Consider the following 125,839-nt stretch of genomic DNA (forward strand, 5'->3'; position numbering starts at 1 on the left):
TAAACTGGGGGGTCTGACGGCAACAGGAACCCACTTTCTCATAGCCTGCAGGCGACAAGTCTGAAATAGGGGGGTCAGTAGGCTGCGCCCCCTCCGGAGGCTCCAGGGGAGGATCCTTCCAGCCCGTCCCTGCTCCCTGCGCTGCAGGCAGCCCCTGTGTCCCTGGGCTTGTGGCCGCATCACTCCATTCTCCACCTCTGTCAGCACGCAGCTTCTCCCCGTGTCTTCCGTGGACGTCCTCTGTTAAGGACACTGGTCATTGGATCAGGGCCACCTTGTGACCTCATCTCCACTGGATCACTCCTGCAAAGACCCTATTTGCAAAGGAGGCCACACACATAGGTTCCAAGACAGGACCTCCTGAGGGGTCAGAGTTCACCCTCAAGAGCTGCCAGGCTCTGGGGAGGCAGCCTTGAGGAGGCCGGGCCCCTCATCTCCTGGAGCGGATACTCCAGCGGGAGCAAGATCGACAGCGTGGGGGTGAAGCAGGCGCAAAGGCCCTGAGGCAGGCACCCAGCTGGGGGAGAAAGAGGGAAGGAGGGCAGAGGCTGGCCAATCATGGGCTCCAGCTTCTCCTGTGAATGAGGTGGGGGCTGCAGGAGCAGGGAGAGACAAGGGCCTCAAACTTCCATTATGGGGGCCTTTGCAGCCATGCTGGGCAGAAGCGTGAGCTGTGCTCAGAGCAGGAGATCAGGCGGCCTTCAAACCGCACTCAAGGACCACCGAAACCAGGACAAAGAAGGATCTAAATGCCAAGCATGGGAGGGCTGAGCAGCGTACCCGCCAAACAACCTGGGGGAGCAAATGAGATGCCCCACCTGTGACCCCAGATCCACAAGTCCCGAGGCCTTGAGAAGAGGGGTCCCCAAAGCTGAGAAGCAATCAGGGCAGTGGCCTCCTTCCCCCACTCGTGTGCTCAGCCAGCCTGGGCTCTGAGTGCCTGGGGGGGTGAGAGGCGTCCGTCACATCTCCCCAGGGCTCACATGAAAGCAGGTGGAACACCTGGCTCTGTCATGCTGCCCTGTAAGGATGGGGCCTCAGCGATTCCAGGGGACCCCAGGCACCTGCTCGCACATACCCCACATGGTCCTCTCAGACTCCTGGGTGCTGAGCCCCAGGATGGGGCTGCCTCTGAGGGGACCTCGCTCTGGCCAAGCACCCTCTCCAGCCCCCAGCCGCATCGCGGTACCAGTGATGAAGGAGGTCCAGGTGCCCCCTAGGAAGACCTGGAGCAGGGTGTCCTGATGCCTGGGGCCCCTCACGAACTCAGCACATCTCCGGAGCAGCGCTGGGCCTCTGCCGGCCAGCTCCCTGGCGCCAGCTGTGGGCCCCGAGGCCGGGCAGCTGGCGAGGCGCCCGGCAGCTTGCTGTTGCTCACTGACCAGCACACTCCACCCTGATGGCCCTCCCTGGACAGGCGCAGATGGCAACAGTGAGTCCTAATGAGCAACTGGAAGCCAGGAACCCGAGAGGCCTGCCTGGTGGGAAGGGGCCCCGGAGCCACGGCTGCCCAGATCCAAGCTCGTTCAGAAGGCCCCGCCTTCGGAAGGACCAGGACGGGTTACTCTGTGTCCTCTTCTCCTCTGAAGAGGAGGTCGTCCCTCCCGCCTTTGATCTTCCATAAAGCTCTGCGGCTTCTGCTTCGTGTCGGCCGTGACATTGACAATTGTTTATTAGTTCTAAAATAGCTGAAATTCATGTCAAACATTCCACATGTTAGAAAAATGTTTATGAAGTGTTATCACGGTTTATGTAACTGTGTGTGTTTGGGAAAGCAACATAGGATGTGGGGACCACACAGGCCTCAGTCCCAGGCCGGGCCTGCCTGTGTGAGGGAGGGTCCCAGGAGCACCCCACCCTGCTCTGGGGGCTCCCACTGCCTCTCAAGGTCAGGGAACTTTCCGTCTGTCCCCCTGGCCACCCACCAGCCTCGGGTTCAAGGGAGGGAGGAGTCTCACCATCCCCACCTCTAGGGGTTTATTAAAGGAAGCCTAATATGACTATATTACTATTACTGAAGCTTCAAGGGGTCTCTCCCACTGGGCTGGTCCCCGGTCTGTCTAGGGGTGAGAACACTCTTCTGCTTGTCTCCCCAGATTTTGAAGTGTCCACTTATCAGTCACTGGATGGACCTTTCTCTGGAGGCCTTTGCAGTCTGTTCCAGGACAGGGGTGGCGGCACAGGCCACATGGTTTGGGACTAGGAGTCTGGGCTTAGTCGCAGGTGAATTCCGAGTTTCTGACTACTCCGCACGGGACCCTAGTCTCCGACTGCTCCACACGGGACCCTGGACAGCTCACTTCACCTCTCTGAGCTTCAATTGTCCTAGCTTCAAAGCAGAATCAATACCCCCTGAGAATGGCTAAAATTTAAAGTACTGACAGCTCTGTGTTGGAAAAGACTGGAGAAGTTGGACTCTCATACCTGCTGGCCAGAATGCAGATGGAGCAGCTGCTGCAGAAAGCTTCCTACAGTGTGTGGCTGCTTCCTACAGTCAAGTAGATGCCATGTTAACCACCATCCATCTACTCCTGCGTATTTGCCCGCAGAAAGGAAAACCAACGTTCACACAAAAGGGGCACACAAACAGCAGCTCCACTCAAAAGCGTACATCAACAGGAGAGCAGATAAACTAGTGTAGTCCACCGACTCGAGGGAACTCTCTCAGCAAGCAGAGTGACCACCGCAAAGGGACCCGGTTGGTGCCTCTCACACGTGTGACTTTGACTAGCAGAGATTACCCGCTGTGTGACTGTGCTCACCTCTGGTGCCGAATGTGGGCTAGAGACTGGGAAAGACAGATGACAGGAACGTGGATACATACGTACCCGCGGTCACGGCAGCGCAGCTCACCGTAGCCGCAGGAGGGAGCAGCCTGTGTCCCTCACAGGATGAAGGATCAATAAGATATGTCCATCCACACAATGGACCTCAGTCGGTCATGAAAGAGAACAAAGAACCGCACCGGCTCCCTCATGGATGAGTCTCAGTAATACGATGCTGAGTGAATACAGCCAGATACGGGCTACCATGTATCGTAGGACCCCGTTTGCACAGAACGTCCATTGAGACAGACAGCGGGTCGGTGGTCACCAGGAGCTGGGGGAAGAGAACAGGGGGTGAAGGCTTGATGGATACAGGGTCTCCTTTCGGGGAAATAGAAGTGTTTTAGAACTAGACGGAGGTGATGGTCACACAGTGTTGTGAAGGTACTGAATGCTCCCAAATTGTTTGCTTTAAAGTGGCTAATTTGAGATCGCGGTAATTTCACTTTAATTAAAAAAATTGGAATAAAGCCTGATCAAAGCTTTAGAAGAGTCCAACCCTGGGTGTGCAGTGTTTTGGGTACACACAGGCAGCACAGCTCAAAAACCCCAATGACCGGCAAACCCCGGGGGAGTGCAGCAGGGGCAGAAGCACTGCCGGACGAGAGAATCTAGTCGCCTGGCAGCCCATCACCTGTCCTCGCGAGCTCTCAGTGCCCAGGGGGAGTGACCGCCCACTCGATGGTATGGGACAGCCACCCCGATTTCCACCATCACGGTCCCTTCAGGCCCCCTAATCTGCTCGTTTGTAGAGGGTCATTCAAGCTCTTCAATCCATAAAAGAAAGGCTTAAATTCTGACCCCCAGAGCATTTGCCCTCTGATGGGGAGCCAGAAAAATCCCCTTTCTGTGAAGAACTGGGGTGAAAGGAAGTCCTCGGTACATTCCAGCTGCTCCCAGAGTCAGGGGACCAGGCTGATGGGAGGCCCAGTTGCTGCTCCCAGGCTTCCCTGGACATGCAGTGGCCCCCCTCCCAGGCCTGGCCTGTGAATGTTTGGACGACCCCAGCACCTCTCATCCTATCACGTACCCCCCCAAACCTCCCAAGGAGGAGTTCCCGAGAGAGTCCACAGCCCACAGGGGGCTACTGGAGACTGGCGACATCCATCACAGGCCCCTCACCCCCAGGATGCTGAGACCAGCAGGGACAGAGTTTGTGAGCTCTGTTCCCACGTCTTCATCATTTAACTTTTTTTTCTAAGGCCCTAACGTTCTAACTTTTAATATTTTCAGCTCTCATTTCTCGTAAAACAACAATATCAGTATTTCTGTAAAGACACATGGCCCATTAATGTATCTTTATGATGTGTGTGGGATCTGTGGCACATGGGCCATGGCTTTCTGACATCACACTCTGGGCCGCAAGGCACCATTACAACATCCTGGTCCACAAGGCCCACCCCCCACCCCAGCCCCCCACACTCCCCTCCTCCCGAGCACTGCAGGAAGATGCAGTTTTATTATCTGTGAGGTGCCAGTGGACAGCCCAGCCCAGGGCTGGGGTCACTCTCATCACAGACACCTCCTCACCCCTGCCTCGTCTTCTAAAACCCCAGATCAAGCCACCCTGACTGGGTGTGACTTCCAGTCTCCACTACGTGTGCCCATAAATTCCCGCAGCTCCAGGAAGCCAGGGCCACTCTGCTCAGACATGCAGTGCCCGAGAGCACAGCCACTGTGGTCGCTGTTTATATCTGGGGACAAGGAAGCAGAAAAACAAGTTTTAAGCTTCCTGGAGTCAGGCGAAGAGGCCAAGAACTGCTGGCTGGGCTCCAGGCGGCCATCACGGCCCTAGTGACCAGGATGCCATGTTCAGGGGCGAAACCACCTTCGCCGACAGCCCTGCTCCCTAAGCCTATGCGTCATCTGGCTGCAAGGCTGAGGTGTCAGTGCCCTTCTCAGCCGCTGACCTCCAAAATGGCAACTAACAAAGAACTCTCAAGACTGCACGTTTGAGAGGACTTGCCTGGTGGTCCAGTGGTTAAGAATCTGGCTTGCAACGAAGGGGACACAAGTTTGATCTCTAGTCTGGGGACTAAGATCTCAGATGCCCCCAGGCAACTAAGCCTGAGTGTCGCAGCTACTGAGCCCACACACTACAACTAGAGGGAAGACCGAGCACTGCAAGAGAAAGATCCCACATGCCGCAACTGAGGCCCGAAGCAGCCAGACACACACACATAAATTCTGTCTAAAAACAGGGTGCACATTTGCAAGGACTCAGCAGGCCTGGCACCACCGGGGCCTCCCGCATGGGCGTTCTCTCATCAAATCCACCAGGAGACAGACACCTCGGACACCCCTGTTGTCCCCAAAATGAAGCTGAGGTAGGTGACAATCCAAGGCACACCAGGTTTAGCCCCAAGCCCCTCTGTACTCCTCAAAGCCCCTACCCCAAAGCCAGCAAAGGCTGTTTCAGAAGGGTGTGGAAGATTCAGTGAAATCCCAACCAAGATCCTAGCAAGTGGCACCGTGGATACCAACAAACGGATCCTAAAGTTCACGTGGAGAGGAGGCAAAAGACCCAGAATGATCCACACAATGTTGAAGGAGAAGGGACTTCCCTGGTGGTCCAGTTGTTAAGACTCCCAATGCAGGGGCTGGGGTCGGATACCTGGTCAGGGACCTAAGACCCCACATGCTACCACTAAGATTTGTACACCGCATTGACAAGGGACGGCCCTGCAAGCTGCAGCTGAGACCTGATACAACCAAATAAATAAATAAATATTTAAAACGTATGAAAGAGAAAAACAGAGCTGGAGGAGTGATTACCCAGCTTCAGGACTTACTAAAATGCTAAAGTAATGAAGACGGAGTGGTTCGGGGAAAGAACAGACAAACAGATCAATGGAGCAAAACAGAGAGCCCAGAAACAGACCCCCATAAACACAGTCAACTGATCTTGGACAAAGGAGCAAAGCAACACAACAGAATAAAGACAGTCTCTTCAACAAATGGTGCTGGAACCACTGGACACCCCTCCACCAGCAAAAGATGAACCTAGACAGAGACCTTACACCCATCACAGGAATGAACTCAAGCGCATCACAGACCTAAATGTAAAGTGCAAACTAAGAAACTCCTAGAAAATAACACAGGAAAAAAACCTAGATGACTTGGGCAAGGTGATGCTTTTTCAGATATAGCACCAAAGGCACAGTCCATAAAAGAGAAAACTGATAAGCTGAACTGCATCAAAACTGAAAACATCTGTTCTACAAAAGACAATATTGGGGCTTCCCTGGTGGCTCAGTGGTAAAGAGTCTGCCTGACAATGCAAGAGACACAGGTTCAGTCCCTGATATGCAAGATCCCGCGTGCCGTGGGACAGCTAAGCCCGTGTACCACAACTACTGAGCCTGTGCTCTAGAACCCGGGAGCTGCAACTGCTGAAGCCCAAGAGCCTGGAGCCCATGCTCCGCAACAAGAGAAGCCACTGCAATGAGGAGTAGCCTCATCTCTCTGCAACTAGAGAGTAGCCCCCGCTCGCCACAACTAGAGCAAAGTCCTCACAGCAACAAAGAGCTAGCCCAGCCAAAACTAAATAAAATTGCAAATTTAAAATACATATATATTTTAAAAGACAATATGAAGAGAGGACTTCCCGGGTGGTCTCACAGTTAAGATTTTGCCTTCTAATGCTGGGGGTATGGGTTCAATCCCTGGTCGGTGAATCAGGATCCCACGTGCCTTGAGGCCAAACCACCCCCCCAAAAAAACACCCGATATACAATATTGTAACAATTTCAGTAAAGACTTTAAAAAAAAGATCCACATCAAATCAAAATCTTTTTAAAAAAATGCCTGTAGCTATACCCTAATACAAAATAAAAAGTTCAAAAAGATGGATACAAACAGCAGTCCCCAAAGGGCACACACAGTATGAGCCCATAGGGTATTTTGGGAATGACAGATTATTCTAGAAATGGAGAACAGGTCAGTGGCTGCCGGGGTTTAGGGACAGGGGCCCCAGGGGCGGTGTTCATAGGACAAGGGGAAGAAAGGTCACAGTAGGTACTGGGAATGCCATCTCAGCATTGGCGGTAGATCTGGGAGACTACAGAGGAGATGAGACTGTGTAGAACTTCACACACACACCAGGGCAGTTAATGATCTGCAATTCAATGAAAACTTTAAAAACGGTCCACATAAAAAAAAAAATCTTTAAAAAAATTTTTTAAATTAAAGAAAATTAAAAAAAATCAAAACCTAGAAATGTACATTATGTCTCTTGATTGCTAAGCTTTTAGTGCCACCTTACATTTTCATACTCTCTCCTCACCCAGATTCAGCCCTGGTAGAGACTCTGGCCACACGGACAGCCCTCTTCTCCTGGCCCTTGCTCTCCGCCAGCCCCCTATCCAGACTCTACAGGCCAACCTGGGTCCTTCACCTGGTCTCCTGCACAGCTCAGCTCAGGACTGGCACAGCCCTCTGGCCTGGAACAAGCCGGGGTGGATACTACCCTGAGACTCCACTTCTCATCTTTCTGCAAGAATCAGTTGCCTCCAGCACTCTGTCGCAGGCAAAAAACAAAACGAACCCCAGAAATGAAAGTGACATGGTGGGACTTCCTTGGCGGTCCAGAGGTTAAGACTCTGCCTTCCAATGCAGGGGGCGCAGGTTAGATCCCTGGTCAGAGAATGAAGGTCTCACTTGCCATGGGGAGGAGGAAAAAAAAAAATTTTAAGAAATGGAAGCAACAGGAAAGTCTACGGGTAGAAATGGCTAAATTCAGTGAGGTCGCTCATGTGGAGGAATGCCCTGAAGCTGTCGGGACGGAATGAAGACTAGCCTGATCCTACAAACCATCTAAGAGCTTGCTAAAACAAGAGTCTCTGGTCTCGCCTCCAATCTGCTGACTCCCAATCTCCATACCAGCCTGAACATCATCCATCCATCCATCTATTAATATCATCCATCCATTGATCTATCCATCCATTCATCTATCTATCCACTTATCCATCCATCTATTGATCCATCAATCCATCTGTTAATATCATCCATCCATCCATCCCTCTCTATCCACCAATCCACCTATGTACCTGTCAGTCAATCTACCTCTCTTCAGCTATTTGATTACCATCTGTCACTCTTGACCTGCATTTCATGTCTACAATAGACACATACACAATTGTTTTCAGTAAGAACCTCAGAAGACTCCAACATCAGGATGTGCAAAACATGCTGTGCTAAAGACTGTGTGTGGTTCTCACCAACTGCTCAATTAAATCACCTCAGTGTTAAAATTCTGAATCCTTTGGCAGCTCCGCAAAAGTTAAAGAGAAAGTCATCATACGACCCAGCACTTCCACTCCTAGGTATTTACCCAGGAGATCTGAAAACAGGTGATTGGTAAAACATGTGTCCATGAATGTTCATAGCAGCATTATTCCCTGTAGCTAACAGGTGGGGGGGGGGGACAAAAGTCCACCAACAGGTAAATGGATACACAAAACATCTGTTCATACAATGGAATATCATTTAGCCCTGAAAAGGAGTACTGCCACATACTACAACATGGGTGAACCTGGGAAATACTCTGCTCAGTGAAAAAGCGAGACAGAAAAGACCACATGGTGTGATTCAATTAAATGAACTGTCCAGAACAGGCAGATCCATAGAGGCAGAAAGCAGCTTAGTTGTTGTCAGGGGCTGTGGGGAGTCATGGCTAACAGGTACGGGGCTTGCTCTGGGGATGATGAAATGTTCTGGAGTCAGTGGTGTTGATTGCACAAACCTGGGACTGTCCTAAATGTTCACTTTTAAGATGATTAAATGCACAGGTAGGTGGTTATACACAGAAAGATCTGGGGGAAATGCAGTCAGCCTTAGCAGAGGTTACCCTGGGGAGGGGACGAGAGGTGACAATAAAAAGAGACTTTGGCCTTATTTGTGGTGTTTTACTGCTTTGCAAGGTGGGTTGTCCTCACAGTTCTTGCGTTATCAAAAGGAATCTTCCAAATAGGGGGCCTGGTCTTGAGGCCACTCAGAGGGAGGGTTGAGGGGTGCCACACCCTCTCTCTCCCCTAAGAAATCCCAGGCCCCCTCTACCCTTCCAACTGCCCAGGCCAAGCCCACTGCCAGTTGCCCCCTCCCCCAGCCAGGTCATCAGGAGTCTGTCTTCAGTGAGGGTGGGAACAGCAGACATCATAGGAGCCCCTCCCCACCCCTATCCCCCGCTTTGCAGGGCCATATTAATAGGTGACCCATTTATCTGGGGGCCAGTGCCCCCCACCCCCTCCCACCCCATCCATCAATCCAGTAACACAAACAGCAGGCAGAACAGGCCCAGCTTTTAAAGGTACATTTGCAAAAGTCTTTGATGCCTTATCTCCAACCCCTCCCAGTGCAGGGATAAAAGCCCAGGAGAGCACCTCTCCAGGCCAGGGTTTTGCCTCCAGCTGTCCAGGGAGGCAGGGCTGGGGGCCTGGAGCCCTGCTTCTGCAGCCCCAGTCCCCGGGTATCAGAGGAAGGCCGCCTGGTACAGAGGACCCCCAGGTTGGGCTCTGGGACCTGCCCCAACTCCCTGCTCTCCTGCCCTGCCAGCTCCAGCCTTGAACTGAAGTGGAAGACTGAGGGCCCTGGAGCAGCCCCTGAGCTCTGACACAAGGCCACAGTCTCCTGGACAACATGCCCTCTGAGAGATGGGTGCCCACCTGGTTAGGTCACCCCATCCCCAGCTCCTGGCTCCCTGGGGCATCAACTCTGAATGAATGCATGCGTGATGCCAAGACACAATCTCACCACCTGCTAAGTGGCCATCCTCGTCTCTGGGGTACAGTCGAGTACAGTGATGCTCAAAGAGTGCTCCCAAGCACCTGATTCTGACAGCCAGAAGTCTCCTAAGCAGGAGAGACCTGTTTGCGTCAGGGTCGCAACCATGTGTGCACCCAGATCTTAGGACTGAGCCCTGTAGAGGCTCGAATGAACACATGAGTGAGTGAGTCTGTGGCTGACTGGAAGCAGAGGGTATCTGCCACCCCCTAGACCCTCCTTTGGATGCCCCTTCCTTAGGCCAGGAGGCACCTTCCCCTGCCCTCGCCCTCCACCCATGACCCCAGAGGCAGAGAAGTTTTGCATGGTGCTCCTGGAAGTTGCTGGCCTGCCCAGTGGTGCCGCACCTGAACCCTGGCCAGCTGCGGCTCTCCTGATGGTCCCTCAGTCCCAACACACTGAGAGGGGTGTCCCAGACCTCACAGGGCATTTTCCTGTACTTTCATATCCACTGAGCTGGTCCAGCTTTCCCAGGCAGGTCCTTGGTGACGGCCAGTCAGATGAACAGGGAAACTGAGGCTTGAACCAGTTCTCCCAGGGGATCAGGGGCAGTTGAGCTCAAGATCCAGGGCTTGATCTGCCCACCAGAGTAAGGGAGACTCCAGGCTGGGGACGGGGACCTGTCCCTGAGCTCCCAGGCCCTGCTTTGACCTCATGGGCTCTGCTCACTCCAGGGGTACTCTCTAGCCACGTGGCTTCTCCCTCCTGCTCTCACCCAACGTCACCTTCTGACCTCTCAGTGGATGCCACCTGCTCTGCACTCCCTCTAAAGGCCCCCTCAGTCAGTTAAGTCGCAAACACGTTTGACTCTTTGCAACCCCATGGACTGCAGCACGCCAGTCTTCCCTGTTTATCACGAACTCCCAGAGCTTGCTCAAACTCATGTCCATACAATTGGTGATGCCATCCAACCATCTCATCCTCTGTCATCCCCTTCTCCTCCTGCCTTCAATCTTTCCCAGCATCAGGGTTTTTTCCAATGAGTCAGTTCTTCGTATCAGGTGGCCAAAGTATTGGAGCTTCAGCTTTAGCATCAGTCCTTCCAATGAATATTCAGGACTGATTTCCTTTAGGATTGACTGGTTGGATCTCCTTGCAGTCCAAGGGACTCTCAAGAGTCTTCTCCAACACCACAGTTCAAAAACATCAGTTCCTCAGCACTCAGCTTTGTTTACAGCTCTCACATCCATACATTACTACTGGAAAAACCATAGCTTTGACTAGATGGACCTTTGTCAGCAAAGTAATGTCTCTGATTTTAATATGCTGTCTAGGTTGGTCATAGCCTTTCTTCCAAGGAGCAAGTGTCTTTTCATTTCATGGCTGCAGTCACCATCTGCAGTGATGGAGCCCCCAAAATAGTTTGTCACTGTTTCCATTGTTCCCCCATCTATTTGCCAGGAAGTGATGGGACCATGATCTTAGTTTTTTGAACACTGAGTTTTAAGGCAGTTTTTCACTCTCCACTTTCACTTTCATCAAGAGGCTCTTTAGTTCCTCTTCGCTTTCTGCCATAAGGGTGGTGTCATCTGCATATCTGAGGTTATTGATATTTCTCCCAGCAATCTTGATTCCAGCTTGTGCTTCATCCAGCCCGGCATTTCGCATGATGTAATCTGCATATAAATTAAATAAGCAGGGTAACAATATATAGCCTTGACGTACTCCCTTCCCAACTGGGAACCAGTCTGTTGTTCCACATCCAGTTCTAACTTGCTTCCTGACCTCCATACAGCTTTCTCCGGAGGCAGGTAAGGTGGTCTGGGATTCCCATCTCTTTAAGAATGTTCCACAGTTTATTGTGATCCACACAATCAAAGGCTTTGGTGTAGTCTATAAAGCAGAAGTAAATGTTTTTCTGGAATTCTCTTGCTTTTTCTATAATCCAGTGGATGTTGGGAATTTGACCTCTTGTTCCTCTGCCTTTCCTAAAACCAGCTTGAACATCTGGAAGTTCTTGGTTCACATACTGTTGAAGTCTAGCTTGAAGAATTTTGAGCATTACTCTGCTAGCATATGAGATGGGTACAATTGTGCAGTAATTTGAGCATTCTTTGGCATTGCCTTTTTTTGGGATTGGAATGAAAACTGACTTTTTCCAGTCCTGTAGCCACTGCTGAGTTTTCCAAATTTGCTAGCATATTGAATGCAGCACTTTCATAGCATCATCTTTTAGGATTTGAAATAGCTCAACTGGAATTCCATCTCCTCCACTAGCTTTGTTAGTAGTGATGCCCATAAGGCCCACTTGACTTTACATTCCAGGATGTCTGGCTCTAGGTGAGTGATCACACCAGATTGTAGTTATCTGGGTCATTAAGATCTTTTTTGTATAGTTCTTTGGTGTATTCTTGTCACCTCTTCTTAATATCTTCTGCTTCGTTAAGTCCATACTGTTTCTGACCTTTATTGTGCCCGTCTTTGCATGAAATGTTCCCTTGGTTGCTCTCATTTTCTTGAAGAGATCTTGAAGATATCTCTAGTCTTTCCCTTTCTATTGTTTTCCTCTGTTTCTTTGTGTTGATCACTTAGAAAGGCTTTCTTATCTTTCCTTGCTATTCTTTGGAACTCTGCATTCGGATGGATATATCTTTCCTTTTCTCCTTTGCCCCCTCAGTTCAGTTCAGTTCAGTTCAGTCGCTCAGTCATGTCCAACTCTTTGCGACCCCATGAACCGCAGCACGCCAGGCCTCCATGTCCATCTCCAACTCCCGGACTCCATCCAAACCCATGTCCATTGAGTCGGTGATGCCATCCAACCATTTCATCCTCTGTCATCCCCTTCTCCTCCTACCCTCAATCTTTCCCAGCATCAGGGTCTTTTCCAATGAGTCAGCTCTTCACATGAGGTGGCCAAATATTGGAGTTTCAGCTTCAACATCAGTCCTACCAATGAACACCCAGGACTGATCTCCTTTAGGATGGACTGGTTGGACCTCCTTGCTGTCCAAGGGACTCTCAAGAATCTTCTCCAACACCACAGTTCAAAAGCATCAATTCTTCGGTGCTCAGCTTCTTTATAGTCCAATTCTCACATCCATACAGGACCACTGGAAAAACCATAGCCTTGACTAGATGGACCTTTGCCCTCTCACCCTTCCTTCACTCCCTGTTCCCCACAGCTCCAGCACCTGCTTATGTGACCAAAGTGATGGGATGTCACCAGGGCCTGCACACAGCAGACTCTGCAAGCAGCGGCCTCCCTCGGTACTACCCGTCCTCCAGTGGTGCTCTGTGACCCTCCAGGTGGGGTCCTAGGCTGCGTGTCTCCTGCTCCTCTGCACCTGGCTGGTCCCACTGCTCCCACCGATGTGGCACAATTAACACAGGAACAAATGTCTTATGATCAGTGTCCACATGTGTCTGGGACAAAGAGAGGGAGCCTGAATAAAGCTGTGGCCCCCCCGTCACCCCTGGCCCCAGGATTACTGGTCTCTGCACAGTGTGGCAGCAAGCTCAGCCGTTGTCACCTGGGAGCAGCCGGCTGATGTGGCCCCTAGCCTGGCTGGATAGTGGAGTCTTATTCTCTTCGGGAACAGGGCTGGGAGAACAGTATGCCTGCGTATCCTAGAGAGCGTTTCAGCTTTCTCAAAATCAACTTCATTCTTATTAAACTAAACATGCTCTGACTATCCATACCATCTAGCAATCATGCTCCTTCTGTTTACCCAAAGAAGTTGAAAGCTGTGTCCACACCAAAACCTGCACGTGGATGTTTACAGCAGCCATATTCATAACTGCCTCAGGCTGGATGCAATCAAGATGCCCTTCTGCAGGTGATGGACAGACAAACTGTGATGCATGCAGACGGTGGGGTATTGAATAATATTCAATTGAATGGCACGAGAAAGAAATGAGCTATCAAGCCATGAAAAGATGTAGAGGAAAGTATAAGTGAGTGTTATGAAGTGAAAGAAGGCAATCTGAGAAGGCTGCAGACTGTGTGATTCCAGCTCTGTGACACTCTGGGAAAGGCAAAACTTTGGAGGCAGTGAAAAGATCAGGGGTGGCCGGGGGGTGGAGGGAGGGAGGGATGAATAGGTGGAGCACAGAGGATTTTTAGGGCAGTGAAAATACTCTGTATGATGCTATAATGGTAGATACATGTCATGATACATTTGTCCAAACCCAAAGAATGTGCAACACAATAGTTAGCCCTGATGTGAACTGTGGACCCTGAGTGGTGATGACGTGTCAATGCAGTTTCATCAGTTGTAACAAATGCACCATCTGGTGGGAGGTTTGGATAACGGGTGGAGGGGTGGGGGCAGCACAGGGGGCACATGGGGAATCTCTGTGCTTCCTTCTCATTTTGTTGTGAGCCTAAAACTACTCTAGTGTATTAATTTTAAAAAAACTTTATTGGGGTATAATTTGCATAAAACAAAATTCACACTTTTAAAGTGTTAAGTTGATGGGTTTTGCCTAACAGGTACTCCCCTGTAATACCAATCACCACAATGCTGTATAGAATATGCCGTCACCCTAGGAAGTTTCTGCCACCCTTTGTTCATCCGATCCTGGACCCTGGCAGCCTCCCACTGCCTCTGGCTGTTCCCTCTCTGCACGCTCTCACCTAGGAGTCTGCTGGCGTCCCCTCCTGGGTTGCCCTCCCCCAGCGGGATGCCTGACATTCACTGCATCGCTGAGGTGTCAGAGGTCTTCTCCTCCCAAAGAGGTGTGGATGGCTTGTGGATGGTTCATCCACGCACCCGTTGATGCATGGTGCGTTGCTAGAGACACGGAGACAGTGCTGCAGGCACCTCGGATCCCTGGGTTGTGGGATGGCTCTGAATTTCCCTTTATGGGGAACTAGAGCTTTTGTCCAACTACTAACATGGTCCAGTTGGAGCCCATGCCCAATCCACTGACAAGCACAGTGAGCACCTCCTGGGGCAGACCCTGGTCCAGCTGCCATCATGAAGCCAGTTTTCACAAGACCATGGCTCAGAGAGGTGGGGTGATTGGCCCAAGGTGAGCCAGCTCTCAAGGGGCAGAGTTGGGGTTCAAACCTGGCTGAGGTGGAGGGAGGGGGGCAGGGCTCAATTAGGCTGACCCTGGCTGCTTTGAGGGTCAACCTTGCCCCTGCCTCTGCCCTCCCCATGGGGACACCCAGACACAGGCACACAAAGCCAAAGCCACACAGCCCACCCTCACATCTACAACCCCAACCTTGAACATAGCACACCACGTACACAACAAGAGCACACCAAACACGTGAATAGACAAGCTGAGGGGTGAGTGCACACACACGCACACGGTCCCCACAGGCCAGGCTGCCCCACGCTCACCATGTCCACCCCCTTGTGCAGAGCACATGCCAAGGGCCCCACAGCACGCAGACACCTCCCCCAGGGGCCCAGCCAGGAGGCATCTGCAAAGCTCTCGGCAGGCTAGAGCCTGGGGGTGCCCACCACTGCTCCCCTGAGAGCCTGGGGTGGGGGTGGGGGCAGCCGGAAGGGGCCTCACCAGGGAGCAGGAAGTGCCTCCTGGGACCTCACCAGGGCAGCTGGCCTGGAGCCCGGGTCCTCCCCCATGGAGCCCTGAGCACTCCCTGGGGTTCCCTCAGGTACCCCAAGGGAGGGCTCCTGTGCAGAGCTGGGAGTAGGAATTTGGGTGCAGCTTAAGGGGGATCAGGGTGAGGGAGCACGGGGTGGGGACGTGTGGAGGAAGCAGGGGGAGCCGAGGGGGAAGAGGAGTGGGTGGCAGCTGCGGCCCTCGGGCCAGCTCTTTTCTGCATGAGTGCAGCCACAGGGTTGCGAGCGGAGGACAAACACGGAAAACCGCAATGCCCGGCTCCTCCTGTGCCCACGGTGGTGGCCCCTGGCCCAGCCCCACAGGGCACCCCAGGCCGCCCTGAGACCCTAGATGCCCACCCGCCTAGGCCACCTGCCTGTTCTCTTCTGGCAGGTGGAGGAGCCAGTGAAAGGCAGGGGCCCCAACCCAGCAGGGCCACTGCCAACCCCACATCTAGACTCCATCTCCAGAGCTCCAGCAGAGGCAGGCCCGCGGTCATCATCCCCAATTTACAGACAAGGAAACTGAGGCAGGACAGCTCAGCTCACGGGAGCCAGGGGAGAGGCTCGCTGCTCTCCTCCACCCCCAGGTGACAATGCTCCTTCCTCCCCCAGGTCCCCCACAATCTGCCCCTTCCCTGCCCTTCACGTCCACTTCCAGGCCCTGGATTCTCCTTGCAAACTGCCCGGCTCCAGCCAGAGGCCCAGGCCATGCAGAGATCATGGAGAAACAATCCTCTCTCTGTGAGGGTCAGACCCGACCCGTTCTGCCACTTTCTGTGCGATGGCAGAACCCGTTGGGTGGCTTTGGGCCGGCTCTGCCTCCTCTCTGCTCCTGGCCGGGGGAATCGAAAACCTGTCAAGCGGGTTTGGCCAAAATTATGTCTTGTTCCCAAGCAAGTTCACAGTGCTGGTTTCCATCTCTCAGGCGGGAGCGTCCCAGAGCAGAGCGGAGGTCCCTGGAGGTCGATGCGGACCCGGGGCCATGTGAGTACCTGGGGGCCTCCAGAGCCCCAGTGGCTTCAGTAGTTGGGGCCAGGGGAAGGGGCACAAGGTCTGGGGTCACTGTGGGGTGCTAGCTACCAGGCGGAGACCCAGCCCCTGCTCGTGGGGGCTGGAGGAAGAGCCAGGGAGGGGTGGTGGCCACGGCCCCTGCTCTGGGGTGCACTGTCCAGGGGACTGAGTGGGAGCGCGGGCCGCAGCGAGCTTGCTGGGCAGACAGGCTGGGGGAGTCAAGGCTTGGAAGGCTGGGGTTGGCACTGCTGTGCTGGGAAGTCCCTGGGTCTTCTGGGGACACTGGGAACAGGCTGGGGGCCTGGCACTTCATCCTGGTCCGGCCTCACCACCCGGATCCTCAGACAGGCTGCAGCTGGGGAATGAGGGGTGGAGCGTGGTGCAGCCAGCCACGGCTCTCTGCCGGGCACTGTAGGACATCAGCTGCCCTCAGTGCGGTGTCCCCTGGGAAACAGTGACAAAAGGCTCCCAGGCCTCGGCTCTGCTCAGCCTCCCCCACCAGGCCTCAGGAAGGCGGCTGAGAAGTCGCAGTGGCCCTGGGCCGGCCCATCCTTGAGGAATCAGGTTGCAGGGCCCACTGTTACTTGAGCCAGCAGCGACACCTCGGCCTTGCTGAGCGAGTGCACACCTGCCTTGTGCCTCTGTGCATGCGTGCACACGCACATGTGGTACTCGAGTATGTGCGCACATGTGCAAGCAGCTTTCCTCTGTCCTGCGCAGTGCCACATGCACAGTGGGGGGAGTGCACGCATGTGCACATGTTTCTCTGTTGTGCAGTAGTTGTCGGGATGTTGTTAGGATACTGTTGTGTCTGCACGTGTGGGCATCACATATGTATGCTCATGTGTCATGGGTCTACGTGTCTGACGATGCTAGAAATCATCCAGGTAGTGGCACCTCTCAGGACCTGCCCTCTGAGCTGGCCCAGGAGGTCACAGGAGGCTGCCCTGGCCATATCCTTGCGAGCTGGTGACTGTGGACTAGTGCCATCTCTCAGGGTCATAGATCCTTCATCTGCACAGTGAGGGCTGTCATGGCCACTCCACAGGCAACGTGAGCCCAGGGACTGACTACCTGAGACGTTCCTGCCGGACGCCTGGATGTGGGGGCTGGCAGGCTGGCCCCTGACCACCTGCAGTCAATGGGCACTGGATGCCTGCCACATGGAGGAGACCCGGCAGCCCAAGGTGGTGCAGACTCCTGTCTCCAGGAGCTGGGCCAGGACACTGCCGTCATTTTGTGGCCCAGGACACTGAGACACAGTGGGAGAGAGACTCAGCTAAGGTGACCGGAGAAGGGGCTTCTCCCTCACCACGTGGGGCATAGGGAGCCACCGCCGGTCTGACCTGCTTCACACCTGTCCCTGAATCTGTAGAATGGGACAGTGAGTGCCAGAAGGCAGGGCGAGCTCCAATCATACCCGTGGGCTGAGCCAGGGCACACAGCAGGTGCTCCACGAAGACCTGTGTGGGGACAGGGAAAGGGCTTGGACGGTGCGAACAGCCTCATGAGGCCCCTGGTGACGGGCAGGCGGAGCGTGCCTGGGTCACTCTGGGACCTGGTAGGGGACCTGCAGTAGACGCCGCACAGCCATAGAGCCCTGGCCCGGGACTCGGCTGAGCGGATGCCTGGGGAACAAGGGCCACTGCTATGGCTATTGCTGCACCATTGTCATCGCGTTACTCACAGGTGGGTGGAGGGATCAACGGCAGAGAAGGCGCAGAACTGGGGGCCTGGGGCTCCTGGACCCGAGGGCATGCTGGAGAAGAGGCCTCAACGAGAGAAAGTGGCCAGGGCCCTGCCGGCCGGCCCAGGAGCCGGGCAAGAACCTCACCACCAAGGCTTTGCGGCTCAGTGGACAACACCCGGACCAGGGCCACAGCTGGGGCTCTGGTGGCCTTCTCTGTACATGGCGGCAGGGGCATTTCCCTGAGACACGGCCATGAAGACTCAGTGATCCCTGAGTGTCCACGCAGGGCACGAGTGTGTATCATCAATGCTGGCATCTGAGACTCTGCTCTGAACTCAGGGGCGTTCTTGTCCTCCTGTAGAGGGCCTTGGTGGCACTTGAACTCCTGGGCCCCTGGGGCTGCCTGCAGGAGGCGCTGCGTGTGGTGGATGCAGGTCTCCATCTGCAGCTAGCTGAGTGCCTGCCGGGCCCTGCACTGAGTACACACATCACCCGGAAGGCATAGTCTGGACACACGTACTTGGTGGGACACACCCACAACCACCTGAGGAGGTGGCGCGGTTACCTCAGATGAGGGACTCAGGCTCTGGGGACACACTAGTCCCATCCACAGAGGCTCCAGGCAGGCCAGGGCGCACTGCGCAGGCTGACCTTGCCCAGGTGAGTGGCAGGTGCACAGGGTCACCGGTGTGCCCGACCCCTGCCTTGCCCTGCAACCTGCAGCTTCTGGGGCTCCACCCAGCAGAGACCTTCCAGCCTGGGTGTCCAGAGCAGGAGCAGGAGTGACCCTGGGCCCTTGAGGAGCAGCCCTCAGGTCTCTGCCTCCAGCACCACCACCCCCCGCCCCCGCAGTGGGCAACTCGGGCCACCCTCTCCAGCGCCCAGGGCCACCAGGCCCAGGGGCAGCAGCCAAGACCCCATGCCATAACCTGCTCCCTCCTCCTGACACCACTGTAGCCCCCACCCCAGGCCTGGGGGCAGCCTCCTGCCTCTCCCCTCAGTGGCTCTCAGCACACCTGGCAAACACCAGGGAGGCCCCCAGGGAGGGCTGGCCCACCATCCTCGGGCCGAGACCACGTGCACTTTTTAAAAGTAATTTCATTTATATTCATTTACTTACTTCCGTCTGCACTGGGTCTTTGTTGCTGCACAGGCTTTTCTCTAGTTTTGGCAAATGGGGCTACTCTCCAGTTGTGATGCACAAGCTTTCCATTGCAGTGGCTTCTCTTGTCGAGGAGCACAGGCTGTAGGCAGGCGGGCTTCAGTAGTTGCGGCTCCCAGGCTCTAGAGCACAGACTCAGTACTGTGGCTTAGTTGCTCCACGGCATGTGGGATCTTCCCAGACCAGGGCTCGAACTTGTGTCTCCTACACTGGCAGGCGGATTCTTATGCACTGAACTACCAGGGAAGCCCCCACATGCACTTTTACAGCTGAGGTTCTTCCTACCCACAACCACCAAATTCCTATCAGCTGGGGACCCACCTCCTCATCCTCCCGCTGCTTCCTTGGACCTGCCCCGCCCCCCTGCACTCTGAGGGTGGGGGCTGGGTCAAGGGCTGCCCCAGGAGACTGACTGTCCTCTTCTCCTTGGCCAAACACTCTCTGTCACCTGCCGGCCCAGGGGAGCCACACCACCCCCATGGCACTGTCACCAGTGGCTGGACAGTCCTAGTCATCCCTGGGAGATGTGGAGCTTCCAGCAGAATACACCCTCCAGCTGTGCTGCCCCTGCCCAGCCCCGTGTCTTGTCCATGCTGCCCCCTGCCCATCAGAGATCCCAGAGTGGCAGCCAGGTGGGGCCTTTGGGCGGTTTGGAGTAGAGAGGAGCCTGGGGTACCCAGACAGAGGTGGGTGTCTGGCCTTTACCCACCTGACTCCACACCACAGTGCTGTCATTAGGAACAATGTTGACCTCTCACTCGGACCTGCACCCATCCCCAGAGCCTCTCCTGGGCCTGGGGCACTGCAGGTTCCCAGGGGCGGCTCCTTCATGGGCGTTGGCCCAGCCCAAGGCCCATGGTAGACGCTGATGGGGAAAAACGGCCTGTCAGGCAGGTCTGGGTGGAATTTCAGGCACAGTGGCTTGGCCCTCCCCAGCTGGCCCACCTCCCCCTGCAGGGAGCCTGAGCCGAGGAGAGCTCCTCCCACAGCCCCGTCTCCCACCATCAGATGAAGATGGGAGAGCCAGCAGAGCAGGGCCACCTGGAGCGCATCCCTGGTCCACAGCGGGCAAGGACACATCCTCAGCCCCAGGGAGAAGTCAGGCCCCGACTCCCGCCTCCCACTGGGTAGCCAGGGAGCATGACTTGATGTCTTTGGGCCTCAGCTTCCCTATCTGGAAAGTGGGCTCCTTGCAGTGTGGTCAGGGTTAGATGGGCTCAGGAAGTGAGGCCGGATTACCATGTATACCCTACAGCCCTGGTCTCCCCCACCCTCTGCAATTCAGCATCTTGTCCCCTAACCTGCCAGGACATTCCTCTGGCTCCCAGCCTCAAGGAAGGGGACCCCACCAAGCTCCTCTCATTCCCAGAGCCCTCACCCACCCAACACACAGCCAGTAAGCAGGGACTCCCCCCTTCCCTGGCCATCTCTTGGGAGTGTCGCAGAGGCCCACCTTCCTGTCACTCCGTCCGGCTAGCACATCCCTGCCTGTGGGGTCTGGCAGCCACCATGAGACACAGGACCGTTCTCTGTCCTCTTGCTGGGCCTGAGGCTTGAGGACCCAGCTGAGAGCCAACCTCCCTGTCAAGTCCCCTTGGAAAGCTCCAGGACAGTGCTTGCCCTGGCCTGGCTTCTCTTGGGGTCACGGGGCCTGCCCCCTCAGTTGGTGACCCCACTGCCAGGGCGCCTACCGCCCAGCTTCGGGGAGCCCAGAGCAGCTGCGCCTCGGCTGCACCTCCTGTGCAGGAATCCTGCAGTGCGCTGGCTTCCCCGGCCTGGCCCCTGCTCTGCAGTCTCGGAACCAAACCGGAACAGCCCCAAACTGTCATCTCTCCTGCCACCGCTGGACACTACCAGCAGGCACTGGAGGGTTTCTAGTTGGGGGACTGCTGATGCAAACACTCAGGTCTCTGAAATGCAAATGAGACCACACACCTCCTTCAGTGAGGAGCGGGGGAGGGGGGGGAGGGAGCTGCGTGTGGCCTCGGGCAAGGCCGAGGGGTCTTTGGGCAGAGGTTTCCAGGGTTTGTGAAGAGGCCCTCCTAGGGAGGTGGAGCACTGCGCCAGTTGGTGGTGGCCTGGGTCGAGGCAGGCTCTGCGAAGGAGGGAAAGTGAGGTTCTGGGCATGTACAGACGCAAACCCAGAGGACCCCAGGGCTCCTCCGGCTGAGGACAAGGAGGGATCAGAGGGGCTGCCTCCCCCTGGCCTGGAGGTGATGATGGCAAGGGTCTGGGCTGGTGGCATCACTGCTGACCTGGCTATGAGCTGTGGGTCTGACTCCCACTGGGTGACAGGTAGTGCCACAGAGCAATGGTGGCCTGTGGTATCTGCCACCAGAGGTGAGCCACCAGGACTGAGGGTCTCTCACCCAGAGGAGGGTGGTGCCTGGCATCACAGTGAGGAACCTACTGCTGGGCTGAGCCCCGGGCTCACTCCCAGCTCCGAGGTGGACCCTGTGGGACCCCAAGGCATACTCACCAGGCCCACTGGATGGGCCCTGTGGCCACTACCAGAGGGAAGAAAGGGCTGCTCAGAGGGGCCAGAGCTCACGGCAGTCACACAATGGGCAAGGTTACCCAGCTCCCAGCTTGGATTCTTAATCCCACAAACTTTTAAGTTTTAGCAAACGCTTCGTGGAGGTGAAACACAGGCAGGAAAAAGGGCCCAGGCCATGAGGGGTGGCTAGGTGGACTTCTGCCAGTGCACGGCCACCAGTTCCTACAGAGAAAATAGCCAGCCAACCCCCGAAGTCCCCACCTTGGCCCCACGGGACCATCCATGCCACTGCGGGCACCTGGACTCTCCTGAGAGAGCTTTCCCATTGGCTGAACACACCCTGGCTTACTGACCCGCCAGCTGTTGGTCAGCTTGGGCATCTCCAGTCTGGGGCTTCATCACAGGTCATGTGCACACTCATGGTCCCAGCACCAAGTGGGAGCTGGTCCCTTCAGGCCATCTGCTTTGCTGTGAAGACTGGATTAGGGAGTTGAGATGAAGTGAGAATGTCCCATCCCTACAGGATGGACATACATGCCCCCCTCAGGCGTGGACATGACCCAGTGGGTGGTCACAGGACAGGACTCCCACACCTACCTCCTGCACCCTGCAGCCCACAGACCCCTTCTGAGCCAATGTGACTGTCCCTTGGTTTCCTGCTCCACAGGCTGGAAACAGAGGGGCAGTAGAGGCCAAGGGGCCGTCCCCACACCTGGAGCACAAAGGACACAGGGCCGGGGCTGCGGGAGCCATGGAGAGTTTCACAGAGTCACTAAACAGACTGAAGGAAGTCCACGAGAATGAGGTCATGGGTGAGTACCTTGGGGAGGACAAACTCTCAACCAGACAGCGGTCTAAGGGCCAAGGTCAGGCCACGGGACTCCCACATGTTGCCTCCAATTCTTGCCAAAACCAGGACCATGCCTTGCAGGACCAGAAAAGGAGTCCTGACCCAGAGCCCAGAGCTGCATTGTGGCCAGGCACCCAGCCTTAGACCAACACCCAAGTGCAGCCCTGGAGGGATGGCCCCCAAACGGTCAATTCACATCAAAGCAGGAATAAAAGACCAGCCTGGCCACAGAGAGCTGAGACACTATAGCCAAGACCAGCCCCTTGCCCAAGGTGGGGGCCTCCATGTCCCCCAGAAGGGAGGTCACCTACTTTCTCTGTAGGAATGGAGCCCAAGGCTCCAGAGGCTTGTCTGGAACTTTCCGGGTGCTGAGCTAAAATCCCTCTCCCCCTTCCAGAACCCCAGGCTAAGCTCTGCCCTGGTATGCATGTCTGTCCAATTTCCCCACCAGCAACAGGACTGACTGCAGCTACCTGCTCCATTCACTCCCCCAGTGCCTGGACCAGACCCTCCCCTGACCTTTCTGAGAGTGCTCACCTCCCTTCCCACATCAAAGGCCCAGAGACCCAGAGGGGCGAGGACTGCTTGGGCTAGACTAGGACCCAAGCCAGACCATGATGAGGAGGGGAGGAGGGGCTCTGCTGGGGTCTCCCTTGGGGGACCATTGGCAGCACCCAAAAAGCATCCCTCCTGGGCCTTAGTTGGGTAATTGGTGACTCCCAGCATCCGGGACCCATCCCCAGCTGACACCAGAGCCAGAGACAAGGGAGGGGAGAGGCTGGGCCCAGACCAGGGTCCCAAGGAGCCAGGAGACTGACCAGAAACTGGCAGCAGGTGCAGACTGGGAGCCCTCCAAGGGGGTGACCTCAGGGAGTCAGTGCAGGGACCCAGGCAGGTGGCGGGTGTCTGGAGAGGGCTCTGCCAGACAACCAGAGACAGGAAACACCCCAGCTCCAGGTAGAGGCGGCAGCCCAGCTGGGCCTGACCTCTGCTCCTTTCCTCACTCCTCAGGCCTGCAGAACAAGCTTCTGGAACTGAACTCAGAGAGGTGCCGGTGAGTGAGGACAGGCCTGGCCCAGGAAACTGGAAGGGCAGTGACTCCCCAGGGTTCATCTCCCATCTTCCCCTGCAGCCCCAGGGCCCCGGCACTGCCACTAGCAGTGATGCAGGAGAAAGTGAAGATCAGCATAGGGGGTAGGGGGAGTCTGGTCCCAGGTCATGCCTCAAGGAACTAGAGGAAGCGGGGCTGGAAAGTCCAAGCCCACCAGAGTGAACAGGGACCCTCCAAAGGGATGGGCAAGGAACATCCATGCAGGGCACCTCTGGGACCAATAGCTATCAACAGGGGGACTCCACGTGAGTCCTGGAGACCCACAGGCAGACTCCCCAGGTCCCCACTTCACAGAACGCTGCCAGGTGGCACATGGATGAGACAGAGTCCTCAAGGCTGTACACACTCACGCTTGGGCGAGCTGGCATTGCCCTTCCGAGGCCCCAAGTCTCAAGGAAGTCCTAGGCTGGTGGCCAGGGAGAGGCTAGTGGGTAGCAGAGAGCTCTCTGGGTAGAGCAGACCCCCTACTTCAGATCGTCCCCCACAGGGATGCCCAGAGGGTGGAGGAGCTCTGTGCCAAGAATCACCAGCTCAGGGAGCAGCAGAAGGCACTGAAGGAGAACCTGCGGGCGCTGGAGAACAGGTGGGGGCACCTCACAGCCCACTCATGATGGGGGCAAGGGTGGAGGAAGACCAGCGCGTTCTGTGGAGAATGAGTCGGGGATGCTCTGGAGTCAACTCAGCCACTGCAGGACTTCTCAGAGCCTTAAGTAAACTGCACTTTTCAAGGTTCCTTCCCAAACTCAACAGCATGTGGCGTGCTTAGCCCACGGGGTGGGCAACGCAGTGGGGAAAGGCAGGGCAGGTCCTGGGAGTGGGGCGGGGGGGCGTGGCATCCCGGCCCCTCCCTCTCAGAGCAGCCTCTCGCTGTCCCTCCTTGCCCCGCAGGCTACGGGCTGGGCTGTGTGACCGCTGCATGGTCACCCAGGAGCTGGCCAGAAAGAAGCAGCAAGAGTTCGAGAGCTCCCTCCTCCAGAACCTGCAGCACGTCTTCCTCCTCAGTGAGCGCCCCCCTGCTCTGCATCCTGCACCCCGTTCTCCTGTGTGGGCCGGCGACCCCCACCTCCTCAGCCCAACAAGGGGTCTTGGGGAAAGGGGAGGAGGTGATCCAGGGCTGCACTGTCAGGAGGGACACCCGCACCCCACCTCACAGACAGATGGTGCAAAGCCCCCCGCTGGGCCCCACAGGCCACCTGCTGCTCAGTCACCGGGCCAGGGCGTCCCTGCCTTCTCAGAGCCTCAGCTCCCTCCTTCTCAGGATAAGGAGGGTCCCGAAGACGCCTGGGTTCCATGAGTTCTGCTGATGAGCACAAGCCCCTTTCCTTTGGCTGGGGGGGTCCCTCGAGGCTACGGAGCGCCATCCCTTTTCACAGCCTCCAGGCTGGGGCTGCTCACTCAACATCCACCCACCCACTCAGGCAGCAAGCATCTATGGGGCACCTGCTGTATGCCAGGCCCCGAGCCAAGTGCTGGAGCCTCAGCTGGGCCAGGACAGGGGGACTCCCAGGGCCGTGAGGACCCCACTCGCCCTCCCCCTCCCCAAGTCCTTCCTAACCGGTGCCTTCTACAGCCACTGAGCTGACGCGGCTGCAGGAGGAAAATGACGCCTTGAAGGAGGAAGTGAAGCGGCTTCAGGGCCCAGGGTGAGTAGGGGGAGCCCCAGGCACTTGTGCAGGGGGAGGGGTTCCCCAGGCCAGCATCCTGGGACAGACAGCAGCCTCCCCTGGTCTGCAGGCACAAGGCCCCCCAGAAATGGAGCTGGGCTGCAGCACCCATGGCAGCTCCGGCGCTTGGGCCACCCCGACAGGTGTGAGCCCACGATGACGTCTTTCCTGGTCACCTGGGTCTCCCGCATAGGTGGCTTGGCCCCCAGGAGGGCGCCCTGGGCTTTCTGATCGTCTCTGGGATGCTGCCCCCTCACCTGCCTCATATTTGCCTCCCACTGGGGACAGGCCCAAGCCCCAGCTCAGGGAGGGCGTCTCGGACCCCCCATCACCCCTGCTGCTCCCCTCCCTGGGCGCCCAGAAGGCCGTCACTGAGAAACCTCTGGGAGGCCACGAGGAGACAGAGGATGGCCATGCAGGTGCAGGTCCATGGGAGAGGAGGGTGTGGGGCAGGGGGCAGGGGGGCTGAGCAGCCTGGGACCAGGGGGCCCTCGGGCCGGGGGCTGAGCTGACCCCTCTCAGCAACCGTCCTGCCCTCTGTTCCTCCTCCCACAGAAAGGCCAGGGGTGTACGGGACGTCTCCAATGGCCAAAATCTCCCGAAGTCCGAATCTTCTTGAGGCACGGACCCCGGAAATGGTGAGGGTGAGAGACCCTGAACCCCTGAACCCACTCCTCCCTCTTCCCGGGCAGCCCGAGGAGGAGGCCAGAACTGCCTGCTGTATGCCATGCACATGGCAACATGCCCATCCTCGCGCCAAGCAGAGTCCTGAGCTCCACGTGACAAGGGTGGAAGCGAGGCTCAGAGTGGGTGGGAGACCTGCCCAAGGTCACACAGAGAAAAGGGCAGAAGGTAGCAGCCAAGCCCACCCAGGCTGACCTGCCCACCCTGTGCAGAACCCCCAGCGCATCTCCAACCAGCTGCATGGGACCATCGCCGTGGTGCGGCCTGGGTCTCGGGCCTGCTCCGCTGACCAGGGCTCCACCAATGGGACGCCCCCACTGCCGCCCACCAGGCACAGCCCACCCAGCCCACCTGGCAAGCACAGCCTCCCTCTGGACAGGTGAGCGCCCGCCCTCTGCCACCACCAGGAGCTGCCTCAGCTGGGTACCCAGTCTCCTCCCCTGGTCCCAGCTTTAAGGCAGAGGCCAACAGCAGGGCGTCCCTCCCTTTGTCCCTTCAGGAGACCTGCTCTCCCTGGCTTGGCTTTCCCCTGCCTGCAGCATAGTTCCCACATTGACATCTGAACGGCCAGGGTGGGGTGGGGGTTCGTGGACAGAGGAGACAGGGACTGGGCACCCCCTTTCATCGTGGTTTGAGGAGAGTGGGGGTGGGGTTGTGGGCAGGGTGCTCCAGAGGACTGGGTAGGCAGCTAACGCCCAGAAGGGGGAGAGGCCTTAGTGGCCAGGTCCCTCCTCTGACCCCCAGGCCCCAGGTCAACTCTGAAACCAGGCACCTGATCCCCAGGGGCCCGGGCATTCCCCTCCCCACTGTCCACCGTGTCACGTGGGCACCCATCTCACCCCCAGGGCCCCTAGTCCTCCCTGTGAAGTGGGGCTGACCATGCCCCACAATCACCAGGCTTCTCCTTCCCCACAGCATCCTGCAGGCCTCTCGGCCCTCTGCCAAGACCTGCGAGTCCCTGAAGCACTCCCTCCAGGCTGACCGCCTCTGCCTCCTGAACCGCCACCTAACCCTACACCTTGGCAGCCCCCCGGCCCCTGCCACAGCCCCCAGTGGCCCCCAATCCCAGGGCCTCAAGGCTGGGGAGGCAGAGGCCTGGGAGGAGCCCTCGGGCCTGCTGGGCCTGCCGGGCGCCCTGGTGGGCGTGCGGAACCCACGGCTGGAAGGCGCACTGCACATTCTCCTGGCCCAGCAGCTGCGGGCACAGGGCAGAGTGGGCAGTGCCCGGCTGAGGGGCCCCTGGGGGCCTAGAGGGACGCCGCCCTCCCCACCAGCCGACTCAGACTCCGAGGGTCCTGAGGGCGAGGCGGCCAGGGCAGCCCTGCCCAGAGAGAGGCACTCACAGCCCGGAGGCCCGGGCAGCCCCCAGGGGAAGGAGGGCACGGCCACACAGGACTATGTCCCAGACAAGCCCCTGGACCTCTCAGAGAGGGGTCGGTGCCGGGCCAGCGCTCCCAAGCCTGCCAACCAGTCGGGGTCACTCAGCCCTCCACGGGTCCCCACGCCCAGCCCTGAGCCACCCCAGGGAGTGGGACCATCTGCCCAGTGTGGAGCCCAGAGACTCAGCAATGGCACCCAGGAAGCCAGAGAGCCAGAGGCGGAAGAGCATCCATCTTCCCTGGTGAGGGACCAAGCCCCGTTCCTGGGCTCTGTGTGTCCCACCCAGAGCACCTGGGCCCCAGGCTACCCTCTCTTCTCTGCTCCACCAGCCAGTTGCTGAGGGAAAGCCTGCTGCCCAGGTCACAAGCCAGGGGGAGCCAGCTGACCCTTCAGCCCCGCCCTGTCCATGGCCACTGCAGGCTGTGCCTGAGGCCGGGTGGGGGTGGGGGAGGAGGAGGGAAGTTGCCTTACATGAGCTCAAGTCTTTTCCTTCTTTCCCATCAGGATACCCCCTACTTTGCCCCAGGGCCCCACCTCAGCCTGCCCTCTGCAAGTGGGCCAGGAGAGGAGGACAGAGGGAGACCTAAACATCCCCCCTACCCACCAAGGCCTGGTGGAGATGGCCACCCAGGTGAGGATGCGAACATGGGAAGTGTTCCATGGTGGAAGTGGAACCACACTGAGCAGGGAGGGCCTGACCCAACAAACTCTGGTCTCAGATTTGGTTCCCTACCTCCAGACCCAGAGTGGAGCAAGGGGCCCAGGGAGGGCGAGTTTCTGACCACAGGAAGTGAATGGAGAGCATCCTAGCAACTGGGGCTTCAGGGCAGGTGATGAGTTCCCTGTCACCCAGCAACCAAGCCAGGGGGACCCCAGTGGGTGGGGTCATTGCAGGAATGCAGGGGACTTTGGGCTTGGACTCTACCCCAGGGCAGGTTACTCGGGCTCTCTGTGCCTCAGTTTCCCCAGCTTCAGAGGTGTTGCCACTGGTCCCAGCCTGGCAGGTTAGGGGCCTAGGCTTCTACTAGATGTCCAGGCCACCATCCTGGCCTGACCCACACCCTGCATCCTGCAGAGTGCAGCAACGTCCAAGGGCAACAGCCGGAGTCGGATGAGCTGGACGAGCCAGACACCTCGGACAGTGAGGTCAGTGCAGCCGCACACTGGGGTGGGGTGGTGGCACCCTGGCTGCCCCAGGCTTGGGGGGGTTTCCTCACCATGACCACACCCCACCCTTCAGATGGGCCTGAGCACCAGGGCGGAGTCCACACAGAGCTCGCCAGGGGAAGGACCCGGGTGTGTCTGCAACAAGGAGTGTGGACAGGGCCCACAGAAGAGGAAGCGGGCCTCCGACCCCTGGAGCAAAGGTAAGTCCCCGGGTGGGGGTGGGGCAGTTGCAGCGCCAATGCCTCCAGCCTTTCTGGCTACTCAGAGTTGTTCCCAGAGCAGTCTTGTAAGAGGACCTGGGTCAGGCCTGGGCAGACCCCGAGTCCACTTCCTCCTCGCTGGGCTGGCCCCTTTACCCCAAGCCTGTCTCCCTCTGGAAAGGAGGCGATATCATGGCTGATATGAGACAGCAGTGGGACACACAGTAGTGTCATCTTCAGGGGAGAAAGGGCATCCTGGGCCACGAGCAGCCCCAGGCCTAGGGGTCCTAGACCCCTCCCCTCTCACAGCCCCACCTGGGAGGGGGCAAGCTCGCCTGGACCACCTTGTCCACTTTTAAGGAGGAGACCCAGCAGAGGCTGCTGCCCCCTGGCGTGGGTGTGTTTGTTCCCGATGTGGGGCTGGGGGCTGCTCTCCTGTTTGCCAAGGGTGGTGCCTGTGGGCTCCCCCTCCACCCAGGCTGAGGGTATAAGGACAGCTCCCACTTCCTGCTCCAGCCACAGTGGCAGCTCGGGCCGGGTCTCCAGGCGCCCGAGAGAGCCTTTGAACGCCTGAGCTGATACTGCACGCCGCCTGGTGTTTGTCCAGGCGGGTCCATGTCTCAGGCTGGGCCATGGCTGCCACAATGCACCATTGTTGCCGGGAAGGTGACTGCAGCCTGTGTTTGTCAGGCGAGCGCTGGAGGAGGCCAGCATGCTGGTTTGACCTCACAGCACAGCCAGCTGGGCATTTTCGGAAGCTGTCCTGGGAGGCACGGTCCACAGGGGTGTACCACATCTGCCCCCACCTTCCACATGGTGTCAAGCCAGCCCCTTGCCCGCCCACCCAGACCAAGGTAGGGGCTCCCCAGATGGCACGCATACCCTCAGCACCTCACGGACGATAAGTGAGAATAGCGCCCTTGTGTCGTGTGCCCATAGAGAGAGAGGCTCAAGGAGCGTTCAGTCACTACTGTCTTTGGGCCTCGTGGGCCTGCCCGGGGATTAGCCATCACTGTCTCACAGATGCGAAAGTGGGGGCTCAGGGTGGGGTAACTTGCCCAGGGTCACAGAGGTGCTACACGGGGACAGGATGCCAACCTGATCCATCTGACCCAGAACCAGAGCTGGTTCTGCATCAGAGGCATGCCTGAAGCCCAGCATTGTGTGGGTCTCACCTGCAAGGGTGCCAGGAACCATATGTCCCTTCTCTGGGACCCCAGAGGCAGTGCCCGGCTGAGGGGCCCTTGGGGGCCCAGAGGGACGCCGCCCTCCCCACCAGCCGACTCAGACTCCGAGGGTCCTGAGGGCGAGGCGGCCAGGGCAGCCCTGCCCAGAGAGAGGCACTCACAGCCCGGAGGCCCGGGCAGCCCCCAGGGGAAGGAGGGCACGGCCACACAGGACTATGTCCCAGACAAGCCCCTGGACCTCTCAGAGAGGGGTCGGTGCCGGGCCAGCGCTCCCAAGCCTGCCAACCAGTCGGGGGCCCATGGAAGTAACTGCCAACATCCCAGGTGTTCTGAGAACATTTCCCTGTGAGCTCGGCTTATCCAGATACCCCAGACCCTCTGCAAGGTCACAGGGGAGGCCTCAGGGCCGGGCGGATTCCAGGGTCACACACCTTCTACCAAATTCCCAAGGCTTCCCTCCGATCAGGCTGCCCTGTCCAGCATCCGCTGCCATCAGGAACAGGTCGACTGCCAGTGTGGGCTCCTGTGTTCCCAGAAACTGCCCACGAGGCCCTGGGCAAAAGCCCAGTGTCCCCGTAAGAGAGGACACGCAAGGTTACTACCGTGCCTCCTAGCTTAACTTTGGTCCACTTCCCACAGCCTCCAAGAAGCCGACCTGTGGAAGGAGGAACCAGGGAGCCAGGAGTCCCTCACCCAGCACCAGCACCTGGGAAAAGACCAGGGCATCCCAGCCTGCCCAGTCATGCACCCCACCCGATTGATTGCCCGCAGCCAGGACAACCCCCACCACCAGCCAAGCAGACAGCCCCGGGAGCAGGGTAGTGGACTGGGTCCTGCCACATCCATGGGGGTGTGAAGGCCAAGATGATTGGTCGTTTGAACCCCTCCATCTTGGAAACGATCTTACCCACCACTCTCACTCCAGCATCTGCTCCCTTGTGGGGAGCAGGGTCCTGGGAGACTGGGATGGCTCAAGCTCCAGCCGAGCCCCGCCCCCAGCTCTGCTGTGCACGGGCAGGCCCTCCTGGGCAGTGCCCCTCCTCCCACCAACCCAGACTCCACTAGTACCCTGGACCCAGGGGCTGCATGCCTCGCTACCCATTCCAGACGGGGTGTCGAGCTCCAAGCAGTGGTCTCGGGCGCCCCCTTGCGGGGTCCCACAACTGTGCTGCCCGGTGAGGGCTAAGAAGGCCGGCAGGCGGCAGTGCAGCGCCTCTGCAGAGAGGGGGTCCCAGGACATGGGGAGAATAAAGTGTAAGGAAGGATGGCGTGTGCAGCTGGCAGGATTGGGGTTCAGCCGGGCCTCCACCTTCCCCGGGTGGGTGACTCTTGAGTGTCCAGGGATGGGGAGTCTGAAGGGCAGGATCCAGGCGCCATGTAGACCCCCTCCTCATCGACACCTCCGTGTCCCTGGCCCCACACCCGCCACTGAACCGTCAGCCCTCTGCACAACCACAGGGCAGCTCACCCAGGACACTGCCCCGCACAGAACCAGGAAGACCGTGTTCTGCCCGCCGCCCCGCTATCTCTGCAGCAACCTCAAAGCTTAACATGGTGCCAGCTGGCAGAAGAGAGACCACCACAGAGCCCAGCCCCATTATCCAGCAGCAGACAGCATGGTTTTGGAGCTGAGGGCCAACAACCAGATGACAGCCATCCCCCTTTATCTTCCTCATCTGACATCAGTGTAACTATTGGCCACCAGCTTATGGGTCCTGCCCCCTCCACCTGCCAGGGCCCTCCTACTAGAACAGCAGGCCAGCAGGGCCCTAATCCAACAATGTTGACCCCGGCTTCTCCTCGCTAACAGAGAGAAATTTGTGTGCCATGTGTGGCACATTGCGTGGGGAGCATTCACAGAGCTGTGTGGCAGATTTCACGGCAAGTGCCCAGTCTCCAGCCTCCAGGTAGACCCAGCATGGCGACATTCCCTGGCTGAGCCGCTCAGCCCTGACAATACCCTGAGGTCACAATCGCTGTCCCCAGCTGAAGGATGAGTAGACCTACAGGCCGAAAGCTGGACAGAGCGGGCCAGTGCCGTACAGGTGGCCATACGATCCTGCCCTATGGGACTCAGGTGGGCTCCTGAGCATACGACCCTGCCCTGCGAGACACAGGTGGGCTCCTGAGCATGAAGCCACTGGCTCTGGAGTCTGGGCCGGGAACAGAAGGCCTGGTACCCCGCAGATTCAAGGTCACTTTGCTGCTGAGGGACAGAAGTGCAGGACTCTGCCTGGGGCTGAAGCTCCAGCACACCCTGCCTGCCACCCCAGGCAGGTGCCTTCTCCCCTTGGGCCTGCGGTCTTCAGTCGCTGGAGGAGACCAGGTGGCATCGACAGTCATTCTTGGAGCTCCTCGAGGGGCCACCCTGACCTCTGATGGCGGGTGCCACAGCTCCAGTCCTGCACCTCAGCCCAACCCCCCCACCCCCCCGCGCAAAGACACACATCCTGAGGGGGGAAGTGGAGCCTAAAGACAGGCTCCACGGAGGCTGACAATGAACGCCACAGCCCAGCAAAAGGAATAGGGCACTGGAGTCCCGGGGCCGCGACTTCTGAGCCGGAGACTCGAACCCACGGCGACGCCACCACTCGCCCCGAGTCAGGCCTCGCGGGCCCAGCCGCAGGCCCATTCGCGGCTCCTAGATTCCCCAGGGAAACAGGAGATCCGACTCTAGGACCCAGAGGAGCGCCCCGCCCCCGGCGCCGCGCTGGCCAATGGGCGGGCGCGATGGCGATATATTTGCATGGGGGTGCGCCCCGGCCAATCGGGCGCGGGCCCGGGCGCGTGCGCGAGCTGGCGGGCGGCGGCCGGCGGGCGGCGGGCTCAGTCGGAGGATGGCCGCAGCCGCGGCGGGTGGAGCGCCGGGCACGTCCCCCGGCCCCGCCGCCAGGGCAGCGCCACAGGCGCTGCGGAGGCGCGGGGACTCACGGCGCCGCCAGGCCGCGCTCTTCTTCCTCAACAACATCTCCCTGGACGGGCGGCCCCCTAGCCTGGGTCCCGGGGGAGAGAAGCCCCCGCCGCCGCCGCCGCCACCGCCCACCGAGACCCGCGAGCCTCCGGCGCCGCCGCCGCCTCCGCCTCCGCCGCCGCCCGCGCCCCCCGCCGGCCTGCCCCTGCCCGGGCCCGGAGGCAGGACCTCAGCGCCCCAGGGCCTGCTCAGCCCTGCTCCCGCGCCCACCGGCTTGGGCCTCGGCCTCGGCCTGGGCCTGGATGGGCAGCGCCAAAGGTGAGTGCGGCCCGGGTCACCTGGAGCCTGGGGGCGGCGGAGTGGCCCGAGGCTGGGTCAGCGCGGGGGTCGGGGTCACCTGGCAGTCACCCAGGGTTCAGAGTTGGGGTAACTGGGCTCCGGGTCAGTGGAGTGGCCCTGGCTGGGTGGACATAGGGTTGGAGTGACCTGGGGCCATCAGCACAGTGGGCAGGGTGGTGAGGTGGCCGTGGGCTGGCTCAGTTCATAACATGGGGCGGAGGTGACCTACGGAAAACCAGGATCACCCCATGACACAGGGCTGAGCGACCTATCAGCATAGGACTTGGCGATCAGGGGGTGACCCTGATCCCCTAGGAGCCCCAGACATGTTGGGGTGTCCCGGGCCCTGTCAGTGAGGGACAGAGACTTAGGGTGTCCTGGGTCTTGCCAGCCCCGGAAGGGAGTCTTGCCTGGGCCCCTCCCCAGCCTAAGGTGTCAGAGTCAAGGGTCTTCTGGGATCTGTCAACCCCCTGGACATGTATGTTTGGGTTTCCTTGGGCCTTGTTGATTCCCAGACTTAAGGGTCATGGTCCCGTTAATCCTGCCACCCCTGAATATGAGGTCAGGGTCTTCTCGATCTTGTCAGACCCTGAACACAGGTCAGGGTTCCCTCAACCCTTGTCAGCCCTCAGACACGGAGCCCTGTCTGCTCCAGACACACACACCCCTCCCCAGCCCATTTTATCAGTTCACTGGACACAGGGACTCATAAACTTGTCCACCATACATTCCCCTTCATTCTCTGAACTGGGGAAATCCCTGTGGGCCAGGGATCTTCCCTGCACTATGACCTTTCCCCAGAGTCTCCCATACCGGGCCAGACTCCCAGCCCACAGCTGCTGGTCCCTGGAGTCCCCCATCACCATCTCCTCTTTTATCCTCTCTGAGCTCAGTGACCCTGGGCACATCACATCCCAGGTCGCAGGCACTTTCCCTGCCCCTCACCCATCTCAGAGCCTCCCTGACCCTGAGCCCTGCCCCTATAGTCTGTGCCCCCTGCCCACATGCTCTGGGTGCTGGACACCCCACTTCCTTCCCCCAGAGACCCTTTCGCGGGCCCTGGAGGTATGCAGAGTCCTGAAGCTGGTGCTGCACGTGGGTGGGCCAAGACCTTGAACTCACCGCAGTCCCCTGGAGTCCAGAGGCTCTTCTTACCTGGAGGTCATGACGGCTGCACTGGCTGTCGCTGCCTCGCAGCCCTGGTCCTCAGGCAGTTCCAGGTGATGGGTTCTTCTGAGGGACTTCGGTTGGGAGGTGGAGGCCAGGGTATGGTGCTTGTGGCTAGATTTCTTGACTCTACATTCGGAGTCCTTCTGAGTGGCCCTGAGGCCACTGTCACACTACGTAGGTAGACTTCAGCAAGAGCTGCATCTGCACAGGCTAAGAAGCCTGATCCTGTCTGCAGACAAGCCTGGCCAGGGCTCTGAAGGGAGTCGGGGGCTAGTTGGGACAGAGTGGTCTGTTTGTCCCAAAAGTGGCAGCAAGTGTACCATGTCCCTAGGGAGATAGGGCTGCTTACCCGATGGGACTGAGAGGAGAAAAGACTGTTTTATTGGTGGAAGTCAGTCCACTCTAAAACAGCCCCAAAGCCTGCTTGTCCTCAGTTGGCAGACTCCCACAAAGGGGTCCTGTCTCCTGGCAGCCTCAACCCAAGGACAGTTTCCTGGTCACATCAGGTCTCCTTCAAGCCACTCTAGGACACAGTGGCACGGCTGTCCACTGTGTGGGGCCCTCACTCCCACTTGGCCTTCACATCCCCGGTCAGATGTCCTTCCTGCCCTTCAGGCTGCACCTGCCCACGCAGACTCTGCCCCACCTCGGTTTCTGCTACTGAGCCCAAGGCCCCGCCCTTGGGTCTGACGGATGGAGGGTTCCTGGGGTGGGCACTGTCCATTTCTCTGTGCTCCGGGAGTCCAGAGGCAGGGCCGTGGATAGTCACTGCTGAGTGTGGGAGGGTGGCTGATCTAGCGAAGTAGGCTGCCAGCTACTGGCTGTGGGCTTCAAGGGACACTTGTTCTGGGCATGGAGAGAGTGCTGAGGGTCTTTTCCCAAAGTCTGTGTCATGAGAGGAGTGGTCTGAGCCAGGCTCTGGGAAGAGACCTGGTTGGAATTCTGACTCCACTCCTTATGAGCCCTGTGACTTGGAGCAGGTGAAACCGCCTCTCTGAGCCTCAGTTTGCTTCCCTGTGAAATGGGTTTGTGTTAAGTACTACCTGCCAGAGGGGCTGTTGCAAAATCAGATGGATGGCCAGGCTCAGCAAGGGTGGCTTGGCCAGACCAGAGCTGGGGAATGGAGACTCTTGTTACATCCAGGCTTCCCAGGGCATGCTCACAGCTCGGCTCATGGTGGAGAGTATGTGTGCCACACTCAGGCACAGTCTGGTGTGGCTTTTTCACTGAGCCAGCGAGTGAATCCTCAGAACCCTTACTTTCTTTCCTCGAACTTCAGACTCCCTAGAATTTTCTTTTCATATCAACACCGTGGTCCCTTAACACTTGGCAGGTTCCAGGCTTCCCCAGCTGGTCAGAAGTGGGCGTTCAGGTGCTCCACCTGCCCCACCAGGCCTGTACCCTTCTCCGCCGCCGCTGTGTCCCTCTCCCCTCCCCCGTGGAAAGCCTGACAGCTTCATGCAGCAGCAGGGTTCCCTCTGGCAATCTTGGAAAGCCTCCTCCCAGCAGGGCTCTCGGCCTCCCTCAGGCTGCAGGCCGCTCCTCTGGAGTGGGGTGGGGAGGGAGGCAGGAAAGCAGCAGCCCCTCACTTGGCCAGCCTGGTCTGTGCTTAGAATTCACGGTGCCTTGTCAGCACTGTCCCTGTCTCTGCACCCAGACACCGGCCAGGTTCAGGGAAGAAGCCCTGAGAACATGGAGTGGCCTTGATTCTAGCGCCCCTGCCGTGGTCAGGAGGGCAGCAGGTGGCAGAGTCTGGCAGCAGAGGCTGGTGCACAGCTCGTGGGATGCAGCTCCCAGGCCCGCCCCCACCGACTCTGTGCCTCAGTTTGGCCCCTGTATACTGAGGGCTGTGAGGACTGACTTGATGTGTAAGATCCTTAAAATAAGGAAAGATAAAAGGAGACAACAATGAAGACAGCAGTGCACAAAACCAGCTGGGACAGGGGCTCAGGTGCTCAGCTTGCTGAGGGGAAAGGCCTCTCCCGCAGGGACCCGAGAGCAGCAGGAGGAGCCAGGTCAAAGGTCAAGCAGCCTATAGGCTTTGGGGTGTGGGCGCTGATTGTGCCCCCAAGGGCCCATGGCATCTGCCAGGCACCTCCATGGAGACCGCCGCTGGCCCAGGCCCTGTCAGTGAGGTCCCAGGTGTGCAGGAGCCATTGGGCCCCACCTGGGAAATTACCTGAGGAAGAGAGCCTGAGAAAGCCATGCAGGCCTGCTCCTGGGGCCTCTGAGCCCGCCTGTGGGGTGCGATGCACACACCTCTCCAGGGATGGTCTGGTCTCCACTGGGCCAGCTTTGCTGCCCGGCTTGAGTCCTTTCTGCATGCCCACCTCCAGCAGGGCACTGTCTCAGGGCAGGGCAGGTCCTGCCTGATTGCCGACTGTGGGTCGGTGCTTACCCGGCCCCTACCTGGGGCATTCCCGGTTGCTGGGCAACAGGCAGGAATGGACAGCCCCTGAGACGTGGTCCCAGGATCACAGGTGATGCCAGGGCTGTGTGGGAGGATGAGGGCCACTTGTGAGCTGAGCATCCAGTTGAGGGGGATATAGCCACGGGAGGACCTGGAGAAGGAGGGTCCAGATGGAGGGAACAACCCCGGCGAGGGCCCTGAGGCAGGGGAAGGGCTGGCACAAGGAGCAGAAGGCAGTGAGGGTGGCCTGGCTGAGAGTGAGAGACTCCTGGGTGTCCCTGGCCGGGGACTGAGCAGGCTGTGTCAGTGCTGGTGGTCGCTCCACACACTGAGATGGGCAGAGCGAGTTGGCGGGACATGTGCTCGTCTGCCCTTCAGCCCTGCAGAGCCACTGCCAGGCCCCCATGTCCCCTTTCCAGGCTTCCACTAGGTCCCTTCCAGAGGTACTTCTGCCTGCAGCCTGCTGTGGGCACGCATGACCTGTCTCACCCCATTCCTAGGCCCGAGGGAGCTCTCGGGACCCCTAGGCTGAGCTTCAAGAGGTGGCGGGCAGACTAGCCTTTCGTCTCAGCACTCCGCCCTACCTCAGGCTCTTCTGGCCTCGGGTGGCCCTGCCCAGCACTCAGATCTGCCTGCAGACCTGCTTCTGGCCCATGGCCTGGGCCCCCTTCCCGAGAGCAGAACCCGGTACCGAGGCAGCCTGCTGTCTGCCCCCTGAGTCCCCGCCCCCTGAGGCCCTTCTATCCTCCTCACAGAAGGCGCGTGGCGTCTCAACGCTGCTCCCTCGAGTTTCTGGAAGACACAGTGGGATGTCCCTCGGGTCAAAGGTAAGGACCCCGCCTGAATCCCCTGCCTGTGTCCCCCGCCTCTCTCCTGGGGCCAGGATAGGTCTGGGAGGGGCAGAGTGACCTGCTTTTCACCTGCAGAACCAAACACATATCTGGATCCCCGAGACACAAAGGCCTGAAGAAGACACACTTCATTAAGAACATGCGGCAGTACGACACCAGGAACAGCAGGTACAGGCGCGCGGCCCACCGAGTCCTCCATCCGGCCCGGCGGGGCCTCGTCCCGCCTGTGTCAGCAGCCCTGTCTTCCTTCAGCTCAGGAGACTCGTCCCCACAGCCCGTCCCTTGTCCCCTTGGAAGTGGACCCTCCTTGGCTCCCACCCACCCTGAGCGCTGGAGTCCACAGCACGTCCTGGGCGAGGGGCTGCCCGGTAGATTCTGGTCTTGAGTAGAAATGCTGAACATTGAGAACACAGTGGGGACAGGCAGAGTGGTGGGGTGGCCAGGGGAGAAGGAAACACAGAGGGCACCTGGCTTCCCTGAGCCAGGCGCACAGCCCTTGGAGGCCTTGTGTGGGAGACGCCGGGTCCCTGGTGCCCATGTTCCTCACGCCCCACCCTCCTGGCCCTGAGGCCATCGTTCTGACCCTGAGTAACCCTTCCTGCTGGAGGCCATGCCCAGGTACCCACCAGGTAGCCCTGCCTGGGGAGTGCTGAGTCTTCCCCATGGTGGCCGTAGCTCAGACAGTCCAGGACCCCCAACATTTTCCCCATGATGGGCTCCGTCTGGTGCTTAGGAGCAGGCCCCAGGCAGACTGAGTGCTAGCCTGGCCAGGAAAGGGTTCCCCTACCATCGTCCTCCCTGTTGGACTGGGGCTGGGCCAGGCAGAGCTGTGCCCAGAGGGAGGAAAGGCCAGCCCTCCTGCCATGTGCCCCACATAGGGCCCCTCTCGGGCCACTTTGGCTTGGGATGTGGAAGTTGGGGCTTCCTGATGCTCTTAGGCTCCTGCCCTCCTGGGATGCCTGGGGACTGGCTCCTTGACCTAGCCAGTCCTGGGGACATGCCTCTGCTGTCCCGCACAGCCTGTTCTCTCCTGGATGACCTAGCCTCTGGCTTCCACCCTGCCTGCACAGTGTTGTACATCACGTGGGAGGGCTGCGCTCACTGAGGGGATGAGACACAATGCCCTTCTTAAACTCCTAGAAAGATTGGCGAAAGCTGGGCAGCCAGATGGACCAACCCTGGCTACTGGGCCCCCTTAGCTGGGCGTCCCCTGACCCTTGGGATGAGCCCAGCCTTAATCCAGGCAGGAAGGGGGTCTCCTGGGAAATGCCAGCCACCCTGTTCTGACCCGTCCCTCCTGCAGGATCGTGCTGATCTGCGCTAGACGGTCCCTGTGCGCGGCCTTCTCAGTCCTACCCTATGGAGAAGGCCTGCGAGTCAGGTGAGTGGCTGACCTCCACACAGCAGGGGCTCCACACCCTCACAGCTTTATCCAGGGGCCAGCAGACCAGCTTCTGCTCAAGTTTCTCAGGGGCTCCAAAGGCCCTGTGGGTCCTGGTTCTCTGGGAGGTGCTGCTAGACATGGGTACCTGGGACATTCCTGCTCAAGGGTACGGAGGTGGGGGTGCTGCCAGCCTCAGGCTCAGCTCCCAGCCTCCGCGAGGTCAGCAGTGGGGAGTGGCAGCTGTGAACCGTCCTATGCGTTGCAGTGACCTGAGATTGGACAGCCAGAAGCAGAGGCACCCATCTGGCGGCGTTTCTGTGTCTTCCGAGATGGTCTTCCAGTTGGAAGGTGTTGAACTGGGGGCAGATGGAAAGGTGGGAGCTGGCACCATGCTCAGCGGGGGCACAGGGCTTATGCATGTCTTCCGGGAAAGTAGACTCAAAGATGTGTTCGACTGAAATCCTCTGAAGTGTGAGGTCCCCGTGGGAGGAGGCAAGAAGCCTGTGCAGACCGGTCTGGTGGCTGGGTGACAAGATTGGCTCTAGTGGTGAGGGGCTCAGGACTCCTGGACCAGAAGTTCCAGCTGCAGATCCCAGTGAAGGATGGGGCATTCTGGAACCTCGGAGGGAGTGAGCAGCATCAGTCCTGGGTAGTGGGAGCTGTGGCGGCCGGGAGGGAGCTCACTGGACCTCTGGTCTTGGACGGGGCAGCAGGGCTGAGCCAGACGCGCTGCCTCTCCAGGTTGTGTCTTACGCCAAGTTCCTGTACCCCACCAACGCCCTGGTCACGCTCAAGCCAGACAGCCACGGCCCAGCGCCTCAGCCCCGGCCCAGTGTGCCCCGCACTCTGCTGGGGTCCCGCTGCAAACCTGTCCCACCCAGGGCAGCACCAGCCGGCTCGGAGCTAGGTAGCCAAGGGCCCTGACTAGGGGCAGGACAGGTGGCCCCAGTGTCACATCCCAGCCCATGGTCCTTGGGGAGGAGGCTTGGGGAGCAGGCTGGCCATGACCTCTCAGGGTGGGACCTGCACCAACGGCTCCAGGGGTCCTTTGTCATCAGGACACCCTTCCTCCCACCCAGCCCCAGGAGAGAGGACCACGCCTGGAGCCCCTGAACCCCACTCTCCTTGTCCTACAATGACACCCTCCACCCAGCTACCCCCTGGCGCTGCTGACAGGTCCTGCCCCAGGCTGGGGTCGGCATGACCGCTGACCCAAGCTCTGGGCTCGTGGTGGGTCAGGGCTGCCCTCTGCCCACAGGGGCCGACGCGGGGGATACCCTGGAGTACAACCCCAATCTGCTAGATGACCCTCAGTGGCCCTGCGGCAAGCACAAGCGTGTGCTCATCTTCGCATCCTACATGGTAGGAGGGTCACCCCCGGGGGTGGCTGAGGGTTCGGCACTGAAGGGGTGTGCACCCGCCTCCCCTGGCCGGGCAGGTGCCCCGAAGCTGCATGGGGATGGTCTTCTCTGCTGCAGACCACAGTGATTGAGTACGTGAAGCCCTCTGACCTCAAGAAGGACATGAACGAGACCTTCCGGGAGAAGTTCCCCCACATCAGGCTGACACTGAGCAAGATCAGGAGGTGAGGAGGCCTCAGTTGTCCCCAAGCCTGTGGCATCCCCGTGCCCACAGCCCAGCCGGCTCGGCCCTTTTCTCATCCCCCATGGAGTCCTGAGCTTGAGAAACCCAAGGCCCCTCTCCTAAGCCCACCCTCCTTCTGTCCAGCCCGACCAACCCCGGCAGCTCCCTGCCACCTCCTTGGTCAGGCGCCCTCAGTTCAGTTCAGTCACTCAGTCGTGTCCAACTCTTTGCGACCCCACGAATCACAGCACGCCAGGCCTCCCTGTCCATCACCAACTCTCGGAGTTTACGCAAACTCATGTCCATCGAGTCAGTGATGCCATCCAGCCATCTCATCCTCTGTTGTCCCCTTCTCCTCCTGCCCCCAATCCCTCCCAGCATCAGGGTCTTTTCCAATGAGTCAACTCTTTGCGTGAGGTGGCCAAAGTATTGGAGTTTCAGCATCAGTCCTTCCAGTGAACACCCAGGACTGATCTCCTTTAGGATGGACTGGTTGGATCTCCTTGCAGTCCAAAGGACTCTCAAAGAGTCATCTCCAACACTTTAGGATGGACTGGTTGGATCTCCTTGCAGTCCAAAGGACTCTCAAAGAGTCATCTCCAACACTACAGTTCAAAAGCATCAATTCTTTGGCGCTCAGCTTTCTTCATAGTCCAACTCTCACATCCATACATGACCTCTGGAAAAACCATAGCCTTGACTAGACAGACCTTTGTTGGCAAAGTAATGTCTCTGCTTTTCAATATGCTATCTAGGTTGGTCATAACTTTTCTTCCAAGGAGTAAGCATCTTTTAAATTCATGGTTGCAGTCACCATCTGTAGTGATTTTGGAGCCCCCTAAAATAAAGTCTGACACTGTTTCCACTGTTTCCCCATCTATTTGCCATGAAGTGATGGGACCAGATGCCATGATCTTAGTTTTCTGAATGTTGAGCTTTAAGCCAACTTTTTCACTCTCCTCTTTCACTTTCATCAAGAGGCTTTTTATTTCCTCTTCACTTTCTGCCATGAGGGTGGTGTCATTTGCATATCTGAGATTATTGGTATTTCTCCTGTCATTCTTGATTCCAGCTTGTGCTTCTTCCAGCCCAGCGTTTCTCATGATGTACTCTGCATATAAGTTAAATAAGCAGGGTGACAATATGCAGCCTTGATGTACTCCTTTTCCTATTTGGAACCAGTCTGTTGTTCCATGTCCAGTTCTAACTGTTGCTTCCCGACCTGCATATAGGTTTCTCAAGAGGCAGTTCAGGTGGTCTGGTATTCCCATCTCTTGAAGAATTTTCCACAGTTTATTGTGATCCACACAGTCAGAGGTTTTGACATAGTCAATAAAGCAGAAATCGATGTTTTTCTGGAACTCTTGCTTTTTCGATGATCCAGTGGATGTTGGCAATTTGATCTCTGGTTCCAAAACCAGCTTGAACATCTGGAAGTTCACGGTTCACATATTGCTGAAGCCTGGCTTGGAGAATTTTGAGCATTATTTTACTAGCGTGTGAGATGAGTGCAATTGTGCGGAGTTTGAGCATTCTTTGGCATTGTCTTTCTTTGGGATTGGAATGAAAACTGACCTTTTCCAGTCCTGTGGCCACTGCTGAGTCTTCCAAATTTGCTGGCATATTGAGTGCAGCACTTTCACAGCATCATCTTTCAGGATTTGAAACAGCTCAACTGGAATTCCATCACCTCCACTAGCTTTGTTCATAGTGATGCTTTCTAAGGCCCACTTGACTTCACATTCCAGGATGTTTGGCTCTAGGTGAGTGATCACACCATCGTGATTATCTGGGTCATGAAGATCTTTTTTGTACAGTTCTTCTGTGTATTGTTGCCACCTCTTCTTAATATCTTCTGCTTCTGTTAGGTCCACACCATTTCTGTCCTTTATCGAGCCCTGGCTGCTGCTTATTCCTGCCCCCACCTGTGGGGGCGCCCGCACCTGTGGGGGCCCCCACACCAGCGCCCACAGCCCCTGAGCCGGCCGCTGACCGTCCCCACCTGATCGGTAGGAGGTCAAGGCCCCACACAAGCTGCCCACACCCCCTAGATGCCTTGGCCCTGCCCTTACCTCCCCACACCAGTCCCCTCGCTGCCACAGGAGCCCAGGGACCCAGTCCTCTGTGGTGTCCGTTTGTGGACAGTGTGGGTGCTGTAGGCCGAGCAATGACCAAAACCAGCCTGCCGCTGCCCCCCACCTCCCCAGCTATGGGCCCTCGTGCTGGACAGCGCCCTCTGGGAGGAAACGGCGTTTTTCCCAGGGCTCAAGGACACGCCCACCAAGCGGGGAGTGGCCACTTCCCAGCCCCACAGCCCGTGGCTCCCTGTGAACCCGCAGTTTGAAACGAGAAATGCGGAACCTGTCCGAGGAGTGTGGCTTGGAGCCTGTGACCGTGTCCATGGCCTATGTGTACTTCGAGAAGCTGGTGTTGCAGGGTAAGCTCAACAAGCAGAACCGCAAGCTATGCGCCGGCGCCTGCGTGCTGCTGGCCGCCAAGATAAGCAGCGACCTGCGCAAGAGCGACGTGAAGCAGCTCATCGACGTGAGTACGGGCCCGCCCCCGCCCCAACCCTCCGGGTTTCAGAGGAGGGCTCTGCCCCTGCCCCCGCCCCGGCCCGGACCCTGAGGAGGGGCCCGGCCCAACCCCTCTTTCTTCTTGGACGCAGAAGTTAGAAGAAAGGTTTCGGTTCAACCGACGGGATCTCATCGGCTTTGAGTTCACAGTGCTCGTGGCCTTGGAGCTCGCTCTCTACCTTCCTGAGAACCAGGTGTTACCTCATTACAGGCGCCTCACGCAGCAGTTCTAGCCGGCCAGCCTCCGCACCCTGGCTTCCATGCCTGAGCACACCACACCGCCACGGTACTTTTGAGAGCCCTGCTGCGTTCCACTGAACAGACCTGGGGCTCTGTCAGTGCTGCTTTTTTTCCTGTGCCCACGACTGCTCTGGCACCAGGACTTCGGTCTACGGCGTCCAGTGGTGAATCCGCCGTGCTTCTCCTCTTTGCGTCCCCAGTCTTCTGCTGGTGTCTCGTGGAGGCCTGGGTTTCCAGACCCTACTGCAGACGCTGGATTGCTGGACTTAACCCATTGGAGCATTAATCTCGGCTATTTGGGGTTTTCGGAGGTGGAGACCGCACTGTGGAACCCCCCAACACCCTCAGCCCAGCTCCCCTCCCAGCCCAGCCCCTAGGGGTGTCTGCCCACCTCCCCATATCCACAAGCAGAGCTCTGCGTCAGCCTAAGCCAACGAGGGCAGACTCCTGGTTAGTTGTGATCTCATTTTTTACTCTCAGACCTCTGTTCTTCCAAGGATCGCGTCACTGTGAAGTCCTGAGGGCCCGGGTGGCACATACCCCAGCTGGCCTCACCGTGGAACCATCCTGCACCACGCAGGGATCTGTCTCACTGGAAAATCCCACTTGCGCATGACACCCAGCACCTTCAGAATGACTGGATTGCTGGTTGTTGATCTTCCTAAGCAATATTGTGGGGGGAAATGTATTTATTATCATTTAGGATTTGGTTCTGTGGGTCTTTTTCTAAGGGAACAAAAACTGGTTAAACAAGGTCTGCTGAGGATGTGACCTGAACCACACTTGATCCTCCAGCGGGGAGGAAGACAGACCACTTGAACTGTCCTGCTGAAAAGGGTAAAGGCTCTGCCTTCTTCCTCCCAGGCAGGAAGTGAAAGCCACCTTGGCCAGAGCATTAGTCACACCAGACCCCAAGGGCAGGCCTGTGTCCAGCTCCTCTGCCTCACCAGGCTACATGTTACCCAGTTTTTCCACTTGCTGCCCCACCATAAACACTGAAGACCTAGGACTGGAGCTTCTCCCTCACCAGGCAGCTGCTCTCAGAAAGGACTGTGTCGGCTGGGCCGTCAAGCTGCTTCCCACTGTTGTCCCAAGAACCGCACTGGAGGGGCGCTGGGGCAGCCCCACATTGCACCCTGCCCATGTGGACTGGTCTTTGTGCAGGAGATGCCAGCCTTTATCAGCGCATTCCACCACCAGTAGTTCAGCGAGATCCCAGCCCAGGGGGGCACAGGGACCCCCACGGGGGCACAGGACAGCTGCCCTACCCCACTCGCTGCTCTTTCTTGGTCACTCGCTTAGGTTCAGGGGGACTGCAGGATGGAGTTTGAAGCTCAACTCTGTACCCAACCTTATTTATCGAGTGCCTCTTTCCTGTTCTCCCCCCAGAACACCCCCAAACTCTGATGTGCACCAAGGGGGCATGAAGGATGAAGCTGCTAGGTCCCAGGCAATCCTGGAAGGTGTCAAATATCTCAAGGACACTCCTGTTACAGGCACCTAAAGGGACCAACTTCCAAAACGTATCTGCTGGTTTCCAGTTAGCTTTGAGGAACACATCTTGAGAATTTCCATACAGATGTTAGAATGGCAGTACAGTGTTTATATAGTGAGAACTAGTCATTCACCAGGCCCTGTAACCTTCCCTTTAGTGTGTTGTGTCCTTGTTAATGTCAAGAGCTGCCACCGTGTGGTACTCAAGTGAAGCCAGTATTTAAGGCATTAAACTTCAGCCTGAACTGTCACCCCAGACACCTGTGTCCAAGGGCTTGGGGCTACTCCCTCAGCGCCTGGAAGGCACCATAGACTTAAAATGTGCGCTAAGTGGCTGTCTGACCTCACAGTCAAGTGTCAAGGATCTGTTTGCAAAAAGTAATGTATTTGTGCTTTAAGTAAAAATTTGGTTTTGCAACATGTGTCATAGGCTGTCTTTCAGCTATCACCCCCAACACTCCAGAGCCCAGAAGAGCCTGCCACCCCCCCAAAAAAAAACCCACAAAATGAAGCAGATAAATTTTCACTATTTATTTATAACAAATATTCCATATCCAGGATCCTCTTCAGTCAGAAGTTCCTGGAACAAAAAAGGACAACATTAAAACCTGGTTTCTGAAGCATCCTGGGCGCCAATGCCCAAACTCCAGCCCTCTTACTTTGAGACGATGCCATCAGCCTTGGCCAGCCGGAGAATGGAGTCATCTGACTCGCCCTAGGGGAAAAAGCAGGTTGGGACCAGCTGCCCACCGGTTGGACCAAGTGGAGACTAGCTAGCAACAGGCAGACGGCCGACTCTGCAGTGGGGGACAGGGTCTCAAGGAGGTCCCTGTGACAACTGGAAAGCTCCGAGGTTTTCCAAGGTGGGGTGGCCCTTTTTTTGGATCCTGAGGGTCCTATTTCCAACCCCAGGAAGAGGCTGGCAACCAGCACAATCTGATCCAACAGGCTCCAGTCCATTTCGCCAACAAACCCGCTCAGGCTTGGGGACAGCGAAGGGGACGCTATTCCAGTTCAAAAGCCCACAAGGTAAGCGAAGGACCCCGAGACACACACCATCCTGCGAATGGCCCCGCAGATAGCGTAGGTTTTAAACTGGCCGTTGAACCTGCCTGTCACCTTGTCAACCTAAAAATTGAAAAAAGGAGTCATAAAGCGGTGCCCAAGCATCTTCGGGTCGAAACTTGAGGTTTGGAAATCAACGTGCAAGTCCGCCCTACCTCGCCCCCTCACCCAGCGGGTAGGCCCTGCGGCCGCCCAGCTCACCTCGGCCACGTTCATCTGGATGGACGCGTGGTCCTTGGCGCCGATGATACGGTTGCTGGCGGAGCTGCGGCGGGGAGCGCAGTGAGCTGGGAGATGTAGGTTGGGGGTGGGGGGGTTTAGGGGCAGAAGAGGGGGAAGCTCACCATTTCCGCGGCACATACAGGTCCACGAACTCACCGGCGTCGTTCTGCATGTTGAGCGAGCGTCTGCGGGACCCCAAGGCGGCTTCGTGAGAGCGGACCGTGTCCGCGCGCCCCTCCCAGTCCAGCCCCGACCACCGCGCGCCTGGGTTAAGTTCCCGTCCCGAGGCCAGGCCCAGCTCCGTCCCCCCACCCACCGACCGCGGACCCTAAAGCCGTTCTCCTGCACCGATCCCAGACCCCGTGCCATCCTCCCTCCCGACCTCGGGCCCCGCGCCGTCCCACTTGCCGGGCCGCGGGCCGCGCAACCCACCTGATGGTACCACGATGAGCGCGAGCGCAGAAAGGAAGCGCTGCTTCCCCCGGCAGCGCTATTGGCGGGCGAGGCGGGGCCTCAGCGAGTACTTCCGGGTCCCGCGCTCCGCCGCGAGTTTGCGCACGGGGGGGTGGTCCCGTCGCTGTGACGCATTTCCGCTTCCGGTGGCCTGAAACTTCCGGATGTCCCACGGATATGGGCTGGTGCCTGCTGCGAACTTGCGAGACCGCAGGTGGGCTCGTCTTCGCAACGGTGGTTTTCGCCCAGGTGGACGCTTCCCGCCGCCGGGATCGGCTAGTGCCAAGGGCCGCCCAGGCTGGACCCGACCCAGGTGGGAGGGCGGGAGCGCTGGCACGAGCCGGGTTGTCAGCACTTGGGAGCTACAGACCGCTCCGGGGGTCTTAGCCCAGAGCCAAGCACCGCGAAGATGGACACAGAACGGGCGCCGCTGGTTATAAGAGCAAGAGCGAGCCTTGCGGTCCTGAGGGATGTGTGGCAGGGCTGAGGTGACGGGCTCCTCCCGAAAGTGGAACTTAACTGCCCCAGAAACCGGGGTCTGAGCTAGAAAGGAGCTCGGCCACGCCTCCTGGCTGAGCCAGGTCAAACCCGCACGGCGGGTGCTCAGCACTGTCGGCCCTGCTCAAGACCCTTCCGCCACATCAGTCCCACTCCATCCTCCCCAGAGCAGTCTATGCCAGGCCCGTCCCTGGTGCGAGGGTCTGTTAATGAAGAAAATAGAAAAACTCCAGGCTGCAGAGATAATTCCAGAGCCCTCCGTCCCGCAATCCTGTGATTGTGCCCCGCCGTCTCAGTTGAAACACCCCCTTGGGACTTCATCTTTCAGATGAGAGAGAGGGCCCCTCGGGGGTCGACTCCAGAGCTTGTACACCCCGCCGCCCCTGCTGCCCAGGGCCGAGCCCAGCAGTGGAGCCTCTGAAATCCCGATACCTCTTACTCGGCAAACCCTCCCAGTCCTCCAAGATTGGGTCCCACCTCACTTCCCCAACTCAAGTCTCTGTGAGGTCGCACAGGTGAGGGCTCTTCCAGGGCTGTGTCTGCTCACCTTGTGGCGACTGCGAATGATCCTGGTCGGCCTGTCCTCACGGCGCCCCATTTGAGTCACAGCCAACTTCTGTACAGGTCCGGGAGGATTTAATGTCTGGGCCTGGTCACGGCTGAGGCTACTCATACCTGGAAACCAGTGTTCAAGTGGGCAGTGTGTTTGCTGTTGCTTCCACTGGGCTCTGGCAGCTGGGCCTCAGGTCACTGAGGCCAGTGCCCTGTAGGAAGGTCATCATTCCCTGTTGGTGCCAGCTGGAGAGATGTGTGCCCTTTCCAGGACCCCCAGCACGTGCAGGGACAAGTGCAGCACATGTTTATGTTTGTGGTGGTATTATGGACGAGGGTTCTTGTCCTCCCTGCATGCATGTGTACTGAATTGCTTCGGACTCTGCGACCACATGGACTGTAGCCCTCCAGGTTCCTCTATCCATGGGATTCTCCAGACAAGAATACTGGAGTGGGCTGCCATGCCCTCCAGGGAATCTTCCCAACTCAGGGGTCAAACCTGGATCTCCTGCACTGGCAGGTGGATTCTTTACCACTAGTACCACCTGGGAAGCCTTTCTTGTCCTCCCTATTCAGTAGAAATTGATATGAGATGAGATAAGAAATTCAGGCAAGGCTTTATCAGGGTTCCTGCTGCAGTAGGAAGGAGTGAAAACAAGTAATAGGTTCCCTTGTTCGCTCCATTATATGGCATGAAGGTAGGAGTGGGTTCAGGGATTGGGCTGGAGGGGAGCTTAGGTGGTTTGCCCATCTCTTTGGTAGTGTTGAGTGCAAGGGGCATGCGCTGGTACCGTGCTTTTGCTCCCAGCTGTTTAGAAGGGGCAGTTGGATTTTTAATCTGTGCCTTGTCCATAGTTTGCTTCACTTGCACGTATAACAAAATCCACTCACACCCATTAGAATGACTACAGTGAATTTGAAAGTGGTGTCTTGAAGAGATCTGTACAGCCACATTCACAGCAGCATTATTCACAATAGTCTATGATGGAAGCAACCCACGCACGTGTTTGGGTGGGTGAAGGGATAAGCAGGATATCGTCTATGCACACAGTGGAATGTTGTTCATCTTTAAAAAGGAAATTGTGACAAGCATATGGATGAAACTTGAGAAATTGTGCTAAGTAAAACAAGCCAGTCACAAACAAGTACAGTGTAATTCCAGATACACAAGGTGCCTAGAGGAGTCGAATAACAGCGGCTGTGGCTGGGGTGGAGGTTAGTGTCTAATGGGCGTAGAGCTCCATTCTACAAGGTGAGAAAGTTGTAGAGATGGATGGTGGTGATATCTGCACAACATTATGAATGTATTTAATACCACTGAACTGCACACTTAATGGTCAAGGCGGTAAGTTTTGTTTATATGTATATTATCACCAAAAAAACCCATTTTAAATACTATAGGACACGCATGGACACACAGAAGACAACACATTCTCTCCCCTGTGGGGCCAGAGTTCCTCAGGCCAAGTTCTTCAAAAGGAAGCTCTGTGACCCCACCCCCTGGCAGTGAAATCTGTATGAATGAGCCCCTCTTTAAGAAACTACTTTGTCTGTTTAAATAAATTTAAAAAATAAGAAACCCTGCTGTCCCAGGTCCCACAGACAGAGGAGCAAGCAGTCCCTGAAGGGAGCCAGCTGGGCCTTCCATCAGCAGTGCCCCTGTCATCAAGTTGGGCGTAGGGTGGGGGGCAGCTGCTCAGGCTGGACGCTGTGGGGGTTTGGAACTGAGGAGAGGTGTCCCTGCCTGTACTCTGCCCAGCAGCCACTATGGGGCCCCCAAGAGCTTTGGCCTATCCCTGCAGGCATCTGTGGGCGGGGCTCAAGGAAAGAGGCTCATCAGTCGCTTTCCTGCTGGCTGTAGGGGGCTGGCCACCTCCCTCAGGCCTCTGGCCCCCAGCCAAGGGGTGACTTGTTTACTGAGCTTCCTATGGGGTCTCCAGGTTGGGAAAGGGCCAGAGGCTGGGCGGGATGAAGGGGTTAGGGGCGGGAGGACCTGGCACTTGAAGATATTGTCCTTCTGGGGCAGCCCCCAGGGGGCTCAGAGCAGCGGCTGTTGAGCAGGGTGGTCCCCATCAGGATGCTTGAGCACCTCCAGGCCTGCAGAACTTACACCTCTTCCTGCCCCCTGCACTCCCAAGATCACCCCACCTTGCCTCTTAGCTGTGTGGCCAGTCCCTTAGCTGTCTCTCCTCCCGGCTGTAAAGTGGGGACAGTGGTAAGAGCACCACCCCAGAGGGTTAACACATCTGGGGAGCTCAGAGTGGATGCGGCAGTCAGGGTCCTCAGCACCCCACTGTCACCACCAGCATCACTGTCACCCTCATCACCACTGCCACCATCATTATTTGGGTGGTTATGCTGTGACCCCAGGTCTACACAGCTGTAGAGAGGACTCCTGGGTTGACTTGAAGCTGCACTTGATGCCCACCCGCATCTCACACAGGACCCCATTTAGGCTGCCCAGGAGGGTGCCAGTGGCCAGAGGTGTTGGCCAGTGTCTGCGTCCAGCATCCACTGCCCATTCACCTGCACTCTGCTGGGGCCTAGCCCATGGCAGGTAAGCAGGGCTCAGATGCATGGGACACAGCCTTCCTGGGCAGGGGGCTGAGGGGCACCTCCTGGCTCCTCCCAGAGCAGCTGTGTCTGGGCTGGGTGGGGCCTGGGCAGCCTGACACGCATTGTGTGTGGAGGGGAACCAGCCCCGAAACCAGGAAACCCTCCTTCCGGGCTTGGGCGGGGGCCCAGGGTGAGCCACAGGTCAGGGCCAAGGGACAGGATTCTCCCCATGCAAACCTAGCCAGGAGCTGCAGCTACCACCCCATGCTGCCTGCCCTGGTTCCCTGGGAGAAGGTCCAGCTCTGGACACAGACCTGCCTCAGAGGGATTCCAGCAGGCCCTGGTGCCACCTCCCCCAGCCACAACTCCAAATCGTCCTCCGGTCTCAAGGGGACAGGCGGTTCCATCTGACTCAGTCTCCTTGGTCTCGGTGAGTTTAAGGGAGGCCCCAGCAGGTGTGCAGCCCCAGCATGTAGGTCTGACCTCAGTGACCTGGGGGTGTGGGGCCTTGGGCACCGGTGCTCACAGGCCGTCAGGGCCAGGAGCCTGACAGCATCCAGCCGGTCACCCTTTCTGCTCTATTTTATTTTGTCATTCTATTTTATTTGTTGTTGTTCAGTCGCTTAGTCCTGTCTGACTCTGCGAGTCCACGGACTGTAGCATACCAGGCTTCCCTGTCTTTTACTGTCTTCCAGTGTGTGTGTGGAGAAGGCAATGGCACCCCACTCCAGTACTCTTGCCTGGAAAATCCCATGGATGGAGGAGCCGGGTGGGCTGCAGTCCATGGGGTCGCGACAGAGCGACTTCACTTTCACTTTTCACTTTCATGCACTGGAGAAGGAAATGGCAACCCACTCCAGTGTTCTTGCCTGGAGAATCCCAGGGACAGGGGAGCCTGGTGGGCTGCTGTCTATGGGGTGACACAGAGTCGGACATGACTGAAGTGACTTAGCAGTAGCAGCAGTGTGTGTGTGTGAGCCGCTCAGAGCGTCTGACTCTTTGCAACCCCAGGAACTGTAGCCCACCAGTCTCTAGGCAAGAATACTGGAGTGAGTTGCCATTTCTTTCTCCAGGGGATCTTCCCAACCTGGGGATCAAACCTGGGTCTCCTGCATTGCAGATGGATTCTTTATCCTCTGAGCCACCAGGGAAGCCCAGAGTTTGCTCAAACTATTCTACTGTGTTAGACTTTTTCACTGAGATATAACCCACACATGGTGATTAGGAACACAGACCCTAAGTGCCCCCCACCCCCTGGTTTTTACATCTGCGTCCACCCACACAGGCAGAGTGTGCTGCACACTGTGCTGGCATTGGGGCAGCATCTGGATGGGCCTCTCCCCTCCCCACCTGGCTCCCAGGAGGCCTTCACGGACCTCTTTCTCAGTTGCATGTACAGACATTCTGGAGGTGGGGTGGGGGCCTAAACCAGGCACCTGGAGCCCCACTGACACCCAACAGAGGGCACTATGAGGTCAGAGACACCCAGGAATGTCTAGTCTTCTGGCCCTACCCCTCCCTCCAGGCCAGGCCACAAGCGCTGAGCCAAGGGACAGGAATGGAGGCACTTCCACCCCAGGCATGCATGCAGCAGCCAACTGGCTCATCCCAGTGGACATGCCACAGGCTCACCACGCTGGCCAGAGGCCAAGACATTCCAGCCAAACTGGGTGGAGTTTCAGGTTCAAAGCAAGAAGGCTGCATGGCCCATCTTTCTCCTGGGCCAGGCCCACCAGGGAGACACCAGGTTCTATCCCCAAGCTGACCTCTGACCCCACCCAGGTGGCCCCATGGCCACCCTGAGAGGATGTGCAATTATGAGCCCACTGTACAGAGCAGGAAACTGAGGCCAAGGGAGAGGAAGTGGCTCCCCCAGAGTTACAGAGCCAGGGCACAGGGCAGGGCTTGACCCAGCCTGGAGCTCTGGAGGTGGGGGGATGGGATGTAGTGCAGCCAGAACAGGGCCTTGGACAGGAAGAGAGGAACCCCCCAACACTGCCCCACGCCCAGGCCCAAAGCTGAGCCCTAAGAAGGGTTAACTCCGAAGCAAGGGTGTGGGGGTCCCTCATCTGCCCACTGGGAACACCCAGCTGGGAACCTGGAATGGACTAGAGAGGAAGGCCCTCCCTTGGGCCCCTGGTGGTGATAATCTGCCCGCAGGGCCCAGCCTCTGAGCACCAGGCAGTGAGTGTGTCAGCAGCTGCTGGAACATGCCCAGAGGCAGAGGTTTGCTGGGCCTGGAGAGCGCAGGTGGAGGGTGAGGGGACCCAAATTCCTGCCCTGGTGAGGAGCCTAGCCCAGACTTGTCTCGCTCTGCCCGTCCCCAGCTCTCCCCTCCCTGCCCAGCTCTGCAAGTCCTCTGAGGCCCCAGGATGTCCAGCAGGGCCCAGCCAGGAGGTGCCTCTGCCCCCCACCCACTATGACTTCATGCAGGTGACTGAGGGCAGGTGGCTGTCCTGTGGCCCCAGGCGAGTCCTGGGCCCTGCAGCGTTCAGGGACAGGTGACCCCCGTCCCCAGGGAGCTCCTGTCCCTGTTGTTGTTCAGTCACTAAGTCGTGTTTGACCCTTTGCCACCCCAGGGACTGCAGCACTCCAGCTTCCCTGTCCTTCACTATCTCCCAGAGCTTGCTCAAACTCATGTCCATTGAGTCAGTGATGCCATCCAACCATCTCATTCTCTGTCATCCTCTTCTCCTCCTGCCTTCAATCTTTCCCAGCATGAGGGTCTTTTCCAGTAAGTCATCTCTTCACATCATTGCATCAAGTGGCCAAAGTACTGGAGCTTCAGCTTCAGCATCTGTCCTTCGTGAATATTCGGGGTTGATTTCCTTTAGGACTGACTGGTTTGATCTTGCTGTTCAGGGGATTCTCAAGGGTCTTCTCCAGCACCACAGTTTGAAATCATCAGTTCTCCTGGAGAAGATGACAATAACCATCTCATCTCAGGAAAGTCTGGGCCAGTGGGTCTCATCTGGGGATGTTCCTTCCCCACCCTGCCCAGGATACACCGCAGTATGCTGTCCTGACTTGAGGAGGGGAGGTTGCTGTGGCCACAATTGGGTGGAGACCAGGGATGCTGCTCGAAACCCCACAGCGCTCAGGATGGCCCACAGGGAGGCGTCCAGCCCAGAACGCCAGTGGGGCCTGGTCTAGGGCTTTGAAGGGCAATGGCCTCTCCAAAGGGGCCATAGGTTGGGTGGTCAGGGAAGGCCTCTCTGAGGAGGGGACATTGTAAGGGAAGGACCAGCCATGGAAGGTGCCACCCCTTCCCACTGGTCACTCTAGTGCCCAGCAGCCTGTGGAGAGGAGAGCCAGGGGCTCATTCGGTGGTGGGGGTGGGGAGAAGCAGGCCAGGATCTGGTGCCAGGCCTGGGGAATTCCAGAAGGCAGAGGGAAGCCTCTTACCACCCTTCCTCCCGGACTCCTGGCTCCCAGTAGCCCAGGCTACATTCCTCCCCTAAGGTGGGCAGGTGATGGAAGCTCCGAGCGAGCATTCCAGTGGAGATGCTGGAGGCCTGAAGGCTGCTGGCACCCGCCTCCCATGGGGCCCAGGTAACTTCTTGAGGCTCTGCCCCACTCGGCTTCCTGGGGCTGGGGCCAGAGGGCCTCACTGAGGACGCTTGGGGTCAGGCATCCCAGAGAGATGTGGACACAGGTTCAGCCAGGAGCAAGCCTGCAGGATAGGGACTGAGCACCTTGCAGATAAGGGCAGGACTTACCAGCCCGGCAGCCTCCTGACTCCTGAACAAAAGGCCGGTTTGCACAGAGCCTTAGAATCATGGTGCTAGCAACAGACCGAGTCCACAGAACCCTTTGATGCCCTGTCTCCTGTCTGTAAGATAGACTTTTGTGACCATCAGACCACGGCATCAGTACACGGCACAGAAAGGGCTGCTCCCTAAAGCCCCACTAGGTGAGTGGTGCTGAGGGGCTGGGGCCAAAGATTAGGTGAGAAAACAGAATCAGTCCCATTGGTTCAATGGGCCCAGAGAGGTCATGCCTCTGACCTGAGGTCACACAGCAAGCCTCAGATGGAGCATGGAGACCACAGGAGACCAGGCTCCCAAGGAAGGATGACTCTCAATTCCCACCCACTGGGGAGGCCAGGAACGGACTCCCAGGACTACCCTCCACCCCGAGATGAAAACCAGCTCCCAGGAGACCCACCAGCACCGTGCCTGCATGAGCCTTCCAAGTCTCGAATGTTTACATTCCTGTAGGAAATACCTCCCCAGAAGAGTCCAGGACAAATGTTCTGTAAATGTTGAAACTTGAGGCAAACAGAGGCCTGAGCTGAGCCCACACACCACCCTACCTCCCCCTGCGGCAGAGGCCCTGCGGGGGTCCTGGAGGGGACCTCCTGAGCTGCCGGCGGGACAGAGCCCTGGGCAGGCAGATGGGGGTCCAACTGCGGGTTCCCCTATGCCCCCCACCCCTTCCATGGTCTCAAGCCCTCCTTTTATGAAGTTGGGGTGATAGGAGATGGGCTTGCTTGGGGGGTCACTTGCACTTGAAGCTCTGGTGGCCCTGAGGGAGCCCCAGTACTTGGAGGGTTTCGCAGTCAGGCCTTGAGGCGCAAGCCCACAGGCTGACCTGCGTGTGACCAGGGGCCCCGCGTGTGCTTGAGGAAGACAGGGTGAGTCAGTCAGGGTGAGTCAGTCTGCTGTTTAGGGTTGAGTGTCTTGGTTCCCCACAGGCCTAAACACAAACCTGCGCCTCTCCCATGCTCACGGGACGCACGGGACCAGCTGGCGAGCATGGGGGCTGTGTGGCTGTGGGTAGTCCAGCACCCGGAGGTGACTCAGCCTCCGCCATCTCCACCTTTCGGCACACACTAAGCCACGCCTCCCTGTCCACACCTGGGAGAGGCCAGTGGCCCAGGTGCGCCCCAGCTGCCAGCCCCTGGTTCCAGCAGCTTCTTCAAAGAGCCTGCCTCCCAGGCTCGGTGTGGTGGCAGGTGTGAAGGTGCCCGGACCACCTCCCTCCTGCTCACCCACTGATGGCATCTAGGCTGGTTCCCCCTTTCAACTGTTACAGAAAGTGCTGCCACAAACATTCGTGGAGGGGATTCACATGCACCCGTCCCTGGGAGTGGAGGTATGGACCCACGGGGACACTATATTTCACCTTTCAGGAAGCACAAGACCGTTCCACACCCGCACCATCTGCATCCCCACCAGCAGTGTGGGTGCCCCGACTCCCCAAATCTTTGCCCACACTTGCTGCTGTCGGTGTTTTTACTATGCACTGTGGCCGCTGCACGAGAGGAACAGGGGCCTGGGCGCCAAGCCCTCTCCCCTCTGACCGGCCAGTCCCTATCCCAGGCCTCCAGGCCAATGTGAAGGCAATGGGGCACAGGTGTCCCAGCATCCAGCCGTGACTGCCCAGCACTTGCTTAGCGCAGGACTCAGGACACTAAATAACAAAATAAGGTGAAATGTAATAAATCAAAATATTACAGAGTTGTTGAAAGAAGAAAGGGGGAATGTACTCTGGAGCTGGGGTCTGTAGGGTGGGCCGAGAGCTGGGTGGGAGATTTCTGGTGGAAGGTGTGGTTTGTGCAAAGGTCCTGTGGTGCAAGGGAGCACTTACCATTTGTATGGAGGCCAGTGAGTCTGGAGCGTTGCAGGCTCTGAGTGGGTGAGGGGCTGCTCAAGGACCTTGGAGGCTGGGGCGGGGGGCGGGGTCTGAAGACAGGAATGACAGGGCAACCTGCCTCTTAAAAGCCACCTGAGGTTACAGACAGAGGAGGGACCCCTTGTTACAGTCGCAGCCGGGGGCCTCAGGGTCAGTGGGTTGCAGCCCCCGGGCAGCATCCAAGTCAGGGCTCCCAAGGGCTGTGCCCAGCCCCTCCTGGGAGGAGATGTCACGGGTTTCTGCCAGGCCAGGGCACGTGCCCATTTGGACTGCAGAGGATGGACTGGCTAAGTGCTGCCCCAGCCTTCCTCCCCTTCCTTGGCCTGGGAAGCCAGGCAGCCCTTGTCCAGAGCGTATCCTGGACGGATAGACAGCTGTCAACCTCTCAACGTGTTATCTCGGGCCCCCTTCCTGGGTCACAGCACTGCCTGAGACTTAGCTTTCCCCAAGAGCCTGCAGGCAAGATGCAGACCCATGGCAGGGGCTGGCCCCCACACCATCCTCCTCTTTCTTTCGTATGGGGAGACACAGGGGGTGGTCTGGGCCAGCCCTGCCCCCTCTGCTCACCTGGTCAGCAGGGTGACAAGAGTCCCTGCCTCCCCCACTGGCCCAGGAATGGCTGTGCTGAGCACAGTGTGGGCCCTGTCACCACTTGTCCCTCCCTGCCCATGGTCTGGGGCCTCTCCTGGCCGCAGCCCCGACGTGCAGGCAGTGGACTCTGGTGCCCTCTGGAAAGGTGGACTCCACCTCTACTTGCTGTGTCCCAGGGCCATGTGACAGCTCAGGGGCCCAGGGGAACTGCGTCCTCATCAGCTGGCCCACTTCCCAGCCTTGCTGGCAAGGGCCACCAGGTCCCCAGGGCCAGAGCTTCCAGGTGGCAGACAGGCCAGCGGACAGGAGGAGCCTGTCACTGCTGCTGCTGCCGATCTTTGGAGGAGGAGCTAGGGCTGCCCAAAGTAGTGGAGCTCAGCAGATGGAGGGCAGCAGGTGGGAGGAAGAGGGACACCAAGAGACAGAGCAAAGGAGAGACAGACAGAGGCAGGGAGGCAGAGGCAGAGAGAGAGGGTAGCCAGTGTGAGAAACCCAGAGAAGGAGAGAGTCGGGAGAGAGAGCGGTGGGGGTGATGGAGGGAGGGATGATGGGCTGGGAGGGAGGCGGGGAGGTTGGGCAGGGGGGTTGAATCCAAGCAGGTGTCCAGATGTGGTGTGGGGACCCCAGTGCCACTCTGGGGAGGGCACTGATGCCAGGCTGGGCCTGCTCGGGGAAGGAGGCAACTTGCTGAGGGCCAGTGACCTAGCCAGTCAAGGCCAGAGCCAGGCTGCAGGCCCCAGACCCTCGCAGGCTGTACCTGGTATGGTTTGGGTGGTACTGTGGGGGTGGGGCAGCTGGCCTTGAATCTTGTAGCTCTTGCCAGGATGGCAGACCCCCAGGATTCGTCACAGGGCCCCCAACCAGATGTCCCAAAGTTGGCAAGGGGGTCGGGCTTATCTGGCTGCTTTTAGGGGGCTGTGGGCCAGAAGGCTAGCGCCATTCAAACCACTCCCCTTGGCCCAGCCTGGGGCTCAGCCCCACATCCCTGCCCTTCCCATGGGATCAGATTCCTCCTGGGCAGCAAGGCCTTCTGGCCATATAAGGCCGCCTGTGGGCACCTCCTGGAGGAGCTGCAGAGCCCTCACCGCGCAGGAACCGGAGCTTGGCCAGGCCCCCAGGGACCTGGGGGGAAGGGCCTGCTGCAGGTCAGTCCTGAGAGGGAGGGGGGGCAGGGACAAGCCGGGTCCCTAGGTGCCACCCCCTCCTTCTGTGCTGGGGACCCTCTGCCCCTCACCTGCTTCCCAGAGGGCTGCCCAGTCCACAGTACAGAGCAGGGAGGTGGTGAGCATGGGCGTGGGGGAGTCCTAGGAGCCAAAGGTCAAATGGGGTAAATAATAACACTGCAGACAGGTTGGCCCCACAGTGTCCGATGTGGATGCTGCCGTCCTGTGTGGGGGATACAGGGATTGATGTAAGCCTTCTGGGGTCAGCCCCTGCTCCCCACAGATCTGGGAGCAGGAGTCCTGGACCCCCAACTTTACACCCCAGGAAGGTGCTGGGAGGTGCCCCATTGAGGACGGTACCTGGGCCTGGGGTCCGCAGAGCAAACTCACTTCTGAACCAGCCCCTCCCTTTGCCCTCTGGATATGATTGGCTCTCCATGGAGGTCTGGGCCCCCTCCTAGGGCCCCCCCCAACTCAGCCCACCGCTCCCCTAGGGCTGGAGTGGGAGATTTGTGGCTGAGGGTTGCTCCTCAAGCCAAGGGCTGGGTCATGGGGGTATCTGGTGAGCCATGGTGGGAGAGATATGCAAGGATGCCAACACGGGGGCTATCTCAGACAGCAGCTCCTTCCTCTCAGCAGGCCCGCCTCTCCTTCCAGCTCACAGACCCTGGGCTGGAGGGGTCTCTGGAGCACAGCAGTGGGCGTCTTCTGGGGAACCAGAGGCCCAATTCGTAGGGCCTTGCACAGCCTGGAACCACCTGTGACAGGGTAAACCCAAGAAGCTGCACTTCATGTGGTGGGTGCTCCCTGGGCACCTCCTCTTCACCAGGCCCGGGGACATGGCAAGAAGGACAGGCAAGACACAGGTGTGATTAAACTGAATCTGAGAAAGCAGGGCAGGTGCATACCTGTCTGACCCACTATGGGCCCAGGAGAGCAGACAAAGGGACAGCGGCTCCGTTGTGTCCTGGGTGGAGGGAATAAGGCCAAAGTTCATGAGATAGAGGGGGCGGGAAGGCTGGAGGCTCAGCCTGACTGCCCAGACAGGCAGTGCATAGCTGGGAGGCTCCTTGGGGCCTGGGGGCTGCAGTGAGGGGTCTGGCTTTTATCCTAAGATAAGCAAAAGCCAGTTTGGCTTGGGAGGAGGGAGACAGGATGAGGCGCGGGTGCCAGCCAGGGGCCCAGCCCAGGAGGCAGCCGGCACCCATAGCTATTATCATAAAGGTTCCGGTCCATAAAGTGACTGGTCCAATTCCTCCAGCTTGTGGCATCCTTCACAAAGCCTGGTGCCCCTATGTCAGCAGGGCGGGGGCTCCCCTACACTGAGACACCGAGGCCGCAGGACGGGATGTACAAGCCAAACCCCAGACTCTGGACTCCTGCCTCATCCAGGCTCTCTGCTCACAGACAGCACACTGTCCAGCCTATGGGGGGTCACAAAGCCTCAGATTTCTGAGCATCCTGGATGTGTGTGCCTTCTAGAGAGCCAGGCCTGGCCATCTAGGACACCAGTCCGGAAGGAGGTGAGCCGAGTGGGAGAAAGGAGCTTTGGGGAACTTCTGTGTAGAGCCCTGGACCTGGGGGCTGGCCAGCCCAGCCCATGGCACTGGCCACACGTAAGCGTGTCTGGACCCCCTCCAAGGTACAAACTGCCCACCAGGATGCCCGAGGGTCCGGCCTTCAGTGGGCACCCTGGAGACTGTGGCCTGTAGGCTGGGCACAGAGCAGGCAGAGGTGGACCCTCCAGAGCTCCAGGGACAGAAAGCTCCTGGAGGAAGGCCCTTGGCTGGGCAGCACGGGGGTCAAAACCATCTGCTCCTCATTGGGGTCAACCCAAAGCCTGGTAGCCTCGGAGGTTTCCCAGAGCCCACGCCCTGGAGGCCTGGGGGAGCCCAAAGGTGGCCAGGCTGGGGTCACAGGCAGGAGACACCAGTCTGTCAGGGGCATCCAGGGACCTGTCCCCGGACCCTCCTCATCCAGGAATGAGGGGACTCCAGCCTGGCCCCACCCTTCTGGTGCCCTTTCAGGTCATCTGGCCTGTCCTCTGCCCTCCCAGTGGACTGTGTCAGCCCACAGCCAGGGGAGGGCTCTGGACTGAGCAATGGCCCAGAGGCCAGGGAGCTCTCTCAGCCCCAGACCTGCTGGCTTTATAACCTTTTACAACCTCCTAATGAGGCCTCCCCTCAGCTGGTCTGGGTCCTACCCCGCAGGCCTGGGCTGGACCAGGGCTGCCAGCAGCAGCCAGCAGCAGCCAGCAGCCGCCTTGTCGCCTGCCCCACAGCCAGCCTGGATGGACAGGGTACATGTTTTGGCCAGCTGGGCTCTCCAGAAGGCATCAGGGCAGCCCTGAGGCAGGGAATATTCCAAACCACAGCCTAGCTTCTCCTGAAACCTCTTTCTGCCAAAGGGAGACAAACACTCCCAGCAAGGAGCAGAGAGCTCAGCTTCCTCCTCCCCACGGGGCATTGGAGTTTCTCCTCCCTGCCAGAGGAGCGGTGCCCGGGTGAGAGCTGGGATCCAGGACAGCGGTCAAGGTCAGGCACAGTCATCTGTTACCGACTATGATGTGATGATGCAGCTGAGTGTAATGAGGGGTGCCCCTTGCAGCTGCTCCTGGGGAGTTATAGTCACGGTTAGGACTCAGCTTGGGGTACGGCGGGTGTGCCCATGTGGCCTGGACTGTGGGCCCCACAGCTTCCCTGCAGATGGGGCTGAGCAGGGTTCCTGGGCATGACATCAAGGTGAGGGGAGCGCAGTCTTGAGGGTGGGCTCCCCTGGCCCAGGCCCCACTGCAGGGGTCTTATCCCAGGGCTTGGTGTGGGGGGGATCGGCTGGACCCCCTACCTGGGTTCAGAAGCACCTCTTCCCCACTTGTGTCCGACCTCCCACAGGTCCCGGGGCTCCAGTTACTGTGGGGTTGGGTGGAGGAACTCTGCGTGTGGGGTCCTCCCGTGGGACATGGTCAGAGCCCAGCAGGACAGAGGGGGTCAGGTTGCCTCCACACCCCTTCCCGTGAGCTGCCTCCGCACACCACCCACCTCCCAGGACTTGGTGTCCCTCTCCTGTGAACTTAGGACAGAAGGCTAAAGCAGCCTGTTTGGGGTGGGGGGCACTGCATTACGGACCTGTACCCCAAAGTTGCCCAATACATCTGGGAGGAGAAAATGAATGCCAGTCCATCTTCTCTCCCTTGCTAACCACATGCTCCTGACTGACCCCTGGACCTTGGAAACTGACCCTCAGTTTTCCAATTCCTAAGTAGGAAAGGTGGCTGGGTGGCCCAGGAGTCAGAGCAAGACTGAACACCCTCGCTGGGCCAGCTGAAAATGACTTGCTGGAAATGTGCCTCGGGCATCAGGCATGAAGGTGGGCAGAGACGGGCCTCCCTCCCCTGCCCTGCTCCACCTGGGGCACCTAAGTGGGCACAGGGTGGGGGCCAAGTGGGCACCTCACTCAGCTCCTTCCACCACATTGCCCTCTGCCCACTTCACCAGGCAACGTGCCTCCCCCCTCACCCCCAAGCCCAGGCCACCAGTTGCTCAGGGCAGCTGTCTCCCGGAAGCCGCTAGCCCACAATTAACCCTCCACATGCTGGCCCGGCTGACTCAGCGCATTCTCAGGCGGCAGCCCCTCCCTCCCAGCTGCTCTGTGCCCTCTGGACAGCGGTGGCCTGGTTGCTGGGAGGTTCAGAGGGCTCCTGCCTCTCACCTCTGTCCCCGGGCCCCTCCATGGGTGTTGAGAAGCTGACATGGGGGACGGCCTAGCTGGAGGGTTCCCAGCCCCAGCCCCCAGGATGCCAGGCGACCAGAGCTAAGGGGGTGCTGGTGCCAGGGCCAGAGCGCACTGCTGTGATGTGTGTTACAGGGGCACCTCTGGGCAGTAGGGAGGGCGGGGCAAGGACAGGTCAAATCCCCCATCTGGAAACCCTGCTACTTCGCAGAGGCAGCGCTCCTCTCAAGGGGTCATAAATTAGCTGGTGAGCTGGCCTGTCAAGGCACCGGGGACTCTGGATTCCTTCCTGTCCACCTGCCCCTCCCCCATCTAGGCCAGGCCCTCTCCAACTCCGAGGGTCTCTGGGGAGGAACCACCTCTTCTCCCCCTCCCCCAGGTGGAGTTATAGAATAGCCTGGGAGCAGAGGGAGATGAGAGAGAAGAAGGGAAAGGAGAGGGAGGGGAGGAGGGAGCCAGCCCACACTGCCTGCCTGTCTCAACTCTGCAGAGAAGCTGCCGTCCAGCCCCTGGGATTCAGGATTTGCAGGAGGCCAGGGACAGCCAGAAAGATGTGACCAGTGGTGTGACCTTCCGGGAACAACTACTGGGGCAGGACCCGCCAGAACCAGCTGGCTGCCACCCCACGCACTTACTCGACTCCCCAGGACTGTCCAAGGGGTCCCACGTGGGACAGACACCCAGCTGGCCTGGCTCATAGACTGGGGACCCTGCCAGCCCAGCAGCTGCGCCAGCCCCATCAGGGCTTCCCTTGAGGCGGATGTGGGCCAGGAGCTGAAGGAGGGGAGGAGACCCACTGGCCGAAGCCACCCTAGCGCAGAAACAGCTGGGACACGATCCTGAGACACAATCCTGAGCTCGGCCTCTCTTCCAGCCCTGTTTCCCCAGTGTCCTTGAGCACCTGCCCTGAACCTGAGGGTTCCACTAGCAGACAGAGACGGTGGGGTCCACAGTGCCTCGCAGCAAGGAACCCCAGGCACCAGGGTGGGCTCACACTTGGTCCCTCGCTTCACACAGCAGGTGCTCAATGGATGCCCTCCTTTGCAGCCAGTCTTCCCGGCGCCTACGGGGCTCTGAGTATCCTCCCCTCACTGCAGAGGGCCCCGCTTCCCCGTTCTAGAGAATTTTTAAACCATAACCTGCGCAGGCAGGAGTCAGGTGGGCTTGAATCTGACCTGGCCCCCGGCAAGGGAGCACGGAGTCTCCCTCTGCAGATCGGATTGTCTCCGGGGCCACCGCCCACCGCTCACAGCCCGCAGAGTGCACCTTCCTGCACACCTGCTGGACGAGTCCGAATGGGGGCCAGCGCCGTGCGCAAAACTCCGAAAACCCGCCAGCGAGAGGCGGCCAGGATGCGTTGCGCTCCGCGGTTCACATCTCAATCCCAGGGACTCCGCGTTTGGGCTCCCGGGCTGCGGTCACTCGGCTCGCTCTGCCGGTTCTGGGGTCGCGGGTGGGGACGGGCTGGGCCCGGACTGGACCCGAGGCGAGCGGCGCCGAACCCGGGACCGCCGGGGACCCTCGGCCGCCTAGAGGTGCTCGAAGTTAGGGAAACAAAGAGCGGATCCGCTGGACCGAGAGGAGCGGGCCGGCGCGTCCCGGGCCGCGGTGCTGGAGGGCGCAGGGGGCCGCCAGGAACCGGGAGCCACGCCCCGGGGCCGCCTCGGCGTCGCGTTCCCACGGCCCGGCCGAGGTCAGCAGGTGTCTCCCTTCCAGGAGGCCGGCCGGGCCGGGGTCCCAAGGGTTAAGGCGGCCGGCCGCCCCTCCCCCCGGCCTCCCCCGCCCCCTCCCCGGGGCGCGGGGCTGAAGCTCCCGGGCGGGCCGGGGCGGGGCCTGACGTCCGCGGGCGGAGCGAGCCGAGCCCGGCCGGGCGCCGCAGACCCGCCGGGCTCCCGCCTCGCCCGCAGTCCCCGAGCTGGAAGATGGCGAAGCCGGGCGCGCGGCCCCGCGATTCCCGGGGCCCCGCGCCGCTGCTGCTGGCCGGACTGGCGTTGCTGGGCGCGGCGCAGGCGCGGGCGCCGGGCGGTGGCTTCAGCCTGCACCCGCCCTACTTCAACCTGGCGGAGGGCGCTCGCATCGCCGCCTCGGCCACCTGCGGCGAGGAGGCCCCTGCGCGCGGCGCCCCGCGCCCCACCGAGGACCTCTACTGCAAGTTGGTGGGGGGCCCCGTGGCCGGCGGGGACCCCAACCAGACCATCCAGGTGAGCGAGGACGGGAGTTCGGGCGGGGGTGGTGGGGACGCCGGCGCGGGGCGAGCACCGGGCTCAGACTCCGGAATTCCAGCCCGACTAGCCGAAGAGCCCAGATACGCACCGCGGCTGCCGCCGCCCGTCCCAACGCCCCAGTTCTGCATTTCGGGGGATGGAAGGGACCCCAACTCGGCCCTGCGGGTTCAGCCAGAGAAGTGCGCTTCCCGCTGGGAAGGCGGCACGCAACCGTCCCGGGCGCGGCCAGCACCGGTCGAGTTCGGCAGCAGTGACGAGCTGGACGGGAGGGGCTGGTGCCTGGTCCCCGGAGGCCCCGAGTCCCGGGATCCCGGCGAGGGCGGGACTTGGCCTCCGTGGCCGGCTGCCTGTGGGGAGGGGGCCGACCGCGCCGCCTTCCTCTGGGACAGGCTGGAACCTGCTGGCGACGGGATGGGCCAGGGATGGGGGTGAGGGGGCCAGACACAAGGAGTGCTAACTCCGGCTGGAGGGTTGAAGCTCTCCCCGCCGGGGTTTCTAGGGAGTCGGTAGGACCCTCGAGGTTGGAGGGGGACAGACGGAGGGGTTTTTAACTGGGGATGAGAGCTCGGAGCTGAGATCAGGGGCACCTCTCTGCCTGGGGTTGGGGGTAGGGCCTGCTCCGGAGGTTCCCTGACACTCCATGCTGGGCCCTTCCTCCCATCCCTGCCCTACCTTAGGGAGAGTCTGGGGGCCCCAAGGCTGTTGTAACCTGAGCCTCAGCCTCCAGGGACTTGCTGCCACCTTCCTGGTAGGAGAGACTGGGGGAGGGGAGGAGCCTTGATGGGGGTGATGAATGAGGGAGGTATTGCTGGGGCCCCTTTATAGGGCCAGTCTGCCCACCCCCCTGCCCCCCCAGTCCCATGGGGGTGGGTAGAAGTGAGAGGGGGCCCTGGTGCGGCAGTGTTGTCTGGGACAGAGTGTCATCTCCCTTGGGCTCCTGAACACACCTTTCTGGACTCATGCTCTCCTGAAAGCCCTGCCCAGCTGAGGGTGGGGGGGGTCTCAAGCCCACGTTTCAGGTGGGGAAACAGGCCTGTAAAGCCCCAAAGCAGACCAGGATCTGGCCAGGGTGAGCGGGGCCACCTGGACCCCTACCCTGGGCCCTTAGTGTCTTTGGGTGACATCAGAGGGGCCAGGTCAAGAGGAGGAGCTTGTGGGGGACTCCAAAGCTGCCCAGAGGGCCTGGCTAAGTGCCCGCCCCCAGATGCTCAGCTGGGATTCCACAGCTAATCAGCTCAGGCTCCAGGCCACCTCCCCCTGCCCACCTGTGCTGCATGCCCAGGCCATTGAGGGAGGGCTGCTTATTACCTCCTCACAGTGTTTAAAGGAGCAGCCCAGGAGCTGGTGGCCTGTGGCCCAAGGCCCTTTCCTTAGCTGTGTGGCTTCCCCCTATCCCAGTCTTAGGCTTCTCATCTATAAAATGGGTACATCACAAGGGCCGCCTCACCTGAAGCTATGAGCTTGGCCTGCCTGAGGGGCCTGGGAGGCGGTCTGTCACACAGTGACTGCTTGGCAAGTGGCTATGGCCGTGGCGTTGCAGGCAAGGACCCTGAGCAAAACTTGAGTGGCGTTGCAGGCAAGGGCCCTGAGCAAAACTTGAGTCCTGCGCTCCCAGTCTAGCAGGTTGGGACTGAAGCCTCACTTTAAAAGTCTGCAGCGCTCAGCCATGGCAGCCCTGTTTGGAGGCTGCCAGCATGGCCGGAAACACCAATGAGCAGCCTTGGTCGAGTCACTGGACCTGCTTCCCCATCCTCTTAGGGGACGAGGTCTGCTCACCACCCTGGCCTCTTGTTGGGTTGGTGAAGGGCCTTGTCTCCAAGCACCTTCTGGAGCTGAGTGATCAGGCCCACCTCTCCATCCCAAGAGCCCAATTTTGTGGGTGGGTCAGGAGGGTTGTGTCGTCCACAGCTGCAAGCCAGCAGTTCCTCGGGTCCCCTGGGGGAAATGGGGCAGAAGCTGGCTGGGGGCATGCCACCCAGGGCACAGGATGAGCCCTGCTGTACATCGGGGCGAGGCAGTCCTGTGGGCAGCTGGGGCAGGCAGAGGGTAACTTGGGGATCTGGCCCTGTGACTTCAGGTGGGCACGTGAGAAATTCTGGGCTGGCCCCAGCACTGCAGGGGAAGTCGGGGGCTCAGCTGCCAGCATGGTGACTCACTGGGAGGGGAAGTCCTTATCACTGCTCCTTGCTTCCTCGTTCTGTTCCCAGCAGGACCCTCTGCAGCGGAGGGGCGGAGGGAATCTCGTTTCCCCACCCCTCCACCCCCGGCTCTGTCCACTGTGCGCCCATGTCAGGCGGCCCTGCTGTGGCCTCAACTCTCTGGGTGGACCTGAGCAGACATTTCCGTTGTCTCCCTTGACCAAGGCAGTCTTCTTTGGAAGGCCCACCACCCCAGCCAGATGGCCCTACCCACCTCCTCTGAGAGCCCCACCAGGCCTCAGACAGCTTGCACACATGTGCTCGGTGTTTCCCATGATCCTCTCTGAGCCCACCCTCTGGGAGCTCTCACAGTCTGGGACCCGGAGCCTGGGTTCCTCCATCTGAGCTGGTGGTACAGCTTGTACAGATGGTGCCCCTCTTTTGGGGGCACCATTGCTCCTGCCCCTCTGTGTGGCAGCTCCGGGTCATGACCTCAGGGATGCAGTTAAGAGCAAGACAGGGAGACTTTCCTCATGGTCCAGTGGCTAAAACTTTGTGCTCCCAATGTAGGGAGCTTGGGTTCGATCCCTGGTCAGGGAACTGGATCCCACATGCTGCAACAAAAAGATCCAGTGTGCCACAAGTAAGACCTGGCGCAGCCAGATAAATAAATAAAATAAATATAAAAACAAGGCAGGTGCACCCCGCCCCCTCGCCCCCTCTGCCCAGGGAGGCAGTAAATGAAGAATCGCCAACAGCCTCATGCGACAGAATAAATAAAGCAGAGTGGTGGGGGGTGGCGGGTGTCAGGTCAGCTTCTTGGGTGGTCCTACGCAATGGGGCCCTGCTAAGGAGTGACAGCTGATCTGGAGATCAGGGTTCCAGGGCCATAGGGAGAGGGTAGAGGGGGGTCTCCCCAAGCACCCAACACAGGGGGTCCTGCTGCTTGGCGGCTTGGCGCCCGGGCTGCCGCCTCTTGGTCTCGCTGTCCTGGGCACACGGTGGAAGCTGTGAACCTGTGTGTCCAGGGGAGGCAGGGGCGCACCTTGCGTGGATGGAGGCTGGGAGCTCTCAGGCTGCCAGGCCTGGGAGTGGGGACAGGGCATCTCCCACGCTCCCAACTCCTAGGAGGAGGTCTGGCCTCCTGGGAGGCTGGGAGGGGTGGAGTGGCCACATTTCCCAGATGCGGCCTCTCTGGGCCTCAATCAGTGCCAAGTCTCCGAGGGCCGCCTTTGTGTGCGAAAGGAGAGCAGGTCTGGTTTCCTCTGGGCTGGGGGTTGGGCCTCCGCTGGGCCAGCAGCCAGGGCCCAGCGCTGCCCCCTACCCCAGCCTGGGCTTCCAGCACCTGCTCCTACCCCATGGGGACAGCAGGCCGGGATGGCGCTGGGAGCCCCTGTGTCCCCTGCCAGAGGACAGGGCCCCGGCAGGTGGCTGGACCGTGACAGAAGCAGCTGCCAGGGCCCGCGTGGGATCCATTAATCCTGCAGTGGCTGCAGCAGGTGCCAGCATTACGCCCACTCTTCAGACAGGGCAGTGAGGCTCAGCCGCTGCTAGGATCTGGCCGGGTCCCAGAGCTCGGAAATGGCAGAGCCAGCAGGTCCCGGCCTCGTCTGCCGGCTGCCCACGTGCCTGCCCTCTGGGGCCTCCCCACAGGCTGCCTCCCTGGAGACCCTGCTCCATGGCTTTGGGTGAGAGCCTGGCAGGGAGGTTTGAGGGATGGGCTGGTAGAGGTGGGGAGGGGCACACACTGGGCCTGGGCCTTCTGACTGTAGCCCCACCTTCCTCCCTCTTTAGGTTTCCACTGGGCCCCATCCTGTGCCAGCCCTTCTAAAGCCCCCTGCAGTGGCCAGTTTTGTGGGGGGGAATGACATGTGACTTGCCCCTTAGCCAGCCCTTTGCCCTTCAGCTCCAGTTACACTGGCCTTCTTGCTGTTTACTCCTAGTTTGCTCTTCCTGCCCCAGGGCCTTTGCACAGCCAGCCCTTCTGCCTGGAGCATACCCTCTCTTATGGTGTAGGACTTGGATGCCACCTCCTCAGAGAGGCCTACCATGATTTCCCCACCTGCACTGGGTGCCCCTCCCCGACCCGCTCTCCTGTTTCCTCTATGGCAGATGTGATCGTCTCTCACATGAGCTGTGTTGGCACCCAGTGTGTGTTTGCCAAGTGAAAGAGTGAAAGGCAGACAAGGCTCTGCAGGCTAGGGGTGGGCCCCATGGGCAGGGGTGGGAGTGACCAGAGAAGCAAAAGGTCACAGCACTCCTTGGCCATCTCACCACCTCTCCCCCACAGGGCCAGTACTGCGACATCTGCACGGCTGCCAGCAGCAACAGGGCTCACCCCGTGAGCAATGCCATTGATGGCACGGAGCGCTGGTGGCAGAGCCCACCATTGTCCCGGGGCCTGGAGTACAATGAGGTCAACGTCACCCTGGACCTGGGCCAGGTACAGTCCCTGTTGCATCTGCCCCAGCCCCACCCTGTGTCTCTGGCCGAAGGGCTCCCCTTGGGGCATGGACTGGAAGGCGGGGTCTCCACCTAGAGTGGGCTGGGAGGCTGGGCTGGACTGGGCACGGATGGACTGCTTGTAGCAAGCTCAGCACGGACACAGGCGTGGCAGTGGGCACCTTCTGTTGTTTTCTCAGCATCCTCATGGTTCACAGCAAGGCAGGAGGCCAGATGCGGGGGCTTCCCAGAGGTCACATGGAGAATTAGGGTGAGGGGCCCTGGGGGGCTGACACAGAGTTGGGGCTGAAGGCTGTGGGCCCTGTATCCCTGGCCAAGCGCCCTGGTGTTTACTCAGAGGAATTCCTCCACAGGGAGCCAGGCCTGCTGGGGAGTGGGAGGGGCTGCAGGAATGCACAGGCCAGCGGAAGTGGACATTCCTAGGATACCTGTGCTTCGGGGGCCACCCAAGGGTTAGGTGTGCCCTCCCCCACTCCCAGCCAGGTGGGCAGGAGGGTGTCAGGCATTTCCCCCTTTGGTGGATCTGGGCTGGTTCAGGCTCACAGGCTGTGTCCCACTCTCCACATGACATTGTTAGGTGTCTGGCCTTGGAATCCTGGCTTGGGAAATGGGCCAGCAGTCCCATCGCCTCCTTGGGTGGAGCGGGGCAGGGGTGGCAGGTCGATGAGGCTGAGCCCAGAAGCAGCCAGCTCTGGGCCTGCCTGGGCATCAGGCTCAGGGTTGATCCTGCTTGACCCCACGCTCACCCCTTCCCTGGTCACAGGGACTGGGGAAGGAGCACTGGACCATGAGCCCAGGGGCCTGAGTCCAGGCCGGCTTAGCCAGCATCCTGGTGCGTGACCTGGTGGGTCTCTGCTCCTCACTGGGGCTCCTTCCTGCTGTCACCTTGACGGCATCCCAGGAGAGGCGGGGACACATCTCCTGGAAGCCTGTCTGGGTGGGAGGCAGGCCCTGCAGGCGGGTTTAGTGAGCATTGTTGGTTGCCTCCTGCCCCCACCTGGAGGCCTGGTGGGCAGGGGGTAGTGAGGGGAATGGGTTTGAGTCCCAGGAAGTGGCTTGGAAGTTCCAGGGGAATGGAGGGGTGGGGTTAGCTGTTAGGCCCTGGAAGGGGCTCCCTTCCCAGGCCCTGCAGGAGGCCCCTGGGCTGCCAGTGCTGTCTGGCCTAGGTCTGGGGGGCGCCAGGCCCACTGCTCTTCAGCTCACTGGGCCTTCACCACACCTGTGCTCTCTTCCCTTCCGCCGGGAGCATAAGAGGGACCTCAGTGACCCTGTGTGCCCCAGGGTGCCCCTGTCTCTGGCACTGCCCTAGAGGGGGTGCCAGGGAGGGAGAGGGGGACATGGACTCTGCCCCTGCCCCGGGGTCAGCAGGGGAGCTTGTGCTGAGCCGCTGAGTCCTTCTCGCCCCTCCTCCTGGGGCAGGGCAGGGGTGATCTGGGCACACAGTGATCTGGCCTCCCGAAGCAGATGGGCACAGTGCCCTCCCGAGGTGTGGTGGGTGGGGGCAAGGGGGAGCTCGGACAGTGCTCACACCACCCCACCCCCACCCCGTCTTTGTGGCCCCCTGCGCCTCAGTGTCTATCTATGTGAGACAGGGATGCAGAGGCAGGCGGGACATTTGCCCTGCAGACTGGGCCTGCGCTGGGCCAGGGTTTCATTCTGTGTGCGTCTTGCCCACCAAGACTCGGTTTCCCCAAATGTTAAAACGACACAAATGGGAAAGCGACCGTTTGCAGCCCTGCTTGGGGGGAGATCGACTCTCCCACCCGCCCACTGCTCTTCCCCCCTCTCTCCCCCATCCTCTCTTTTTGCCACGCTCCCACCCATCCATCTACCCACCCACCCACCAGCCCATCCACCTAACACCCATCTACCCGCCAACCCTTTGCTCTTCTCATGTCCCCACTCCTCCCTTCTTCCTTCTCCTTTGTATGACTTATGGAAGCCCCCGTCTTGGTTAAGGGGATGCCAGCCTTGGTTGGGGCGGGGGCAGGGGAGCCTAGGACGTGCCCAGTTGTGTGCTTTGGAGTGGAAGCACCCAGTGTCCAGCTCCGTGACGAGAGAAAACCCTTTCCTGGGCATGTTCCTGAGCCACGGTGGAATTCCAGAGATGACTCCCGCATTCACCATCTTCCCTTTAGGAAAAGGAGCTTGTTGCCTCTTCCTCCCCAATTCATTGCGTGATGACTGGGTCCCTTCGGCATGCCCTGCTCGTGGGGGTTGGGGACAGAGACCAGGCTCCTCATGGGCAGAGGTGCCCACGGGGGTAGGAAATGGGGGCTCTGGAGGATGAAGGGGGCACAGGCTGGAGTGCTGGGGGAAGGCGTTTTGGAGGCGCCCTCACAGCGACCCTGGGATCTACCTCCTCAAGTGCCCCCAATCTGGTCACGGGAGCAGCTGGCCTGCAGCCAGACTGAGGGTGTCCCGGGCAGGACCCTCCAAGCACACTGGCTGTACAGGGGGAGAGAGGCCAGTGGGAGGGGCCTGGGGGTTCCCTGGCTTGGGGACTGGACCTTCCTTTGGGGCACAGGTCCCCCTGGGGTGGGGCTGGGTCTTCTGTCGGGAGGCAGTGAATGGGCAGTGAGGTTGGGCCCTCCCCCTGTGGCAGCTGCCAGGGGCCTTTGTTCTGGGATGTGAAGCGGATGCCCCAGGAAAGTGGGTGGGGGCAGGGCAGCTGGCCCTGGGCATCAGGAGGACTTCCTGCCCTGGGAGGCCAGGGAGGACCGCTGGCAGCTCCTCTTCCTCCTCACCCCGGGGGTGGGGCTGCGGCTGGTGAGGCCTGGTCCCTGTAGCGTCCGTCTGTCCTGGGGCCTCGGGGAGTCTTCTCCCTGTCTCCTCATCGCCTCTGACCTTCCCCAGGATGGGGCAGGGGTTACTGCACTCTATTCCCCCCATTTTGCAGATGAAGAAAAGGCCCCAGGAGTGAGGGCCTGGCCAAGAAGGGCGTGGAGAGGTCCAGGCCTCCACTCCTGCCGTGCTGACTTTGGCCAGGACCCCACATCTGAGAGGACAGTCTGTGGGGCTGAGCCTGTGAGATGCAAGCCTCAGAGAGGGTCTCTATGGCTGGAGACCGAGGGGGCACTGTCCTGAGTCCCAGTAGTGGCCTGCCTGGGGGTCCTCCAGGGGCCAACGGGTTCTTGCTATCTCCTTTCTCCCCCTCTTGCCTGCCTCAGGCTCCCTGTTCTGAGCCTCACCTCTGTGTTCCCAGGAGGTCTTAGGGAGCTGGGCAGGGTGAGTAAGGGCTGGTTCTGGGGGGAGTCCCCTCCCTCTCCAGACGCCCCCTGGTGGCCCAGCCGTTGGGGAGGGCCTCTCCCCAGCAACCCCCACCTGTGGGCTCAGCCCTCACTCCTCAGATGCAGAGGCAGGCGAGGAATAGAGGTCCCCTTCCAGCTGTGGGCTCTGTTCTCTGCTTGCGCCCTGGGCAGGATGGACCTTTGTCCCAGCCCTGAAAGGCCAGGCCTGGAGGGGAGGAGACTGGAGACCAGGTGGACGGGTATAATGGAGGGGGGTCTGGGCTGGCAGTTGGGTGTAGGCTGGGGGGTTGGGTGGGAGGCCAAAAGTGTTGGTTGGGGGACTGACTGTTGGTGAGGGGTCTGCCCTCCCTGAGGAACAGTGGGGAGGCAAGGAGGGCACCAGCTGCCCCCCCCACCCCTACCACAGCGGGGTTGGAGCACCAGTGTGGAGGAAAGGCTGGGCCGACTGTGCCTCAGGCCCTCCTCTGGACGTGGGCTGTGAGCACGTGCCTGGGCCTTGCTGCTCATGAGGGCCCCAGACGTGCTGGCTGCTTTGTGGTCAGGACACCCCATGCAGCTCTACCCTGCCCACCCTGGTCCCGGGCTGTACCCCTCTGAGCTGGTCAGTCCAGGGCTCCCTAGGCAGGCAGCCTGGCCTGCTGGGTTATGAGGTCACGGTCACTGGCCTTGGCTGGCCAAGCCCAGCTGGGCTCTCAGCCATGTGGGCAGCGCCCCAGGAGGGTCAGCGGGGTTGCTCAAGGGAAGTGACCGGACGTGCGGCTGAGACCGGCCAGCCTCTGGTTACAGGTGCGGGGGGGTCTGGACCAGACACAGCCCCTTGGGATGGGCTCCCTGGGCGGGGTGAGAGCGTGGGGGTCTGGGACAGCCTCCCCACCGTGAGTCGTCAGGCCAGCAGAGGTCCCTTCTCTCCTTGTGGGAACTGGGAGACCCTGCTCAGCTCGTCCCTTGGCTTGAAGGACGCAGGGCCAGAGGGGCTGCCGGGGGCTGGGACTGGGGGCCATTTGTCCTCCGCCCCTGCTGCCACTCTCCCCAGCCATCATGGCACGCAGCAACACTCCGGCCTCCTCGTACTGAGCTCCCTAGGCTCTTTTCTTCTGTCTGTTTTTAAACAAACGCTGTGGCATTGGCTTTCAGCAACACAGCTCACACTGAAGTCTATAAACTGTTTGGGTGTCGGGGTCCTCTTGGGATAAACTCCACTTCCTATGGCCTGAGGCTGGCCATCTGGCCTGACCTGGGCCAGGCTGCAGGGGGTGTGGTACAGAGACAGGAGCTCTGGTGGGGGTGGGGTGGGCCTGAAACCCCTCCCTTCAAGGCAGGGGTCCCAAGACAGCATATGGGTTGTGGGGGGGGGTGTCTGAACTCCCTCCCAAGCCCAGCTCCATTGAGGTGCTGGGCCACACAAGTGTTTGCCCTTCATCTGGCTGGTGAGCTCCTATAGCGCTGTCAGATTGCCCAATTGCTGAAAATCCCCCTACTTGCTCCACTCTACACACCGGTGTGTTGGGTACCTGGCCCCACAGAGTCAGGGCTCCTGGGGCCTCTGCCTGCCCACTCTGTATTTCCAGGTTTTATTTTTCTTTCCAGCACTGGCTTTTCCACTCCTGGAGTGGCAGCCATGTGTGGCCTGTTTTCAGCTCCCCATTGTGTGTTGTGTGGATGGCCATTCTTATTTACCCAGCTGGGGGCCTGAGTCGACATTCCCACTAGGCTACCCCACTCCCCACCTCCCGCTGTGGCGTTTATGTTTATCAAGGTTTCCAGATGGGGTCTCCAGGGAGAGGGCAAACCCGGGGTGCTAGCTCAACTAGATTCAGCACACAGGGCCCTGAGGCCAGTCCAACAGTCTGGGGTGATGGTCCAGGAGGTCTGGGTGCCCCTGGGAACAAAGTGGGGGCTGGTCTGGACGCCTGGTCTAGGAGGGGCTTCCTGCCCCACCCGGCCCGACTGGGACCCTGGCCCATCCCTGGGAATCAGCATGGGGCCCTGCTTCCTGTGGGGTCAGGCTGAGTCACAGGCTGCCTGGTGATTCATGCTGGTGGCTCAGCGGGTGGGGGCAGGGTGCTCCCTACCCAGGACAGGGGCACAGGGCCTGGCTTGGGGCAAAGGTGGAGTGTGCTGGCCCTGATGACCTTGTGCTTCCAGAGGCTCCAGCATCAGCCCTGTCCTTGGTACATGGGTGCCTGAGCCCAGGAGGCTTCCTCCCTGCTGTCCCCTCCTGCACCCCTGTCCCTGGGGCTAAGGAGACCCCCTGGGGGTCTGCAGCAGCAGCTTCCTCTCTAGCCCTCCCTGTGTCTTCTGACTCCAGCCCATCCCTTGTTTGCCCTCCCCACCCCCCAATCTCTGCCTCTGGTGTGGCTCTGGGTGACCTCTGCTCGCCTGCAAGAACAGGTGGCCTCTTCTCTTTGGAGACTCTCCGAGCCTTCACAACCTTTCTTCAGGTCTTGCACCCTGACCCCTGGCCTCTGACCTCTGCTGTGTTTGTCCCACTACTCCCTGCCCACCCTGGACCATCTAGCCACTGAGGCCTGGGATGCACCCAGGCTCTCCAGGCTCCGCCACCCTCTCCAGGCAGCAGTCACAGGGCAGACCCCCTCCTGGCAAGCCTGGCCCTTCGAGGTCAGGCTGGGTGGGGGGGGCTGTGGCCAAGAGGCGGGTCCGGCTGCTGTCCTGGAGACGTGCCTGCCCCAGAATAGCCAGATTTTTAAAAATAACTCAGGAGGCTTTTGTTTGGCTTTTGCTTTAAAAGACTTTTTTCCTTTTGCGCAGAGCTCTGTAGCAGCAGGAAAGGTCAGGGGAGCTGGCAACTGAGCAGAGTGGAGCGGGTGGGGACGGCATGGGGAGGGCTGTGTCCAGGGAGGCCAGGGGTCTACACTCGCTCCGGGTCATGCCTGGGGCAGCTGTGCGGCTCCCCGAACCAGACTGGGGACAGATGGGCAAGCTGAACATATGCCGTCCCGTCCCTCCAGCCTGCTGTGACAGTGAGACAACCAGGTGGACAGATGGACAGAAGGCAGGGGTCTTCCTTGGAGCGCACCCAGAGGGCTGGGCCTTGCGCGGGGTCGGGGGGGCGGTTAGTTTTCATGCTGCCCCTGTCCTGCCTGATTAGCATCTTCGAGTCAATATTTGTGCAAGTGCTCTCAGCTGGGAAAAATGTGTGCAGCCCGCCGACCTGGGGGAGGGACCAAGCTGGCCACGGAGGGTGCAGCCTGGTGGCTTCGCTCAGGGAAAGGCGGGGGTGGGCCCCACGGGGCTCAGAGCAAGGCTTTAATCTCTCTGGGGGCTTTCTGTGGCAGCCATGCTGCCGCCCCCAAAACAGCCTATGTCCAAGTCCAGTGCACACTGAGACCCCCACTCTTGCCGTGTCCCCCTTTCTCACGAAGATCCCTCCTGGCACAGGGGCCGTTTGCGGTCCCCAGGGCTTCCTGGAATGCCTGAGGGGTTGGCCAAGGTGCCTGCCAAGTGCAGGGTCTGTACCCCTAGAGGCTTGAGCCCTTCTCCTGACTGGGCAGGGCCAAGTGGAAGATGACCTCAAGGCCTGGCAATGGGTGAATAGGCCCTCACCCCCCTACACACGCCCGGGGAAAGGCCTCTCCCTGCAAAAGCCAGGCCTTCCCGGAAGGGCAGGGTTAGGAATGGGCGTGTCTCAGGGTCCTGGGACCTCGCAACCCAGGCCCCCTGCCCCACCCCCCACGCCTGGATTCTGGTCTCCTGTGGGCTGGGCCCTGAGGGGTCCGTGGTCCCCTCACTGTCCGAGGGGTTACCACAGCAGCTTCAGGCTGATCAGGGGAGGGGGTGACTGTGGGCATTGGGCAGCCCTGGAGGGGACCCCTGCTCTGTCCCTAGGCTTGGGGCCTGGCTGACTGACAGACCAGCTGGTTCCAGAGCAGTGGACACAGGAAGGGGCCTGTTCCCCTGGGCTGGGCAGAGCCTCACTGAGGGGACAGTGAGTGGCCTGAGGTGCGACGTTGCCCTTGAGGCTGGTGAGCAGTTCAGAGCCCACCTGTGAGCAGGTCTGGCATGGGGGTGTGATGGAGGGCCCCGAGGGGTGGGGAGGGCATCGTCCATGGGTGGGGTGCTCACTAGCTGTGTCTCTGCGCTTCATCTAGGGCCTCAGCTCTCCTCGTGTACAGACTGGGCACCGGGCTCTCCACTGGCCCTGCCCAGGTCTCCTTGGAGCCCAGACTTTGCCCATAGAGAGCAGCTCAGAAAATGGCGCCTCATCTTTGGCTTTGGGGCAGAGGTGGGGGAGGAGGAGGGGTCATTGGCCCTCTAAGCTGAGGTCTGGGGCATGGGACAGGGGGATATCCAGGGATGCCGACCTCTGGCTCAGAGGAGAGAGACAGAGGAGTGAGATCAGATCAAGACCCAGGGACGGAACAGTAGAGGTCAGCCTGGGTCACCTGGCGGGACCTTGGGGGGTTCTGGGTGCCTCTGGATGAACAGCCTCCCCTGTCCCCCTGGCCAGGTGCTGCCCTAACAGCTTGGACCAGCAGAGCTCCAACTGCTGACTCCTGGGTTGGCAGGGTCTCCCTGGCCCAGCTTTGGGAGCACCTGTTTGTCTGTCTGTCCTCTGAGGCTGCACACAAGTCTGTGCCAGTGGCCTTGTGTCAGTGACAGGCAGAGGCTGGGCCCTGGTGGATCCTCGCTGCCTGCCCCTGTGGCCGGTCAGTGGGTGAGATGGGCAGGTCCTGAGTTGGCTCTGAGGATGATGGGATCACCCGGATGACTGTGACAGGGGCCCCCATCCTGGGGAGGGGTTCATCGGCCTGCTGTACAAGGAGGCCAGGCTCCTGGGAGCTTGGGACATCACCTGGCCACCTTCCCAGGCCAGCCACCAGAGCTCTGGGGACAGTGGGATGAGCTTCTGCCATCACTTTGCCCAGCCCCACTGCCTGGGCCCTGTAGACAGGCTGCCTGCATGTGGGCCCTGTCTGACTTCAGCCCCCATCAGGCTTGTGTGCAGCCTCAGCTGGGGTGGGACTGGGGAGGGGGTGCGTCTGAGCCCTGAGTCACCCTCAGGCCCAAGAGGGGAGCCCTCCAGAAATGCTGGGTTCTGCTGGTCATCTCTATGTCCCTGGTGCAGGTCTCAGTGGCTCTGGGCTGGCCTGTAAGCCGAGGGGCTGCTCCCTGAGCCAGCTGGCCCTCTTACCTGGGTGTGTCTGGCCCCTGAGGGCAAGCCCACAGATAGCCCCTGGAACCTCACCTCTCAGGGTGGGGGCGACCCTCTAGGTGTTTGGGGGCCCCACATGGCATGGAAGGGGTCTTAGGGGTGTTCACCCACCATCCGGCAGGTTTTCCATGTGGCCTACGTGCTCATCAAGTTTGCCAATTCCCCTCGGCCAGACCTCTGGGTGCTGGAGCGGTCCACAGACTTTGGCCACACCTACCAGCCCTGGCAGTACTTTGCATGTGAGTCTCCCGGAATGAGGGGCGGGCAAGGGGGGATACCCTGGGTGAGTGGGCTGCCAGTACTGTGCTCTCAAGGCCTCTGGATACCAGGCCTGCCCTCACGCCCGGCTTCTAGGTGGGCCAGGCTGTGGGGTGCATATTCCTGAAGGCAGGTGGGGGTTCAGTGCCTTGCGTCCCTGACATGGCACTGCTGGGTCCATCTCCTAGCTTGCTGTGGACTGGCCTTATGCTCCAGCAACTCCGGAGGTGGCAAAGGCCACCAACTTAGCAGCCCCATCAGGAGAGCATGGGAGCCCTGCGCCCCTGCTCACTGGTTGGCCCTGCTACTTGTCACCCTGACCAGTCATGTCCATGCAGCTCCAATTGGGTGGTCCTGGAACCTGGGTCCCTTTCAAGCTCCAAAGCCCAAGAGTGAGTGCAGGGCAGCCCTGGGAGGGACAGTCAGGATGGGTGCCCCAAGGGTGGGATTGGGGAGGGACGCACAAGGGGACACTCTGCAGAGAGAAAGGCAAAGGCCTGGACGGTCAGCTCGTCAAGGTTGGGCAAGTTCAGAGCCTCGGGGCAGGGGCACCCTGGGTCCTGACGCGCCCTCTGGAGGAAGCTGCGATGTGCTCCACGCTCTGTTCAACGAAACCCCGAGGGTGGGCTGCCATCCTGCATTCCGGTTGATGCTTCCTCCTGGCTGAGGCCATGGGGCTCCGGGAAGACAGGGTGCTCAGGGCAGCAGGGCACTGCCTTCTCCGAGGACTTCCCCAGGGCGCCGAGCGCTCACCCTCGGCATTCCCGCAGCCTCCAAGAGGGACTGCCTGGAACGGTTCGGGCCAAGGACGCTGGAGCGCATCACGCAGGACGACGATGTCATCTGCAGCACGGAGTACTCGCGGATCGTGCCTCTGGAGAACGGCGAGGTGGGCCGAGCGAGACGGCGCGGGGCATGCGGCCTGGCGGTCAGTGCCGGCACCATGCCCCCGCCTGATCTGCGTCCATCTTCAGATCGTGGTGTCCCTGGTGAACGGCCGCCCAGGTGCTATGAACTTCTCCTACTCGCCGCTGCTGCGTGACTTCACCAAAGCCACCAACATCCGCCTGCGCTTCCTGCGCACCAACACGCTGCTGGGCCACCTCATGGGCAAGGCGCTGCGGGACCCCACGGTCACCCGCCGGGTGAGCGAGCGGGCAGGCGGGGCTTCGGGGTTAGGTGTGGGCGGGGCCCCGTGGGGCTGGGGCTGCTGTGGGCGGGGCCCCGTGGGGCTGGGGCTGCTGTGGGCGGGGCCACCTGGGCTCGGGGCAGGAGGGGGAAGCCACGCGCTCACGTTGCGGGCCCTGCACAGTACTATTACAGTATCAAGGACATCAGCATCGGCGGCCGCTGTGTCTGCCACGGGCATGCGGATGTCTGTGATGCCAAAGATCCCACAGACCCCTTCAGGTGAGACCTGCAGCTCCCTGCTCATCCCCCCATCTTGTGCTCAACCTGAGGGAGAGGAGGCCTGGTTTCATCGCCCCTACACTGGCCCCTCGCCCCTCGTTTCCCCATGGCCTCAGTTTCCCTGTGTGCACAGTGAGGTAGAAGGGCAGGGCTTAGTGTCTGGCTTGGGCCTCTCTGCCCTGCTGCCCACAGAGGTGGAGCCTTACCTGGACCTGTGACCCAGCTGCCCCTCTGGTGGAAACCCCAGAGGTGCAGGGGAGTCTGAGGGAGGTAATTGCCTGAGGCTGCATGTTCCTGCCCTCTGGGGTGGGAGGAGCTCTCCCACCTTCCTTGAGGACACAGATTATACACTCCCTGCCGCCCCACCCTGACCTCCATCCTCGACACAGGCAGGGGCAGAGGCGAAGCCCAGAGACCCCACTCTGACACCCTCAGCAGAGGCTCTGAGCTCAGCCAGTAAGGCAGGGCTCAGGAACCTGTATCTTTAACAAGCTGCCACTGGTGCTGTGTGCCTAAGTGGCTCCAGCGCCGTGAATTCAGCAGTGAGCACTCAGCTAAATTATCAGCTGGAGCCTGGCACTAGGCCAGCTCTCCTCCAGGCTCAGCAGTGGATTCATCCGTGTGTTCACGCCTCGCTCCCTCCTTTTCCCTTCCCTCTTACCTCCCTCCCTCCCTCTCTCCCATCCATCAGCAGCTGTGTGTGGAGTTAACACATGCTAGGCTGTGTTCCTGCTCCAGAGGCACAGGTGGGCTTCCCGCCCCACCCCAGCAGCCCCTGTTCTGGGCAGGCAGGAAATGGGAGGCCTGGCCCCAGCACAGGGGTCCTGGCAGGGCTGAGGGCTCTGGGACGTAAAGCAGGTCCAGGGCTGGACAGGCGGTGCTGGAAGAGGCAGCAGAGCCTGCCAAGGGAGCCTGAGGCCAGGCTCCTGCAGCCCCCACCCCCTGCCAGCCACCTCCTCCTGCTGCTTCCCTCGCCTTGAAATCGTGCAGCCCCCTCAGTTCTGGGGTTTATCGCTGTGTCCACATCCTAGTTGATAGGGAGGTGGATGAAGCCCAGACAGTGCAGAAGCTCACCCCTGTTCTCATAGTCAAAAAAACACCAAGAGGTGAACCCTAGACCTCCTCAGGCGTGGCTGGTGGGTCTGCAGGGGGAGGGGTACGATCAGACTGGTGCAGGCCCCCAGGACCTGTGTGGCCCATGCAGCCTCACTGTGGCCCTGGGCGAGGATTCCTGCCCACAGCTTGAGGTGCTGAACCCAGACGCAGTTGGTTGCTTTGGGAAATTAAGTGCCAAGTGGGACTCGTGATGGTTGGTTAGGGCGCCAGCTGGGCGGCCAGATCAGCCCTGGAGGAGAGGCAGGCCTGCCCATGCCTGCCGGGAGGGCGTCGGCATCCGCCCTGACTCACCTGCACCTGGGCATAAACAGAGCTCTGCTCACCCTGCAGAGCGTGTGGGGTGTCTCTCCCAGAACCGCAAGCGCCAGCACCCCTTGCTCACCCACGCCCCGCAGCATCAGCCTGTTGTGTCCTCCCTGCGCTGTGTCTGCTGCCTCTTCTGCCTCTTCCACGAGGGCTCTGCCCTACCAGCTGCTCGTCTCTGCCCCTCAGCCTCTACCACCATCGCCTCCACCCCCACCTGCATCCTCTCTGCCCTCTCTACCACCATCATTCTGAGTGCCGACTACCTGCCCAGTCTGTGCCCAGCCCTCAGTCACTCTTCTCCACCCCTCGGTTTGGAAGTCACGTGTTTTGTTTCTGTTGTGTCTTAGTCTATTCAGGCGGACAGAATGCCAGAGGCTGGGTGGCTTATAAACCATGGAGACTTATTCCTTACAGTTCTGGAGGCAGCTGAGGCCCCCTCCCTAGTTCATAGGTAACTGTCTTCCGGCTGTGTCCTTGTAATGTGGGAGGAGCAAGGGAGCTCTCTGGGGTCTTTTTATTTTTATCATTTTTTTAAGATTCCTTTTTGTTTTAAAGCATTTTATTTTTGGCCGCACTGGGTCTTTGTAGTTTCTTGGGAGCTCTCTCTAGTTGCAGAAAGCGGGGTCTGTTCTTACTTGTGCTACTTGGGCTTCTCATTGTGGTGGCTTCTCTTGTTCCAGACCACAGGCTCTACGGCACACGGGCGCAGCAGTTGCTGTGCTGGCTGAGTTGCCCCACAGCATGTGTCCTTCTGGAACAGGGATTGAACCCGTGTCCCCTGCTTTGGCAGGCGGACTGCCAACCATTGGCTCGCCAGGGAGGCGATAGTGATAGTTTAGCTGGCTGTAGAATTCCTGGTTGATGGCTATCTCTTTCAACACTTGAGAAATCTCATTTCACTGTCTTCTGGGTTATAATCTTTAAACACTCTATTTTTATGGTTTCAACCTGATTGCTCCATGAAGTGAAGTTCCTGGGTTGCAGCCCTGCTGTTGGTTGTGTTGACTGACCCCACTGGGTTGTTGCTGTGCAGGTTTTCAATAGGGCTTCACCCGTGTGGTGACCATGTGCCCTAGATTGGGAAGAATCCCTCCAGCATTATTTTCCAAGGACTTTTGACAGATGCCCTAATCTTTGTGTTAATTTCCTGGTTAAGGGGTACACTGACAGTGTTCAGTTCAGTTCAGTTGCTCAGTCATGTCCAGCTCTTTGCAACCCCATGAACCGCAGCACGCTAGGCCTCCCTGTCCATCACCAACTCCTGGAGTCCACCCAAAACCATGTCCATTGAGTCAGTGATGCCATCCAACCATCTCATCCTCTGTTGTCCCCTTCTCCTCCTGCCCTCAATCTTTCCCAGCATCAGGGTCTTTTCAAATGAGTCAGCTCTTCACATGAGGTGGCCAAAGTATTGGAGTTTCAGCTTTAACATTAGTCCTTCCAATGAACACCCAGGACTGATCTCCTTTAGGATGGACTGGTTGGATCTCGTTGTAGTCCAAGGGACTCTCAAGAGTCTTCTCCAGCACCACAGTTCAAAAGCATCAATTCTTCAGCACTCAGCTTTCTTTATAGTCCAACTCTCACATCCATACGTAACTACTGGAAAAACCATAGCCTTGACTAGACGGACCTTTGTTGACAAAGTAATGTCTCTGCTTTTTAATATGCTGTCTAGGTTGGTCATAACTTTTCTTCCAAGGAGTAAGTGTCTTTTAATTTCATGGCTCCAGTCACCATCTGCAGTGATTTTGGAGCCCAGAAAAATAAAGTCAGCCACTGTTTCCCCATCTATTTCCCATGAAGTGATGGGACTGGATGCCATGATCTTAGTTTTCTGAATGTTGAGCTTTAAGCCAACTTTTTCACTCTCCACTTTCACTTTCATCAAGAGGCTCTTTAGTTCTTCACTTTCTGCCATAGGGTGGTGTCATCTGCATATCTGAGATTATTGATATTTCTCCTGGCAATCTTGATTCCAGCTTGTGTTTCTTCCAGTCCAGCATTTCTCATGATGTACTCTGCATGTAAGTTAAATAAGCAGGGTGACAATATACAGCCTTGACGTACTCCTTTTCCTCTTTGGAACCAGTCTGTTGTTCCATGTCCAATTCTAACTGTTGCTTCCTGACCTGCGTATAGGTTTCTCAAGTGTAGATTCTTGAAAAATCAAACACCAGCCACAGGGCCTTGGTTGCGGATCCTCAGTGCTGCCTCTCCAGGCTCTGTGTGCAGCCCCTGTGCAGGAAGGGAGGGGCTCAAGTGGATTTGGAGCTCTCAGTCTCTTCTTCTTGCACTGGCTCCTGCGGCTGGCTCAGGACTTGCAAGCACTGTGGTACTGGGCTAGGACTGAGGAACACGCGGCCCTGGGGTGGGGCTGTGCTTCCCCTTTGACTGAGTTGTGGAGGTGTGTGCTGAGGGGAAGGGTGGTTCTGTGCTCAGTCCTCAGCTGCAGCCAGCTGTCCCCCTGCCCAGTGAACCAGCAGGAGCTGCTCTCCAGGACAGTAGGCTGGATTCCAGCCCTCTGACTGGAGTCCACCCTCAGCTGGAAGAGGAAGCAGTTCTTGGCCACTTGCCCCTGGGGAGGAGCCCTGGGTAATAGGGGTGTCTGGCTGAGCCCAGGGCTGCCTGCTGAGCAAGACCCAGACCTCAGAGTTGGCCCAGGAAAGCTGCAGACTTGGCCTGGGTCCTGGCTGTGATGGGGAGGGTGTAGCTGGAACCTGAGGGGCCCAGGACTCAGGCTCACCTGTGGTCAGGGGCCACATGCACTGACCATGCCATGCTCTGCCCCAGCTTCCATGCTCCATGAAGTCCCAACACAGCCACTGCCGTTCTCCGGTCCCTCTGGGTCCCCGGTGGGTCTGAGCCCTTCCTGTGCCCATGTGTCCCCTACAGGCTTCAGTGCGCCTGTCAACACAACACATGTGGGGGCTCCTGTGACCGCTGCTGCCCCGGCTTCAACCAGCAGCCATGGAGGCCAGCAACCACAGACAGTGCCAACGAATGCCAGTGTGAGTGCCCCTCCACACGCCCGCAGTGCTCACACGTGCTCAGATGTACTCAGATCCACACAGTGTACTCTTGTACTCACATCACATTCTTAATACTCATGTACACACACGTTTGCACACATGTGCTCACACAGTGCATACAGCATTCATACATGTTCACACATGCTTATACACGCTTAGAAGAGTGCTATTGGCACATTCAGGCAACATGGCACACTCCATCACCTGAGTCTGGGATCACCTGCGGTTTATGGGATGTGCCTGGGGGTCCCAGTCGGGTGGGGTCACAGAGGCCTGCCCACAGCTGAGCCCCTTGTTCTCCAGCCTGCAACTGCTATGGCCACGCCCACGACTGCTACTATGACCCGGAGGTGGATCGGCGCAACGCCAGCCAGAATCAGGACCAGGTCTACCAGGGCGGGGGCGTGTGCATCGATTGCCAGGTGGGTGGGGCTGTCGCCAGGTCTGTGGTGCGGGTCTCGGGTGGGCAGGGTCCGCACAAGGCTGGGGGCAGTGGGTTCCTGGACTCAGCGGCCCTGTCCTGCCACAGCATCACACCACAGGCATCAACTGTGAGCAGTGTCTGCCTGGCTTCTACCGTTCCCCAGACCACCCACTCGACTCACCCCGTGCCTGCCGCCGTAAGTGGGGGTGACCAGGTGTGGTCAGGGCGGGGGTGTCCCAAGGGTGTCCAGGAGCAGGGTGTGCCCAGATGGGAGCTCCTGGGGCCTTTGCAGCTATCTGTGAGGCTGTGGCTCTCATCCCACATCCCAGGTCTGAGGGGAGGGCAGATGCTGACCCTCCTTGGAGGCCTGAGAGCTTTGAGCTTGGGGTTGCCTGACTTCCCACGCCCATTTAGGCTGCAACTGTGAGTCGGACTTCACAGACGGGACGTGTGAGGACCTGACCGGCCGCTGCTACTGCCGACCAAACTTCACGGGGGCGCGATGCGACGCGTGTGCTGAAGGCTTCACTGACTTCCCACACTGCTACCGTGAGGGCGTAGCTGGGGTGGGGGGAGTGGGCAGGCACCTGAGTATCCCCCGATACTGGGCTGGAGCCAGTGGGGAGGGGTGGGAACCCTTTCATCCTGCCTGTACCACTGGTGATGTGGGGAGACCCTGGCAGCCAGGTGCTTACCCCACCTCGCTGACACATGCTGTGTCCTCTCGCAGTGGTGCCTTCCTCCTCCCACAATGACACCGGGGAGCAGGTGTTGCCTGCCGGACATATCGTGAGTAAGTGTCCCTCAAGATCCCCATCTTGCCTGGGTGGGCCACACCCAGGCCCGCAGAGACGGGGGTGCAAAAGTAATTGTGGTTTTGCACTGTTGACCTTTGCTGTTTGATATTGGAATACATTTTTAAATGTAGTTATGCGCTGCGTCATTTTAATGCACATTTCTTACTTCATATTCTTTTTGCTAATGGTTTATTGAAAGTTGAAAGTGTTAGTCGCTCAGTCACGTCTGACTCTTTGTGACCCCCATGGACTGTAGCCCACCATGCTTCTCTGTCCATGGAATTTTTCTAGGCAAGAATACTGGAGTGGGCTGCCATTTCCTTCTCCAGGGAATCTTCTTTACCCAGTGATTGAATTTGGGTCTCCTGCACTGCAGGCAGTTTCTTTACTGTCCCCAGGGAAGCCCTAATGAGTTATTACTTGCTGTTTGTGAAAGTGAACATTGCTCAGTCATGTCCGACTCTTTGCAACCCCAGTTGATTTTATATTTATTTTCGATTAGGGAAATGATATTAGGCAAAAGTCAAATTTCAGCGATTTTCTTATTCGAGTTCAAAATGGGTTGTAAAGCAGTGGAGACAGCTTGCAACATCAATACCACATTTGGCCCAGAAGCTGCTAATGAACATACACTGCGGTGGTGGTTCAAGAGGTTTTGCAAAGGAGACAAGAGCCTTGAAGATGAGTACAGTGACCAGCCATCGGGGGTTAACAACAACCAAGAGAATCATCGAAGCTGATCCTCTTACAACTACATGAGAAGTTGCCAGCTAACTCAGTGCTGACCATTCTACAGTTGTTCAGCATTTGAAGCAAATTGGAAATGTGAAAAAGCTCAGTAAGACAGTGCCTAATGAGCTGACTACAAGTAAAAAAAATCTTTAAGTATTGTCTTCTCTTGGTCTGTGCAACAACAGCGAACCATTTCTTCATCGGAATGTGATGTAAGACCAAATGTGGATTGTATACGACAGCCAGTGACAGCTAGTTCAGTGGTTGGACCCAGAAGAAGCTCCAGAGCCAAACTTGCACCAAAAAAGGTCATGGTCGCTGTCTGGTGGTCTTCTGCCAATCTGATCCACTCTAGTTTTCTTTGAATCCCAGCAGAACCATTACATCTGAGAAGTTTGCTCAACAGATCGATGAGATGCACCGAGAACTGCAAGGCCTGCAGCTGGCATTGGTCAACAGAGAGGGTCCAATTCCTCTCCACAACAACGCTCGACCACACGTCACACAACCAGCACTTCAGAAATTGAATGAATTGGACTGAGGAGTTTTGTCTCATCTGCCATATTTACCTGACTTTTTGCTAACCAACTACCACTTTTTCAAGCATCTTGACAACTTTTTTCAGGGAAAAACGCTTCCAACAACCAGCAGGAGGCAGAAAATGCTTTTCAAGTGTTCATCAAATCCTGAAGCACAGATCTTTATGCTATCAGTTCAGTTCAGTTGCTCAGTCGTGTCCAACTCTTCGCAACCCAATGAATCGCAGCACGCCGGGCCTCCCTGTCCATCACCAACTCCCGGAGTTCACTCAGACTCACGTCCGTCGAATCAGTGATGCCATCCAGCCATCTCATCCTCGGTCGTCCCCTTCTCCTCCTGCCCCCAATCCCTCCCACCATCAGAGTCTTTTCCAATGAGTCAAGTCTTCACATGAGGTGGCCAAAGTACTGGAGTTTCAGCCTTTGCATCATCCCTTCCAAAGAAATCCCAGGGCTGATCTCCTTCAGAATGGACTGGTTGGATCTCCTTGCTATAGGAATAAGCAAACTTACTTGTATTGATTGTAAGGGTTCCTGTTTTCATTAATAAAGATGTGTTTGAGCCTGGTTATAATGATTTAAAATTCACGGTCCCAAACTGCAGTTACGTTTTCACCAACCTGATATTTCCATTTTGTTCACTTTTTCTTTGGTTCTTTTAATTTTGTGCAAATAATAGATATTCATTCTAGGAAACCTTAAAAAATATAGGAAAGCAGAAGGTTAAAGAGAGTTATCCAGAGTTGCAGCTCCTGCAAACACTGCCTCCTCCCTCCGCATGTGTGCTGTGTTTTTATAAACATCCACGTGCACTGTCTGCACTTTTGTGTAATTGCGCTTTCCACCCACACCATCCTGTAAACACGTCATTTCACACTCTACGTTATGTACACAGATGTAGTTCTTGTTTGACCAACTCTCAATTCTTGGTAATTTAGGTTCTTTCCAGAGTTTTTAAAAATAACACCATAGTAAACATCCTTGCAGCTAAAGCTTTCCATGAATTATTAACTATTTCTGCAGGACAGTTTCCTAGAAGAAGGTTTTGAAACATTTTTGGCTGCACGTTGCCAAACTGCTCTCCTGGCAAAATCGTCTGCCTGGGTGGAGTGGCATCATTCGTGTCACTCATGTCAGAATGCTTCTGTCTCTGCACGGCAACATGCATTATTACAGAAATCTTCAGTTTTCCTGGAGTTGGGGTGCACCTTCTGGTTGGGGGCTTAGCAATGTCGAATTGGCCAGTATTTTCCTTTCACAGCAGCTCAAGATAGTGGTGTGTCCTGTCACCGGCTCTTAGACCTGATGGCATTTGGTGTTTCCTTGGTCTTAGCCGTATTTCTTTGCCTCGTTTGAGTCTGAATCTTCTCTCGTGTTTCTGGGCTCTTCCTGTGGTTTTCACGTGTGAGTTTCCCTTTTGAGGTTGTGGCTCAGTGTTCCTTTCACCCATTTGCTGCTGTAAGCTCTTTCCATGTGGACTGTAGTATCTCTGCCTCACGACTCACATGCTTTTCTCCCAGTGGGTAATTTGCCCTTGTTGTTATTTTCTTCATGGGAATCTCATTAGACCATGGACATCTTAGGTGATGGTTTTAATTTCTTTTATTCTGCAAGTTCATTTTCTACCTCATCTTAAGTCAGTTTTGGTTACTTATGTTTTCTTAGCAAATTTTGTTTTTATCATTTGGATTTTAAAAGGTGTTGGCATAAAGTTATACACAGTCTTCTGTACGCGATTTTCAAATTTCCTTCCATTCCTTTTGTCTGTTTCTCTTTTCTTTCCTGCCTTCATGAGACAGAAGTTTGCTGAGTTTTTTAGTGTTTTTGAAGTGCAGCTTAAGGTTTATATCGATAAGATCTGCTGGAGTTTTTCTCTGGTGTGGGAGAGAGATTTTACTTACTAATATAGAAAAATTTGAGCTAAAATCGATCTTTCTCTCTTCTCTCTTTTGTTGGGGTATCCTAAATCAGTATGTTAATTTCAGGTATGTAACGCAAAGGTTAGGTATTTCTAGACATTGTGAAATGATCACCACAGAAAGTCTAGTTAACACCTGTCACCACACAGAATTATAATTTTTTTCTCATGATGAGAACTTTTTTAAAAAATTTGGCAGAGAACTTTTAATATCTACTCTCTTAGCTACTTTCAATTATGCAGTACGTTATTATTAACTATTGTTGCCATGCTGTGGGTCATATCCCCATGACTTATTTACATTTTATTTGGAAGTTTGCATCTTTTGACTCCTTCACCCATTTTGCCCAACTCCCAATCCCCGCCTCTGGCAATTATCAATCTTTTTTTTATATCCTCAAGCTCAGGGTATTTTTAAAGAGTCAGTGTGTGTGTATTTTTTTTAAGATTCTACATATAAGAGAGATCATACAATATTTGTCTTTTTCTGCTTTCTTTTGACTTACTACCGTTTTCATGGTTTTTTGAATTATTATTACTTTTAGTTTCTCTTAATTATCCACAAAACGTTTAGAGCATTTTTTCCTCAAGCAAGGCTGCTTTCATTCTGCAGGAAAATGTCTGGAGACATCTTTGGTTATTATGACTGGGGGATGCCACGGTCATCTAGTGGATAGGGGCCAGGGATGATGCTTAATGTCCTGCAGAGCACAGGACAGACCCACCCCCACAAAGTCATCCAGCACAGAGTGGTACTGGTGCCAAGGTTGAGAAACCCAGGGGTAAAGCTATGAATTTGCTTCAGAATGTAGCTGTGGCTGGGTGTAGCCCATAGAGTTGATGTGCTGTGTTCTCACTGCTGTTCCTTTTAAACTGTGTATCATTTCAGTTTTCGTTTCCCTTTTCACCCGAGTTGGTTAGAGCTGTGTCTGTCACTCCCGGTGGTTAGATTTCCATCCTGTCCCTTCTTTTGATGGTTCTGTTCTGTTTTACTGCACCGTGGTTGCATTTGGTAGCCTGGAAATTTCTACTTTTTATCTTTGGATTTTGAGGTTTTCTTTCTCACCTGGAATGTGACCCCTTTTAGACTGTCCAAGAATGTTTGACAGGAACTGTTGTTCACTGTGGGAATAGATTTGTACACATACGTTTATTAAAGGACATGTTAATTATGCTATTTAAACCCACTCTGTTCTTAGTTTTTGTCACGTTCTGGGAACAGTGTATTCAGTCTTTCTCTCTTTGACAGTGGTTTGGCCACATTTCCCTCCCAATTTCAATAGTTAGTTTTCAGTACCTCTGGGCCGTGTTTATCCTCCTCTTAGAGCCTTGGGTTTTCAGCATCTCTTGGGGGGCAAGTCCATTTCTTCCACACACAACATCCTTCCTTGTCTCGATTAATGCTCATGCCTGGGCTCACCACCCTACACGCAGTCCCTTCTGGAATCTCTTTATTTCTTATCCAAGTCCTTGGTTCAAGGTGCATTCTTTCAAAAGTGTGTGACCAGATTCTCCTTCAAGAGTCAAACCGATGCCTTTGGGTTTGTCTCATGAGAGGAGATGAGGTCTGGCAGAGGGACCGTGGCTGCTATTAGTTCAGGCTTGCCCCTGCCCCAACTGTATCATTTCTTTCATTCTGCTTAAATTTTTCCTTTCTTGACTTTTGCTGGATTGACCAGCAAAGCATGTTTTGGTTGGTTTGTGTTTTCTTCTCTGAGGGTTTGCAAGTTCTGTTTCTATCTTCTGGTCTGGGCCAAGATTACCTTTATGTTTTGACAAATAATGAACCATTATTTTGTACTGCAATCACAGAATTAAAAGACAGTTGCTCCTTGGAAGAAAAGCTATGACAACCCTAGACAGCTTTTGCTGACCAAAGTCCATATAGTCAAAACTCTGGTTTTTCTAGTAGTCATGTACGGGTGTGAGAGTTGGATCATTATCAAGACTGAGGACTGAAGAATTGATGCTTTTGAATTGTGGTGCTGGAGAAGACTCTTGGGAGTCTTTTGGACAGCAAGGAGATCAAAGTAGTCAATCCTAAAGGACATCAACCCTGAATATTCATTGGAAGGACTGAAGCTGAAGCTGAAGCTTTAGTACTTTGGCCATCTGATGTAAATTGCTGACTCACTGGAAAAGACCCTGGTGCCGGGAAAGATTGAGGGCAAGAGGAGAATGGGGCAACAGAGGATGAGATGGTTGAATGGCATCACCAACTCAATGGACATGAGTTTGGGCAAACTCCAAGAGACAGAGAAGGACAGGGAAACCTGGCATGCTGCAATTCATGGGGTTGCAAAGAGTCGGACACAACTTAGCGACTGAACAACGAACCATAATTTATTTTATGTCAGTAACAAAAATAGCTTTAGTCCCTTTTTGTGCATCAGTTAAGACATCTAGCACACTTTTTCTTCCTTCTTCCTAATCTCCAGAATTATTTATAAAGAGTAGAATTTTCTTTCCGCTTTGTTAAGATTTTGTTTTTGCTTTTTCTCTGGTTATGTCAACACCTGCAGTTGACTTTGTGTCTACATTATAAATAACTAATTATGTGTATGTAAAATGCTCCTGATTTCATTGCATGCCACTGTCTTCCTAAAACATCCCCTTTCCCGTGTTGGCCTTTTTAAAGTCTTTTTCACTGTGCATGAGTGCAGTGTCAAAAGGCAAGGAAAGGAGTCTGTAGAGAAGGGAGGTTTTGAGCGGGGCAGCTGCAGGGCCTCTGAGACCCCCATCCCACCCTGTCCCCCTCCAGACTGTGACTGTAGTGCCGCCGGGACCCAGGGCAATGCCTGCCGGAAGGACCCGCAGGTGGGACACTGTGTGTGCAAACCCAACTTCCAGGGCACCCACTGTGAGCTCTGCGCCCCTGGCTTCTACGGCCCAGGCTGCCAGCGTGAGTCCAGCCCTGGCCCTGGCAGCATCCCCTCGCAGGGCCCAGGAGCCCGGCCCCTCTGTGACCTCCTCCTCCCTGCAGCCTGCCAGTGCTCCAGCCCTGGTGTGGTGGACGGAACCTGTGACCGTGACTCAGGCCAGTGCATGTGCCGGACAGGCTTCGAGGGGGCCGCGTGTGACCGCTGTGCCCCCGGCTACTTCCACTTCCCCCTCTGCCAGTGTGAGTACGGCACCCCCAGCGGGCAGGCGGGAGTGGGGTTGGGTCTGGGCTGCCGGCTCAGGGCCCCTGCACTCTCCGTCTGCAGTGTGTGGCTGCAGCCCCGTGGGGACCCTCCCTGAGGGTTGTGACGCCACTGGCCGCTGCCTGTGCCGGCCAGAGTTCAACGGCGCCCACTGTGACCGCTGCCGCCTGGGCTACCACGGCTATCCCGAGTGCCACGGTGAGCGGGTGGCTTTGGTGGGGCTCTGGGCAGGGGGGAGGGCCACCGCAGGCGCCCAGAGCATGACCCCAAGTCCTCTGCAGCCTGCGCCTGTGACCCCCGGGGATCCGTGGACCAGCTATGTGGGGCAGGCGGGCTATGCCGCTGCCGTCCTGGCTACGCGGGAGCCACCTGCCAGGAGTGCAGCCCCGGCTTCCACGGCTTCCCCGACTGTGCTCGTGAGTGCCCTGGTCGGGGGAGGGGATGGGGGCAGGGAGGGGAGGACACATGCTCTCCACGTGCTGACACCCCCTCCTCCCCCTTCTCTAGCCTGCCAGTGCTCCCCCGAAGGTTCCCTGCACGCAGCCTGCGATCCCCGCAGCGGGCAGTGCAGCTGCCGACCGCGAGTGACGGGACTGCGGTGCGACATGTGTGTGCCTGGGGCATACGACTTCCCCTATTGCGAAGGTGGGGCTGGCCCCGTGTGTGTGTGTGTGTGTGTGTGTGTGTGTGTGTGTGTGTGTGATGTGCTGCGTGTTCCCACGACTGTTGCAGTGCACTGTGTGCTCTCTGTTCACGCGCTGCATTCACGTGACTGTCCATGTGTTGCGCATGTGGTCACGTGCTGTCTTTATTCATGCTTGTTTATGTGCTTTGTGCGAGTGAGTGCTCATTGTGTGTTCACAGCTGTGTGATGGGGGAGAGCACATGCCTTCACAGCTATGGGGACTAGGGCATGAAGGCATGCGTGGTTTCTTGCCTGTTCATACATGTGGAAGGCATGTGTGCCGGCTCCCATGGGGCCTCAGGTCCTGGCCAGGCCTGGGGAAGCCCTCGGCCGTCAGGGTCAGTGGCTGAGTAATGACTGTGGCTTGGGCCTCTCTCCACAGCTGGCTCCTGCCATCCCGCTGGCCTGGCCCCAGCTGACCGTGTCCCTCCCGAGGTGAGCCCAGGGCAGCCCTCTGGTGCTGAGGCCTTCACTTCTAGAAACCATCACTCACCTGCTCAGTTGCCATGGCAACCTCAGAGCCCATTTGGTGCCCTGGCTGGGTGATGCTGGAGATGGGGCCAGGCTCCAGGGCTGAGGGTTTGTGCTAGGAGGGCAAGGACCTGCTCTGACCCTCAGTCTCATCCTCTCCCAGGCACAGGCCCCCTGTACATGCCGGGCTCACGTGGAGGGGCCAAGCTGCGACCGCTGTAAACCTGGATTCTGGGGGCTGAGTCCTAGCAACCCTGAGGGCTGTACCCGTGAGTCTGCCTGGAGTGGTGTTAGGGTACTAGGGGAGACCCTGCGGAGGGGAGGGCTGGCTCCACAGTGGCCAGGGTGGGGATGGAGTCCAGCCCTCCTGCCCCTCGTCCCACTCTCAGCCCTGCTCTGCCTCTCCCCCAGGCTGCAACTGTGATCCCAGGGGCACGCTGGGTGGGGCTGCCCAGTGCCAGCCGGTAAGTCTGAGGGCAGAGATGCTGGGGCCATGGGAACAGAGTGTAGGGACCCTCCCAGGCCTGGTCCCAGCTTCTCCCTCGGCCTCCAGGGCAACGGCCAGTGCTTCTGCAAGCCACACGTGTGTGGCCAGACCTGCGCGGCCTGCAAGGACGGCTTCTTCGGGCTGGACCAGGCTGACTACTTCGGCTGCCGTAGTAAGGCCCACTGCTTGGCCCTTGGACCACGTGCCGGGGAGGCAGAGGCCCAAGGAGGGACACATGGGACAAGGGCCAGCCAGGGTCTGGGTGTCACATGGCACTCACTGAGCCACTTTGGGTGCCTGACCAGACCTGTGCTGGTGTGGAGGGGCTGCAGATTTCACCCCATCCTTCTCCCTCCGTCCCATACCCTGGCAGGCGTCACTCACCAATCCCAGGGCCCTTGCCCCGAATCCTGACCCTCTGCTGTCCAGAGCCCCGGGCAGGTCCTGGTGGCGGTAACACTCGTCTTCTCAGCCTGGGTCACCCTTGATGGAGGGTGGACGGAGAGGAGTCCTGAGCCGGGGGCTGCGGGAGGAGCATGGAGGCCGTGGGGCTGGGCCTCACTCACTCGCTCCCCCATTGCAGGCTGCCGGTGTGATGTTGGCGGAGCGCTGGGGCAGAGCTGTGAGCTGAGGACGGGTGCCTGCATGTGCCGCCCCAACACCCAGGGCTCCACCTGCAGCGAGTGGGTACCGTGCCCCAGCTGGGCTGGGGCAGCAGTTTGTCCACTGGCTTCTCCCTGGGGACTCCGGTGTGCGGTGCAGGGCCAGTACCTGTGCAACCCTGACCGCCCCTGCTGTGGCCAGGCCTGCTCAGGACCACTATCTCCCTGACTTACACCACCTGCGCCTGGAGCTAGAGGAGGCGGCCACGCCTGAGGGCCACGCTGTCCGCTTCGGCTTCAACCCCCTGGAGTTCGAGAACTTCAGCTGGAGGGGCTATGCACAGATGACACCCATCCAGGTGCGGGTTCGGTGTTCCTGGCATGATGGCTAGCAGAGGGTGGGCGGGCCTCTGAGCTCATGGATGTGGGCTGAGCATGACCAGGAGGGGCCACCCTGACTTTCTGTGCCCTCCAACCCCACTGCAGCCCAGGATCGTGGCGAAGCTGAACCTGACCTCCCCTGACCTCTTCCGGCTCGTCTTCCGTTACGTCAACCGTGGGCCCACGAGTGTGAGCGGGCGGGTTTCCATGCGAGACCAGGGCAAATTCACCACATGTCCCAATTGTGAGTGCTGGGGCTGCCCCCTCCCCACCCAGCTCCCGCCACATCCCCCCCTCCCCACCCAGCTCCCACCACATCCCCATGTGTGGGTGGGGAGGCCAGGCCTCTCCTGACCCTGGGGGTTTGGTGACCGTGGCCTGCAGTGGCCGTCTTACCCCTGCGTCCAGAAAGCACACTGTCCCCACCCCCAGGCACAGAGCAGAGCCAGCCCGTGGCCTTCCCACCCAGCACCGAGCCTGCCTTTGTCACTGTGCCCCAGAGGGGCCTGGGGGAGCCCTTCGTGCTGAACCCTGGCGCCTGGACCCTGCTCGTGGAGGCCGAGGGGGTGCTTCTGGTGAGGCAGGGCTGAGAGGGCTGGGGTGGGGCCCGAGGCAGGGGCCACAACACCTAACCTCCCCCCTCCCCCCAAGGACTATGTGGTTCTGCTGCCTAGTGCCTACTATGAGGCGGCCCTGCTACAGCTGAGAGTGACCGAGCCCTGCACGTTCCAGCCAAACGCCCAGCGCTCTGGAGACAAGTGAGGGCCAGTCTGGCGGGGCTGGGGTAGACCTGCTCCTCCCGGTGCCCAGGCCACCTGCCCTGTGCTGACCAGACTGTGTGTCCCCAACCAGCTGCCTGCTCTACACCCACCTACCCCTGGACGGCTTCCCCTCTACTGCTGGGCCCAATGCCCTGTGTCGCCATGACAACAGCCTACCCCGGCCCTGCCCCATGGAGCAGCTCAGCCCTGCACACCCGCCGCTTGTTGTCTGCTGGGGCACTGATGTGCGTGTCCCTGGGGCCCCTTGGGGACAAGTAGGATCAAGCCCTGGGGAGGCGTGCCCTTGGCCTGGAGGATGAGGGTCCGTGTTGCAGAAGGGACATGGGTACAGGGCAAAAGAGACGCAGGCATGGCACAGATAGTGGCTCAGGCAGTGCTTGCTGCCTTCTGGATTTTGACCTTTAGAGTCAGTGCCTGGGACCTCAGCTGTAAATGGGGTGAGGGTGGCCCAGTGCTCCAGCTTATCATGAGGGGGTGGCAGATCCTTGGTTCACTTCAGGCACCAGACACTCTACAGTGACGAGGCTGGTGGGCCACGATGGGCAGGGGAGACTCAGAGTGAGCACAGGCTGGAAGGTCGAGTGGCCACAAGAGGCGTGCCTCCAGCAGCAGGAGTGGTGGGCACACAGGCCCTGAGATGGGAGGACAAGGCTCTGGGCACAGAGCGTGGGAAGGGCCATGTTTGGGAGCACCCTGTTCTCTTGGAGGGGCCTGGGGTGGGGCCTCACATTGCCCTATCCCCCCAGGTGGACGTCCAGCTTCAGGTGGCAGTGCCGCAGCCAGGCCCCTATGCCCTGGTGGTGGAGTATGCCAACGAGGACGCCCGCCAGGAGGTGGATGTGGCAGTGCACACCCCCCAGAGGGCCCCCCAGCAGGGGGTGCTCACCCTCCACCCCTGCCCATACAGGTGTGTAGGGAGCGGGTAGAGGGTGCGCGCTGAGGGTATGGGGGCCACTGGGGCTGGGTTCAGGACCCCACTAACCACCCCTGCCCACCCCCCCAGCACCCTGTGCCGAGGCACCGCCCTGGATGCCCAGCGCCACCTGGCTGTCTTCCACCTGGACACGGAGGCCAGCATCCGGGTCACAGCTGAGCAGGCACGGTTCTTCCTGGTAAGGCCCCGACCCCTCACCTGCATGGGCTCCGGGACCCCACTGCAGAGCTCCATCTTTCCAAAGATTTAAACATGCGCAGAAGTAGAGTGTGGTGAGCCTGGATGCCCATTGCAGGCACCGCCCTCAGCTTGTGCTGAGTCCAGGTTCTTCCAGAACCCCTCCCCTGCAGGTTTTTTCCTGTGGGTGTGAAACGTGTATTTATTTATAAAGAATGCCTGTAGTCAGTTAAGGGGAACTATGATGAGTTGGAACCAGGGTAGAAAGAAATACCTTTGTATATTTTTAATTTATTTTCGGCGGTGCCTGCTTTCTCTAGTTGCCGCGAGCGGGGGCGACTCTTTGTTGTGGGGCGTGGACTTCTCCCCGCAGTGGCTTCTCTTGTTGCAGAGCACAGGCTCTAGGGTGTGTGGGCTTCGCTTCAGCAGTTGCGGAGTGTGGTCTCCGTAGTTGTGTCCACGGGCTTAGTTGCCCTGCAGCATATGGGATCTTTCCAAATCAGGGTGGCAAGCAGCTTCGTTACCACTGAGCCACTAGGGAAGCCCAGAAAGAACAATCTTAATGAAAGGCTGCTTTTTGGTATAATTTACAAAAATGCCACACCGTGTGATCGTCTTAGGTCCTGAAGCTTGGGACTCACTAGCATCGAAGTAACTTGCTTCTGTGTCCTCCTCACAGAGTTGGAAACTAAATCCCAAGGTTAACTTGGGTTTGCAGGCCTGTTCTGCATCACTAAACTCTGTGCAGTGTTAACCCTTAGTTTGATGCCCAGAACCAAGCATATGTGTTTGTTCAGTAAGTGACGAAATAGATGACAATATTTCTCATCAGAGTATTACACAGTTTCATCATTATGTTTCCCTAGGCTTTAACAGTTTTATAAGAGTAATATGTGCAGATTTTATAAAAGCTTCAAATATTGAAAAGACTTGCAACGAAAACCACAGTCCCACACCCCATCTGCCGTGTCTCGTTCCTCTTTCCAGAGTCTGTGTGTCTCTTCCACGTTGCTGAGTGACTCATGTCACATAGCTTCCTCCTAAGTTTTTGATGCTGGAACCCCTGTGATTCCTTCCTCACACACACACAGCCCTGCAGTCCTGGGCTGGGTCGCTGTAAACTTCCCATGGAGCTATACCCACCACCCAAGCACGATTTTCCCGCAGTACCCAGGCCAGGAGGCAAGACAGCCCCACCCCAGATGCCCCTCGGCCCCCCTGCCCGTGGTCACCCTGGACACTGGTTGTGCGCCTAGTGTGCCTCTTCTGGAACCTGCCATACGGGAATCACACGGGTGTGCTGTCTTCTCTGCCGACGCCATGTCGGGGTGGACTGAGCTGTCGCTGTAGTCTCGCAGTCTTCTCTCTCCTCTGTTTAGGGTTTTTCTAGACACACTGTGATGTCGTGTTTTACCATACTTGTCACACGTGTTTCTACACCTTGGGGACAGTACAGGGCGGAGACGCCTGCTCACGAGCCCTGGCTTGCAGAGCACCTGCCTGTGCTGAGTCCTGCCCTGTGACCACGGATGGTGGGGAGGGCGCAGGAAGAGGAGGTGTGGCCTGGGGTTGGGTGGGGCTGGAAGGCACTCCAGGGCCCAGAAACCTCGGTCGAGGGCTGGGGTCTGTGTGGCCAGAGGAGAGGCAGGCTGAGTGGGGATCAGGGGCTCAGTGCCAAGAGCCGGGCCAGCCTGGGCAGGTGTAGCTGAGTTTCACCTGCCTTCGCACCCACACTATCTGCTGCCCACAGCACAGCGTCACCCTGGTACCCACGGACACCTTCAGCTCAGAGTTCGTGGAGCCCCGAGTCCACTGCATCAGCAGTCATGGTGCCTTTAGCCCCAGCAGGTAGTGGGGCTGGGGGCCTGGCGGGGGTGGCAGGGTGGTTTCGGGGACACGGGAGCTCACCGGTGTATCCCCTGCCCCAGTGCCGCCTGCCTGCCCTCCCGCTTCCCGAAACCGCCCCAGCCCGTGCTCCTCAGAGACTGCCAGGTGCTGCCGCTGCCGCCCGGCCTCCCGCTGACCCACTCACAGGAGCTGACACCGGGCGCACCCCCACCTGGGCCCCAGCCCCGCCCCCCCACTGCTGCGGACCCCGATGCGGAGCCCACGCTGCTGCGCCACCCCCAGGTGAGGGCCCGGCCAGGACTCGTAGCCTCGTGGGCACACCGCCCCTCCTGGTGTGGGCTCACCAGAGCCTCTCCCCGCAGGGCACTGTGGTCTTCACCACCCATGTGCCCGCCCTGGGCCGCTACGCCTTCCTGCTGCACTGCTACCAGCCCGCTCACCCGACCTTTGCTGTGGAGGTCCTCATCAACGGGGGCCGCGTCTGGCAGGGTGAGCAGAGAAGGTGGACCCCTGGGCGAGAGGGCTGTCAGGGCTCCACACGGCCTATACAGGACGTGGATGGGGTGCAGCTGGGTCCACAGCTCACGTGGCCACAAAGCGGGGGCCCATCCCTAGCTGTGAGTGACAGGGCCACACACCTTGTCCTGCCCTCGGTTTTCAAACGGGGTGCCCCAGCCCATATCAGGTGCAGCCCCTGCCCCTCACGTCTGTGTGGTAACTCAGAACTCCCCCACCACGTGCCAGGGTGACTGAGGGCTCCCTGGGGACACATGTCCATGTGTATTTGTTCCCTTCTGCTCTGTGGGGCCCAGAGACCTGCATCTCACCGGCCCTTGCACATGACCACTGCCAATTCATGTTGCACGAGTGTGCCCGGCCTTTGGGCCTCTGGATGGGTCACACATCCGTGTCTTGTTCACAGATGCACAGTCCACAGTGGCACGTGCTGCCCGTGGGTGCCCCCTCCTCCGTGGCAACTGCAGGGGTCCCTGGACAAGGCCGTGGGGCAGGGGCGGTCTGCATGTGGTGGGTGTTGACCGACTGTTTCTCGCCTCCAGGCCACGCCAATGCCAGCTTCTGCCCGCATGGCTATGGCTGCCGCACGCTGGTGGTATGCGAGGGCCGGGCCATCCTGGACGTGACTGACAGTGAACTCACTGTGACCGTGCGTGTGCCTGAGGGCCGGTGGCTCTGGCTGGTGAGTCGGAGGCTGGTGTCTGTCCTCCACCCATCATACCATTAGAGGTTACCCTGCCAGGGCGTGTCCCCTGCTCTTTACAGGCGACTCTGAGCCCAGTGCCAGGGCAGCAGCGTCTGGGGACCTCCAGGCCCATCTTGAGAGGCCCTGGAGGTCCATGAGCCAAGATGACACCCACCAGCTCCTGGGGGCCCTGCTGGTCAGAGTAGCCTTCTTGGAGGAGGAGGCCTGGAAGGAGACGGGGGTGTCTGGCAGAAAGGGATGGGGGCACCAGGAACCCAATTACCTCTTCATGACCTGTTCCTGAGCTTCTGTTTGGCAAAGGCCGGCCTCCCCTCTGAGTGACCAAGGGAGGGACCCATAACCTGGCAGCCTCGCTAGGGCCCAGGACAGGGTATGACGTTATCTGGCCGGATGCTGGCCTACTGGAGAGAAGCGCTGGGGCCACGGGAGGTGACCGGGCCTTGATGCTCTAGGAGTACGTACTGGTAGTTCCCGCGGAAGCCTATAGCTCCAGCTACCTGCGGGAGGAGCCCCTGGACAAGTCCTACGACTTCATCAGCCAGTGCGCCACCCACGGTTACCAGATCAGGTGGGCAGGGCTCGGGGCTGGGGGTGGGGGTGTGCAGAGGTGTGGCTGGCTGGCAGCTGGCCTCACCTCCTCCTCTTCCCCAGCCCCTCCAGCTCATCTGCCTTCTGCCGCAGCGCCGCCACCTCCCTCTCGCTCTTCTACAACAATGGGGCTCGGCCGTGCGGCTGCCACGAGGTGGGCGCCATGGGCCCCACATGTGAGCCTTTTGGGGGCCAGTGTCCCTGCCGTGCCCACGTCATCGGCCGCGACTGCTCCCGCTGTGCCACTGGCTACTGGGGCTTCCCCAATTGCAGGCGTGAGTACCCCAGTCCCGGGAGTGCCCAGGGGTTCCTGCCAGGCAACAGTGGTCAGGAGAATGTTCCGAAGCTGGTGGACTAGCGCTGCCCCCTCCTGTCTGCGAGAGTCGGGCCTTGTGCTGTTGTCTGGGAGGTCCTGGGGACCGGACAGCAGTTTTGAGCACCTGACTTCACATCAGAGGAGCTGCCTGGGACTTGGGGCCTGGAGTGGGTGGATCCAGGCTGGGGTAGGGTGGCCTCGCTCCCCACCCCACGTTCAGGGCCACCATCGGGCCTGCTGACTGGGGGCTGTGCCCGCACCCACAGCCTGTGACTGCAGCGGCCGCCTCTGTGACGAGCTCACAGGCCAGTGCATCTGCCCGCCACGCACCATCCCGCCAGACTGCCTCGTCTGCCAGCCCCAGACCTTTGGCTGCCATCCCCTGGTGGGCTGTGAGGAGTGTAACTGCTCGGGGCCTGGTGTCCAGGAGCTCATGGACCCCACCTGCGATGTGGACAGTGGCCAGTGCAAGTGAGTACCTGCGCTGGGGGTCTCTGTGGCCTTGGAGCAGTCCCGGATCCCCTGCCAGCAAGCCCTGACTCCATCTCTGCCTGGAAGGGTCTCCTGGGGCTCAGCAGCGCCCTCCCCTCTGGCTCTTGAGGGTTCATCACTATGGTGGGGGGACACCTCTGGTCCCGTCTCTATATGAAGGGCAGGTGGAGGGAGGCCCAGCCAGCTCCTGACCTCTCATGGCAGGTGCAGACCCAACGTGGCCGGACGCCGCTGTGACACCTGTGCTCCCGGGTTCCACGGCTTCCCCAGCTGCCGCCCCTGTGACTGCCACGAGGCAGGCTCTGCGCCCGGCATGTGTGACCCCCTCACAGGCCAGTGCTACTGCAAGGTGAGGGGTCCACTGGCCCGGCCTGCTCCTCACCCCATCCCTCATCTTGTTTTGTCAGCTGAAGTTCATCCTCTCTGGGAGGCTGGGGCCTCCTGGAATACTTTGGGACAGCCAGCCCAGTTGCAGGGTGACAGGCAACACTGGCTGGACCCCCTGCACATGGCTGACTATCCTGCCCTGCCGTGCCCTCCCTCCCTCAGGAGAACGTTCAGGGCCCGAGGTGTGACCAGTGCCGCCTGGGGACATTCTCACTGGATGCTGCCAGCCCCAAAGGCTGCACCCGCTGCTTCTGCTTTGGGGCCACTGACCGCTGCCGGAGCTCAACCTATGCCCGTCGTGAGGTGTGTAGGCAGGCAGGCAGGGACACATCAGCCCGCGTGGATGTTGAACATGAGCCTGTGTGACCCATCTGTGTGCCCCACAGTTCGTGGACATGGAGGGCTGGACGCTGCTGAGTGGTGACCGGCAGGTGGTACCCCACGAGCGGCAGGAGCCGCTGATGCTTCGCGCAGACCTGCAGCGTGTGCCCGAGGCCATCCCTGAGCTGTACTGGCAGGCCCCACCCTCCTACCTGGGGGACCGGGTGAGTAGCCAAGTGTCCCCTGGGAGGGCACCTCGAGAGGATCCAGGGCCTCCTGGAGGCTGAGGGCAAGCAGGGAGGGAGGAGGCTCTGTGAGGGTGCCCGGCCCCACCCGTACACCAGCCCCAGGGTGCCCAGAACCACTGCTGTCGATTGACTCCGGGCCCCTGGCCTGAGTCTGGCCAAGTCGCATCTCTCTGTCTGGCCTCCAGGTGTCGTCCTATGGTGGGACCCTCCGCTACGAACTGCACTCGGAGACCCAGCGCGGGGACGTGTTCAACCCCATGGAAAGCAGGCCAGATGTGGTGCTACAGGTGGCCAACCAGGGGATCTTGGGGGGGTGGGCAGTGGACACAGCCAAGCTGAGACTGTGGTCAGCCAGCTTCCTGGCCCTCATCCGCCCACCTGCCTCTCCAGGGCAACCAGATGAGCATCACGTTCCTGGAGCCGGTGTACCCAGCGCCTGGCGACGTTCACCATGGGGAGCTGCAGCTGGTGGAGGTGAGCGGTCGTCCCTGGTCCCCAGGGCTGCAGGGCCTGCTCCCTGTGATATAGAACAGCGTCGCGGAGCAGGATGGGTCAGCTCCTCCAATGCGCTGCCCTTGTTCCCTCTGCACACTGCCCACTCCTGTCTTTTTTACCTGTTTCTTTTCTGGTGGGGTTGTGTCATTCCTGATGCTCAGCCTGTGTCCCGACTTCAGAGCTGTGCTGTCTGCTCTCCGTCTGTAGCCTGTGCGTCTTTTTCTCAGATCCCTTCAGGATCTTAGAAGTCTTATCCTCAGTATGCTCCAGTCGATGCTTTGTGTTTGCAGTCAGTGTTTTTGTGAGTTGTCTTTGTCTCTCAGGTCAGGAGTCACTCACCTGTACCACATGTCCCCCACCTCACCTCATGTGCTCTGAGTGCCCCCGCCCCCACGGGAGGGTCTGTCCTGGGCTCCTGCTGTGCCCTCTTGTGGCCACCACAGCGATCCCTGTCATGGTTATGCAGGGGAACTTCCGACACATGGAGACCCACAGTGCTGTGTCCCGCGAGGAGCTCATGATGGTGCTAGCTGGCCTGGAGCAGCTGCATATCCGTGCCCTCTTCTCGCAGGCCTCCTCGGCCGTCTCCCTGCGCAGGGTGGCGCTGGAGGTGGCCAGTGAGATGGGTGGGGGCCCTCCAGCCAGCAATGTGGAGCTATGCATGTGCCCTGCCAACTACCGTGGGGACTCGTGCCAGGTGAGGCAGTGGAGGTGGGCACCAGGGCCAAGTGGTCCCCCTCCCTGGCCCGCATGTCCCCGAGCATCCACACTTGGCCTCTGTCTCCATCTCACCCCACTTCTCTTCTTATACCTCCTGGGCACCACCCTGCTAGCAGCCAGCCTTCCCGCCTCAGGCTGAGCCGGCTGCTTTTTCGACCATCTGCTCATCCACTGTCAGCTGCTTCCTGCCTGGCCCCTGTGTGCCCTAGCTGGTCTTCACTCATTTAGGGCCCAGTTCATCTTACATCCACAGTTCACCCAGACAGCATCCACTTCACCTCCTCCCCATCTCACCTGTGGGGCATTCCTCCACTCACTTGGAAGTGTCTAGAGGAGAATGGGGGTTGGGGGTGCCCTGAGCCAGGGCCTCTGTGTGGCTTTGTGCGCTCTGACTTCGTGCCTTCAGCCCGTCAAGGTCAGGACCCCTAGGGCTGACCTGTGAGCACGGTCCCTGCTCTGCCCCCACGTCAGGCTGGCCCTGCCTCCTTCCCTGACCGCCAGTGCCCACCCACTCCAGGAGTGCGCCCCTGGCTATTACCGGGACATCAAAGGTCTCTTCCTGGGTCGCTGCATCCCCTGTCAGTGCCACGGCCACTCAGACCGCTGCCTCCCTGGCTCAGGCGTCTGTGTAGTAAGTGGAGCCCTGTGGCGGGTGGGAAGCAGGCACCAAAGGCATAGAGTAGGGAAGGCCAGGGCACCTTTGGGTCCGTGGTTGTGGGTATGCTGAGGTCTAGGCAGGGGTGGATGCCCTGGGCACAGACCCTGCAGGGCTGGGGATGGAGCTGGTGGGAGTGAGGCCTCCACTGTGGGTGCTGAACTGTTCCCTCTGCCCAGGGCTGCCAGCACAACACTGAGGGTGACCACTGTGAGCGCTGCCAGGCCGGCTTCGTGCGCACTGGGTCCGAGGACCCTGCAGCCCCCTGCATCAGCTGCCCCTGCCCCCTGGCCGTGCCTTCCAACAAGTAAGCTGAGCCAGCCATCCCGGGTCCCGACTGTTGGTTGGTGGCCCAAAGTCTTTATAGACCCAGAACGGAATACTAGCCCCACACCTGGTTGAATCAACACTGCCCTCTGTAGAGGCCAGTGCAGCCAGATGGGCCCATGAGGTGGGGACCCCAGCATCTGATGCCCGGCCTGGCCTGAGTACACAGGTGCTTGCCCAGAGAATGCCAGTGTGTGATGACCACTTCCATCTTTGCAGCTTTGCGACAGGCTGCATCCTGAGAGGGGGCCGCACCCAGTGTCTCTGCAAACCCGGCTACGCTGGGGCCTCTTGTGAGCGGTGAGCTGGGTGGCAGTGCCTGAGTGGGGCAGGGTCTGTTTGAGGGGCCCAGGGCACTGAGTGCCTGAGCCAGCACCGCCCACTGACCACACCTCCCGCCCCAGGTGTGCACCGGGCTTCTTCGGGAACCCCCTGGTGCTGGGCAGCTCGTGCCAGCCCTGTGACTGTAGCGGGAACGGTGACCCCAACATGCTCTTCAGCGACTGCGACCCCCTAACAGGCGCCTGCCGCGGCTGCCTGCGCCACACCACCGGGCCCCGCTGCGAGAGCTGCGCCCCTGGCTTCTATGGCAACGCCCTACTGCCCGGCAACTGCACCCGTAAGCGGGGAGGTCAGGGATGAGGGGTGTCCTCCCCATGTCCTGGGCCGAGGCCAGCATGGATGGTGTGGACCTGACCAGGGCACCCGAGCTCACGACCAGGCACCCCCATGGCCAGGCCAGAGGTTGTTTGGAGACTCTGGCCTCTCCTGAGGGTGGGGGTTCCCAGGAGGACTCTGGCAGGGCTCCCCAAAGGGTTCCTCTGGGGCTGAGCCTGGGCTGCAGCGAAGTTGGGCACAGTGGGACAGTGAGTAGGCAGCTGTGTGGTCTGGACCTGGATGGAGCAGGGAGGCGGTGAAAAGTAAGTGTCTGGGGGCTTCCTTTGGGGCAGGAAGAAGGTACATGTGGAGTAGGAGCCTAGTAAGGGCTTCCGAGGGCTAGGAAGAAGCTAGGGTGATTTCCCAGGGTGACTTTCTGCAGGATGTGACTGCTCCCCATGCGGGACAGAGGCCTGTGACCCTCACAGTGGACGCTGCCTCTGCAAGGCCGGTGTGACTGGGCTGCGATGTGACCGCTGTCAGGTAGCACTGCCTGGGAGGGGCGGGACCTTGATATAGGGGCAGGGCTTGGTAGGAGGGGTGGAGTTTGTGGGTGGGGCTCAGGGTGATAGGGGCAGGGCTTGTTGTGGGTGGGGCCCGGTTGGAGGGGAGGGGCTTTGTGTGGGCGGGGCCTCATGGCTCCAGGGCTGAAGGAAGGTGGATTTTGAGGGCTGGGCAGAGCCGTGACTGCAGTCTGTGTCCCCAGGAAGGACACTTTGGCTTCGAGGGCTGCGAGGGCTGCCGCCCATGCGCCTGTGGACCAGCCGCCGAGAGTTCCGAATGCCACCCCCAAAGTGGGCAGTGCCACTGCCGGCCAGGGACGGGGGGACCCCAGTGTCGCGAGTGTGCCCCCGGCCACTGGGGGCTCCCCGAGCAGGGCTGCAGGCGTGAGTGCGAGCAGGCGGGGTACCTTGGGATGGCGAGTACCCCCAGGGTCCTCAGCCAGCTATTCACCCTGCCTCTCCCACTCCTCCTACCCAAGGCTGCCAGTGCCAGGGGGGCCACTGTGACCTGCACACAGGCCGCTGCACGTGCCCTCCTGGGCTCAGTGGGGAACGCTGTGAGACCTGCAGCCACCAGCACCAGGTGCCCGTGCCAGGAGGACCTGGGGGCCACGGCGTGCACTGTGAAGGTGTGTTCCTGCCCTGCCCACTGCCCTGGCCACCGGAACACACCTTGCTCACCCTGCCCTGGGGCAGTGCAGGTCCCAGCCCCCTGCTGACCTGGTGACCCTGACATTAATCTCGACTTCCAGAGCAGCCCTCTGGCCCTAGCTCTCTCTCTCTTTTCTGAGACCCCATAACTGTCCTCCTGTTGATCCTGAGACCCCCATGCTAACCTCTGACCTCCCACTCACCTCATCACCCTCAGCCCAGCTCAGTACCCCTGTTATATCTCTGTGAGCCCCAGTGACCATCTCTACCATGCTGACGCCCCTGTGACTCCCTGCTGGCCCCTGCCCTCCCTGCCCCCCTCACCCCGCACCCACCTGCCCCCTGCCTACAGTGTGTGACCACTGTGTGGTCCTGCTCCTGGACGACCTGGAGCGGGCCGGCGCCCTCCTCCCTGCCATCCGGGAGCAGCTGAGTGGCATCAACGCCAGCTCTGTGGCCTGGGCCAGGCTGCACAGGCTGAACGCCTCTATCACCGACCTGCAGGTACTGCCCTGCCCGATCCCCAGGCACCCTCTCCTGGCCCCCAGCCTACCTGTCCTGGGTCACAGGCTCACCTTCTTCTCCCTTAGAGCCAGCTCCGGAGCCCCCCGGGCCCCCATTATGAGACCACACAGCAGCTGGAGGCACTGGAACGACAGATCTCAAGCCTTGGGCAGGACACTCAGCATCTAGATGGCCAGGCAGGCCCCTGGGGACTCCCGCCCCAGAACCCCTTGGAATAGTCCTCCTCCAGAGAAGCCCCCACTCCCTCTCAGCAAAACCCTCCCTGAGAAGTCTCTCTCCTCAGGCCCCAAACCACCCAGAATCACCCCTGACCTCGGCTCAGGCTCAAGGTCCCTCCCCAGGCTCCCAGGCTTTCCTCAGCCAGCAGGGGCTGAGGCCTGATGGGGCACTTTGTTCACAGGCCACCAAAGCCCGAGCCCAGGCCAGCCACCTACTGGACAGCACCGAGGCCACGCTGGGCCGGGCACAGACGCTGCTGGCAGCCGTCCGGGCTGTGGACCTTGCCCTGAACGGTAGGCACTGGCCCAGCTGGGCGGGTGGGGAGAGTTGAGCAGAGTGATGTTCTGAGCTGAGGGCAGGGGTGTGCCTCTGGGGGCTTGGCCTCTAAACACACTTTGGGGTGTTTAGATAGGGAGATGGCGCCCTGGTCACAGAAACAGCAGGTCCGAGTAGGGAGGGGAGAGGGGCAGCCCACGTGGCCAGAACAAGAGGGCAGGTGGTCCCTGCAAAGTTGTAAAAGTGGTGGGTGAGCCTTAGTTAAAACCTGACACGTGTCACAAGAAGAGATCAGAAGGGACCAGGCCCAGGCTAGGGTCTAGAAGATGAAATTGCAACTGAGCGCTGGGGTGGGAGGAGGGATGGTTAAACCAGGGGGCCAAGGAGTGGGCTGAGCAGAGGGAGTGGTGGGGGTATTGCCGTGGGGGTTGCAGGAGGTGAGGCGACATGGACCAGAGGCCAGGCAGGCCTCAGAGTCGTGGCCTGGAGCAGGATCTCTGTCCAGGGCCTGCCAGCTCATGTGTGGGGTGTCTGAAGTGGCTTGGCTAGGGGCTTCTGGATGGAAGCTAGTGGGCAGAGTTCTGCCTGGCAGCAGGCTAGCCCTGGGCCCTGACAGCCCGTTCCCCAAACCCCCACAGAGCTAGAGTCCCAGACGGACCGCCTGGCACCAGCCAATGCCTCAATCCCATCGGGTGAGCAGCTGCGCCGGGTGCTGGCCGAAGTGGAGCGGCTGCTCCAGGAGATGCGGGCACGTGACCTGGGGATTCCACGAGCAGCCGCTGAGGCCGAGCTGGGGGAGGCCCAGCGATGTGAGTGGGGTCCTGCCAGCAGGGCAGAGTGGGAAGGGCCCTGGGGCTGAGGCCAGTCCAGACTGGCATCCCGTCAGCTTGGTAGGGCGGATGGGGGCTGGCAGGCACCGGGGGGCACTGCCCAAGTGACCATTCCTACCCTGGGCCTTGCCAGTGCTGGACCGTGTGCAGGAGCAGCTGACCAGACACTGGGAGAGAAACCAGGCACTGGTCACACACACCCGAGACCAGTTGGCCCGGCATGAGGCCGGACTCATGGACCTGCGGGAGGCCCTGAACCGGGCAGTGGGCACCACACGGGAGGCAGAGGAGCTCAACAGCCGCAACCAGGAGCGCCTGGAGGAAGCCCTGGTAGAGAGCTGGCCCTGCCCCCTCGGACTCATCACCCCGTCACCCCTACCCCTTTACTTTCTCACCTCACCTCTGTTCTGTTACCTCCCATGCTCTCCCCATCATCTCCAGCAACGGAAGCAGGAGCTGTCCCGGGACAATGCCACTCTGGGGGCTACTCTGCAGGCTGCCAGAGACACCCTGACCCGGGTCTCTGAGCTTCTGCATGGCATGGACCAGGCCAGGGAGGTAAGCACCCCCCTCCCCAAGGGCTGCATACTCAGTGGGGGCGGGCACACCCAGATCAGGTTTGGGTGAGCAGGGATGGGGACGAGGGTCCCCCCTTACATACCTCTCACCCCAGGAGTATGAGCACCTTGCTGCCAGCCTGGACGGCGCCCGGACACCACTGCTTGAGAAGATGCATGCCTTCTCCCCAGCGAGCAGCAAACTAGAACTGGTAGAGGCTGCTGAGGCCCACGCATGGCAGCTGGACCAGCTGGCGCTCAACCTTTCCAGGTATGGGACCCAAACAGGATGCCGTGGGTGGGGCAGAGCTGGTTTGCAAGGGCTCTTCAGCGGAGCAGCCGTTGTTCCTGTAGGGCTGGGCAGAAGTTGGGGCCCAGGTTGGCAGATAGGAGCAGAAAAGGTACACTGGGTGGTGGAGGGTCATGACCTAGGCCGGGAGTCTGGGGCCAGCAGGCAGGCAGGCCTAGCAGCTGTGATGGGGAGGCCCGTGAGCTGGGCTGAGCCCCGACTCCAGCCTCAGACCTTCCCCGGCCTCCCCTCACAGCATCATCCAAGGAGTCAACCAGGACCGCTTTATCCAGAGGGCCATTGAGGCCGCCAACGCCTACAGCAGCATTCTGCAAGCTGTGCAGGCTGCCGAGGGCGCTGCTGACCAGGCCCGGCAGCAGGCGAGCCACACGTGGGCGGTGAGGCCTGGACCCTCCCACACCCACCCCCACCCGCAGCGCTGGCTGCAGCCCCTGTTCCTGGCAGCCCCTCCAGGCAGGGCTAAACCATATCCTATCCCCGCGTCTGCAGATGGTGGTGCAGCGGGGCCTGGCGCCCCGGGCCCGGGAACTGCTGGCTAACAGCAGTGCCCTGGAGGAGGCCATCCTGGGGGAGCAGCGGAGACTGGACCTCGGTGAGAGTCATGTCCCAAGGGGCGTCCCAGCTCTGTGGGACTCTTGCCCTCCAGCTACGTTTTGTGGGTGTTCATGGATTGTCACTGTGAGAGTCAGGCTGGCAGCTGCCATGGGTGTGAATTTTCCCCACTGCCCAGGCGAGTCCGCTCCTGGAGCCCTGCAGAGGCCCACCCACCCTGACTTTGTGACCAGGCCCCAGGACGTGGAAGGGCCTGGGGAGAAGACACGAGGACCAGCTGATGGTTCTGCTGTCCTGGCTGAGGGCCGTGTGTGTGCCAGGCCAGGGGGGAGGGCCAGGCGGTGGTGAGCACCTTTGCTGTGAGCACCTTGGTGCTGGTTGCCATGCACAGTGGCTTAGCTTTTCTGCGTCTCCATTGTTTCACCTATAAAATGGGGATGGTTGCATTTACTGTGGGCCTAGGAGGCTGCTCTGAGACTTGGGGTGCAGTGCTTTCCCCCAAGCCGATGGCCCTTGTGTCCAAGTGTCTCCCTCTGACTGTGTGTGTGTGAGCCTTAGCACTCCCTGGTCAGGAGAACTGAAGTGGCAGTGCCTATACTGTGGGGGCGGGGGCTCCTCAGGATTGAAGCTGTCTCCCCCACAGCACGGGCCACCCTCCAGGACACTGGGACCCAGCTCCGCGATGCCCGGGCCAGGAAGGAACAGCTGGCGGCCCGTGTCCGGGAGGTGCAAGCCATGCTGGCTATGGACACAGGTAGGGTGGGGCTCCTCCCTGCACTTTCCCCACCTCTTGTCCCCAGAGCTGAAGGGGCACCTGCCCACACGGGCATCACCCCACCAGCCCTGCCTGTCCAGTAGGGTCACCATCCAGGAGGGAGGCCAGAGTGGTTCCAACCCTGGGGACTCTCCCCAATCCTAAGGACTTGCTTCTGGTCGGGAACCAGACACCAAACAAACGTCACCCCCAACGTCAGCCTGGGTAGCAAGTGAAACCAGGAGGAAGGGGGAGCATTTGGAGAGAGAGGACGCGGGGCGGGCGGGGAGGGTACAGGTGTTCAGTGGGCTCAGAGGTGGCAGCAGCAGCAGAGGTCAGTGTGGCTGGAGCTGGACGCCCAGGAGACACTTCAAGGGTCCGGGAGGGCTCAGGGCACAGGAAGGATCCCTGCTGACTCGAGAGGGACCCTGCCTACCTGGGGGCCATGGGGACTCTGGAAGGACCTCAGGAGAGATGGAGTGGCGGGGCGGGGGACCCACCAGGGGGAGATGAGGCGGAGCTGACTCAAGCAGGCCTCAGGGGACTCCCCTCAGGCGTGTGGCTGGCACAGGAGGGCTGTCTATCTGGGAGAGGGTGGCAGGTGAGTCTCCACCACCCTGAGGTTCTCACAAGGCAGGGGGGCGGGGGTTAATTCCCTGTTGCTGGTTCTGTCAGGGGGTCTTAGTGGTCTCCCCAGATGGGGATGAGGGCCCTCCTCACTGAGCCTGCACACGGTCCACTGCAGACGAGACAAGCAAGAAGATAGCCCATGCCAAGGCTGTGGCCGCTGAGGCCCAGGACACAGCTGCCCGTGTGCAGGCCCGGCTTCAGGACATGCACCGGAACGTGGAGCAGTGGCAGGGCCAGTACAAGGGCCTGCAGAGCCAGGACCTGGGCCGTGTGGTGCTTGATGCTGGCCGCTCAGGTGCGTCCTGGGGCACAGTGCCCCGACAGTGGGTGGGCCAGGGTGGGCAGGCCAGGCACGCAGGACCTCCTTCCCCTCTGTTCCCTGCCTGCAGTATCCACCCTGGAAAAGACGCTGCCACAGCTGCTGGCCAAGCTGAACCTCCTGCAGGACCGCGGGGCACACAACGCCAGCCTGGCTCTGTCAGCCAGTATCGGCCGTGTGCGGGAACTCATTGCCCAGGCCCGTGGTGCAGCCAGCAAGGTGGGTGCGAGTGCCAGGGCCAGGTGAGCGTCTGGGAGACCAGGAGGCGGACACTGACAGGCCATGTGTCGCCACAGGTCAAGGTGCCCATGAAGTTCAACGGGAGCTCAGGGGTGCAGCTGCGCACCCCTCGGGACCTCACCAACCTCGCCTCCTACACTGCCCTCAAGTTCTACCTGCAGAGCCCAGAGCCCACAGCTGGCCAAGTCACGGGGGACCAGTTTGTGCTGTACATGGGCGGCCACCAGGTAGCAGGCAGGCTTTGCGGGCTGGGTGGAGCTGGGCGCCAGGCTGGCGCAGGTGGGGTGCCCGAGGCCCTGCCCCACTGGGTCTCCTGTCGCCCAGGCCACTGGAGACTACATGGGTGTGGCTTTGCGGGGCCAGAGGATACACTGGGTGTACCGCCTCGGTGGGGCAGGGCCTGCGACCCTCAGCATCGACGAGGACATTGGGGAGCAGTTCGCGGCCATCAGCATTGACAGGTAGGACGCCCAGTCCCCACAGCACTCCGCCACCTCCGAGTGTGGCCACGTGTACCACACCTCACCTCCCACCTCTGCCCTCAGGATCCTCCAGTTCGGCCGCATGTCTGTCACGGTGGAGAATCGGATGGTCCAAGAGACCAAGGGCGACACGGTGGCCCCTGGGGCTGAGGGGCTGCTCAATGTCCAGCCGGACGATTTCGTCTTCTACGTGGGGGGCTACCCCAGCAACTTCACGGTGAGCCTGGCCGGCCTGGGTGCGCAAGCCACCCTGCCCACCTGTCCCATGAAGTCCTACTTAATGTCTGGCCCGAGCTCCCCCTGGGGTCTGCCCTGACCACGCACTGTGCCCACAGCCCCCCGAACCCCTACGCTTCCCCGGCTACCGGGGCTGCATTGAACTGGACACACTCAATGAGGAGGTGGTCAGTCTCTACAACTTCGAGAAAACCTTCCAGCTGGACACAGCTGTGGACAAGCCTTGTGCCCGGTACGTGTGGTCTGAGCCGACCCTCACTCTGACTCTGCCCACCCTCAGCTGACCCTCCCACTTCTGACCGGCAGCTCCAAGTCGACCGGGGACCCGTGGCTCACAGATGGCTCCTACCTGGACGGCTCTGGTTTTGCCCGCATCAGCATGGAGAGCCAGCTCAGCAACACCAAGCGCTTCGACCAGGAGCTGCGGCTCGTGTCCTACAGCGGCATCATCTTCTTCCTGCAGTATCAGGCATGTCTGCTGTCCATGCCCCTATCCTACCCCCACCATCCACGCCCCCCGCCTGCCAGCTGTCCATGCCCCTGCCTGCCTGCTGCCCGCGCCGCCTCCCCTGCCCACCTGGCTGTGCTGACCCTCCCCTTTCCCCAGGACCAGTTCCTGTGCCTGGCTGTGCAAGAAGGCAAACTAGCGCTCCTCTATGATTTTGGCGCGGGCCTGAAGGAGGCCGACCCACTGCAGCGACCTCCGCCACAGCTGACTGCAACCAGCAAGGCGGTAAGGCCAGGTCCAGAGGAGGCCCTGGGTGGGGAGGGACAGTGGGTGTCGCAGCTCCTCTGAAGTTGCCCACCTATGCCGGCGCCTCCCAGATCCAGCTGTTCCTGCTGGGGGGCAACCGGAAGCGCGTGCTGGTGCGCGTGGAGAGGACTACGGTGTTCAGCGTGGAGCAGGAAAATGTGCTGGAGCTGGCCGACGCCTACTACCTGGGAGGCGTGCCACCCAGCCAACTGCCTGCCAGGTGAGCACTGGCCTGGGGTGGGGGTGGGGCGGTAGGGCCTGGGGAGGCCACCACTGCGGCTCATCCCATGGACACTGGTGCCTGCAGCCTGCGGCAGCTCTTCCCCTCTGGAGGCTCCGTGCGAGGCTGCATCAAGGGCATCAAGGCCCTGGGCAAGTACGTGGATCTCAAGAGGCTGAACACCACGGGCATCAGCGCCGGCTGCACCACTGACCTGCTGGTGAGCCCCCTCCTGCCCCCGGCCGCGTGCATGCCCTTTCCGGCTGCCACCGCAGGCCCTCATGGTCGCCCTGCCCACAGGTGGGACGGGCCATGACTTTCCACGGCCACGGCTTCCTGCGCCTGGCACTCCCCAGCGATGCCGTGCCCCTCATGGGTAACGTCTACTCTGGCTTTGGCTTCCGCAGCAGCCAGGACAGCGCTCTGCTCTTCCAACGAGAGTCCCCGGTGCGTCTGCCCCATCTCCAGGGCACCAGGGTCGGGGCGTGTGGCCAGAGGGAGTCTGGGCCCCCAGCCTGGCTCGCTGACCCAGCCATGCTCCGTAGGGTGGGCCATGCGAGGTGACCCTGCAGCAGGGTCACGTGACCCTTCGGCTGGCCAGGACTGAGCTGAAGACACAAGAACGTTTTGATGATGGGGCCCCCCACTACGTCACTTTCTACAGCAACAGCACGGGGTGAGCCTGGCTTACCTGGCCTCTTTAGGGAGGGGGTGCAGAGCTGAGGGTTTAGGGACAGTACTCTGCGGGTTGGGCGGCAGGGCGGGGAAATACCACTCTCCCTACCAGGGTCTGGCTCTACGTGGACGACCAGCTTCAGGAGATGAAGCCCTACCGGGGGCCACGGCCCCAGCCTCAGCCCGAGGGACCCCCTCAGCTCCTCCTGGGGGGCTCACCCAAGTCCAGTGACATTCGTAACTTCAGTGGCTGCATCAGCAATGTTTTTGTGCTGCGGTGAGTGGAGTGGGCATGGGGTGGGGGGGGGGCGGTGTTTGCTGGCAAGAACCTGCTGACTTGGCCCCAGCCACTGACCTGCACCCCTCACCCTCTGCAGGCTCCTGGGGCCTCAGCGCGTGTTTGACCTGCAGGAGAACCTGGGCAGCTTCAATGTGAGCTCAGGCTGCGCCCCAGCCCCTCGCACTCAGCTCCTGGAGCAGGTCCCGCAAGGGCTGCGGGCCACCGTGTCTCGGAAGGTAGGGTACAGGAGGGGTGTGGGCAGCGGGGCTGGGGTGGGCAGAAAGCCACCTCCTCATGTTCCTGCACCCCCATCCGACTCCCCCCAGGCTGCCCGCCAAAGCCGGCAGCCTGCCCAGGACTCTGCCTGCTTGCCACCTGGGTCCCTCGGGACCATCCGAGACGCCTACCAGTTTGGGGGTCCCCTGACCAGTTACTTGGAGTTTGCACATGTTCCAGCCTCCCCCAGTGACTGGTAAGCCTGGGTGGGGACCAGGGTGGGGGGTGCCATGGTGGGGTGGAGGTAGGGCACAAGGCTGATGCCCGTGCTTGGCTTCCAGGTCACAGCTCTCCATGCTCGTCCGCCCACATGCCCCCCGAGGGCTCCTGCTCCTTGCTGTCCCCCAGGCAGCCAGCAGCCCCTCCCTAGTTCTCTTCCTGAACCACAGACGTTTTGTAGCTCAGACCGAAGGCCCTGGGCCCCAGCTCCGAGTCCAGAGCCGCCAGCGTTCACGCACTGGCCAGTGGCATACGGTGAGGGACTGGGAGAGGGGACACGGGGCGGGAGGTAGGGGGGGCATCTGGGAACTCCCACCCTGATGTGCCTCTCTCCACCCCCAGGTGTCCGTGCGCTGGGAGAAAAGTCGGATCCAGCTGGTGACAGACAGGGTCTGGGCCCAGAGCCAGGAGGGGCCAGGCTGGCAGCACCAGGGACAGCAGGGCCCCCGGCCACACACACTCTTTGTGGGGGGCCTTCCTGCCGGCAGCCACAGCCCCAGGCTCCCAGTGAGCACCACCTCGCCCAGCCTCCCACCCCTCCCCAGCCAGATGCTATCCATCTTCCTAGCACCCCAAGGGCCTGACCCCAGCTCACTCTCTGTTCCCACAGGTGGCCATCAGCAGCCCTGGGTTCAGGGGTTGTGTGAAGAGGCTGAGGCTGGATGGGCGGCTCCTGGGGTCCCCCACGCGGATGGTGGGGGTCACACCCTGCTTCTCAGGGCCCCTGGAGAAGGGCCTGTTCTTCACAGGCAGCGGGGGAGCCGTCACTCTAGGTCTGTCCCTGATTGGTGCCCTCTCAGTCCTCTTGGGGTGGCCAGGGGGCAGAATAGTGACACCAGAAAGGGTGGGGCCTGGGACCGAAGCTCTCCCCCTCACGGCCCCTCCTTGCAGACACCCTGGGGGCCACACTGCCCGACGTGGCCCTGGAGCTGGAGGTGCGGCCCCAGACAGCCACCGGCCTGGTTTTCCACTTGGGCCAGGGCCAGACGCCCCCCTACCTAGAGCTGCAGGTGCTGGGGAAGCAGGTAAGACAGGTGTGAGCCGCAGCCTCGGTGGGATCGGGGCTGGCAGGGCCCTCCTGACTTCTCCCACCCCTAGGTCCTGCTGTGGGCAAACGACGGCGCTGGTGAGTTCTCCACGCTGGTAACACGCCCCGCAGCACTGTGTGACGGGCGCTGGCACCGACTGGCAGGTGAGCCGGGGCCTCTCCCAGTGGGAGGTTGGAGACACTCCTGACCCCCACCTGCTGCAGAGTCAAGCCTGGAGGGACTCGGCAGGGGTCAGCCGCAGGCCCCCAGCGGGGAGGGTGGCAGGGATTTAAAGCCAAAGAAACAGGGTGAATAGCCCCGGGCCCTGTGGCTGGCGAGATCCTCCTGGCCTGGTCACAAGGAAGCTGTGCTTGCAGTGACCAAAGGCGGGAACGTGCTCCGGCTGGAGGTGGACCAGCAGAGCAACCACACCCTGGGCCCAGCGCCGGCCACCTGGGCCAACACCCTGGTGCCACTACATCTCGGGGGCCTGCCGGGTGAGTGCGGCCTCGGCCTGAGGGCAGGGAAGGGGGAAGGCTGCCCTGGGCACCAGGCACTGAGGTTGAGAGCGGGGAGCCCAGGCCTGATGAGACACGAGCTTCTGCTCCAACCGGGCCCTGTCCCCCCCTCCCTCAGAACCCTGGAAACGGCCTCCCTACAACGGCTGCGTGCGGAATCTGGTGCTGAACCAGGTGTCGGTCACCTGGCCTCGAACTGCGGGCGTGCAGGGGGCAGTGGGGGCCAGCGGCTGCCCAGCCACATAGCACAGCCACCCCCGGAACCTCAGCCGACAGCTCCAGCAGCCGCACGAGGGGGTCTCCTGGAGTCAACAGGTGGTCTGCCTCATCAGGCAGGGTCTTGCCCCCCAGAACCCTCAGCCCCTCCACCCAGCGTGCAGACACCACCACCCTCAGCTGGCTTCTTAGATGAAGTCTGTGTGTATTTATCTAGACTCCAGATTCTATGGGTAATAAAGCCTTATTTCTGGGAGTGGTTTTAAGTTATGTCTGACTTCCTAAAGGAAAGGGTAAATAACACTGTAAAATGGGGGTTTGTATTTTTTATCTTTCAATTTAATTATGAAATTTCCCTTCCACCAATATTCAATAATAGGAAAGCTATAAATCACTGGCCCCCCTGCTTCTTGAAACAAAAATTAAAAAGTAACTTGTGTAACTGAGTGTCGACTTTAAATGTAGAAAAAGAAAAGCAGCCCAGCGGGTCTGGAGGTCCGAGCCCAGCACGACTGTCCCTCTGAGTCGGAACGCAGGCCCAGAGGAGCTTCTTGCACCCAACTCCCGTCAGCCCACCCTGGCACGCAGACAATCCAGAGTTGGCAGATAAAAGAAAAGACTTTTACTGATTAGCACGTTGGGGCAGAGGTGAGAGGGTGTGATCACAAACGCCACTACTGAGGCCAAATGACCTGGGGGTTGAGCCCTCGTGGCTGCAGGCAACCTAATCCAGGCTCATGTCCTCTTCTTCGTCCTTCTTGTCCTTCCCATCGCCCTCCTGCTGCTCGGGGCTGGCGCTATTCTGCATGGCTTTGGCAAATGCTTCCACGTCTAAAACGCATTAAAAAGCCTGACGTGACCTTTCCAGCCCCGGGCCCAGCACTGCTGACCGGGGGACGGGAGGTGAAAGCTAGACGGAGGCCAGGGTCATTGGACTAGGCATCCTCTGCACATGGGGGAAGCCTTTCTTTTCAACTACAAGAAGACAATCTCTGCCTCACCTGTGGCCGAGGGGTGGGGGCGCAGGTACTTACCACCCTTGTTGGCGGCCTCCACAGCCTCCGCGGGCAGCCCAAACTGGCACATGAGGGGGCCCAGCTGCCCTGAGGCCAAGGCCGCACTGAACATGCCGAGGGCCTGTGGGAAGAGCCAGGCACCTGAATCCATGAGAGCGCTGAAGGGGACCTCAGGAACCAAGATGCTTGATGCCAGGGGCTGTGCTGCAGGCAGGCCAGTGTCCCCTACACCAAGCTTCCCGCAGGACACCTGGGCCATGTGTCTACCTGCTGGAACTGGGGTGAGGTCAGCGTGTTCTGGATCTCCTCCGCAGTCTGCGGCAGGGACTCCCCTGACGGCAGGTAGGGCAGCAGGCGCTCCTGGACATCCGCGTTGGCAAGGATGGGGGCCATGATCTCAGGTGTCAGCACACTGGCCAGGTCAACTAGGGCACAAGCAGTGGCTGTCAGCGGCTGGAGGCCAGCCAAGATGCCCATGAGGGAGGACAGTGACACTCAGCTGTGGAACTTCCAGGCGTGGTGTGGTGAGGTGAGGCGAGGCGAGAGGCAGGGGCAGAGGCTCAGTGTTACCTTGTTGGCCGCCTCCTGGCCCAGCCGGCACACTCATGGTGGCCAGGATGCTCTGCAGGTCGCTGAGCTGGATGGGTTGGGCGGGGCTGGCTGCTGTGCTGGCTCCGTCACCCGAGCTGGGCGCAGGGCTCGGGCTGGTCGCTGAGGCAGCTGCTGGAGCGGAAGGGGCTGGGGTGGCGCGAGTGGAAGAGGTGGTGGAGGATGGGGTGACCGCTGCTGACTGGCTCCGGGAGCTGGGGAGAGCGAGGGAACACTGGAGGGCGACATGCCCACAAACGCACCACAACACATCCATCCTGCCCCAGACCTCCTTGTGCTGCCAGGTCTCTGGGAGAAGTCTGAACCGTGAAAAGGACAGAGCCCCCCAGGTGCCTACTCTGTCCTTCAGCATCTCCTACGTCCAGCCTCTGTGAAGGAGGCAACATCTAGTGAAACCAGAGAGCCAGGGGTGAGGCTCACCTGGATGAAGAGCTGCTTGCCGGAGGTCCTCCGCTCCCCAGTAAGCTGGCCAGGCCCGGCCCGGTCAGGGCCCCCAGGCCACCTGCAAGGAGCAAGTTCAACACAGTTCAACACTCACGCCTGGCTGGAGGCCCCCTCCCCGACCACAGAGCAGACCCACCCAGCACTAGAGCCCAGGGACAAGCAGGGGAAGGAGCAGAGAGAGCCTGTCTGCGGGGGCCCGGGGCCGGACTCCTCAGGCATGTTCTGGCAGGTTAACCCACTAAATCTATCACTTCTCCATCCCATGACACTACCAACGCACACACCCTGGTTCAAGGACAGAGTCCAAATTCAGTACAAAGTAACAAGCGTTTCCCCAACAGACAAGCCAACCTGGGAGACCAGGGGGCCCAGGCAGGATCCCTGTCGCACGTTCTTAGGCCCTGCTCCTCAGCCAGCTGTGCTCCCCTGAAGTATGGAATTGTGTCCTCCATGGGGGCCCTGGAAGGCCTTGCCTGCCTGGTGCCAGGTCAATCCCTAAGGCAAACCAGGCCCCTGCCCAGGGAAGCCAGCACACAGACATGGCTCAGACAGAGCTGACTAGAAGCTGCAAGCTGCCCGACTCTGTTACTAAGAGGCTCCCAAGCCCGCGGCGTGTTACCCAGTCCTCCGAGGCCGGCGGGTCCGATGAGCTGCATGAGCTGGCTGTGGCTCATGTTCCCCAGCAGGCTCTGCAGGCCACCCTCCCCTGCAGGACAGAAAGTGCTCAGATCAGGGCTGCGGTGGCCAGGGGCCTCCAGCTGGGTCTGCCCCCACCCCTCTGCCGCCACCAGGGTTCTGGGGGCGGCCCCCATCTCAGCTGCCCCTGAGCTGTGCGCTGAGTGTCTCCTGCCAGGAGCCAGCGCAATAGGGCTCACAGATGGGTCACCAACTGAAGACAGGAGCAAGGACCAACTCCGGAACCGCCCCAGGGGGCTCCTAACCTGGATCCTCCACCTCCACTTAGCCACCGGCCCGCACCACCCAGGGTCCACGTCAGCGGAAACCGACTCCAACCTCACAGCACATCCGGGAAGGTGACCATTACCGCCCAGCGCAGACAGCTCGTGGCCTCCGCTCCCACTCGCCCCCAGGGCTCCGGGCATCGGCGGGTTGTTCAGATACTCGTTGACTTTCCGGCAGTGCTCCTCATCCTGGTCCGTCTTGGGCTCCTGTGGGGAGGACACAGCAACAGGCACAACTGAGCAGCCCACCCATCTTACAGGGAGGAGACTGACGCTCTAGGAGCACTTGGCACACAAGCAACCCTGTCTTCCAGGATGAGGCTCTTAGTGTGACCATCTGAAACCACAAATCCCGGATGTCCCTGGTGGTCCAGTGGTTAGGACTTCACCTTCCACTGCAGGGGGTGAGGGTTCAAGCCCTAGTCAGGGACCTAAGATCCCACATGCCTCAGGGCCAAAAAAAACAAAATATAAAACAGGAAGCAATATTGTAACAAATTCAATAAAGATTTTTAAAATGGTTGTCAAACTTTTTTTTTAATTAATTTATTTTTACTGAAGGATAATTGCTTTACAGAATTTTGCTGTTTTCTATCAAACCCCAAGTCAAAGTTTAGTGTTGTTTTTTTTTTTTAAATAAAACCTCAAATCCTTCAATGCTGTAAAATAACCGTTATCACACCACTGTCACCAACCAGCCTTGGCCTGCAGCCCTCCAGAGTTAGCTGGGCGCTGACGATGAGCACTTGGGCATGCAGGGGGTCATCAGGCAGCATCCCCCTGAGGGCATCCCCAGAACTTCGAGACAGAGCACCCATGATGGGTGCACTGCCACCCAGAGAAGCTTCTGGCCTGGGCTTATGACCCTGGAGGGGCACTGGGAGACCAGCAAACCACAGGCAGAAATGGGACCCAGCCCAGAAATCACTCCTGTAAGTGACCCAGGGATTTGCAGCCTCGAAAAGGCCCCCAAAGCCAAGCTACACACTCTGGACTCTGGCAGAGCCCGCTACAACAACCCCCACCCCACACACGGTGACACTCTTGAATCTTTTGGTTCCAAGGCAAGCAGGGTCACCACCAGCTGGTAAGTGAAAGCAAATTCTACCATTAGAACAGCTAATTCTGATAAGCTGGCACTTTTCAAAAGTTGTGTTTGAAAATAAAGTAACATAGGTCAATCAAACAACAATATTTTCTGGGTACCTACTATATGCTAAGCATTGAGCCTGGGTCTCCTGCATTGCAGGCAGATTCTTTAGCGCCTGTGCTACCAGGCAAATCCTTTATTTTATACACTGAATAGAATTAGAAAACAGACCTAACTACTGCCTTCATGGAATACGACTTGTATATGAAGGGGTTTTGGGGGAAAAAAAACCCAGAGAAACCCAAAGGCCCCATGAGCAAATATCTAACCTAATTTTATGACAAGATTTTAAGAGAAAAAGTAAACAAAACCTGCATACCTGCATCCAGAAGAAGAGTCGTTTGGACCCTGCCTTAAACTTGAGCACGTAGACCCTCCCGCTGGGGCACTGTGGCACGCGCTTGAACTCACAGTCATCGGGGAAGATGATCAGATCCTAAAGAGAGGCACTGCTGGGCCCCAGGACCTCCAGAAACACAGGCCAGGCCAGGGCCTGGGGCTGTGTGGCGGGCTGGGCAGAGGCCCCGGGACACAGAGACCAAGCCTCTCACCAGCAGGGTCTGTGCAAGGCAGACAAACGAGGGTCACAGGCACCCCAGGAAGGTCGTGAGGGCCAGGAGAGGGGCCCGGTACTGAACAGGGAAGGGGGGTTTCCCGCTCCTGGAGGATTTTTGATAGAGATGTTTTGCGAGCAACATTCCAAGATGAGCTAAAAAGTCAGCCCTGACCTGCTCCTGAACTTAACAAAAGAAGATACTGTCTGAATAAAATGACTGCTAAAGAAAGCTTTCTAGAGGGCTGTGATCAAGGTCAGGATTTTTACACGATTTCTTCAATTTTAGGCACCTGATCTTCAGAGCTTTACACATACACCCGGTGACAGACGAGATGGACATAATCATTAAGACCAGAAAGCCCACAGGCAGATCCACATACCCCACCAACACACCCCAAGTTGTCAACCAGTGGTTTCAAGCCCAGAGTGCGGTGTCCTACTGTGAAGACCACGCTGCCCTGACCGTTGGGGGGCGGCGGGGGGGCGGGGTAGGTGTCCTCAAGACAAGGTTCACTCCCAGACACTTACATCTTCCACGTTCCCCGATGTCCTGTCTTTCCAGCAAAAGTGAATGAGGGAGTCATCCGTCTGCTGAATGTACACAAGCCCTTTCCGTTTATCTGGGGTGACGGTAGTTCCTTTTAATGACATTTTTCCGGCCCGAAACTCCACCAAATACTTGTTGGAGGACCCACGGGAGCCTGGCACCAGGCTTGGAAACAGAGCTCCTGAAGTCGTCATCCTAAAAGAGGCACCACCGCGCAGGCCCGGTCACGACCGCGGACACCCTAACGTCCTCCTCCAATGCTGCGCTCGAAGAGCAGAAGGAAAGCGCTTCTCGCAGCCGGGCCAGGCCTCAGACGCCCGACACCTGCAGCCAACTCATTCCGGGGTGGGCCGGCCCACGGGGCCAGGTTCTCAGCTTCTGCTCCCGTTTCTCAAACCCCGAAATTTACCTGTGTATCTAAAGCGCATGGCAGCTGAGGACCCTCGTCAACACCACGTTCCGTACATTTTAAATAATCTATTAACCTGCGGCTCCGAAAGATTTAAAACCTCGAGCTGGGCAGACAGGCCGCTAACACGCTGGATGGCAAGCCAGAATTAGGCCTAACCCTCGCTGCTACCGGACACACGGCCGGTAAACTGCAGCGCGGCAGGTTCGCTTCCCTCGGAGAGAAAACCCGAGCGAGCACCTGGGGAAACGCGAGCCCGGCGGCCGGCGAGGACTTTGCGCAGGTGAACACCCGCTCCCACCCGCAGGCCCCACCGCCCGGCACTCTCGGCTGCGGGCGCCGCGGGCCCGGGGCGGCGGCCGGGGTGCTCGAGAGCCCCAGTCAGCGCTTGCCCCCGGCCTCTGCAGCCCCAGCCGACCCGGCGCCAGCCCGGGGACCGCCGACGTCGCAGGCCCCGCCCCCGACCACCCCCATAACCGTCCCCGCCCCCGACGACCCCGCACCTGGCCCGCGCCGAGACTCCGCCGAGAGGCGCCGTCCGGGTTCGCTCTTCCTCCTCAGCGCCTGCCGGGCCCCGCCGGAAGACCCTGCTCGCCCCGCCCCGCCCTCCGCTCTCGCCGCTGATTGGGCTCCGTCAGGAGCGGGGCGGGCGCTAGTCTGCGGGCGATTGGCGAGGGCCGCCGCCCGTCTCGCCACCAGGCCCGCCCCCGCGCCGGCGGCTCTCTTCCGGAGGAAGCGCGGGCCGGGGGCCCGCGGGCCAGAGCGGCCCCTATTGTTGCTGTGTCATAGGGGAGCGGCGGCGGCCCCTGGCGGCGACGCCGGGAACGGCGAAGCGGTCGCAGGCAGAGCGGCTGGCATTGGATCTGGGACCGCGAACGGGGCGGGGGCACCTGCGGGGCGCGGGGCAAGGTGTCTCAGGTGTGCTGACCGTGCGGGACGCCAGGTTCCTAGACCTGGGGAAGTAGTTGCCGGCTAAGGGGAGGGGATGTCATCCCTGGGGGAAGGTGACTGCAGCCCTGGACTCAGGTGCGTGGTCCCAGCGTCCTCCCGACGAGCGATGGTCTCCTGGGAGCCCGTGCGACGCGCAACGCCGCTGCTCTGCGCCCCCAGACCCTCTTGAGAACTACCTTCCACCCTCCCTGTGCCCTGGGGGTCCCCCAGCCCCCGCAACAGTGACGGCGTGACTGTGTCACCATCCTCCCCGACCCCCTATAATCTGCCGACAAGGCTGCTCCTTCATTCCTTGTCTGGTGTGTAATGTGTAGTCTGAACCGAATGAAATCAGCTGTCCTGCACACACTGGAGGAGGGGAACGGAAGCGCTGCCCTCCCATTGCCTTTACTCCCCTTCACTTACACTTTGTAGTTTCTGCAGAGCAGCACACACCTGGAGCCCATGCTACAGATGATGTGTGACTCCCCAGGTTACAGTCAATGGGGTTGCAAGAGCAGGACACGACTTAGCTGGCCCCTACCACCAGCACCGCAGAGGAACCTGGTGGGCTACAGTGGTCCATGGGGTCTCACAAGAGCTCGCCACCACTTAGCAACTAAACCACCACCATCATCAATATGTAAAATCCATTTTAAAGCTTTTTTTTTAAGGTATAAAAGTGAAAACTATTCTTTTATTCAACACTGTTTTAAGATGTATCCATGTTGACACATGCAGCTCTAACCTAGTCTATCTTACCTCCTGTGTAACATTCTGATGGATAAAACACCACAAGTTCTGTACCCACTGCTTTGTGATCTAAAGAGTCTCTATTTTTTTTTTTTTTTTGGTTTGGAAAAATAGAGCTGGTTTTCATTTTAAAATATTTATGTTGATAAGAAATGTGTTTTTTAATTAATATTTTAAAATTTCTAATATGGTAAATATCCATAGATAAAACCCATGTATGCAAAAGCTCTATGGAGATCCTTGATAGTTTTTGAGAGTCTAAAGAGTTCCAGAGACCAAAGTGATGGGAACAGAGACCCGTGAAGAAATTCAGTGGCCTGTGACTGGGGTCACGACATCTGCAGCAGTGCCATCCGGCGTGCTCTGTGAAACCAGGAAGAAGACAGTAAGAAAACCACCTGGCTTCCCTGAGAAGGGACTGGCAGGCAGGGGTCAGTGTCCAAAGTCTTGGGAAGTGCAAAAGCTGCCAGCAGAGGCCACAGGGAAAGCAACTTTCTAGAACCTGAAGACACTTCTGGGCAGTGACTACAGTGGGGCCTCCAATGAGTACTTCCTTATACCAAACCAAGGGAGCTTGTGTCCTGGGAGGCTCAAAAGAGAAAGCTTTATACACTTTCACTGGTTTCTGTGAAAAACCAGTAAGGAGACAAGCTTCCGGCAGATGGCCATCATGGAGGCCAGTCCATGTGCCCCCACCCCCCACCCCTGCCCCAGTATGGACTCTGTGAACTGGGCCCCGCAGCAGAAAAGCAAACCAGTCCCTCTCCCTGAGCCTCGGCACCCTCCCCCAGGTGAAAGGCAAGGGGTGCAGTGACTGTGGGCACAGGGAGGGTCGACAAGGAAGCTGGCAAAGAAGTGCCCGGACATCTCCTAAGGAGGGTGTACAGATGGCCTGATGTGCAGGAAAGGATGGTGGACAGCATTATTCATAAGGGAAATGCAAATTAAAACACATGAATTCAGTTCGGTTCAGTTCAGTCGCTCAGTTGTGTCCGACTCTTTGAGACCCCATGAATCACAGCATGTCAGGCCTCCCTGTCCATCACCAACTCCTGGAGTTCACTCAGACTTACATCCATCGAGTCAGTGATGCCATCCAGCCATCTCATCCTCGGTCATCCCCTTCTCCTCCTGACCCCAATCCCTCCCAGCATCAGAGTCTTTTCCAGTGAGTCGACTCTTCGCATGAGGTGGCCAAAGTACTGGAGTTTCAGCTTCAGCATCATTCCCTCCAAAGAGATCCCAGGGCTGAACTCCTTGCAGTCCAAGGGACTCTCAAGTGTCTTCTCCAATGCCACAGTTTAAAAGCATCAATTCTTCAGCGCTCAGCTTTCTTCACAGTCCAACTCTCACATCCATATATGACCACAGGAAAAACCATAGCCTTGACTAGATGGACCTTTGTTGGCAAAGTAATGTCTCTGCTTTTCAATATGCTATCTAGGTTGGTCATAACTTTTCTTCCAAGGAGTAAGCATCTTTTAATTTCATGGCTGCAGTCACCATCTGCAGTGATTTTGGAGCCCCCCCAAAATAAAGTCTGACACTGTTTCCACTGTTTCCCCATCTATTTCCCATGAAGTGATGGGAGCAGATGCCATGATCTTAATTTTCTGAATGTTGAGCTTTAAGCCAACTTTTTCACTCTCCACTTTCACTTTCATCAAGAGGCTTTTTAGTTCCTCTTCACTTTCTGCCATAAGGGTGGTGTCATCTGCATATCTGAGGTTATTGATATTTCTCCCGGCAATCTTGATTCCTTCTTGTGCTTCTTCCAGCCCAGCGTTTCTCATGATGTACTCTGCATATACGTTAAATAAGCAGGGTGACAATATACACCCTTGACGTACTCCTTTTCCTGTTTGGACCCAGTCTGTTGTTCCATGTCCAGTTCTAACTATTGCTTCCTGACTTGCATATAGGTTTCTCAAGAGGCAGGTCAGGTGGTCTGGTATTCCCATCTCTTTCAGAATTTGTACAGTACTTGTCTTTTTTGTGACTGACTTTTGTCACTCAGCATAATGTCCTCGAGTTTCATCCATGTTGCAGCACGTGTCGGAATCCCCTTCCTAAGGCTGAGTAATCTTCCGCTGTAAGTATGTCTGCATCACGTTCTGCTTATGCGTTCATCAGGGCAGGAATGCTTGGGCTGTTTCCACGCCTCAGCTACTGTGAATAATGCTGTTGCGAACGTGACTTCCCAGGTGGAGCCTGTGGTAAAGATCTGCCTCCCAATGCAGGAGACATAGGAGACCCTGGTTTCATCCCTGGGTAAGGACAATCCCCTGGAGAAGGGAATGGCAACCCATTCCCGTATTCTTGCCTGGGAAATCCCATGGACAGGCTGCAGGCTGCGGTCCATGGGGTCGCAAAGTGCTGGACACGACTAAAGTGATTAAACACACACGAACATGACTGAACAAACATCCCTTCAAGGCCCTGCTTTCAGTTCTTTGGGGGTAAATACTCAGAATGGAATTGCTGGATCATATGGTAATTCTATCTTTAATTTTTTGAGGAACTGCCATACTGTTTGCCACAGTGGCTGTACCATTTCATTCCTACTAACAGTGCACAAATCTTCCTGTTTCTCCACATCCTTGCCCAAACTTTTTTTTTTTTTTTTAAATACTGGCCATCCTAATGGGTGTGGTATCTCATTGTAGCTTTGTTTTTCATTTCTCCAGTGATTAGTGATGTTGAGCATGTTTTCATGTGCTTATTGGCCATCTGTTTATCTTCTTTGGAAAAATGTTTATTCAAGTCCTTGCCTATTTTTAAATCAGCTTTTTTTGTTGTTATTGAGTTTTAGGAGGTCTCTGTATATTCTAGATATTAATCTGTTATCAGATGTTTGATTTGCAAATATTTTCTCCCACTCTTTGGGTTGCCTTTTTACTCTGATGTTAGTGTCTGAGGCACAATATATGTTTAAATTTTCATGAAGCACAACTTGCTTATTTTTCTTCTCTTGTTACCTGTGCCTTTGGTTTTATAGCCAAGAAATAATTGCCACATCCAAAGTTGTGAGCTTAGTGTTCTATCTTTTCTTCTAAGAATTTATTGTTTAGGTCTCACATTTAGACCTTTGATACATTCTAATTTTTGTAAATGGTGTGAGGTCAGGGTCAACTCCATTCTTTTGCATACGACTATCCAGTTTTTCCAGCACCATGTGTTGAAAAGACAGTCCCTCCTCTCTTGAACCTTGCTATTAAACTATATATGTTGATAGTGTTGATGGTTACAAGATGGAATGTCAACTGTACACAAGGGTGAGTATCACTGTGTGTCAAGGTTTGAATTCCACTTCCTCCACTCACCTGCTGTGAAGCCTCAGGCAAGCCCATCTCCCTGTACCCCCTCTTCCTCCTCAGTGGATGGGAATGGATGGTAATTTTGGGGCTAAGCACCCAGGACAGCAGGCTCAGGCTCTGGCAGGCCTGGGTGCTCCGCGGTCCCCATCGTCAGACATGGTGGCCATGGTGGAGGCCCCACCTCTACGTACGTGGGCATTCCCAGGGGAGGCCCGGAACTCTTGTGAATACTGGATAGCTCACCCTTCTGGAAAGCACACAGCCACTGGGCACCTAGAGCAGCGGTCGGGCACAGGGACCACCAAGTCAAGCTGGCTGACACTGTGTTCTGGGTATTTCATTGCTTCTGGCAATGGGCTCCAGCCCCCGGAGAACCCAGACCCCTTCCTCCATCTTACGTGCCCCTTAGCCCCCTCTTCACTGTAACAAGAGTTTTCTGAAACAATCTGTTTGCTGGGTCAGTCCTACAGGACTACAGTCCAAACGTTTGTCGCCTGGTCTCCAGGACACGTCCACAGCCAATTTGCAGTCCTTTCCAGAGAGGCCAGAGCAGCAGACAGTGAAGAAGTGTTCAGTCCAAAACAAATGTCAGCTGCCGCCCTTTGCAACGAATCTCTATTCAAAACCAGGGTTTAACATCTATCTCCACTGACCTGTCCAGTCCTCCCCCCAAATCTGCGAATGACTGATTCCGTTTACCTGGATGAACACTGACAGTTACTACATATTATAAAATTATGACAATAAAGCTACTTCATTACGTGTTTCTTGCCTGACCTTTTCCTGCTGCATGGATAGGATGAACTGTGCCTGCAGCGATGGAGGGAGGACCCTGTGTGTTGTCACCCTCTGCAGAGACCAGGGAGCCCTTTGCCAAGCCTCTGGTCCAGGACAGCCAGTTCAGAGAGGGAGAGGAACAGGGCCTCCAGTCAAAGGCTGACTGTCCAGGAAGCTTGTACCAGGAGATTTGGAAATGGTGTCTTCAATTTGTGAAACCCTTATG

General features: G+C 58.9%; 5 protein-coding genes across 5 annotated transcripts; 3 read left to right on the top strand and 2 right to left on the bottom strand.

Annotated features, from left to right (window-relative positions):
- The first annotated feature begins 22,235 nt into the window (after positions 1-22,235).
- RBBP8NL (RBBP8 N-terminal like) lies at positions 22,236-30,488 on the top strand. Its single transcript, XM_068986787.1, has 13 exons — positions 22,236-22,296; positions 23,346-23,388; positions 23,933-24,028; positions 24,334-24,446; positions 25,016-25,082; positions 25,386-25,553; positions 25,669-25,747; positions 26,006-26,172; positions 26,709-27,414; positions 27,678-27,804; positions 28,249-28,319; positions 28,414-28,540; positions 30,367-30,488. The coding sequence occupies exons 1-13, from the start codon at positions 22,236-22,238 to the stop codon at positions 30,486-30,488; spliced, it is 1,947 nt and encodes a 648-aa protein (XP_068842888.1).
- A 2,076-nt stretch (positions 30,489-32,564) lies between these two features.
- CABLES2 (Cdk5 and Abl enzyme substrate 2) lies at positions 32,565-45,033 on the top strand. Its single transcript, XM_068987292.1, has 10 exons — positions 32,565-32,956; positions 37,313-37,384; positions 37,484-37,576; positions 38,712-38,789; positions 39,058-39,166; positions 39,534-39,699; positions 40,051-40,154; positions 40,271-40,377; positions 42,716-42,920; positions 43,045-45,033. Exons 1-10 carry the CDS (start codon positions 32,565-32,567, stop codon positions 43,183-43,185), a joined length of 1,467 nt encoding a protein of 488 aa, XP_068843393.1. The 3' UTR covers positions 43,186-45,033.
- Positions 45,034-45,196: 163 nt separating this feature from the next.
- RPS21 (ribosomal protein S21) lies at positions 45,197-46,489 on the bottom strand. The gene is made up of 6 exons (XM_068987603.1): positions 46,406-46,489; positions 46,096-46,158; positions 45,953-46,016; positions 45,743-45,814; positions 45,346-45,401; positions 45,197-45,266 (listed from the first exon to the last, which is right to left on the bottom strand). The coding sequence occupies exons 2-6, from the start codon at positions 46,143-46,145 to the stop codon at positions 45,257-45,259; spliced, it is 252 nt and encodes an 83-aa protein (XP_068843704.1). The 5' UTR covers positions 46,146-46,158; positions 46,406-46,489; the 3' UTR covers positions 45,197-45,256.
- A 15,958-nt stretch (positions 46,490-62,447) lies between these two features.
- LAMA5 (laminin subunit alpha 5) lies at positions 62,448-114,569 on the top strand. Its single transcript, XM_068986788.1, is given in 82 exon segments — positions 62,448-62,605; positions 62,688-63,108; positions 63,111-63,353; positions 67,806-67,958; positions 76,524-76,641; positions 77,431-77,549; positions 77,635-77,805; positions 77,973-78,070; positions 82,388-82,503; positions 82,828-82,946; positions 83,054-83,144; positions 83,363-83,497; positions 83,679-83,741; positions 89,696-89,836; positions 89,918-90,055; positions 90,141-90,275; positions 90,359-90,493; positions 90,585-90,722; positions 91,145-91,197; positions 91,397-91,502; positions 91,645-91,697; positions 91,787-91,892; positions 92,304-92,403; positions 92,525-92,681; positions 92,809-92,947; positions 93,136-93,278; positions 93,355-93,461; positions 93,556-93,709; positions 94,232-94,392; positions 94,489-94,597; positions 96,347-96,444; positions 96,525-96,726; positions 96,807-96,933; positions 97,503-97,642; positions 98,119-98,234; positions 98,318-98,529; positions 98,837-99,041; positions 99,267-99,411; positions 99,612-99,752; positions 99,836-99,994; positions 100,204-100,305; positions 100,409-100,492; positions 100,980-101,210; positions 101,751-101,864; positions 102,068-102,195; positions 102,435-102,515; positions 102,620-102,834; positions 103,255-103,355; positions 103,579-103,759; positions 103,855-104,004; positions 104,379-104,530; positions 104,617-104,727; positions 104,952-105,063; positions 105,685-105,855; positions 106,010-106,206; positions 106,318-106,434; positions 106,550-106,704; positions 106,979-107,120; positions 107,233-107,335; positions 107,939-108,049; positions 108,795-108,974; positions 109,069-109,217; positions 109,295-109,465; positions 109,563-109,699; positions 109,784-109,937; positions 110,056-110,189; positions 110,264-110,426; positions 110,565-110,690; positions 110,783-110,931; positions 111,019-111,151; positions 111,232-111,378; positions 111,477-111,607; positions 111,719-111,883; positions 111,984-112,122; positions 112,213-112,358; positions 112,444-112,636; positions 112,724-112,888; positions 112,992-113,154; positions 113,273-113,406; positions 113,480-113,573; positions 113,787-113,906; positions 114,046-114,569. Coding segments are annotated over 82 exon segments (11,604 nt in total). The 3' UTR covers positions 114,174-114,569.
- On the bottom strand, positions 114,489-120,399 carry ADRM1 (ADRM1 26S proteasome ubiquitin receptor). The gene is made up of 10 exons (XM_068987051.1): positions 120,340-120,399; positions 119,409-119,622; positions 118,644-118,760; positions 117,258-117,381; positions 116,832-116,918; positions 116,189-116,270; positions 115,730-115,962; positions 115,427-115,584; positions 115,178-115,280; positions 114,489-114,974 (listed from the first exon to the last, which is right to left on the bottom strand). Exons 2-10 carry the CDS (start codon positions 119,619-119,621, stop codon positions 114,868-114,870), a joined length of 1,224 nt encoding a protein of 407 aa, XP_068843152.1. The 5' UTR covers position 119,622; positions 120,340-120,399; the 3' UTR covers positions 114,489-114,867.
- Between the last annotated feature and the right edge of the window lie 5,440 nt (positions 120,400-125,839).

This window comes from Capricornis sumatraensis, chromosome 15 (assembly GCF_032405125.1).
Source record: "Capricornis sumatraensis isolate serow.1 chromosome 15, serow.2, whole genome shotgun sequence".
Lineage (NCBI taxonomy): Eukaryota > Metazoa > Chordata > Mammalia > Artiodactyla > Bovidae > Capricornis > Capricornis sumatraensis.

Bases quoted from the DNA above. Each gene is read 5' to 3' on its own strand.
- RBBP8NL (XM_068986787.1), top strand. From the start codon at position 22,236: ATGGAGAGTTTCACAGAGTCACTAAACAGACTGAAGGAAGTCCACGAG. The intron at 26,173-26,708 runs GTGAGCGCCCGC...CCTTCCCCACAG, and splicing joins CACAGCCTCCCTCTGGACAG to CATCCTGCAGGCCTCTCGGC. The intron at 27,415-27,677 runs GTGAGGGACCAA...CTTTCCCATCAG, and splicing joins AAGAGCATCCATCTTCCCTG to GATACCCCCTACTTTGCCCC.
- CABLES2 (XM_068987292.1), top strand. From the start codon at position 32,565: ATGGCCGCAGCCGCGGCGGGTGGAGCGCCGGGCACGTCCCCCGGCCCC. The intron at 32,957-37,312 runs GTGAGTGCGGCC...TCCTCCTCACAG, and splicing joins CTGGATGGGCAGCGCCAAAG to AAGGCGCGTGGCGTCTCAAC. The intron at 40,155-40,270 runs GTAGGAGGGTCA...TCTCTGCTGCAG, and splicing joins TCATCTTCGCATCCTACATG to ACCACAGTGATTGAGTACGT.
- RPS21 (XM_068987603.1), bottom strand. From the start codon at position 46,145: ATGCAGAACGACGCCGGTGAGTTCGTGGACCTGTATGTGCCGCGGAAA. The intron at 46,017-46,095 runs GTGAGCTTCCCC...TCCCCGCCGCAG, and splicing joins CTGTATGTGCCGCGGAAATG to CTCCGCCAGCAACCGTATCA. The intron at 45,402-45,742 runs GTGTGTGTCTCG...TTTTTCCCCTAG, and splicing joins GCGGGGCCATTCGCAGGATG to GGCGAGTCAGATGACTCCAT.
- ADRM1 (XM_068987051.1), bottom strand. From the start codon at position 119,621: ATGACGACTTCAGGAGCTCTGTTTCCAAGCCTGGTGCCAGGCTCCCGT. The intron at 118,761-119,408 runs GTAAGTGTCTGG...GCCTCTCTTTAG, and splicing joins CATCGGGGAACGTGGAAGAT to GATCTGATCATCTTCCCCGA. The intron at 115,281-115,426 runs GTAGACACATGG...CTCTTCCCACAG, and splicing joins CCTCACCCCAGTTCCAGCAG to GCCCTCGGCATGTTCAGTGC.